General features: G+C 40.9%; 6 protein-coding genes across 17 annotated transcripts in view; 1 reads left to right on the forward strand and 5 right to left on the reverse strand.

Annotated features, from left to right (window-relative positions):
* The window catches only part of MYLK4 (myosin light chain kinase family member 4), a 35,845-nt gene extending 33,496 nt beyond the window's left edge, over nt 1–2,349 (reverse strand). Inside the window, 1 exon segment of the mRNA XM_058831111.1 lies at nt 1,396–2,349. Within this exon segment, the coding sequence (XP_058687094.1) occupies nt 1,396–2,040 (645 nt within the window). The 5' untranslated portion in view covers nt 2,041–2,349.
* Nucleotides 2,350–40,031: 37,682 nt separating this feature from the next.
* Nucleotides 40,032–64,993, forward strand: WRNIP1 (WRN helicase interacting protein 1). Its single transcript, XM_058830207.1, has 7 exons — nt 40,032–40,602; nt 49,658–49,849; nt 50,720–50,964; nt 57,615–57,844; nt 62,865–63,020; nt 63,866–63,945; nt 64,233–64,993. The coding sequence occupies exons 1-7, from the start codon at nt 40,075–40,077 to the stop codon at nt 64,506–64,508; spliced, it is 1,707 nt and encodes a 568-aa protein (XP_058686190.1). The 5' UTR covers nt 40,032–40,074; the 3' UTR covers nt 64,509–64,993.
* Nucleotides 64,994–69,666: 4,673 nt separating this feature from the next.
* LOC131575175 (leukocyte elastase inhibitor-like) lies at nt 69,667–79,529 on the reverse strand. 2 transcript variants are annotated; one of them, XM_058830230.1, is made up of 7 exons: nt 79,227–79,312; nt 77,964–78,139; nt 74,271–74,408; nt 73,366–73,483; nt 72,754–72,896; nt 71,907–72,074; nt 69,667–71,177 (listed from the first exon to the last, which is right to left on the reverse strand). In XM_058830230.1, exons 2-7 carry the CDS (start codon nt 78,129–78,131, stop codon nt 70,776–70,778), a joined length of 1,137 nt encoding a protein of 378 aa, XP_058686213.1. In that variant the 5' UTR covers nt 78,132–78,139; nt 79,227–79,312; the 3' UTR covers nt 69,667–70,775. The 2 variants fall into 2 exon arrangements, with proteins under 2 accessions (XP_058686213.1, XP_058686212.1); XM_058830229.1 differs by lacking the exon at nt 79,227–79,312 and adding an exon at nt 79,420–79,529 and having other exon boundaries at nt 69,668–71,177.
* Nucleotides 79,530–80,703: 1,174 nt separating this feature from the next.
* Nucleotides 80,704–87,096, reverse strand: LOC131575173 (serpin B6-like). Of its 3 annotated transcripts, XM_058830221.1 has the most exons (8): nt 86,679–87,096; nt 86,207–86,331; nt 85,649–85,826; nt 84,480–84,617; nt 83,716–83,833; nt 83,337–83,479; nt 82,163–82,330; nt 80,704–81,510 (listed from the first exon to the last, which is right to left on the reverse strand). In XM_058830221.1, the coding sequence occupies exons 3-8, from the start codon at nt 85,814–85,816 to the stop codon at nt 81,106–81,108; spliced, it is 1,140 nt and encodes a 379-aa protein (XP_058686204.1). In that variant the 5' UTR covers nt 85,817–85,826; nt 86,207–86,331; nt 86,679–87,096; the 3' UTR covers nt 80,704–81,105. The 3 variants fall into 3 exon arrangements, with proteins under 3 accessions (XP_058686204.1, XP_058686206.1, XP_058686205.1); XM_058830223.1 differs by lacking the exon at nt 86,207–86,331; XM_058830222.1 differs by lacking the exon at nt 86,679–87,096 and having other exon boundaries at nt 86,207–86,603.
* A 158-nt stretch (nt 87,097–87,254) lies between these two features.
* On the reverse strand, nt 87,255–98,023 carry LOC131575174 (serpin B6-like). 4 transcript variants are annotated; one of them, XM_058830225.1, is made up of 9 exons: nt 97,844–98,023; nt 96,801–97,031; nt 96,329–96,453; nt 95,769–95,946; nt 94,175–94,312; nt 93,437–93,554; nt 93,067–93,209; nt 89,908–90,075; nt 87,255–88,547 (listed from the first exon to the last, which is right to left on the reverse strand). In XM_058830225.1, the coding sequence occupies exons 4-9, from the start codon at nt 95,934–95,936 to the stop codon at nt 88,146–88,148; spliced, it is 1,137 nt and encodes a 378-aa protein (XP_058686208.1). In that variant the 5' UTR covers nt 95,937–95,946; nt 96,329–96,453; nt 96,801–97,031; nt 97,844–98,023; the 3' UTR covers nt 87,255–88,145. The 4 variants fall into 4 exon arrangements, with proteins under 4 accessions (XP_058686208.1, XP_058686211.1, XP_058686210.1 ...); XM_058830228.1 differs by lacking the exon at nt 96,801–97,031 and having other exon boundaries at nt 97,980–98,001; XM_058830227.1 differs by lacking the exon at nt 97,844–98,023 and having other exon boundaries at nt 96,329–96,438; nt 96,801–96,819.
* A 173-nt stretch (nt 98,024–98,196) lies between these two features.
* Nucleotides 98,197–106,934, reverse strand: LOC131575176 (serpin B6-like). 6 transcript variants are annotated; one of them, XM_058830234.1, is made up of 9 exons: nt 106,776–106,909; nt 105,732–105,962; nt 105,260–105,369; nt 104,857–105,034; nt 103,709–103,846; nt 102,945–103,062; nt 102,567–102,709; nt 100,831–100,998; nt 98,197–99,478 (listed from the first exon to the last, which is right to left on the reverse strand). In XM_058830234.1, the coding sequence occupies exons 4-9, from the start codon at nt 105,022–105,024 to the stop codon at nt 99,080–99,082; spliced, it is 1,134 nt and encodes a 377-aa protein (XP_058686217.1). In that variant the 5' UTR covers nt 105,025–105,034; nt 105,260–105,369; nt 105,732–105,962; nt 106,776–106,909; the 3' UTR covers nt 98,197–99,079. The 6 variants fall into 6 exon arrangements, with proteins under 6 accessions (XP_058686217.1, XP_058686214.1, XP_058686215.1 ...); XM_058830231.1 differs by having other exon boundaries at nt 105,260–105,384; XM_058830232.1 differs by having other exon boundaries at nt 105,260–105,384; nt 105,713–105,962.
* Nucleotides 106,935–107,384: the final 450 nt, after the last annotated feature.

Consider the following 107,384-nt stretch of genomic DNA (forward strand, 5'->3'; position numbering starts at 1 on the left):
AATCCCTAAATTCAGATGCTCAAAATAAATAATCTTTTCTTATCAAAGTAATTTTATAAAATAAGAAACCTTCTCTCCTGTTGAAAATATTTTTTTTAAAACCAGTCCAGCCTAATGTTCAAGAAGGGCCTTAATGATGATTTTTGTTGTCAGTCTTCTTTGGCAAGGAATCTGTTTTTCTCTTCAGTTAATGATGCTCTGGAAACAAGGTTGCACAATTTATATCCTTGCATAGTGACAGATCAGTCAGTTCAGCTGACAGAGTTTTACAAGATGCTCTTCTGCTGCTACTCAGCGCTGACTTGTATTTTTATATTTTCCTTTGAAGGCTCAAATGCTTCTTGTCTGTCTAAGAAGTGGGGTTGCCTGAGGGTAACCGAGGTGAAAAGCACATGGTTTGCTGACCAGGCCATTCTGAGTAATATTGGGTGCAGTGCTTCTTTACTTCAAGGAATGTCGTTTCCAGTAATACCTTTACATGATGTTTATCCTGCTCAAAAACTTTAGAAAAACAAACTCAAGAGCTATTCTTTAAATGAACCAAAGAGTAAAGTCTGCATGAGACTTTTTGGGAGAAAAAAAAAAAATTAAGCAAAATAGAACAAAATATGAAAAGGAACCCTTTTGGTTCACTGTGGGTTAAATACCAACATACTTTGTCAGAAGAAATTCCTTAATTTTCTGTACCAAAAAAGAATACTCAAACTACCTTATAAGAACTTATTAAAGTCAAGAGAGTCTTTCAAGAGATTTTTGGTGTCTTTTAATCTGAACTTTAAAGAACATGATGCAACTCTCATTATGGTAACAGAGGCATTTTTTTACGCAGGGAAGTTTACACAAGCCACAGCTCCAGTTACGGTAACCCTACCTCAGATCCCAGTTTAGAAGTCCCCAGCCCTCACCAATGGAGGGAAATACCAGATCAGAACAGCACACTTAAGATGTTCTTTGACATAAAGGACAAACATATGTACATGCCCTGACCCAAGGAGGCTTTTTACCTATTCCATTAATCTCTAGACTCTGGTGCTCATAACACAACTGCTGCAACTTGATTCCCCCAGGTAATTATAAATTCAGAAAGGATTATTGTAAAATTCATGGCCAGGACCCAAGACTACTGAAGTCTGTCAATCTTTTTTATGTTCTTTGTTGTTATGTTTTACAGCTGCAAAGGAATAATTAGAAAAAAAGGAAGGTCTGTATAACAAGTAGATTTTTCCATATTTTTTCCACTGAAACTTGCTCAGCTTGTTCTTATACTTTTCACTTTTAGAACACATTGGTTGTTCTTTCTTAAATGTCAACAAAACGAAAAAGCTGAGCATGTAGCAGAGCATATCCGTAGCTTGCAATGATTCCTGCCAAGATGAAACACAAACCTGGGCTCACCTTTTCATTTTTCTTCTTGAGCAGATCACCAGCTGTTGTCTCCGAGAAAACATGCATCCTAAAGGGATGTCCAGCTCCTGCCTTGCAAACTTTACGTTTTTTAACATGATGTTTTACACTTGAATTATGAATTATTAATGTTTTCACCTTCTCTACCAGAGGTCCTACAAGTTTCTGTAGTCCAGAAACACTTTGTTCAAGTCCATCTAGCCTTTTAACCTGCTGCTCTGCTTTCCTGTTTATATCAGAAAGAGATTTTTTCATTTTAAGGCAAAGTCTCTTCATTTCATTATTTCTCATTTTTTTGTTTCTTTCCGTCCTTGATCCAGGTTCAGATGTTTCCGCCTTTACCATCTCCATGTCTTTTTCAATGCAACAGATTTCTTGGGAAACACTGTTAAGCTTCTTAAGGACATTGTCTTGCAGAGTCAACAGTTTATCAATTTTCTCTTCAAGGGAGGCAAACTTCACATCCATGATGTTGAAACTTTCAGATGTGCTGACATCACTTCTCTCAACATGCAGAATTTGAGGAGGTTCCATTCCATTATCTGGCCCTTGGTTTTGCAAGGTGTTTGGATTGAATATTTTGGCCAAGTTGTTGACCATAGGCGTAGAAGAGCTCTGCCTGCTGGATGTGGTCATTTTGCTGGTTTGGGTATGGGAAGGAAATGCTCTGATGATCAGCTGCTTGAGGACAATATCAGTTGCAAAGGCTTTCCATCCAGGCTGCTCAGATTTACAGCCAAGTTTGGCAACTCCAGCTCAACTAATTTATAAACTACTCTCATGTATTTGACTAAAACAGAGAAAAGAGACACCCAAATTATTTAACAGAAAAATGCCTTTCATCCATTCTTTTCTTTACACACATATATATATCTATCTGTTTCCAAATGAAGTGAATAGAGAGATGCATATCCTAAATGCACTCGGTTCAGTGACATCAGCCCTAGCAAGGACCAAACTATTTGCACTCCAATGGCATTTGACAGCAAAAAGGCTACACGATACATGAGAAGTCATTAAGGGTAGAGAGACTTTGGCAGTGGTGTTGTTGCTTTTCAAAAGCCTAGTATGTAATGTGATCCCTGCTCTGAAGAGAATAAGGGTCCTTACATGGAACTTAAATATGGCTGCTTGAAATTGCTGTGTTTTAAGGAAAACTTTTTAGATGAGAACTTCTATTCCTTGAAAAGCCTGTTATGCCAGGCAGGAAGTCAATAGAGCAGTTAGAAAACAAATACATTAACAAAAATAAAACAGGAAGGAGATGCTGGAATGCAAATATTTTGAAAAATAAAAAATAAAAAAAATCAGAGCCTTTTATCCTATCCTATGTCTCAGCTACCATATAGCCAGCTCTATATGCACTAGTAATTAGCCCCATAGCTAATATCTTCATTTAGTTCTGTATTTATCAAGGCTGTTCTAATTTGCCACAAATTAAGAGGCTTATGTTTTACTATGATCTGGTCATACAAATACCAAAACAGAACATTTGATAGACACTCAGCTCTTTTCTTTGTTTGCCTGACAGTAAATGTCTCATGATAAGTGATTAATATTCCTAAGTCAAACAGTATAATTAAGTTTTGTTTTTGCAAAAGACCTTTGTTGTTTTCAGAAAGACAACATAGGACAAAAAAGAAATTTCATTACCGGGAACAGGTTTTCCCTAAGAAAACCTGTTGAACACATTTCATGTTGGTTAAAAAATAAAAAGATAATTTAAATGAAAGAATAAAACCAGAATTTCTCATCTCAAGACAGCTATACTCCACAGGAGCAAGAAGTAAATCAGTATGGATCATCTTGATGATCATCATACTACCTCTGAAACACAAAGAAACAGCTACCTTGGACAAATGACTGTCACAGATTGACCACACATAGATCAGTCTGCAAAGCTGACACGTCTTTTATAGAAATAAACTCATGAAGTTGGCCAGCTGGTTGAAAAACAGCCAGACTATTGTTCTGCTCAAAGGATCAAGAGTTTCTTTTGTGATCCCTGTGAACTATTTCTTTTGCCAACCATAGTTTCTTTATCCTGTAAACAGGGAGCATGAGGGATAATTAAGTAAGGGACATAGTGAATTCTGAATACGTAACACACTAAAGAGTTTTTCATGGTCTTTCAATTACATGGTCTTCTCTTCAATTTTAGGTGCCAAACATGTCTTTTAGAGTCAATCACATCTGAAGCTTTCAAAAGCTTCCAAATGCATGCTCCCACAATCATTTGTGATTCAACATGCAGTCAGTGTTGATAAGGATAAGCTAATTCAGGAGCTTGTTCTCCGGTTACTGTAGGTTCATAAATACATTTGTCACCTTCTGGGATCAGCATGTTACTACAAGTGAAAGTGAACTGTATTCATGCATGACCCTAAAACATGGATTGAAATCTCTTCTTTAAATAACAGAAATTACCAAGAGGTAATATGTGTTACTGTGTACAGCATATTCACTGAGAAGGCTAAATACTTTTAAAATAGAAAACAGGATTTTTTAAAAAACCATCAAGCAACCATTCAAAGATCTCTGTTTCATGAAAAGAATAATATGCAGGACAGCAGTTAAAAAAGAGGAAGCAATAACAAAACAAAGAACATCACATAATCTCCAGCAAAGTAATTTTGTTTGAAGCCCATTTTCTTATTCTGTTCATCTCTGCTAGAAACATGAACTAACAGTTTCATATCTGCAGAGGCCCCTGCTGGACACAAACTTCCAGAAGAGGCATTTGCATGTCAGTTAACTGGCCAGGTTTGAAAAGGCATTTATCTTGGATGAAACATCCCTGCAGGAATTCATGGTCAGCTTCCTCCTGTCCCCTGCCATCCCTGCACATAAAAAATAAGGTTAAAGGTTTATTAGACCTTGCCACTCGTTCAGCTAGGACTCCTGGCCTAGGGAATTTCATAGGCAAAGACTGTTAGGCACAAGGATCCTATTCAAAAGAAACACTTTGTTAAAGCAAGAAATTATTAAAAGAAAAAAGGACATACAGATAGCAATGGTAAAATCACATGTTATATTACTGTGCACAGCCACATATGTTAAACATTTAAATCTCTCCTAACAGTTGCCCAGGGAAATACTATGTGAAATACCTCAAACCAGTACTATAAACACCAATAAAAGTTTTAAGCTCTGTGAGGTAAGATCCTATTATCAAGTATCATCTGTAAAGTCCTACTTTACCATGACATACAACTGAAAGGGTAGAAAGCAAACTACAAAAAAGCTTCATTAAAAGTTCAGTATGTTAGCAGTTCTGTCTGAAGGTGAACTGGAAGAGAGAACTGCTGTGTAGGGGCTTGAAAATACAAATAAATTAAAGAAAACTAACATCAGCTTGATTTCTAGGCTCAGAAGGCTCTTGCCAGTAACTTCACACCTGGGAATCTGTGATCGCTGCCTCTTGGTCTGTAAACTGGAAATAACCTTACATATTCAGATGCTTTTCAGGAGTTCAGTGAGAATTAATTACTTAAGGGAAATTGTTCTGTAAAAAATACTGTAATTTAAGTATTTGAATATTTCCTTCTTAGTACTGTGAATTATTGCTGCTACATTATGAAATTCAATAATAGTATATGTAAATAATTTGAGCCATTTATAATAAAGAAATAGCTGAATGCAGTTTTTCTAGTAACTAAGATAATCTCTTAGCATTTGTACATATAAATACACAAAATATGCCCACATAACAGCATTCTTATTTTCATCTCACAAATTTTAGTGATGACTGATCACTGGATTTGCACAGCACCAAATATGCTTAAAAGTCTGTTGGAAAATAAGGGTATGAGCTGCAGGAATAGGTATTTTTCAGGAACTGAAAACAAAGAAATACAACTGATTGAAATATATTAGAAAGAAAGCAATTCCACTAGTTTTAAAGATGACATGCTTCTCCTTGTTCCCAATATTGCACAATATTACAATTCAGCATATTAACAGTAGGCTGCTGCACTATGGCAGTGACAATGTCAGCTCTAAGGCTGACACTGAACCCTGGGAATTTTTTCACATAGGTGTAACAAACACCTGCTAATCAACTGAGAAAATATATGGTATTTGCTAATCTGCCATACAGCTTAATTTCTTTAATACAGTTGCTGCTCTGTTGATGATTAATTCTTTTGAGTGGCTTTTACACAAAAGAAAGTTAACCTGTAGTTCACTTTTACTTCAAGATCAGTTGGAAAAGGCCTTAAAGCAGCATATACAATTTTCCAAGTGTTGTGGCACTGAAAATTTGGAAGAAATAGCAATGAAATACCAAGGGATACATTGCTCCTGCTGTGACTTTCACATTTTTAACATGTCTGCAGATATGATAGAGAGAGCCTGTAAGAGATGCCATAAAACTCTGTACCTTATACGTTCCTTAACATAGTTAAACGAGCTATAGCTGAAGATCGGACAGACTGGAGAAGTAAATTTTTCCTTCTGATTTCTCTCTTGAACTCAAATTTCATCCAGTGTTATTTTCTCTACACACACAAATATGGAAAGCTGGCTAGCATAAGGAAATTATCCCAGCATAGTTCTATTAGCTGTCTGCTTCTGAACAGTGAACCTCCAGTTCAGAGATGCCCAGACCAAGCTTTTAGCACATTCTGCCCCAAAGCCTGTAAAAGGCAGGAGGACCTCAGTTCTACAAGTGTTTGTATCTCAGTCTCATAGGCATTAGAGAAAAAAACCTTTGAAAAAGAAATTATAGCCCAAAACATCTGAACTGTTTCTAATCAGTAAAAATATGCAATATTTGTGGTTCTTTTAATTTCACATGACAACTTATCCGTCCAAAGAAAGCCTGCTTTCTGCTTAAAAAAGTTGTTCACTAGGTTTTCATCAATTCTTGGTCCTCTGATCATAAAGCCGATCTGTTAACTACCCTACCTTACCTTATCTTGTTCTACTGGACCCATGTTACCAGGAGTTATTCTCTCCCTCCATGGTTTTTTAGACTGAGTCTTCTCAATTTAGTTCAGTTCAGTTCTCCATTTTTCCTAACAATTAAAGGTCCAGACAGTGCACCTCATAAATTTATGTCTGCTGGCATCAAACATTATAAACAAGAATACAAGTGGAAATATTTTACTTGTAGAGTCTTATTCCAACATTTTTAGGCTGTAATCCAAGTATCAGGATATGCCATATTTTGTGGAAGACTGCTACAACTGAACTTTATCTAGAGAACATGGTACACATCCATTAATTTTGAGTTTTTCTGAGCAAGGTATCTCCAAAGCTCCCATGTCCAGTTTAATATTTTACAGCAATGGAGGATTGGGGTGTTTATCCCTCAAAAATAACATGGGGCCACCTGCCATGCATGAGTTTGCAGCATGTGTGTGTTGCACACACATGTTCCAGCCATTCTTCACTCATGTTCTCCTTACATTTCTGTACCTGTGTCCTGGCAAGGATTGGGTTAACATAGGGACGATATTAAGGGGAGTGGGTTGCAGGTATGTGAACAATTAATTCTGACTTACTTTCTGAGTTTTCCAAAAATATTGTCAAAATTTCCCTTGGTGCAATTGATTTCATCCTATGCCATCCATGGATGACTAGAATAATCTGTTCTTTTCCCTTTTGTGAATACATTTAATGTATTTGAAGTTTATTATTGCATCTCCCTCTCAGTGTTCTCTCAAATATATAGTTACATTGCACATACAAAAACATTACCATTACTTAGAAGTGATCAGTACTGAGAAAAATGGGGGGATTTTTTCTTGAGTATTTTTCTGCAGAAGTTGCCTTCCTAGATAAAAAGAAATCAAAGATATTGTGAATTTTTAATAAACTCATTTGTGAAAATGGTACAAGCTAACATGTTATGCTGTATCTCCAGGAAAACAAGCTAACATTTTGCTTTCCTTAAAATATATGGATCTTCTTTATCTTCTTTTCTATTAAAAAAAAAAAAATAATAAAAATAAAAGCTTAAGTCTTTAAAATAAAACCTCAGGAGAGAGAAGAGGAAAACTTCATAAATATACAGCAGGATGCTTTTCAGGAGCCCAAATAACAAAATTACTCTCCATTATTTTTATATTTCAGTAAGTTAAAATAAGACCTTTGTAAGAATATCTACAGTTATTTTACTTTTCTGCTGACTTCTCATTTATTTTTATTCTTTGAAATGTCTAGTTCATGCCTTATATATCTCTGCCCTATATACCTGGAACTTCCATATTCTTCTTCCTTTCTTAAAATTAATTATCGCCTGCCATCCTGACCACTACTTTGTCTTCAGCATTAATCCTATGGTTGATCTGAATTCACTTAATGAAAACTCATTCATAAATTAAGAAAGGTCAGGGAATATTTGTTATCCTATTTTTATGAAGTTGTAGTTCAAATTATCTATTCCAATTATCTATTGTCTACAAATTAAACAAAAACAAACAAACAAACAAAAAAAGAAACCAAAAAACCACTCCTTTTTCTGAAGCTCTGATCAAGAGAAATGCAGACTTTGTTCTCAGATTTTCCCCAGCAATGCATATTTTGTGGCTGGACTGGCTACAGCACATAGCAGAGGAGTTTTAATGGTATCTTTTATATCTGAATCACCAATTGTGTTTTTGAGATAAACCATGTCTTTGTATTTTTCCCTGTTGTGATAGTGGTCATAAACTGTAGACATCCCTAGGAAAAAAGTCTGTCTCCTTTAATAATTTGCAAATAAAGTCATGCACAGCATGTTTGTGTCGAAGTCTCAGTAAGATCTGTATCTCAGTAAGTCTCAAAGAAGGAATAACTTGAGACTGGAGAACAGGAAAGCCACTAACCAAAATACTCAAAGGTTTCTATGTGCTAGTCACAAAGCTGAGAAAGCCTGTACACAGTAATGCACGTGAGAGCTAAAGCATGTCTGCTCTTTCTCTAGTGCACAAAAACATCTCATTGAGAAACAGTATAAGCTTACAGCTGCCCAGCTCTGAAACAGATTAGAAAGCAAGCATGAAAGCTATGAACCAGATTCAGAAAGTCATGCTGTTTACTGAAAGTTCACAGATGTCCTTGATGGTAGAACAGAAAAACCATTCTCTTCCCTCTGCCCCCATTCCTCCCACCCTTCCCAATCAGAAAAGATCCATCAAGATAGATGAGGAAATTTATCCAAAAGGATGTATTTCTACAATCAGCAGTCATGTTGGACTCCTTCACCATGGGGGCTGAAATAACTCCATTCTTAATTTTAAGTGATATACTGTATCATAAGTGATATACCTTTATGGTGCCTCTGGGGTCTGCCCAAAACATTTGTCTGCAGCTCTGCTTAGGGTCAGAAAAGGAAACAGCTTCATACAGTGCAGGAGCATACAGCAAGAAAAGTCTGGCACTGAACTTCACGAGGTAGAGCTAGGGAATTTACTGCTCCAAAGGGCTCTCTGCACACAACTACTCTACGACCTGTTAATTAATTATGAATTCTGACTTCCTTTACTGTAATGACTCTGGTAACTAAGTACCCTGGAGCATCCCAGGGACAAATGATGAGAGCAAGCCCCTGAAGCAAACTACAGAGAGAAATCCCAACACAGTTCAGGGATCAATCTGCAGGTGTCTGGTACTGGTCTTTTAGATATACTGACACCTTCTCTGTAAGCATTTATGTGACCACCTTTTGCAGAAAAATAAATGTTAATTGACCTGTATATCCTTCCGTAGAAAATATCTTTGAAGACGAAAATGATAACAGAAGGCACTATCAATACTCTGGGGGTGAAATTTCTCGTACTGTGGAACTCTGCAGATCTCCTTCATGTGGAAAAACATTTCCACAGGAAACATTGTGTAACTGCAAGTTGCATGGTGCAGCATGCAACATTTATCCAGGTCAAGAACAACTAACTCATACATGGCATCCCAGGGTTAATGAGTTTCTTTGGATGAATAAGAACTGCACAGCACATAAAAAAGCCACCAAAATCAGCATCTGTCTGCTTAACAGCCAAAGTTCACCTTTGTTCAAAGCACTTCACCACCAAAGTGCACAGTGTTCTTTCACTGAGGGTTGGTCTCCGCTATCATCTCCTGCTGTCAAGATAACACATCAAGAGTCTCACCTTTGCTTAGCTGTCCCCAATTAACTACACCAAAAACAAAACAAACCTCAAAACCCAGAGTTTCTTAAGGCTGAAAAACACTGTGTGATAAATTGCCCATTAATAGCCTAAAACTCTATTTCCAGGAAGCCTGTTTAAAGGAAAATTCCTGACTTTCTGAGGCTAAAGCAGAGGTGTCATAACTCTGAAACAGCGCAATGAAAGAAGTACTGTCTCCAGGTGCAGCAGGAGCTATACCTCATTTCATCTGCTGGGTAGACTGGTTAAAATCTTTGGTTTCAATCCAAAACTTTCTGGCAGCTAGCATCCTGTATTAAAATTTATAAACTACAAAAGGTCTTTTCTTAAAAAAAAGTTAATTCAGGATGGATAGGCTGAAAAGACTTGAAAGGGACAGTCATCAGAAGTGGTTATATGGAAAACTGGATGTAAGTAACACCTTTTGCTCCATCAGAACATACTAAAAATACAGCAAAAGCAATTTCAGTGAGAAAGGGAAACTGTACTGATTAAAAGATCCTTAAAAGAGCTGTGGAGAGGAGCCCCAGCACTGCCTGTCTTGTCGGGAGGTAGAAGTTTTTCAAAGTATGTACTATCCTCTCCAGAAGAAACACATTGACAGCTCAGCTTTCTTCAACTGCAAAACTTACCTACTGTCCAGTACAAAATAGCAGAGCTCTGGTCAGAAACAGTGGACATCCTCTGTGATGACTTCCCACTCAACAGGCAGAGCAGACAAGACCCATGTGTGCCTCAGGCTGTCTCTCTATGATCAGCTGGCTTTACAAACTAACCCTTACATCTTCTGATTCCTTCAGAGTTAACCCATATTCTCTGCTATAAGGATGCTCCAAAAGATAACACCACCAGGCTAGTGAAGATCCCAGTGTGGCAATGAGTATTGTAGTGTTTTTCTGACGAATGACTGCTGATTCGTTTTCACTCATGGTGGTTTGTTCCCTGCTGCCTTCTACTCTGAGACCAGTTATGGCAGTGCAGAAGTGGGAAGGAAATGTTATGGATTTTTCGTTCCTTTAGAATAACAGTAAACACTACTCACAACTACTATTAGCCCAGTTCTGTATCATACACTTATTGCACCAAAAAACAGGAATTCGCTCATTCTGTAAGCAAGCCAGGACTCTGGTTATTTATCCAGGCAGACTCCACCGAAGCAAACACTTTTTTACTAGTATGACTGCAACCAGAGTTGGAATTAAACAGACTTTAACTAAGAAAATCAGCATAAAAAGCTGAATGCAGAAAATGCTTTGACTCATCTCTTGAAAGTCTAGCATCAGAAAAAGTGAAATAAATGGTACATTCACACTAGGCACGGATGTCAGAATCCAGAACTGTGTAGAAGAAAAAAGGAAAAGCACCATAAGATGCACATAGTAGCAACAGTGCGTTCAGGAAAGGGGCAATTTGAGCTTATTTTATCTGTAGAGTTGACTAATTCTGGTGAATGTCGATATTTTAACAGATTGTAACCTGAGCCTGGCAAGTTTCCATAGCATTACTTTATGCTTTAGGGATGAAGAATTCAAAGGAAGGGTGTTACCTAAAATTTAACTTCTAAGCTATACTAAAAAGTCCTACAATCCAGGAAGTTAAGTATTCAAGTACCTATCCCCTTTGATCCATTTGCTTTATACCAATACAAATTGCCCATTCTGCTCAATTTCATGACAGAATGAACGGACATGAGATAAGTAAAGGTCACAGAAATCTTTTTCCTTGTCCTCCTGTTCTGCCCAGGGTGTGTATGTTAGTACCATTTTGCACAAGTGGATATTTTCAGCAACAGAAATGCCTTTTAGCTACATGTCTTCTTCCTTAGCTGTTTTCACCCCTAAAGTGTTCACTGCAAATTGAAGCATGACAAGTTCTCAGCCTTACAGCTGAACTTCGAAAGCCATCACAATCATCACCTATTTTTGTCTCCTTTAAACCCCACATATTTCAACTAAATGACCATTCCAGATGCTCTGACACCTGGCTGCAAAGGTTAGCCACATACACTGCCCAACCAAGACACTCAGCAAATTAAGAATATCAACAGCTGTTACAGAGATCCAGCATGTCACTTCAATTTTGCATTACCTGGTGAGTTCTAAAAGGTTCTCTGGCAGCTGGTAGGACACTGATATAAAAATCAAGCTGAGATTCACCAAATATCTTCTATAATAAAGCTTTTTCATTTGAATTTGCTGGGTTTTGTTCAGCTTAAAAACTTCCAAAGATGAACATCAGTCTTGACCTTATTGTTGTGAGCAATTTCAAATTAAATTATTTCCAAGAGAAAAAGAAATTTAAAAAATGTTTTGTGTGTACTAAACATATTCTGAGGATCGTTTACACAAAATCTGGGGAGAGGACTCACGCTGCCAAGTATTTGCCTTTGCTAACAGGGAAGGACTTTCCTGGCAGGTGCAGGGAGTTTGAGCAGGGTTTACTTTGCAGATGGTTTTTTCACCTTCAAGAACCCACAGTGGCCCTGGCAAATGCATCCCTGAACACTGATATATTTTTTTCCCATGCTTTCATTTCCGTCTATGACACCCTTCAGGCATTCTAGAGTAAGTAAAGAACCTGTTTAAATGGAGCGGAGGGAGTATCACAAGGAAGGATGCACTAAACAAGAAGAAACAAAAGTTATGAAAGTCAAGCTGTTGTAAATATGCTTCTGTTTACCACCCAGGAAAGTTCCAGAAACTTGTATGTATGCATCCAGATGTTAAGACAGTCTGTAAGAATTGGGGGAGAAACTCTGAGGCTGCAAATTTGCCATTTTTCAATTTCAAGCGCTTTTATTGGGAAGCAGTGTTCCTTAAGGCAGGCCAGAAATAAAATAAAAGCTGTGTCATTCAGGAAAGAAGAGATAAGGTGTTATTTCATGGAAATGCTGCAGGAAAACTGTTTTCAGTGGTCAGTTTGAGCATCTGATGAGCACAATGACCCAAAGCACACAAGAGTTGGATCACAGTGCCCACAATTGAAACACTATTTCCCCACCTTAATGCACAGGTTAAGTAAAATCATGTAAGATTTAAAGTGCTTGGCCTTTGGGCTAGCTAGCTAAGCAAAAACAGTGCTTCCTTTGGCCAGCTGTAGCTTTTCCAAAACAGAAGATTGTTTTCACAGAAATTTTATCAACATGTAACACTGGATAAGTCTGCAATTTGAGTAAATAATAAAGTACACCAGTGTTACAGAAGTTGGCTAATTAAAGAGAGAATGGTAATACTCATTTATTAATATTACTGAATATTAATGTGTTTCAGCCTGTAAATACTGAGGAAATGCTGCTCTTTCCTTTTTAGTAAAAATATTTTATTAGTTCTATGCTGTCTGCTGAGAAGCCTCACCTTCCTACCATAATGTATCACTTCCACACTGGAAGTCCTACCTCTTAAATCCCTGATTTCATGCAACTATCAGAGTTTATGCTTTCTTTTTTCTTTCAGAAAGTCTGATGCACTCTTTAATTATACTTTAAAGAACTCAGTAGTCAGGATTATTATGCTGGAGTCTGAAACTAAAGCCTTGTGTTAACAGAATGGCTTAAGTTAGATCACAAGTGCCGAAGGCCAGATATTTTCTCTCAGTGACTACAGAAGAACCAAACCAATGAATTCAGTCTACTGAAGCTCAGCAGTTGTACCACTTCTTTTCCAAAACGCACACATTGTGCTTTCCTGTTGTCATCTGCTTCAAATTAAAACTCTGTTGCAGTGCACACCTGCAGGCCACCAAAAGGGAGGCTTTAAGCCTTTGCTTGGTCCTTGCTGTGGGATTCAGCATTAGTTTTATGAGGATAATTTAAGCTACAGACACCAGAACTGAAGTATGAACCATTTAAGGGGACCCATCCGTGCAGGTGGCCAGAACAGGTGCAAGGTAACCTTTGCTGACAGTAGTCATGTTTCAGTGTTTCACCATCTGATGTCATTAGGTGCATCCAGAAGCATTTCTGACTGCTTTTTGAAAAGCCTTTGGGGAGAAGCTGTGCCTGCTGTACATACTTACTTATATGAACTGCTGAACTCTAAAGCCTTCTGGAGTGTTCTGGTGAAAGCAACTGTACTGCTGTGTAATAGAAGTGGGAACTCTTCAGAAGCTGAAGAAAAGAGCATTCTGAACAATTCATGCAGGATGCCAGCCACATGCTCTGGTAAACAGTAAACAGCTTCTCAGTGAGGCAGGTGTTCAGAGCAGTGCTATCCTAGAAACTTGTCCAGCAAAAAGAAAGACAGGTGAGGAGTTTGTACTCTTGCTTTTCCCCACTTGTTCCATGTAGTCAGCCCAATCACTATCTGGATTTCTTATCCTATCTGAGAACACAAAAGGGGATGATAATGTTTAGACAGTGTGGTTTTGTTGCACCTGTAACTTCCCCACTTCTGCATCAGAGGGGCTATAGGCTTTCTAAATTTGAATGGTTAAAATGCAAAGAAACATCAACCAGAAAATTTAGGGCTCTTGCTGCATTGCACAGTTGACCACGGTGAACATCCTATGTTATGCAGGAGTATTAATATTTAATAAACCTCACAGATAGGAAACTCTGAGTTGAAAATACAGCAGGAGTAAGAAACATTACACCAATGCAATACAAGAAAACTAACATTTCGTAGGAGCCAGACCTTTTGCATTTACTGAAGTGTTTCATGCTAAATTGTTACATAATTTTTGTATTGCAAAAAAGGAAACATAAGCTTGTTTAGAATAGTTTTTATGTTAATGAAAGATCATATCTGGATTCCTGAGTGTCTAGTGACTGCTTCTGGGACAGGGAAACACGAGAAGAGCAGTCATGTTATGAAACAAACTCTCCTCTTACCTCAAAGTCACTTTCCTCTCTTCCCCTGACCTATCCTCATCTGTTCCCTGCTTCTATTTACAGAACTCCATTAATGCTACACACTCTAATTTGATCACAAGTTTTTGGGTTCCATACAGAAACCCCCTGGCAAATTTCCATGGCCTCTACACCATGGAAGGGCAGACTGAAAGATAAAAATGGTCCCTTCTCATTTCATGCAACTGAGGAAAGCCTATGTTATAGGCCTTTTTACCTTTTAAACTCTGTAATATTTTTGGGATCACAGATACAAGTAGCATCCTCTTTCTCTCTCCTATTTGAAGGAAAAGCAGAGATAAAGTCCTACTGATACCCCTGCCTGCCTTTCCTCTTCTTCTCAGAAGGATAACCAGCTATTACAACGGTTAAAGCTGAATATAAACACAAGGAAAATGAAGTTATAGAACCTCTAGACCCCATAATAAATATAACTCTAGTAATCTAAAAGATGTTTATCCTAAGGCTGGCATTCTGTATAGTCAAGGGAGAAAAAAAGTAAGCAATGTCTACAGGACAGTTCAACTCCAGATTATGATGGAGGACGAATGGAAAGAAGTGTCCTAGGTGGTATTTGCTCTCCTTCCTGACTAAAGGAGGAGACCTGCTACTGTTTCAAGGACTAGGGACAGAGAAGACTAGTCTCCCCCTTTTCCCTCACTACAACAAAGCTTAGAAAACATTCTGTCATCACAGAACCATGGCTTTCAGCATTGTTTAAGTTATGTCTGTCCCTGTCTTGGGCAAGTGCTGGCCTTGTAATCTTCTTTCTACTGCACTGTTGTGTTAAGCTCTAATAAGAAAGCACCAAGAAACAGAACTGTTTCATTTCATTCTGAGTTCTCATCTCAGAACATCAAATAGTGGGGGTTTGATTTTGTGAAAGATGTGGCAGATGGTATTTTCATCATTATTTCTATCATGTAACTGATGCATGCTGCTTGGAAAAATGGCATCGGCAGGAATCATGGATTAAATCTTGTCCTAAGAGTAGGAAATATATGGGAACTGATCAGAAACCAAAAATTATTTCAGCATTCTGCCTGTGCAACATAGATGAGCACTGCAAAAGGGATTGTTCTTCTCAAAATACCTAACTTTCACTCTTTGGAAAGGCAATTTTCAAAAGCTGGAAAAAATCCACAGTCTTTGGAAAGGAGGGGCAATTTCACAGAGCAATCTCACTTCACAGTTAGTCTATGTTGTTCAGTTTTTTATTAGTCTGCTTAGCTAGTTTAATGGTTTCATAAAATAGTTCATTCCCCTCTCAGTTGCTCTTTTTCCCTCCCCTTTTTTGAAGAAATACACGGTTTCTAGCTAATCCTTATGCCTTAATCTCAGTACTCACTGAAGGGTCATACATACACCCATAAGAAGTACCATAGCTCTAGAAAATCATGGTTATTGAGACAAAATGAATAGGGAATGACTGCCTGACATTTCTCCTAGTGCAAGAGGGTAGAGACACTCAAAACAAGTACTGCACATTAGTTTCAAATCAGAAACAACAGAGTCTCACACTAATTACTTGTGGAGGACTTTACTGACACAGGATATTGATGTGGTGGTGGAAAGAGGGCAGATAAAAAGGCATTGGACAAAATTATGAAGGACAGTTGCATTAGAGGCAATAGCAAGATTAACTTCTGGCCATGGTCTGATGTCTGACTGAAGCTCAGAGGTCTCCCAGGGTAAAAATCTCATGTTCTCCAATTTTAGATACTGCTACTAGTCACCTGCAGCTGGGATGCTAGACAACCTCTAAATCAAAAATACTCACATGAAAACCCCTGCTTTATTATTTGTAAGCCTTTCTTTCTGCCACTAGAACATAGTGCTTGCACCTGGAAACATTTGGAAGCCTTGCCATGACCTCACTCACCTTTCTGCTTCTGGGATTCAATTTTGTGACTGCTGCATTTTTTTAACCTAAATTTTTCATCTGGCACTATGGAAAATGAACTGTGATTACCCAGAGCACAAGCTTCTATTCCCTGACCAATTCATATGATCCAACATGAGAATTAAAAATAGTTGTCACTGGAGCTAACTAAAGAGTTTTGAAACAAAACACTGGAATGTGTTGGAAAATGATGGCTCATGAAAACAGAAGACTGATCAACACATGATGCTCTCTTCCAAGTGAAATTAACTAGGGAAGAAGGCAGAGCAATACTTGCAACCTTACTGGGATGAAGAACGTCTATTTTTCATTTCAGTGCAGTTTTCCTTTTGCAACCCTCTCTTCAAGGGTGTGAAATTATTTCAATGAAACTCAAAACCTTATGAAATAAGCTAGATTATAAATTTCTTTGCAAACTAATTTCAGCCAGCTTGCTTAGTCAAAGGCTTTTTCTATCTTCTGGAAACCCACTGACTGAACTGAAATGTACTTACTATGAAATAGAATCAACTAAACTTGACATAAAAAGACAATTTTCCATGAAACTGAAGGAAGCTAATCTTGGTTTTAGATGCTAGTGTGTGTTGAACACACCATACCATTTAAGGCAGAGCATGAAGCTCTGACAACAGGTAGAAGTGCTGCAATCTGCACTTTTTCTTTTTAATATATATTTCCTCTTTATTTTCTCTTCCTAACCCTGCATCACTACTTCCTGCTATTTTTCTTAAAATATAGAATTTTCTAACATCAAGTTTCATCCACAGTATCCACAGAGCGCAGCAAAATTCTTCAATTCTTTGGTTCTGCTGTACTGGCTGTTTTGAGTTTACTTTCAGTGGTAAACATGCCACAATGGGTAACATCCCCATATATCAAGTAGCTGTAATCAGGCAGATCAGGTACCAGTAATTTTCCTAATAGAGACCCAGTGTCAGAGATCAGGCATGAAGGCTCAGATGTCTGCATTGCCACCATCCAGAATCAAGTGACAGGGATCAGGACTGTAACTGCCAGGAGTAAATAGTCACGTGTGGCAGAGCAGGGAGCAGATCCCACCCCAGACCTCAGTGGGGAGGCTGTGTCTCCAAAGCTTCACCACTGGAGTCAAGGACTAATGCAGCAAAGGCAAAGCAGATTAAATGCTTGTCCTCCTAGGGGAACCCAATGCTTCTTTGCCAAACATTGATTTGTTCATGCAGGTGTGTCTCTGGACAGGCAGCACCTGCAGTTCTGTGTGTGCAGTTAATCTTTTCAGACACTACTAGTCATGCCTTTGGTTTGCTGCTCAATATATAAGTACCTGTATGTCTTCTTAAGGAATACACCCTGAATGTATGCAGTGACAGGGGAACATCCCAAACTAGCCCAGCAGTGCTCCTGAAGGAGCACTGAAGAGGCATGATTTCTTGAATAGCTCCAATTTCAACCTCAAGGACCTGTCAGTGCCCTCTACTCTTCTTGAACATATTATCAGTGTGCCCAGTGCTAAAAGACTTAGCTGAAACTGTAGCAGAACATGAAATAAAAATGAAAAATAGGTAGTGAAAAACAAAATAGGATATTTTTTAATACTAAAAAAAATTAAAATATTTCCTCTTGTTTGTATCTTGTTTCAGATTCAGATTTTTGAGATCAAGGGAAGATAACAGTAACTAAAGTCAGTCAGTACTTACTTGCTGTGCATCCCCTAAGAAAGTTGTGTAATATCTTTCTGATTCAGTTTATCCTTTTTTTCAAACAGAGATAATAATAAAGAAATGTCATTCAGAGGATTCATAATATGTTGAGAGCTTTGAGATTGGAAGGAAGCATCCGTCCATGAAAATGCACAGACTGTTACTCTGAAAGCTCTCCACAGGAGCAGCTTAAACTGTTGTGGACATAATCAGTTCTGGAGTGGAGTGGATAACCATCACATCAACAGAAAGAATAATTATGCCTCTTTTGAGCAATGAGAGTTAAAGCAAGTAATCTCTTTTAACCTTTTCACTTTCTGAAGAAGTGCTCATATGATTGCCTGCCGCCGTGGACACAAAGCCATGAGTAACAGACAAAGAGATGTGATTCTTTGAAATCTCAAGACATGATTCTAACTTGAATATCAAGGACCAGTCATGGCAGTCAGCCATCTGCACCTCTGGAATACATTATCACTGTCTTCATGTTGCTGTTCAGAAGCATTTTGTGCAAATCTATTGAATCTTGTAACCTGGGTGTTAGGACATGACAGAACACCCACTGGCAGCACACTCCCTGCCTCTAACTCCATGCACAGCCAACAGCCAACACTTAGGCTCTCAAAGAAGAAACATTCAAAGAATCACTGACTTCATCCATGTGTTAATACTAAATATGTGAAGGTTAAATAGGGAGATCCTGGTAGGCTCTAAATCCACACCATTTCAGCACACGTTCACCTGTTTGAACACACTAATCCAAATCAAGGAAAAACTTTTCTGAGCAGGGGCACTGAGGGAATATTATATGCAATAAACAATTTACATGATCCTTGAATACCCTACTCCACTGTGAGGTACAATAATTTACATGTCCCAAACAGAGACTTAGAGGTGTGCTTTAATATGAATAAACAGTGCAATTTGTTTCTTGGGGTTTCAGAACTCATTAGAAACTGCAGAGACAGAGTTAAACCTGATAGCAAAGTAAAAGTTTCAAATGCTTCATTAGTTTTGCAGTCCCTCTCATGGCACTGTGCGTGAGTCTGCCTAAGTTCAGGACAGACTGTTTGAGTACAATTGTTTTAAAATTTAGTTGGTTTTTTTTTAAATACTTAACTAAAGAATCTGATGCAACAACATACAAAGAAGAAAGACAGAATGAAAAAATAATTAAAAAAATAAATTAATCTAATCCCTCTTTCTTCTCTCCCCACCTCACCTCCCCAAACTAAGGGCAAATATAATTGTCATTTGAAACATGAAACCCTGCAAATGCCTTTACATTGCAAAGAGCTTCAGTGGCTTGCATCTCAGCTTTCCTTCATCCAAGGTGGGATAAATACAAGTTTCTAAGGAAGGCATCAGAAGTTCTGTTCATAGTGATATCATTTATTCCTTATCTGGAAGCACAAATCTTATTTCTGCCCTGCTTCATCTTGAGCTGAGAAGTAACATTGGTGCATGTAAGCAGCTCTGCCTTTTTTTATTAAGCTAATACATAAAGGCACAGATCTGTCGATTTTAAGATAGGATGGGCAGCTTATAATCATGTATTCTAATTAGTTTACACTAGTTCCTAAAGATTATCTTGTGATTCTCCAGAATCGCTCAGAAAGAAATTCATTTTCAAGATGCCTACCACTGCTGAACCAAAAAAGGAAACACCAATGTCCTCAGGAAGCACTTCTGGATGTGCTTCCTGAGCAATGGCACAAGTAGGTTCATGCAGAATATCCAAAACTATGGTTTGAAGCTATGACACATTTTCATAGTGCTCAGTATTAAGTCCTTGGCATATGAGCCATCTGTAAATCCCATCTATTATTAGCAGATAGAAAGAATTATTATGGGAGCCATTTAAGGAGCAGAAACAATTGGAGAGAGGTGGACTCATTCTAGTTAACATTCATATTGCTGAACATCAAAATTAGAAAGTCTCATAAGTCCACAGGACTCATTTCATCTACAGGTATTTCAGTTCCCAGTTAGCTTTGATGTAAATTATTTATAAGCCAGAAGAGCAGAGCCAGCTACAGCCATTGCACCACTACATTTCATGTCATAGGTCTGAACCTTTGTCACTACAACACCTGCTGTTCTGCTGACAACTACAGTCTTCTAACTTTTCAAGCTGCTCTGACACCATCAGCATCTCTTCAGCAGTCTATGGTCTCTCAGAATGGCATGAAACCTGATGTCTGTGTTCCACTGCCCAGAGATTACCAGTGAAACCTTACAGGGAGAGCAGCACATGCCTGCCACAGCAGAAACATCCACAGTTATGTCTATCATCAATTCTTCACCTCAACTCCAATCTGAGCCTTGCTTTTTTGCCAGCCTGGACAATGAGATGAATGGACTATTTTTATACACATTTACTCCACAGCTATGAGAAATATCCATTTGAATTCTAGGCATTTACAGGGTTCATGAGGAGCAGGCTACAGGGAGATTCCCAGGAAGCTAGGAAGAACCTTGCCAGCATGACACCCAACCTCCTTCCCCTACAGGATTTTAATATTCCCATTTACAAGCAGAGTTGCCCCGTTGCAGCCCAGAGTAAGGAGTGCAGAAATGGGGTTGACACACACTTTTCTTTTAGAATGACCACAGGATCGTTCGCTGTCAGTCACTGGGGTTGTGGCAAAGGTACAGTAAACCTCTGTAAAGGAAATACAACAGCACCCAACTGATCTGTTTGGGAAGGATTTAGAGAAGAGCCAGCTCAAACACAGCTTGTAGTAGAAAATGTTGTCTTCTTTCAGTGAGCTGTTCTGCTGTGTTTAATTGCTCAGTTTGTATTCCAAATTCTAGCCTATCCAGAGGACGACAAGGCACTCCAGCAACCCCTCAAATATCATCTCCATACAGAAGTCCAAAGAATGTCCATGAGAATGAAAGACCCATAATAATCAGAAAAACTTGGTTCAGAAAATCAGCAAACAAGACTGCAAATTCTGAAACCTGATCTTCATGACTGTTTCGGTTTTATTCTGTTTATCTAGATATTCCCAGGAAAAGGCAACTCCCAGTATAACCATATTGGCAACTCAGAATATGTCCACTCAAGTAATGCACATGTGGATTTGCATTCACAGCAGCTGTCTTAGGCCTGGTGATTTCTGATCCCTAGCATGTCTAGCACAGAGCACATTTACTTGGTATATGAAGTGCTAAAATAATGGAAATTATCTGGGAAAGGCAAGTGATTCCTGTGTCATATTAACCCCCAAAAATTTCCCCCCCCACTCCTGTAAAACCACAAATGACCTGACATCTAGACTGCTCTTTGTAGAGTCCAGCTCCATCCCTGAAGATAATGATCTGTTTACTACAGGGAAAAGTCAGTAATGCTGAAAAGTGGAAATAAAGAATGCAGGCTATTTATTCTGTGCTGCCCATAGTACAGAAGCCAGTGTAGGCAAAGACAAATATTTCTCTATTAAAATTGCTATGAGGGACTCTAAAGCAAAAAGGTACATTCTGCCTTGAAGAATATGGAAATATTTTCCCTTCACTCTCAACGGCACATTCCAGCATCATCAATTCCAAAAATCTACTCTTTCATGCTGTTTGTGGGGTCTAGGATTTTCAGATGGCTAAACCTTTGCAGAATCTACTCTCAGCACAGACCACTGGAGAAACCATCTTATGTGAAATGGAAGAAGTCCTCAATGAATAGCATATGCTATTATGTGGAAAAGACAGAAAGAAAGATGTAGAAGAAGTTTTAAAGAAATGATGAGCACTGAGTAGTCTATAAAAAAAAATCAAGATTTCTGTGGGAAAGAGGAACAGAACAGATCTCATGCCATTATACCAGGAGACATCCAACTAAGCAAATCTTCACAGCTCATATGCAATATGGCTGCAGTAGGACCATTGTCAACTATCATCAATCCAAAAAGTAGAAAGATTCTGAAACAAGGAAGAGCAGAAAGAAGAAAAATCCAAGGTTATTTTTTTAAAAGCAGCAACAGAAACACAGCACGAAACATGATAAATCAGAATGTATTGTGCTGTATAAGAAGTGAAGCTGCATCACCTAAACCCTCTGAAGAATTACTTTCAGACAAAATTGGGTTATTAGCTCTGTTCTTCTTCCACAAGAGGGTTTTCACCACTGGAGGTCACTGTGAACTGTAGTTGCTCTTTATCAGCCTCCCAAAAGAAAACAAAAAAACTATTGCAGGCATGTTACCTAGGATGCAGGACCTGAGGTGAGACAGAAATGAAATACTGCTGGTAGAGTATTTGAAAAACAACCATAGCTAATTGGTGAGGACTTGTCTTTTCTGGAGACAAATTTACTCTTGTTTCAATTCATTCCAAGCAGAGAAACTGGCAGACTGCTGAGAGTTTAGACGTGCCTGCCTAGACACAAGAGTCTCATTTTGCATGTCAGCTTGCCTCTCTTACTGGTCTTGCAGACACTCCCTGAACACCACTAAGCTAACAACAGCTACGGTGATAGGGACACAATGGGAGACCTATTATTGCAACTCATGAAAATCCTGAGGTTTTTTTAGAAAACAAGGGTAGGAATACCTGCATTAGGATTAGGATCTGTTAAAAAAAAAAACAAACAAAAAAAAACCAATGGTTGGCAACAGTTCCTAATAAAAACAAAAGCCTCTAGGTCTGAAGGTTTACATCCTATGTAACCCACAAATCACAGATCATCTGAATGCAATTTTATTCTCTCACTTAATTCAGAGAACCATTACTGAAACAATCTTTCAAACGTTTTTTAGCCCACTACATTCAATCAGATAGCAGTGCATACATACTGTATTCATTGCTGATTTTAAACTGATGCTTAGACAGTGAAGGGATGTTTGTCTGAGTTCCAGTCTCCAATACTATAGGAGTCCTACTGATGTGAATATCAGAAGGAGCAGCCAATGCTCACAAAACAGAGATGGTGGGCCACTTTCAGGGGAAATAACTATGAAAGTACTGGAAAAGAATAAAGATAGATGAGCTCAGCTAATTCCCAATGTATTAAAAAAATTAGCAGCTTCATAAACCAAAGAATTTACATTTCAGGTACACATCTGAAACTCCCACTTGAGCACAATTCTGACCATGAATCAGTGACAGCTGGGCAAGTTTCATGTGAAATACACCATTTTATACACAGAAGTTATGTTTTTTGATATGGAAGAGGAATCATCCCAATGTAGGTTTCTGTATTTTCTGGTCAGTGAAATACAGCAGACCAATTCTTGGCTTATGTCAACCAGAACAACATCAAAGGAGCTTAGCCTTGTTTGACTCAAATTGAGAACTTCTGTAAATGGTAAGTAATATAAGTGCCTGAAAAATTGAAAATAAATTGAAAATGGACCAGATTTTCTTCACTCCTCTGATTTATCTTTTACTTTTCTCTTTATCCCTATGCACCTTAACCTATTTCAAGGAATCAGCAATTGAAGGCCTATCATACAATCCATGGTACAGCAAAATCCTAACAAAGACCAAACACTGCAGAAAGAAGATTGAACAAAAAACCCTCTGATGTGAAAAGCATCAGCCTTTTCAAGCACAGGCTAGCTACAAAAACAAGTTCACTGAACAATAATGATATTGCTTTGTTGTGTCATTCTTCTTTCATTTACCTTTACACATAGAATACAAGCTCCTTGAACATGCAACTTTCCACTGGATGTACGCTCAGACAACCTCAGTGTAAATGAATACACAATGCCCAACAACCCTGATGTAACAAAGCATTTCAGCACATGCTTAACTTCAAGTATGTGAAGAGATTCACTGTAAATAATGTGTAATCTGAGACCACCCACTTGGTGAAGCATCTCTGGCTATATCCTTTAGCATGTCATTTTGGCTTACTGGAAGGTAGAAAATCACATATCCCATCTTTCCACTGGAACAAACAGTACTTGCTCATTTGCAATTAGAGTTGACAAACAGAGAGCAGGACATTAAATATCTTATAATATAAGATAATTATATTATAAATATATAAATATATATTATATATATAATATATATTATAATATAATATATAATATATATTATATATATTATAAATATATAAATATAATTCAGAAAGCTATGCTTTAATTTCAGTTAGTTCTTTCTAATACCAAAGGAATATTTTGAGCTACATGAAGTACCACAAAGTCCAAACAAAGCATGTTTTTAAAAGTTGAGAAAAAAAAATAAACCAGGACAGATATTGAACAATGAATAAACAGATGCTCCAAAGCAATGATTTTTTTTTTTATTTTTTTTTTGGGGGGGGGTGCGGTTCAGAAAACATTTGTTTGGCACAAACTTCACTGTGTTTCCTCTGACAAATTAATTCTCATTCTAAATTCATGCTGATAAAAGTTGTTTCTAACACTACAGAATTTCATTTCTCTTCTTTACTTCCCTTGCATTGATGGGTCTTTATAAATTATTATGATTTTCTAGGTAAAAAACAAAATGCAGTTTCTAAAGTCAAATGTTATTGAAAGATGATGTTGAGGGGAGGTTATTTTAAGAGTCTAATTTTTTCTTTGGTGTCTGCTGAACATTTTGGAAAATTCAAAGCTCCAGACACTGCATACATTAAGAGTATGATTCCAGATGCAGGATGACCCTGGGAACTATAGGAGGATTGGCAGACATGGAAATAGAGCTTAAATCATTATTGCCAAGCCATATTCCTTCAATTACACATTCCACTGATTTTGGAACTTAGAGACAGCTAAGAAGCCAATACTCTCTACCGCAGTCACATGATGCTGAAACAGAGATGACTGAAGAATTCCTGGGGGAAAAAAAGTATCTCCCACATACTTGGCAAATGCTAGCTGATAACATATAGGCTTCCATACAGTGTGTCTCAGAGAATACAGTTCCAGATATAAGAAACAGGTGTGATAACCAAGACATTTCTTTCGCTGCAAGGGGTTCCCACTGCAGTAGCAGCATGACTCAGGCCCCAGTCTGGAAGTCAGAAAGTCTGACTTTCAGCCCTGCTTCTGTAACAGATCTGTTGAGTGACCTTGGATGCTTATTTCCATCCTTCTAAGCCCCTGCTTCTCCACTCAGTTTCATAACAGCTTACTTAGACTGTTGTGTCTCTGATTTGACAACTGTCACTCAGAGTGTCCATAAATAATTTCTGATACATTTAAACTTCGTGTTGTCTGGGGATATAAGGAGCAAATTCTCATCCTGAGCTGGCTCCTGAAATATCTAAATGTCCATGAAATTACTGCTAACAAGGCAGAGGGACCTTGTAAAGCACAGTGTGAGCCAGGAATACTGAATCACACAAGCTTTCTTTACAAGTCCCATGCTGGCCCTGAAACATTTTGAATCAATCTCTTGGCAATCGGTGGCAGCTAGAATTCCAAGCTAAAGATTTTCATGCCTATACTATGGAGTAGCTGCCTGACAAAAAAATCATTGTGCAATTTTTACGCAGCATTAAGTGCACAAGGTGTTCTATTTAAGTAAGAAAAGGGGTGCAAATACTGCTTTTAAGAAGCCCAATAACTAACAATGGCAGGAGAGGCAGTAGTTGCATGTGGAATCAGTAAAAGGAAGAGAAAATGCCTTCAAAAACCTGCCCAATTTAAGTTTTTGGATAAATTAATGCCTTTCCGTGTTTCTCTATTTTAACAGACAGTGAATTAATCTACAACTAAAAATGAAGCACACACACACGGGAGATTAAAGATACAGATGTAGTGCTGGAAAGATTCATTTTAGGGGCTAGAATATTGTCTTGAAAAAAGAACAGCTTAAAGGATTAGAACTGACTAAAATAGAAAAATAAATAAATCATTTTAGTCAATTTATCCTAATCTTCTGAATTTTGTTCATTCTTCCAATTTAGCAATGCTATATGAAGTTATGTTTAGACCCCTAAGCTCTTTAAAAGCTCTCACCATCAAGTTACATTTCTGTACTGTACATTTCTATTCTTATAGAATAGATTTCTTATTAAACCATTCTAAAACCCTGCTAAGATACGAGCTGGAAGAAACACAGAGGATATGTAGAAACAGAGGATGCCTCTATTATGGTCTAAAGCATGCAGGACCAAGAGGCTTTAGGCAATTGCTCCAGATTTAGAATTATCATACGTGGGTTTACCACAAGTTTCAGAAAGACAGCAGAACATGTTTGATTTGATAAAATCAATAATTCCTTTAATGATCATGTCCTTTAAATTGTAGTGATGATAATAAGGGTTGTGGAAGCACCAAAGGTCCAGAGAAAAATCACCCCACACCTTGTTGTCTCCCTGCAAAACAGTTACGTTAAAGTTTAAAGGCTGAGATTTTCTCTATCATCTTCAATTGCAGTCACTATTTAAAATATGATGTAAACTAGACAGAGTCATAACTAGGTAGGGTCATTTAACTGAAATTAAACCTATCTGCCCACATATTCTGCCCCATACTCTATTACTGTTTAGTCCAGGCATGGTGTTAGGGAGATCTCATGTACCAGTATGTCTGCTTAGTTAGCCTTTAAGACAGGGAACTATGGAAAAATACTCTTTTTTAATTGTCAATAACAAATTAATTTATGTGTATTATAACCACATCTCATGCATTTTCTTTAGCACAAGGTCATATTATAAAGCTTCATTTTAATTTCTCTCAAGAATTTAATTTGTAAATGTCAAATAAGCACTTAAAAGTACCTGTCTACATAGTAATTGAATAAATCCTCCCTTAGATACTATACAATGCATGTCTAACTTTTGTTTTCAATATAAGCAATTAAGCAATTTCTTTAACTTGGGAGGGTTACCAAAACATTTTCAGCAAACACAGAAAAATCAAACACCAGGAATTACATCAGGTCGTCCATATAAGGGGAAAAATGAAGATACTGAACCCCTTAAAATGCTCCTTACATGTGAGGTTTCAAGGTAACAGAAATGTGACCTCTCCCATGCAAGGGCCCTTGTTTGGAATCCTCATGCTACGCTCAGTGCGGGAAAGTCACTTTCACTGCACCGTGACTTCTGCTAAATGTGTCCACAAGACTTTGCACAAGGATGCCAGAAGGGAAAGGTCACAGGGACGGTCTGAATGTCTCTCCCCAGACCTCCGTGTATATTACAGATTGGTTGGGTAGGTAATCTGTAACAAGACACCTCTGAATGATCATGGCCAAAAGAATTCTTTGCTAAGCTGTGCACCCAGGGTCAAAAATTAGTTTTTAAGAGAAGATAGACAAGATGCAACATCTTTTACACAGAAGTAAATATATAAGCTTTTGCCGTACTGAAACTGATCTGATTTTCAGATGTTTTAACAGTCATATATTCCAAGCGTTACAATAAGCCTTTAACCACAGTATTCCTAAGATCTGAATAAAAACCAAGGAGAATTAACAGGGTAAGGAAGAAGTGAATCATATGTAAGTGAACACCAGAAAAATAAAGAAGATATCTAGAACATGCCACAGATTTTTGAAATTTTAGATCCTGGATCAAATGCTGTGCAGGAGCTTTGTGAAGTAATCAGCACCCATGAAATGGCTGGGATCCAGCAGGCTGAGGGTTCAGCAGCATGCCTCCCCTCGGATCTCAGCATATAGCCTCGTAAAGAGGACACTAGACACAGAGTCAGCAATTTCATTTCCATATTGCAGATGTCTCAGCACAGATGTCACTGACTGAGAGCGTGACCTTAGCATAATCTTCATCCATGTCTGTACATGTTTCTCATTTCACTTCTCCCTTATCCAGCTCTTCAGACAATGAATTCTGTGGAGTGGATCCGACCTGTACTAAGCCTCACACAGTCGCAGTTAGGGACTCTGCTTCCTCATAATAATACACGTAATTATTACCAAAGGCCCTTCACAACCTGCTGAACAAACAGGCTCCCAAACAGCCCAGTTACCTCCCACTGGCAGTAGTGTTCTGCTCTAGTATCACACGCAGAAACAAAAAGGATATTCTCCTAGTTACTTGTTACAACTCTAAACATTTCTCAATTAGGAGTTATTTGCGGAAGGAGCATCATGACCAAAGCATAACACTGTTCCTACATAGTGTCTTAAGGAGCCAAACTCATATTTTCACCAGAATAACAATGAAAACCACCAGAAAAATGAGCAGGACCCACAAAGCTCTTTTGATCTAATCCCCATTTTCCCTCAGTTTGGGAGTTCAAGGAAGAACCATTCTCAAAATATGAATGCTGGTGAAGATCACCAGCCTTTCTCATCACAGCAGTCCAAACCTTCACAGGTCTGAGAGCTACGGGACACACACCAGCATGCACAGGGACAAGGGAGCTCTAGGAACTGTTTTCTTGTAATTGACAACAACGTTTCTCCAGAAAGGAAGAGGGAAGGATGAGTCTGGAATGGACAGGACATGCCATGGGGTCCTGAGATGACACAACAATCTTGGTTTCAGGCAGCTGTTGGCTCCTTTCCTCCCAAAACTAAGGATTCCAATTAGCCAGGAGTCCCTGCATGAGCACAGCCCTACTGCCAGTTCCTGGAAAGGACACTTGCCCTGCCCTTGGAATACTTCTAAGTCCATGCCACCTTTCTATGTATGAGGACTTAGGAGACAGCCTGGGAAACCCGCGCTTCATGAAGGACCTTTTAACTCAAAAGAACAAATGTAATATATGCAGAGCAATAAAAAAATAGGTGGGGGGGAAGTCAGATATTACCACTCTGAAATTTAAAAGTGGGTTCATGATGTGCAACAAAACTGGCAAAGAGCTCTAACATGCCAAATTCAGGAAAAAAATACTTTAGCACTGATAAGGACTAGAAAACAATCTCTGATAGTCTTAATACAGGGTATTTTGAAGTCTGTTTTTTCCATAATGCAATGGATACAATTCCCATGCTACTAAATATCATGTATTATGCTGGCCTTAAGTCTTAAAAACCGGAAAACAAGTCAACCATAGCAAAAGAGTAGAAGTGCAATACAAGTGGAAGGAAATTAACAAGAAGGACATTAGAAATGAAATTAATTTCTTTTTCATTTCGAATTACAATTCACTCAAGAGAAAATGCAAAATCTTAATGAGCTAGGCATAAAGGAAAGAGTGGATCCTTTTCAAGCTCAGGTGCAAGTGCAGGAACAGTTTCAGACAAAATACAAACTACCAACAACAGTTTTATTTTTTTTTATTTGCCAGGTGGTTTCTTTGTGAATCTTATTAATCTTGAGTGCTGATATGTGTAGCAATATTTCAATTATTCTAATTATCACTATCCTGCGAGGGAGGTCTTTACACTATGTGGGAAAAATTCTTCTATAAATTCACACAATAGGTAATGACTCTTTTAGCTGATAACACTAGAAGAATATACAAGTGTAAGGTTGCAAACTTTTCAGACCTCAAACTTTTGTCATGAAAACACTTTTGAGATTCTGCAAGTGGCTCTTGTCAGCGAAAGAAAGAAAAATGTCATTTGTAGCAAACTGATAAAAATCCAAAGAATTTTGGGAATCTACATCCTTGGAGATACTTTAGAAAAAAGTGTCTTCCTTTTTGCCTTTCTAAACTCATCTATTTATTTTGTTTAAGTAATGTTTCCTGTTAGGAATTCTAAAAACTCCCAAGCTACCACATGATGGGTCATCCCTCCATTAATTTCCAGGAAATCACAGCAAACATGCATACTATCTTTGCAGCGTGATGTAATAACAAGTGATGCTAATTCTTTGGGGAGATAACGCTACATTCACTTGAAAACAACAGGAAAATAAGGGGCTTATTAGGGATCTCTGAGTCTCGCAGCGAGAAGGGCTGGGAACCTTGCTCCCACCATGGCCACGGACGGTAACCTTGAGGCACTCCCTTGTACTGCACCCAGTAGAGGTCACTAGAGGATGTTTTAATGGCAAGACAAAGCCCTGCAATGGCAAGAGAAGAGATGCACCATCCTGAAAAGCACATCATCTGCCTAGGATTTACTGCTGGGCAGACATAGATGCTGCCAGTATGAAAAAGAGAAATAAATGCCGCTCCAGGAAAAAACAAATAGGTTTTAACTGGCTACATCCGAACACAAGCAGCATTCATCCAGTTAAACAATACTGAGACTGAGCAGTGAAATATTTCTAATTTATTAAAAGTATGTCTACTACCTGTGCATTTCCAGGTGCAGGGATCCCTTTCTTTCTTCCACAGCTTAACACAGTCCACAAGGTGTGCCAGAGATATGAAGCCAAAAGGCAGAAATTACCTACAATCCAGGCAGCATTTCTTTGCAGGATTAGATCCATCCCTTTAATTTTAATCATCTGATTAACTTGGTTCTCCTGCTCTGGCAGATGTAATTTGGCAGACACCCTCAAGACCCTCCCCAGCTCTGTAAGTACCACCTAGCTAGACAAGGCTCGGACACGCCGCAGGATCCCATCTCACACTTCAACGCATTCCCTGAACCTATAAGGAAAAGAACTGATGGATCACTGACAAGCATGAAACAGGTGCAGGGATCTACATGGGATGTGTATTGCATGCACTTGAAGGCAATTACTCTGACATTCCAGAACTTCTCCAATGAAAGCAAACTGTTAGCACAATCCATTTGCAGTTAACATTTCAGGCAATTGAAAGACTCTTTTTTCCCTTTTAAAAGGCAAGAAATGGAAAAAAAAAATAAATTCAAAGCAATAACCTAACACGTGCATGTGCATAGAAAGGTCAGTTTGAAATGCCATAGTTTTACAGTCTTCAGTTCCTTCTGTTCCTGTGCTTGCAACGTATCCCCATAGCTCCCATGTCCAAACCAACACCGTGCAGAAAGGGAGTCCTAGCTGTCTGCCCTTTCATATCCAGCATCTGCTCACCTGCCGACCACCAATTCCTTGATCCAAAGGATGGAAGGTGCCAAATTATTTCAACAACGTGGATGTGAAACACTCGATATTATCATAAAAGTATCTCCTTTCCCCTAAAATTCCCAGAAGCAGATAGTCTGCTTTAGTTGAATTTTCCCAAGCAAGTCAATGCAATGAAAATTCTGCATAGAAAATATTTGCTTAACCAGAGAAAACCTGGGAAATTTCTAAACTTAAAACAACGTATTAAAACTGTAAATGGCAAGTAACTTTAACAAAAAAAAAATTAAAAAAATCCTGCTACCAGCTCCATTGTAAGTGATGGGAGATTTATTTCTAGAGATCAAAAAATGAAAATCTGAGGAACAAAGCATGTTGTGGTTTAATGTCTAATAAACAGGCATATAAGGATATATGTAAGGATTATAAAGAACCATTACATATGATCTCAAGTCTATATTTATGGAAGGAATCCTTATATATAAGGATTATACATCTTCCATGCAACAGCTGCCCATAATTACAGTGCACTAGGAGTCATTGAAAAGTAAGAAAAAACAGTGTCATTTCTTCTCTGATTGGGTATTTACCTTTCACAGGTGAATAAGCAAAGAATATGAACACCAGAAATCTCAAATGCTAAAAATTCACAAATCAAATTACAAATAGGATGACATCATTTGGAAAAAAAAGTCACGAGATTAAAAAATTTTAATGACTGTTGTCCTTTCCTTAGTCAGTTTCTGACGTCTGTGACTCCAGAGTGCTCTCAAGCCACCTTTGAATTTGTACGTAGCTGTTATATAGGGAAGGGACAGTGTAGTGATGGGGGTTTCTTCAGTCATGGAATGTTGATATTCCCTTCTTTCTTTCTAAGACAGAAAATATTCTCACAAGCATGGGAGCCAGGAGCATTAGGTAAAATGAAGGTACCTGAAGTCACAGAATCACATGCACACATTACCACATGATAAGAGAGTGCCATGAGCTTGGGACGTGAAGAGGGCACCACAAAAAGGATATTCTGTAAAGCTGCGCCAGGCTGAGGTTGGCAGTGCGGTATCTCATGACAGCATTCCAAGCAAAGCTGAAAAGGCACTTGGTAAAACAAAATGGAATCAAACTTGGCTGAAGTCCACTTCCAATTTCCTGACCATACGAAGGCAAGCTTTTGATATGGAGCTTCAGTTTCAAGGCTAAAGAAAGCCTTGATGGTTTTGCTCTCTTCTTCATTAGTTAAGAAGTTTTACTTCAAATGTACTGAGGGTTTTACAGGGTTTTGTTAAAAAGCTATTCTTGACTAAAACTCTAAAACCAGAAATTTGTTTCTGACAAAATATATAGCTCAGTATCTTGAACAGTGTTAGGGACCAGAGGAGAGTTATTTGGAGTTAAATGTGTGACAGTGATCATTTTTTTCTCTGTACAAAATATTGCCATGACTCTGGCCTCCCCTGGAAAAAAGAACTTGTAAAAGTATTGTTACCACCACAGTCATTTCCAGCACAGAACCTGCAAGAAAAGTAACTGCTAGATAAATGGTGGTGGTGGTGAAGGAGGTGAAAGAAAACTCAAAGGAAACAGAGAATTAGAGGACAATTGGCCATCCCCAGGCCAAGCTTAACTGAACACCCAATACCAAGGGTCTTCAATAGTTCTAGCTGAACTAAATATTTATAAATTAGTCCTTAATTCCTTAATTCTTGTTTTCAGAATATCAGCAAAAGGATAGCTTTGCATAGAAAATGCTGCAAAATTATCTTCTTCAAGTCAGTGACTTGTGTTTAAACCCCAGCTCCATGATTCATATGAATGCAACTTGGTTGTTTCATATTAGTGATGTTCAGAACTATAGAAGTTCCCATGTTCCCCTTTACCCAGTTAACCCATCTACACTGGATAATAATTTCAGGACCACTTTTTGCAGATAGCGATTCAAGATCAAACAATTTGAATGGCAATCTGACACCAAATATTACCCATGTAATAGCCAGAGGGAAGAGACAGCAGGTGTAATGAACAACATCACAGTTTTTGCTGGGCCATCAAAAGCAGGTGTAAAACATGAAGTTCATTGGGACCTAATGCAGCTGGGTCAATTGTGTGGCAGTTCCACAACCAATTTACATTTGCATAAGTTTGTGCTGTTGTCAAAAGGTATTATTTCACCTTCTCACACCTGCTTGTCCCTACCCTGCACCACCCCTTGAACACTTCCCTGTGTCTATTCCGTGCAATGGGTCAAGAACAGGTCTGGGGTTTTAGTCTTCTTTTAATTTTGTTCTTACATACGAAAACAAAATGTCTCTTACTTGCTAATGTATAACCTGAAGCAAATCTTCACTTTCACTGAAGACAGAACCTAGTGAAGATACAAAGACATGTGCTGCCAACAGTAGAAATGGGGGACAATAGGACATTCTGAACAAAGCACAAGTGAAACACGTAAAGAGCAATTTTGTGACGAGCTGTTTTGTTATCCTGTCCAAGAGGGAAGTGGTCGATGGAGAGCTGAAGTGGCAAAGGGTGCCATCTAGGGGGCACCGACAGCACAACTTCTCGACAGCACCAACCACTCAGCATTGATGGTCAACGATTGAGGGATTTCCTTTCTGTAGAAGTCTTTTAATAGCTATGAAATTATTATTACTATTATTATTATTACTACTACTACTATTACTACTACATTGGGTTTGGGATTGGGTTTTATTTACAAAAGTACACTGTACCAAAAGACAAAAATTGTGTTTGCTTCTTTTATATCCAAAAACAAACAAAAAAAAAAACTAAACAAAAAACAAAAACAAAAACCCCAAAAACAACACACCAAAACCTAGAGAAATACTTGTTTTGAGGAAGTGGATAATTTTCTTTTTTAATTATAATTAGGTAGTTTTAGACAGAATTATTTTCCCCATCAAGTACAGACTTGACCACTGTCCTCTGTTCAGTCTCTTGAGCTCCAACACACTTCCATTTAAGTGAATGGATGTTTTGTCATTGCTTTCACCTTCACCTTGTAATTTCTGTGGAAATTACATACACAAGCATATACACCTGGGCAATTTTTACTATATTTCCTGCCAACATACTCTTCTTTCCTTCCTTTTCTGATCAATATAATAAAACTGCTCATCAAGCCAGCGCACCAGACCTTTTAAGGAAAGGTCTTGGTTTTCCTTTTATCAATATTAACAGACAGTTAGGGCCCAAATTTTCATCCCATTGAGAAATGCCTAAAAAAAAAAAACACAAAAAAAAAAACAACCCCAAAACAAACCTAAAAGCTGTGTGACAGTGAAGTTGCAAAAGCTTAAAAGCTTAGGAGAAATATAACTAATGTTTATGTATCTGGAAGGCTCATTCTGGTGAGGTTCATTACCAGAGTTCAGTTAGATTGTCTTTCACCTTTGAAGTCTTGTTCCCAGGAGACTGACGAGCTAAAATGGGAATACAGAGCTATTTCTCCAGCTTGCAACTAGCCACCAGCTAAATGTATTTCTTCTAAATGTATTTCTTTCTCCTCTACTGCACCACCAAAACCTCCCTACTCTTTCTTACAGCACTCTTAAGAAAGGGTCAGTTCCAACCATCAGACTACAGAACCAAACATCAAGACAATTAATTGACTCTGAAGTACAAACTGGCAAAAAATCCCACCACCTTTAGTTACTATCTGCAGTTCAGCTTCAAGCTAAGATACATTAACACAGGCAAAGCAGCTCTCAGTCCTTTTGCTGATCTTTAGGATAACAGGAAGAGCTACATGGCAGAAACAGCAGTTTTTGCCATCTCACTAGTGGAACTTGTTATTTTTATACTGGAAGTATACTCTCTTAAAAGAGCCAATAACATCTTCCAAACTCCAACCACCCAATTGTGGAGGCTTTTTTAGTTCTTATTTTCACTGTAATATGAAACTCTGCCTAAATGAAACTCTCTAAAATAAACACATCCTACTAATATGAGATATGATTAACTTGTTTCAATATAAAGTTCTCTTTCTATGTTTACAAAGTAAAAATTGTAGTACCTTCCTGAAGACTGGAATAATTTTGAACAAAAGTGGCTCAACAGATTAAAGTTTCAAACATTCAACTTCTTGATTTGACAATAAAAATGGAAAACATATTAGCACAATCAGCATACAAACAGCCACAGCACAAATTTTTCAAGTCTTTTCACAAACTGATATGTAAAATTAATCTCTCATTCTCCTACTGCAAGTGGGTTTTCTCAGTTCTTATCTAAATGATGGGTCAGTAAAAATACTGTTTCTTATAGATTCTTCCATAGAAAAACCCATAATACAAGGAAATGTACTGTTACTTCTAAACATATTTTGTCTGATCAGAGTTGTTTTCCTATCAGAGAGGCCACACCATGATGCCCAACACTGTTCTTACTGGAGACAGGTGGAGAACAGCGCTACACTGACAACACTCAGCCCTGCGAGTGTGGCACGCAGCATGTGACCATGCTCTGCTCACCTGGTAGCAGAGAGCAAAGCACAAAGCCACCTCAGTTCCTCTGAGGAATCTGCTCTTCTATGGGATTCATTCAGTCTCCATTAATTCCACAGCTGTTAGACCAGACAAAGCTTTCAAAACATGAATCCAACAAAATCCATGTTTACCTTCTGATTTTGAAGAGTGGTAGAACCACACAACCCTTTTAAAATTTCTGAATATTAAGTCCAGTAGTATTTAAACCCCAAAACAACAACACACACTTGCTTCTATGAACACAAAAGATTAAAAGATGCTAACCAGTCTGTAAGAAGCTAGGCCACAGAAGGACTTTGCCACTAGATAAGCATGGAACGGAGCAACAGCGTAGTGCTAACTCCAGACCTGGTGGAGGCAAGTTCTGGTTAGCACATACTTGGTAATTCATCCAGACAAAAATTCCCAGTGTGGCAAACTGTGTAAATAAGCAATTGTGTGTACAGGTATCACCAGTCAAAGATCACCCTAAGTTATGGGACAGATGGCATCTGCCACCACCAAAGCCCTCCCCCAAACAGTTAAGCCACTGTGACAAGAACTTGAAATAAGATAACGATGTTACTATTGTCTGAGTTATCTCAGACTGAGGAGGAGGTTAACAAAGCAGGGGGAGAAGAACGTATCACTGAAAATGGACACAAAGAATGCAGAATTTATGGGCCACAAGGAAAGCCAACTCAGCAACTGTGCCGAAATCAGGTCTGACTGGGTAAAAATTAATTCTGGCAGGGAGAGACTGAAACCACCCGCAACTCAAGAAACCCACTGACCCAAAAGAAAAGACTGAGCATGTGAACGAATTACTATTAGAAGTGAGGCAATCATTTAACCAATAGAATATGAGAACTGTGTAGCCAATGAACATTAAGTCCTTTCTCTGCTAAGACATATAGTGAAAAGTTTTGAATGACCTCAGGACCTCCATCACTGAGAAGCCATGGGTGAAAAAGGACCAGCAGGATATAATTTGTTCCACAGGTGGTGAGTAGCTTCTACTTGATCTTTCTCTCCCTTATTCCTCTTTCCCATTTCTATCTCTCTACCTCAAATTTATTATTAAATAAAATCCATACTTTGAGACTTTGGCATATGGTCTCATTTGCACCTTAATTTGTGCAGTCTCTCACAGCTGCAAAATATTTCCACAGATGATTCAAGTCTACTAGGAAATACACAAAGTAAACTACTTAACTAGCTGAAAAAAATAAAGAGGCAGTACTTTAGGGAAAACAAAATGAATTACACAGTTAGTTAGTTACCTTTTTTTCTTTTGTTCCAGGATCTGATTCACTGAATTTTTCTTCCTGAAAGCTTCTAGTCATCTTCATTTTCTCCACACTCTGAAAAAAGGCTGTTTTTTCTAGTCTGCTTGTGCTGAATCGTGCATTAATCTCTTCCAGCCTGTTAATCTTAAGTAGCTTCATACTATGTCCAGTTAATGTACTGTCTGTTCTCCTCTCCACCTTAGATTCATAAACCAGTGAACACTCGTAACTTCTGATTTCTCCTCTTTCTTGGCTGTACAAAAGAAAGACAAATAAGAGGTCTTAGTGTTATTCACGCATTTTGACTTAGAAAATTACCACGTTGCAAGATTTTATATTTCAACTCTCTCTCATACTTGCTGAACTAATACACAGAGCATATAGCATTGCGTGTTCACAGAGACCACTCTCCACTGAATAGCAGATAATTCAAGAGGCTACAAGACCAATAGAATTTAATTTGTTCATAGAAACTATTTAGCTCAATGAAATCAATACCTACTGCTGTTGCTGCAGACCTTGCTTATGGAGCCCTCCTTACTTTTTTAGCCACCTCAGTGGTTCCCTGCTGCTCAACATGTTCTCTTTCCTGTTGCAGCTCCAGCAAGTTGATATGCAAGGACCCTGCTATTAAGTCCAGAAATATTTTTAGATACTAAACACAGTAGTACAGGCATGAACACAGTCCTCTCTTTTCCCACTATCCTGCACCACAAGAATAGGTAGTTGCCAAAATGGTGGCAATTTCTGGCCTTCTGTTGAAGGCTGCAGTGGAGCACAGTCCTCAGCTGGGTTTTTCTCCACTGCAGGCCCTTGTGATGTGTCTGGAACATACAGAATGTAGGATCATCAAGGCTTGTCTAATGGTAGAATTGGGTAGAAGGCCACCATAAGTTAAGCCTTCTCTGTAGAAGGCTTTTATTCCACAGTGAGGCTGTGGGCTCCAACCTCCAGTAATTACTTGTCTATGCTTGGAATAATGTCCTTCTGAACAACTAATTTATTTTAAAAGAGTAAGAGAAACTACTCTAAAATTTCAGCATCTCTTTCTACACCCAGGAAATAGAAGACCAAAGCAGTTCTCTTGCTGTTATTGCAACCCTTCCTTCACTGTACTGGAAATGCAGCTACAAAAAAACAGTGCTAATGCCATAGCTCTAGAAAGCTGAATCCGTTAAACCTCATTACACAGCTCATAGTTTTCAATTTAACTTGCATAAATACCATAAATTATATGGTGTAATTAAGAACTTATATACAACCTTACACTAACTGGCAGCACAGAGAAACAGCTTTCAATGTACAACCAAAGACCCAATTAAATCAGTTATTTTTACTCAAACCCCTTCCAAAAGAAAATGTTCCTCACTGTTTTGACCCCACATCTGTGCACATGCAGCAGATTAAATGTGTGCCTATACCAAGTAACTTCTCTGCCCACAGTTAGCCCTCCAAGCTTCATGGATATGAAAGATGCCACATGCTATCCCATATGACACAGGAGATGGTTGGATAGTGCTGACATTTAAAGGTGATGGACAGCAAAGAATCACGTAAGCTTGTAGTTTTCAATTGAGCCTTCCAGAGAGATTCCTGCTGCCATGTTGCTGTAGATTGTGCTGTAAATATGGGAGGCGCAGGCACACCATCACAGCCCTATAAGGCATTCATCATCTGAAGAAGTCGTGCATCCAGCATGTAAAAATGTCCGGTCTGCTGCTTCTAGCATCTCTCACCAACTTTCAGAGCTCTGACATCCCTCCTTTTCCATTGCCTTCAGCTGAAAGAAAACTTTATGAGATTTCCTTCTGTCATTTCTCAAAAGCAGGTTTGTGGATTTTCTTAAAGGCTCTGACAATTGCAGGTGAAATACCCAACAGCTCAGTCTGACCTTTGAGTATTATTCTACAGATTGATCTACTCCACCACAAGGGATGATAAGACTTAATTGAAAGCTGTCAGAAGAAAAGGGGAGATGTTTCCAGATGCCCTCCTGCTACTTCCATGTCTACAGCTACTCAAATCCCACAGTGATTTAGAGTGACCTGGCTGTGAAGACCTTGTGGCTTGACAGGACTGCAACCAAGGAAAGCTTATTCAGGCTCTCCATAGTTCTTCAAAGAGCACAATATCCTCTATGCTTTGATCACCAAATGTGGCCATCTATCTAATGAGAATGACATGGCCTAATTAAAGGACATGTTTCTTCAAGCTTACCAGTGAGTCAGTTATCTGGGAAAATATTAATGGGATGGCAAGACCAAATGTCTTACTGGGCTCTGTTACCAAGCAGAGACTAGTATTGAGTCCAAACGTGATTGTCCTCTCCACCATTATTATCTTAATACATCCCTGAAACAAAAAGCTGAGCAAAAGATAGTGAAATTTGTTTGCAAGTGCCTCCTCTGAAGTCCCAGAGAAGGAATCTCACCCTGGTCATACTCCGGTAAGCAATGGGAAACTATGACCCTCACACGGTGTGAAGCTCCATTTCCCCCAAAGGAGGGTGAAAACCTTCTCCCAGTCATTTACATTTCGCAGCTCTGGCCTGGGAGATACTTTCTGGGTCATCTTCAGCAAGCCAGTGGCTCACTTCAACCAAATTATCTTGCTTCCTGAGCAACATCTTCATTTACACACTCAGAGACTGCACATGTCATAAAAGCACTGCTTAGCTGTAAGCATGTGTAGTACATCCCTATGGTCCTGCTCTTTTTTTCTGTCTTATAGCAGAAAATAAATATATGTGCATTATAAAAATATTAATATAGTAAATGTTTCTAAAACTGATCAGGAGTAGAAATGGGCAGGCAAATAGGTATTAGCTGAAAAGTAGAATCCACTAACACCCCATTTCACTTTCAACATCTGGGTTTAGATTGTAATCCCTTCAGTCAAAACTAAGTTTACATGATAGGCTGTAAAGCGCTTTGCTTCAAACTCAGTCCTTTGGTCTCCATCATCAGTTCAAATAAAAATTTTATTTCTGACCTGTTGGCCACTTTTTAACCAGCCATGTTCAAATTTTAAGCCTGAGGGTACTGTTAGCCAGTAGCCAGACTTGTTTACCTCCTAATACAGCTGACATTAGACTGACCTGAATTTTACAAGCTGGGAACTATTATGTCACAGTGTATAATTAAACCTAAACATATACTTTAAGAAAGAAAACAAGATGTAATGTGGAAAGAATTACCAATGGGTCAAGTTCGGGTCGTAAATTAGGATGCGAAAAGTACCGCTTGCTGCGCCCATCTTTGAAAACCAACCTGCCCTGTATTCTGCATAATACAAGAGTTCGGTTTTGAATCTAACTTTTTTTAAAAAAAAATTAGTAATATATCGATGGCTTTTCCACGGAGAATGCCGTTTTCACATGTTTCAATGAAAGATCAGGTGGACGGCCAAGTCCGGAGCCCTGGGAGAGGTTGCCCAGCACGGTTCGGAGGGCCGGGAAAGCCTGGCTGCCGGGGCGGGGAGGGGCCCGGGCGGACTACAGCTCCCGAAGGGCTGCGGGCGGCTCCGCTTCCTGCCCCGGCCGCCCATGGAGCCGGCGGAGGGCGCCGAGGAGGAGCGGCTGGTGCAGTGCCCCGTGTGCCAGCGGCAGCTGCCGGGCGCCGACATCAACGCGCACCTGGACGGCTGCTTGCAGGCCGGCGGGGCCGAGGCCGAGCCCCCCAGCAAGCGGCCGCGCCTCGCCGCCGCCCCGCCGGGCAGCCAGGCCGAGGGGCAGCCGGAGGAGGCCCGCCCGGCCGCCGCGTCCCCCGTCTTCTCCCTCTTCCACAAGGGCCGCGGCGGCGGGCAGAGCCCGGCAGCAGCCGGCGGGAGGAGCGGCGCGGGGCGCGACGAGGCCGCCGTGCAGCCGGGCCATGGAGGCGCGGCCGCGCTGTGCGGGGAGAGCCTGGCGCAGAAGCTGGAGGGGAAGCCCCTGGCCGAGCGGCTGCGGCCGAACACGCTGGGGGACTACGTGGGGCAGGAGCGGGTGCTGGGGGCGCAGACCCTGCTGCGGTCCCTGTTGGAGTCCCACGAAATCCCCTCCCTCATCCTCTGGGGGCCGCCGGGCTGCGGGAAGGTGAGTGCGGGCGGCGAGCGCCCGGCCCCGCTCCCAGCCTGCGGAGTCGGGCCGGCGCTGCTTCACGTGGCTCTTGGGGCCGTTGAACTTTAGAACCTGTTGATTTCGGACTCGCTCTTTTCTTCGCCCCTCTGTCTTCTTGGTTTCTTCTGTAGTCCCCTTATGTTGGCTGATGTCCACTAGTTTTCACTTAAGATTATAAAAAATACAGCCTGCCTCGTGAATCAAATAGAATTGGTCCACCCCCATCAGCCCCATTCCGTGCAATTTGCACTTTGGTTTCACAAGGCCTCTCTTGCTTTCCCATAATTCAGATTTCATAACTCCAAAGTCCATACCTAAAACACGAGCCGTGGTTTAGTTAACGGTTGAGAAGCTGAAAAACAACAACAACACATAAATATGTCTAGGAAACGAGGTGAGATCCCAGCAAATTAATACAGAACAGTTTGCAAGGGCTAAGTTTGCTTTACCCCATGAAATCTTGCCCCTGAGAGAAGGCAGCACTGGTGTACAAGGGAGATAGCCTCACGGCTAGGTGCTCATCCACCTTCAAACACTTCTAGGCTGGTGGGTCTTTGCAGGATCTGACCATTGCATTTTCTTGTTCTGCCTTCTTTAGCATGCCAGGGGCCATCACGAATCCCAAAAGACCCTCTAGCACTGAAGTGAAGGAATTCAGAGTTTTGAGGGAAGGACCAAAGGAATGCCTCAGGTGTGGTCAGACACTCTTAAAGATCTCACCTTAATTTTGTCCTGTTATTCCACATATTTCAGATCTGTGGTGTGGCAGGGCAAACAAAATGCAATTTTCTTTGTTAGTCTAATGTGTTCACAGCATTAAGTTCCACACATTATATATAATTTGATGTGTTGGCTGTGTGAGAGTATGTTTGAGAAATCTGGGTAGGGGAAGTGATTAATGCTTAGCAGAAAAGTTAAGGACAGAGCAGCAGCTTGCTCTTGTCAGCATATTTAATTGAAAATAAAAAATACATGCGATGTATGGTGTTTGAATAATAATGCCAGTGAGTCACAGTAAATAAGGGGTAGGATTAGAATTTGATTAATACCATTAGCAATGATGAAGTAGGTTGTTTAGGCTAGATAACTTACACCTCAAGAGAGCTAACTAGTGAACTTCAGTAATTGCCACTTCCTTTAAAATAATAAAGTAATAACAGAAAGCAAGGGCTCAGAATAGATGGTGTAAAGAAGGGCTGTTTCTGAAAGCAAAGCATTTCTGAAAACTGATTAAAGGGTAGGTGGCCTACTTGACTGAAGTAAGATGGCCAGAGAGAAAAGTGGAATTCAGTTCTTCATTAAATAGGAGTTCTCCTTGCTGAACGAGTAACACATTCAGGGGCTTGCTTCTATATTTTTTTTTGTGGTCTCCTGCTTTTTGTTTCTTGTTATCTCTGTCAACAGAGATAAGCATGTGCTTGCTCTTTCTTGACGCCTTCATTGCTCAGGAAGAAAAGTTGTACAAGTACCGTGGTAGCAAAGCAAAGGCTGCAGTACAGTCTGTGCAAACTGGCACTGGCTTCAGTGGCCTTTGGGTTGTGATCTGATGAATGCACCTGGCTTTCACCATGGAAGTGCTTTTTCATGGGCTTGTGACAGCTCAGGAACAGTTGTGTTCCAGGTCTTCTTTCGGAGCCTTCTGTGGTACTGAAAGTGTCTTTGAGTAACTGGTGATCTCTTTTATGCCTCTAATATCACAGCTTTTGCTTTCCTTTCATATGACCCATCTTCCTCACCCATACGCTTTATGCAGAATTGTATTTAGTAAGTTTGCTTTTCACAGTTTAAATTCTGTTGCTCCTCAGTTGTCTGACTTGCATAATTTCTGTGCCTTTTGACCCATCAGAGTTCCACAACTTATCTGTTATATTTTTGCTCCATAAGTATTTATACTGTTGAGTAACTCATCTACTTTCTAGGTTATTTCTTCTCAACAAAGAGTTTTGAGTCTATGTGCTTTCAGCTGGCTCCTGGTGAAACATCCATTATTGGCTGAACCAGAAATTCCTTCTGCAGAAAGTTGAACTGTGCCCCATCACCCTTGTTTATCAGTATTTCTAGGATGGTGCTAGAGTATAGTTTTCTCTCAGGCCTTCTTCCCCATAAATAACATTTTCTGTCTGAGTTAAATATATGAAAATTCTATTTTTTTCTTGGATATATCCTTATAAAATCCCTCATCTAACAGATTTAACATGCAAGCAAAGCAATCTGCCTAAGGATGGAAAAGGAGATCTGTTCTTACCTGCCTGTCCTGCTCACTTACTATTTGAGTTGTATGTGTATAATGTGTCTAAGAAAACATTTAATGAGAAACCAACTTAGTGCTTGAAAACTTGAAAGATACTGTAGAGAGGAAGTATTCTCACTGCCTCAGGACCTGGTTGGACTGATCTGCAAAAACTTCTTCCGTTAAGTACAGTCCTTTTCAGCAGGAAAGACTAATAAATAACTGTGTAGTTATTTGTATGCCTTTATGTATTTTATATATGTAATTTCATATGTAACAAGGCCATATGCTAAGCTCTGCCCATCAAAGACCTAAAATAGCAGCATAATTAGATACCTTGATCTAAATTCAGAAGTGCTGTGTAAGATGGTCATACATTTCTTAAACCTCTTCAGGCTCTTGCTACTCATGGAATCTGGTTATTGCAGCCCATCTATGCCTTCTTCCATTTCTACAGCCAAATGCAATGCTAACTGATACTTTTGAAAAGGATAGAGCAGGACTAAGTAAAAAAAAAACAAAAACAACAGAACTGAACATGGAATAAATCATCAAACCCAAATTTCAAATAAATTTATGTATTATTTTTCAGTCTGGACCTTTATGAAAAATAGTAGTTCAACAGACTTTTTCTAAGCAGGAAGAAAATAATCTTGCCTGTTAAAGTGCTATAAAATATAATATTTCATATTGTACGTCAAGAGTATTTTTGGAGAATTTTTATCATGAGAACAATAAAGCTAGGTACTAGAGTAGAAATATGTGTGCTGTGTTACTGTTCTGCCCAAGTCAATTTTGGCCTCAGCTGCACTTGAATATTCAAGGAACCATCCTCAAAACTGAAGACAAAATTGGGTATTTCCATTTTGATCTTCTTTTGAGTTTCCATCTGTACTGAGTCCTCTTACTTTAAAGGATCATGATCTTTGTTCCTTGAATCAGTCATCCTAATGTCTTAGGAAGCCAAGGTGCTCTGGGTGAAAAGAATTTGACTTTTTGTTTGCACTTCTGTCACTATGAAGTGTTGTACACAAGAACCTATTTTCTTCTTTTAAGAAGCTGACCAGACTCATGCCAGAAGAAACACTGCTTTAAAGAGATGCCGTGGTTATTAACTTAGGAACAGTTAGCTTGTTCATCCTGACTATGCAAATTTTTAAAGGCCTATATGAATCTGAGTGTAATGTGAGTAAGCTGTAAGCTGATTTATGGCACCTTAATACAGGGATTTAGATTTTTGCATGTCTGCCATTGGGGAACCAATTTTAGTAAAGAGTTAGCAGGGGGACACAGCGTAACTTGAGCACCGAATAATTTTGCTGCCACAGATGAAGTTTAAGCCTTATAAACCTGAACATTCTGTATTTAAATGCAGTAAACATTGCCTCTTATGTCTGCTGCTTAACAAGAAAAAAATGGGTAGCAAGTGGCATGAACCCGCTCCTTACAGAAGATAAGAGAAAGAGCATTCATGCATGATTTTCTGAGGTTCATGTTTGCACAATAAGATAAAATATGCAATCTTGGTATGAGTGCAAAACATTAAAAACCCCAGTAATTGGTCTTTGAAGTTTCTATCAAAATCTTCTCTGACATAATATTTTATTTCTAGAACTCCTGTGTATTTATTTTCTTTGTTTGCATTCAATAAATGACACATTGAAACACAAGACAGCAAGTCCAACACCTATTTCAGTGCCCACACATTTATCATTGTTTCCCTCCAGTGCTTCCTATTTTGCTAATTTCAGTGGTTACCTAACAGGCTGTTTGATTTCTTGAGTGTATTTCGTCTTCTCTAATTCATACAACTTGGGGCCTGATTTGAACCATTTGAAGTGAAGAGTTCTTTCAATTGATTAGCATGAAATTTTAAACTGAAAATGCATCATGTCTTTTGCAGTAGTGTAAACTGAAAGTCCAGGACAGCTCTGAAAAATGTGTTTGTCTTTGCAGTTGCCTGGGAGCAGTGTTGTAATGAGGTGTGCTTGGTTTTGCTTATACCAATATAAATCAGGAATAAATTGGGGTAGCTCTCTAGGAACAGAACGCTGGAAAAGAAAATACAGTTGTATCCATAAAACAGTTGGAATGTAAGTACACAAATCTTGATACAGCAAATGGAGATACAAATCCATTTCGACAAACATTATGCAATGACCTTGCATCTGTTTATGCTTGGTTGGGCTTGGATTCTGGAAGTGCTGTAAAGCACATGCTGTGTCTCTTGTTCAGAGACACTTACTCCTCCAGTAGTATCTCAGTGGGCTATTTGGGGTTTGAAGAACCAAACAAGATGGGTAAGAATAGCATCTGCCCTTATATAAATGCCAACTGCAGCTACTTTTGATTGTGTTTATCTGTATAGATGGTGTCCCCAGGCCATGTTCGCCTGCTATGCTGCCAATTTCCTTTAGACACGGCCTGGCTTATCTCCTGTGACGCAGTGTGGTACAGAGAACATCCACAGAGCTACGTCCCAGAGAACTGCTGCCATATGTGGCATCCAAGGATGCTGTTGGTGTCTCCCTCGAGGCAGTGAAACAGAGCACAGCCTTTCCTGATTTCTTGGCAAGCACAGTATGGCCCTGCTGCCAGCAAAGGGAAGGTTGAGGGTGAGGGGAGGCCATTGATGGCAACAGCAGGTAAACAAAGATTTGGAAATCCTGACCAGAATGAAGGAAGAGTGAAAAATAGCCAGAAAGTCATGGTCAAACAGCAGCAAAGAAAATCAAGGTGCTAGTTCAGCACTCTGATAACATAGCTTAGACCCTACAGGTCTGTAGGTGTAACCAGCCTGTTGTGTTTTGCACTAAGCTTATCAGTCTCTTGTCATCTCTGCCGCAAACATAATTCACACTGTGGTTTGTTCTGGAACCAACCGGCAAAGTCAATTGTTGGGGAAACCTACGTGCCAACTAGATTACCCCTGCTCAGGAATAATCCATGCTGCAGTGCACTTGTGCCAGTCTCTGCCAGATCTGCTTTGGTCACCTAAATGTGGCCTGGCAGTGCCTACAGCCTTCCAGACTTTCTGGGAGAACCGTGAATATTGGAAGTACCTTAGGTTTCAGAGTATTCTTGATATGATCTAACCCTATAAGCTGGTCCCATCCCAATTTTTCCCAATTCCACTTTCTGAAGTGAGCTGGGCAGTACCACTCTTCCTTCCTGTAAGGAGCTTTGGTGAGCTAATGTGATAAGCATAGTTTAATGGCCTGGTACAGGGCTGCAAAAATCAAAAAGACTACCTTCTGAGCAGCTCATGTGGTCATCAAACATCAGCATCGGTAAGACTGGCTTAAATTGTACGAGCTTTTTACTGTTTTCTTCCAGCCGTGGATGTGAGGTAGTATTGACTAATGGCAGTGCAGAGAGGAGGAAAATAGTTCACACTTAAAGAGTGTTGCCCAGTCAAGGAAACTTCTGGGTATACAGAAAATTCTTGTCTCCTAGTATAAGCACCCAGTTTACCAAACAGCAAATCTCCTAGACTTTTCTGCTCTGACAGTGGGAGGTGTGTGGAGCCGAGCATGCTTTGTGGGTTGCTTTTGTTTCATCCACTTGTATCAAAGCCTGGAAGAACAGGTAGCATAGTTGCTGAGAGTGCGCTTGTTTGGTTGGGGTTTTTCTGTTTTGTTTTGTTGCTGGTTGTTTGTAAATCTTGAGACAGTTTCAGCCTCTGGGAAAGGATAGTCTCATTTGGACTGACATAAAGCTATAGGTACAGGATGGTGAAGGAGAGTTTCAGTAATTAAGTGTCCTGTGTGCAATGGGTCTGGAAATAAATGGGCCATGGGCTGAAGTGTTATTCTTTGGTGAATAATGGTTCAGAAGTTTCCTGGTGAGTATGTTTCTGTTTCAGAACAGGTTTTTATGATGTCACTGCTTTAGCTCGCCTAAACAGGTAGGTCAGTATGGTCTCACAATATTCAGCATAAAAGCTGAGATAATAGGTATGAGTTTGAATAGTTTGGCATCATAGTAGAAGAGGAATTAAGAATGGTTTCTGGAAGGAGCAAGGATATTACACTGTGAGCTTTATAAGGTGTAGTTTTTAGTGAAGCTAGCAAAGGGTTAGTATGCAGGATCACTGGATCACTCCTATTCTTAGTTTGTGGGAAACAATATTCCTACTCCTGCCCATAAGGAAAAAAAACATGACCTAAATAAGAAACACATGTATAATGAAAGGAACACATTATCCACATTATCAACTTGTTTGGATTTCCTTTTTTTGCCTGTTATGCAGGTTCTCTTTCAGGGGTACTCACTCATAGTAAATTGCAACATCAGTGTCATTATTTTAAAAGATTTGTTTTCCAACGTAAGAATCAAACTTAAAAATTTATTTTAGATGATGAAGGATAATCAGTATTCTGTCTTCTTCTGTATCAAATTTCTGATTTTCTTCTTGTTCCTTAAAGACATTGCCCCTGAGGGAAGCTAGGATTCTAGCATATGAGTTTCAGTTGTTCTGTGCTAGTATGTTCATACTTAAGCTACTTTGCTTATGTGAATCCTTCACTAGGTTATGTGTTCTGTTAGGTTGTAACCTGAAGTAGCAAAGAGGTAGAAAACTGTAGCATGTTACTGACTTTCCCTTGAGATGGTAGGACAAAAAGCAGAATAAAAAAACCTCAACTCATGGTAAGTAAGTCTTTCAGAGGACCCGGGAAAGTTTTACATCTGTATGACAGGCAGTTTGACTTGCTGAATGATTGATTGTGCAAAACAGAAGGAAGAGGCTGTGAACATGCCTGTCGTTGTCAAGCATTGCATTTGAAAGGCAATGTATGTTATTCTTATTGCAACCTTTGGTGACCCACAAGTTGGCAGAGAGGGAGAGGTATGTGCTGGCTGAGATCCCTGTAGCAGATTTCAAGTAGATTCTTGGTCTAACAGTAACTTTCAAACAAATCTCTTTGATTTTTTTTTTTTCCTAAACTAGAGTTAGGAATATGGACTCCCGTGCATGTGTTTAAAACAAAGCCCTTACTGCTTTTTTTGTAAATAACAAAACTCTCTGAGTGACAGCCAGGGTATAATGTGAGCTACCAGTCCAAGTGGAGCTACAAGAAGAATAGCTGCTTTATCTTTTTCCTTTGTTCTGTCACCACTGCCACTTTTAGAGAAGGAACAAGTACATTTTTCCATTTTCATCCTCAGATTTGATGTACTGCATGTTTCTGTGCTTTCAGAGATCTATAAGGCATGGGTATATCCTCTGAAGTTACATTCTGAACCAAAGCCCTTTTGTAAGGAAACATGAGTGTTGCTTTTAATTTGGTAGATCACTTTCAAAGATAGTTTTATTTTGGTTTTGGTGGGGTGGGGGTGAAATTTGCTTATCTTCTCAGATCTTCCTAATATCTGTAGGCTTTGCTGCAAACACTTTCCAAATGTCTTTCCAGTCTTGTCCTCTTCAATGATACAACTTGGGGATGGGCTGGTGGATTGAGCTCCAGGAAGCGAGGGAGGATATGACATGGGATGCAAGTCTTGTATCAGGACCTGAAATGATGCCTCTTCTGAAGGCAGTCAGGAAGCCCTCACTAAAACTAAAGCACAAATAATTAATAATACATCCTTCTCCTTAGCCTCCCGTTTTCTAACTTGGGCTGGTTGTGGTTTCAGGGACAAAGAGATCCATTAAAGGGATAGAGCAGGGTACTGCAACACCACTGGTAGCCAAGTGGTAGGTGCTTGTTTCTGCAGCCTCCCTGCAAGAGGATCAGGTTGACACCACCTGCTGCTTTAACCTCAGCACTTAGAATATCTTCTGAGGTGGTTTTGTTGGCACCTGTCCCACTCCTCATCTGCTGAGGCTTTCCTGTCTTTGGTCTCCTTTGGATTCTTCTCTAATAGAGTAATGAGCTTGATGGAAGAATAACCTGTTTTCTTCAGCAGTACTTTCAAATAGAGATATGCTCTTTTTGGGCATGCAACTAAGGGTTGTGAAAGAAAGTCTCAAAATCACATCTGTGATACGTTCAGGTGTAGTAAATCTACCCAGGAGGTTGGTAGACATTGCTTCTGTGCTTTGGTAGGCTAAGTGAAATTATCTGTAAATAAATTTGGATTTGAAGACATTGTTCATAAGGACAGAAGAACAACATAGCTGCTTACTAAAACCAGCCAGTTTGTTCAGTCAGCTGCCTTTTGTTTCCCTGGGCCACCATTTGATTACTGTTGACTATTTAGATTTAAAAGTTACATTTTCTTAAGCTGGCATGTAATTTTTCAATACTAATGTTGTCATGCTTTTGTAGAAACTGCTGATTAATTTCATTTTTATATGTATTTGAAATATAAAAGGGTTTATTTAATAACATTGAAGCTTTTTATTTCTCACACACAGTTGCGCTGTAAACTCTTAGGCAGGTGTCTTGGGGTAGTCCAGCTCTTTATCCATTAACATACTACACAAAATAACTGCACAGGGAATTGCAGTCAGCCCGTCTTCTGTGACAGAAATGTATTTGGCAGAGAGATCTTCTTCCCTGACAAAGGAGACAGCTGTCAATGCTGTCCTTTTCAGTACTGAGGCTCACTGGGTCTGGTACGTAAAAGTGCAGGCATTAGAAATGCAGCAGAGGAATTGGCAGCTACCTCTAGCAGGAAGTTTTTAAGTCTTCTGTGCCCTAGAACAACGTGAGCTAAAATGCCTTAACTCTGTGAACTGTCAACACTGTCCCTGTGTCCAAAATGTACAGCTTTTTTCTTTACATATTTCCTTTAAACTGGTACTTCCTGTATCTGAAATTATTTTTACAAGGCTTTCTCCTTTTGCTGTTTCAGACTACACTGGCACACATCATAGCCAACAGCAGCAAAAAGAATGGCATGAGGTTTGTGACACTGTCAGCCACAAGTGCTAAGACAAATGATGTTCGAGATGTCATCAGCCAAGCCCAGAATGAAAAAAGACTCTTCAAGAGAAAAACTATCCTCTTTATTGATGAGATCCATCGTTTCAATAAATCTCAGCAGGTATTGTACTACAGTGCTTTTTTAAAAGAGCCTTAGTCAGCACTTCTGTAAAATCTCCCACTTTGCCTTAAGGTGATACCTTCCTTTGGCCTTTTGATTTCCATGTTAGTACTTTCAGTACATCAATTTTGGAGAAACATAAAAATTAAATACCTTAATTAAACACCTAAATACCTATTAACTTCCAACCAACATTTAAGTATTGTGATTCAAAGCTTTAGATAAAAGGCTGAGTTATACTTATAGCTGACTTACGTGCTAGTCTTAATATGATAATTTTATGAAGTAGGTTTTCTGCAAAGTCATGTTAGTAATGTTTGCTGCACACACCTTCATTTCAGCCTCCATCTGGGGGGTAGCATTCTGTATTACCTTTACAAAGGTCTGGAATGTGAATGTGCCAAAGGTGGGTGTTTTAGTGTTGTCGTCTCTTCTGTGTGAGAAAAAATAAGTCATGGCATGGTACTTTGGGATTAGGCAGGGAATTGTAGTCCTAAAGGTTGATTCAAAGTGTATTTAGGAGCAGCCTCACTATTTGTTATCCTTGATAAGGCAATTTCATGATTTCTTGTGTTGCCATGCAATAAACCAAAGTCACACAAATCCCAAATTTGCCAATTTCTTTACCCTATTTCTTTTCAGCTGGTATGGTTATTCTCAGTGCAATCATTTATTATTAAGGCATTGGGTGCATGAAATTAAATAATTTCCATATCTGTGCATGAACTGCCTTGTCAGTGTGGTTATTTGTCATATCAACAGGGAACCCAAAGCCTCACAAGACGCAAAAAAAATGTAGCCTACTCACATGGGATGTTTCAGGTTGTCATTGATCGAGATCAACTTTTTCTGCTTCCCTCCCATGCTCAGGACACTTTCCTTCCTCACGTCGAGTGTGGGACGGTGACCCTGATAGGAGCAACCACAGAAAACCCTTCCTTCCAAGTCAACGCCGCTCTCCTGAGCCGCTGCCGGGTGATCGTCCTGGAGAAGCTCTCGGTTGAAGCGATGGAGGCAATTCTGATGAGGGCTGTCAGGTCCTTAGGGCTCCAGGTTTTGGGCCAGGGTGACCAGCACGGCACCCCTGCGACTGGCAGCAGCAGCAAGAGCTCGGAGTGAGTACTTTATGGGCTGCAGGGTGTTAACGTGCACAGCCCGAGGAGCTGACTGCCTGCCAGGGAGAGAATGAAGCAGTTGGGGGGTGGGAAGAGAAACCCTAGCCACTTCTGATAGTAAAGAAAAGAAGTGGCAGCATATGGCGGGGGCGGGGGTGACAGGAGAGAGAGAATTCAAAGCATTGGCTCTCTCCATCCAAAACATAATCTCACCGTCTGGATTAGGAGAGAATTTTATACTTGGATCCATAACTCCTGACTCACCCTGTCAGGGTATTTAAATCTGTTCTGCTGCTGAAGATTTGCTGTGGAAGCCTGTAACTGGGTTTTTGTCATGTCCTAATGTGTGTTACTTCTTGCTACTGGTTGTAAAAGCATCACATTACCATTAAGTGCTGGATGGGTTATCCCCTCTTAATTTGGAAGTGCCTGCCAGAAGTTTGTTGTTTTCTGAGAATTTATTTTTAATAAGATCAGAGAGGATGCTGCTGCTTCTGTTCTTTAGTTGCAGGATAAGTCCTGTTTTAGGTATGCTGTGCTATGTTTTAGGATATCCTGTGACAAGAGGAGGTTGTTGCTGTGAGACGTTAATAGATTGTTTCGAGAGAGACTTTGTTTTTCTCTGTTCCTTGATGTCCAGACAGATAAATTCATATTAAACACTTGAGAAAGTTTTGGAAAAAACAACATCCAGATTTGTCTACAAGGGATGTTACCTGCCTTCTGAAACAGGAGGCTGGCAAATAAGAGTAATGCGTGGTACTGTGGTACTCACATGCAAACTATTACACTTCTTTTGTTTTGGCTCTTGGCTCCACTCCTAGTAATTTACAGTGCATTGACACAGTGGTGATTGACAGACTGTATGAAATAAATGAGAGGGAATCCACTTGAACTTTATCACAGAATGTAAGCACAAAGAATTGCCAACCTGAATGCTGAGGTCAGGACAGGTAAGGTATTCCTTTTTTATTTTTAGGCTACCCTGACTCATGGTTTACTCATTTGTAGCTTTTATGTGTTGTAGTAATGTGAATTTTAGAAGAGAAGGCAGTACTGCATGTCAGCATTAATGTAATGGCACAGCTGTGGCTGTGGCTACACCCTGACTGGGGTTCAGAGACTTTTCTTTCTGTACAGGATTAAAGTACAAGGCATAGTTTCAGCTGCAGTTGTTTGGGTTTGGGTTTCGCTGGACTCTCCATGTCTGTAACCTTCCAATAGCTATGGATGATTTAAACAGCACGGTGCTTCATCAAACTGAAAGAAGTTTGGCAGGCAGACTGTCAGACTAACACAGTTTCAGAAATCTCGCCCTGGGGAGAGAAGGCCACACTCCAAAAGCAGGTATGGGAGCCAAGCATTTAAAAATAAAAATGGGGTTTTGAATTGAGGAGGGTTTGTTGCTGTTATGTGTCAGGTCTTTCTTCTTTAATGATGCAATCTGGTGCTGGGCCACAGTTCCTACATTCTGTTGCTGATAAGTTCATATTTTTATAAGCCATCCTGTCCCTTACCATGGTTCTGATTTGGATTCCTCATTAATTCCTGCTTCTTGCTTCAGTGTCCATACCATTTCTGCTTCTCCACTGCTCTGCAGGAGCAGCTGTCTCAGCTTTTTTACCCCCTTGCCTCTAAGGAGTAGGACTGTCATTAGATGCAGGCAGGTAACTGTTCATGCTGTCCTGAAAAATAAATGGAAATAACCAACTATAATTGTTTTGGTTGTTAATGGTGTTCACCCTTATTCCAGAGTGAGAAAAGGAGCTGTAATGCAGCACATCCCTAAACAGTGGTGTGTATACCCACTTTGGAAATGCTGCAGAGATTTAGCAAGAAGGCACAAGAGATGTGTGCATTGAATTTTGCATTTCATTTCCCATGTGAATCTCCCTTTCCAAGCCACAGGGGTAGTATGAAGTACTGCGTGTGATGCTTGGCCTCAGTTAATCAGATGGTTTTAATATCACATCACTAGTCTGAGAGGATGGCTTACCTAAAAGAGATGTTGATGAGGATGATTCTTTGTGGTCTCTCCTGTTACCTCGAGGAACAGGGTGAGGGTGAATCTTCCTTAGTCTTTACAGGCATCTTCCGTTCTCAGCAAGAATGCAGCCATTCCCAAGTGATTCAATGGTTTTCATCATCTGCACTCCACAAGGAAAGTGTGCGCTACCCAAATCTGTTTCCTTAGATTTTCTTTGTGGATTTTTCTTACCTTGCTTCCACCATTGCTGCAGTTTTCTGATAAAGGTAGATCGCCTGGATTCTCTTTCACTCCGTTGTGGCCTTTTCTTGCTCTAAAGCTGGAGCAACTAGCAGTGGGTATTACTTCTTGGATGTCTTTCTATTTGGTGTGTCATTGTGACTCACAAAGGTTCTTTGGCAGCTTTCATGTTAATTACTGGATTTCTTTAGAATAATATGTGCTTTTTGTCATATTTTCATCAGCATTACCGTCATCAAACTGTGCCTCAAAGTCTTCAGTAGATCAAGCTGAAAGATGGAGAAACAGGAAGGGAAGAAACATGGTGAAGAAAAGTAGAAAGTCAATGTTAAAGATGTTTCTTATTGCTGCAACTGTTTGTGCTTTCTGCGGTTTATGCTGTGTCAGTAATAGCACAAGCTCTTCCAGGTGTGCAGTGATACACTGCACTTATACAATGTGGTAGAAGAAACCAAATTCTTCGTTTGGCTTTTTATTTTTGTCACTCAAGTGCTGCCCTCGGAATGGTATCTCTAATTGAAGTCAGACAGTAAATTGGATGGTTGATTAATGTGTTTGAAGCTAGATAGCACAGAAGGCACACAGCTGAGGGAAATGGAAGGAACCCCAGTTTCCTGTTGGCAAGCCCAGACGTCATGCAGTTCAGCTTGTTATTGGCTGTATTACAACTTCTGGCATGTTTTGAATTCACTGGTTCATAAATCACAACACTGAAGGTAGAATTCCTTTGGATCTTTGGTGTTTAATACTTAATTGAAAATTATTCCTGAATTGTTCATTCAAGTTCAATCCATTCAAGTTCCTTGCAGGAAATGAGTTGCTGAGGTGAGAGGCAGCACTGGAAGACAGTACTGTAAGGCAGTGAGCAGTGCATATCACACTGCAGTAGTTCAGCTGAAGAACTGTGTTTGCCTGTGAAAGTGTTGCAATCTGTCAAGGAGTGAATATAGTGAGAATAATTGCATTGAGAAAGTAAGAAAGTACTGATTTATATGGGAAACAAGCAGTAGGTGCTTCATCTCATGTTTTGCTCAGTAATTTTTCAAATCTGATCATACAGGTTCTCCTTGCTTGGGCTTCCTTATATTTACTCCTTGATCTTCTTTATGCTCTCTTGTCATTGGCTCAAATGCTGCAGTGCTGTGTGGGTTTAATGGGTAGTTCATCATACATTTCATGTTGGTTCTTGGCACAAACTGTCTCGAGTATGTGGTGGAAAAGAGGAACTGGAAGAAGGATTTATTATCCTGTAGTGGTAGTTTTCCATTCCTTGAGCTAATATATCGCCTTCAGCCCAGGGAGTGATGGATCCCAGCACGTCCCTTTTGGCTTGTTTATGTTTTTGTCTCCAAGTATCATTGGTGACATGGTGCCAACACTGACCATTGGCATCCAGTGGGTGTTAGGTGTTAATTTTGGAAGTTGAATAAAATATGGGATTGCCCATCTGCAAGAGTATCGGGAGCTTGGAAAGAAGTCAGAAAGCATGGGAGTTATTTTGCCTTGTGGATCTGATGGGTGCAGAAGTTGGCTAAAGTGGGAGGGGGTAGGACACTTGAACTTCTGAAGACAGGATGCTCTTAAAAATGTAAAACACAGCAAGTGGTTTTTGGAAGCCAAGGTATTGAAATAATTGCCATCAGGATTTTGAAATTAGACTCCTGCCTAGTAAAGTGAAATCATCAAGAAATAGAATTTAAGATCTTAATTGCTCAGAACAAAAATCTTAATTTAGTTATTCTGAGTATAACATTTTATTATTTTGAAATAGTGTGTATGGTGCTGAGATTATGCAACAGGGAAGCATTATGTTATTTCCAATCAGTGATTCTCATCAATGTGCTGTGCAAACAGCTTGTATATGGAAGCTTTCTCCATTTTTTCTTGTTCTCTGTCACATCCTGCATGTCATGCTATTGTAGGCATGGACTGGATCAGCCAATACATAATGCATTATTTGTATTGGAATTGCTGTTACCCTTATGTTACACTGAAATTTCACCATGGAAATGGACAAGGCCATTGCTTGTAACCAGATTTTTCATACTTTCTTGTGAATATTTGTTTCACTTTCTGTAATATACATTGCTTATGTTGAGTCAACAGGGCAGTTAGAGTCCTACAGTGAAATGAGAGAGGAATACAACTCAGCTTTAAATTAGCAAAAGTGCTCTGAGGCCTAAACTTTTCTTGGGAAAAACTGTACGTAGCTTCTTCCAAGGTAGTACCTGCCTTTTAGTGCTCTTAATGCTTCCCCTCTGCTTGCAGTCACTGCCTGCATTTGTGGTATCAGTATGAGGAGGCCTCAAGCACAGGGTGTGCTTCTCTGCAAGCAGCAGGCAAAGATCTTAGTCCTTGAAGGCAAAACTTTCTCTCAAGTATGCCCTGCTGGTGTTTGAGAAGTGTTTGCTCAGCATGTTATATATTTGGGGTCATTTCTGTTGAAGGAGGTATTAGCAGCAGGAAGTCTGTGTGTAGTGCCTGCTGGTTTTTTAAAAAGTGCTTTTGCTTTCCTTGCTGGATTTTTTAATTGCTTATGAAAGATTTGGTACCCATCTGTAGTGCTTAGGGGTGAATGTTGCTTCTTGATTTTAAGGGAATTTGATGCTTGACATAATTGACTGTCAATTGACATAAGTCCCTGTGCAGTTGTTTTGTTTTGCTTCCTTGTTCAAAGATGGTTTGAACACTGTGGCAAAAGTGCCACTGTATGTGTGTTAATTTTTTTTTCTAGATTCATCAAATATGTGAGAGATAAGGAGATGGAAAAAAGTCATGATGGGATGCCTATGATGCATCTATTTTTCCCAGGGCGTTATTCCTACTGTCTACTCTCTGTAGCATGGGTTTTGCCCCTAGAAGACATTTGTCAGCTTTCACTTGCAGTGTTTGATTAAAATTGCACCTCTACTAGTTCTTCCTTTTTATGTGTGGCCATGAGAGGACTCAAATATTAACTGCTAAAATTTTTCCAGAACCTGCAGTCTTTTTCTTTTGTGTGACAAGTGCAAAATGGGTTTGCAAGGAGGAAGAGAAAGCAAGTAATGAAAAGCAGTGGACACGTCTTTCTGGGAGCCCTGACGCTGCCTTTTTGTACACTTCTGGTAGTAATAGTAACACATCTTTTGGTAAATGAATTGCAGGGCTGTTGTGAATCCTTAATTATTTGACACACAAGAGATTCATAAGAAATGGCCTCTGACACCAAACTCTTATGTGCTAATCCTTGCTGATACTTGTCACTCTTGATTTACAGTGCACCTACTAGAAGTGGCTCAGTTCAGGCCATTAATTCCATGTTTAACTCTATTAGCTGCTGTCTCCAAATCAGATCAGTTACACCCTCTGCCTGGCAACACCTTGGATGTTACCTTGTCTACATAACTGAGGGTTAAATCCTCAACAGGGTGCCTGTGAAACATGCAGTGGTGAACTGGTTTGGATGTGCCCCAACAGTGAGGACTGCAGCCCAGCAGATGGAAACCTAAAGACAGAACTTGAGGACTTTGTTGTTCTCACAGATTTTTCATGGACTCACTAGGAGATCTCAGGAGATCCAGCTGCTGCATTTCTCAGGTCTTCCCATCTTCATAGAATCACTGAATATTCTGAGCGGGAAGGGACCCACAAGGATCATTAAGTCCATCTCTTAAGTGAATGGCCCATACAGGCATTGATGTTACCAACACTATGCTCCAATCATCTGAGCTAATCTCAGTGATTTGTTCATTTAGATGGTGATTTAACTGCAATTTGGCCTTTTTCATGTGTTGGTATAATTCTGGCACACTTAGAGCAGCAGATGGCAAGAAGAGTGATGGACATGTATCGGGATGCAGTTTCTTTCTAGTAAGATTTTTTTTTTGTACCCCAACGACTAAATTGTAGTACCAAAAAAAGTAGGGTGCATGTGTTTTACATTGTAAACAATGTTTCCAGTTGTTGTTTTTTAAAGAGCAACTGATAGCACCTCTTACTATTGTTAGTAGTTAGTTCAAAACCTTAAGCTAATTACTTTATAACTCACTGTATTCTCTCACCTGTATTTGGATAGCTTCCTATCTTTTCACTGTTCTTCCACCGAGGAATTTGAAGTGCTAGCTGATGGAGTAAAACCTTGTGAAGTTTAGCTGGCTGTGTTAGAATTGGGCTGTGGCTAAAACCTAACCCTAGTTTTTGTTGAGTTTAGTGAGGTAAGGAAAAATAAGGGGGTTAAACAGATGAGAGCTCCTGCCTTGCATTTTTCATGTGCAATTGTATTTAGCAGGCATTAGAGCAGGAGTAAGAGGGTCAGCCCCAGGCTCTGCAGGATGAGTAAAGGCAAATCTTAAACCCAGCTGCGTATCAAGAAACTTCATAAAGAAATGTCATCTCCAGCATAACGGGCAGGGAGAGGAGTGTGATGGGTTCTATTCTGTTGCAGATTCCCCGTGTACATAGAGGAGAAAGCTCTGAACACACTTGCCTATCTTTGCGATGGAGATGCCAGGACTGGGCTGAATGGACTCCAGTTGGCAGTTCAGGCCAGAGTAGCAGCGGGAAGGACCACTCCTTTGAGCACTACCAAAGGTGGTGCTGCAGATGGCATTCTGGTAACAGAAGAGCATGTAAAGGAGGGGCTCCAGCGATCTCACATCCTGTATGACCGAGCTGGTGAGTAACAGATGCATTCCTGAGACACAGCGTTCTCAGGATGTGATAGCCTCCCTGATTTCTCTTTCTTCTTTTTCTTCTACCAGCTGCTCTACTGAAACAGTGGTTGTACTGGTCTGTCCTGAAAGTTATTTTTCATCTACAGTGTAGTTCAGCTGGGAATTCCTTCTCAACCAGGATTTTAGATTAGCTGAAGGACCTATTTGTTGTCCTCAAAACAGTTGCATTGTTATTTAACGTTACATTGTCTTCTGTGAGGATTTCAGTGTAAAGAGGCAGAAGAATTTGTTGAGGATATTTTTCTGGAAGGTTGGATATCTTTCATTGCACTTCTACTCCTTTGAAAGTCTTGGAAGTGCTCACATTCACAGCAGTATGTTATGTCAAAACCTGAGCAGTTTGCTTTATTTTTAGAGTTGCTTTTTAAGGTAATGAATTCTGTAGCTTGCTTAGGGCAGGCCACATAAATCTCATTGCACTTAATGCTTCCTAGTGTGATAACCACTCTAGCTAAATTTGTGACTTGGCTGTCATAGGCAATCACAATAGTTCACCACTAAACCATTTTATGTTAGAGGGTTAAAAATCAGTGAATATCATAGTTTAGGTGAATCCCCTTGAATGCATATGCTAGTTCTTCAGCAATACTTGAATGACCATGCAGAATAGTATGAATAAAATTATTATGCCAAGCAGTATTTGGAGAACTGATTTACTTTTTTTTTTTTTGCCACTGTTTCTGATGTGCTCCATTAATTGCCGCTGTTCAACGCCTTTGATGAGAGGTTTCTTGAGGTTGGTTGTAACATATGCCTGCTTGCAGCCTTCTTGCTACAAAGAAGTAATGATGACTCACTGTCAGGAAGAAGGCAGCTGGGCAGATACTGATCTAATGGCAGCTGAGAAGTCGAGGGTAGGCAGGGAGAAGGAGAAGAAAATTTTTATGGAGTCTGTGTCAGGAAGAGGTCATGATTAGAAGGAAGTGGAAAATCTGACCAATTTGCTGGTGCGAGTATCTTGCACCCTGAAGGTCCCTTGTGTGTTTGCTGTCGCCTTGTGGCCACTGTCACACAGACCTCTTGGCTGTGTCTGTTGCTCCCAGCCCTCCTACACCTTCTTGCTCTGGTAGAGATGGCACAGAGTGCCTCTTCCTGAGGCTTGCATCAAGTGTGGGTGGTATGTGTCAGGCCCTTCTCTGCTGCAGAAATCTTTGTTGTCATTTATTGTGGGGCTTTTTGGCCAGAGATTTTCAGACTGGTGAAAGCAGATAAAACTCTGTTTTTCTGGATTATATAAAAACCCAGAAAAAATAATCTGACACAGATATTGTCACAATAGCAGGTTGCCCAAATAAATGCTTTACAGAATTTCTCTCTTCTGTGTAAGTCTGTGTTGACCACTGACTGTTGACTGCAGGTTGACCACTTTTGTCCATAGTAGAGATACCTGTTTGTCCTTTTAAATAAAGCGGACTTCCAGATAGCAGCCACTGCATAAACAATTATTTATTTTTTTTTTTGTAGCATGTTTTAACTAACACATTTTGAATCACAGCTGTGGTGGTGGAATCTACAATCCTCTAAAATAAAATGCTTCAGTCTTTTAAATTGGAGAGTCTAATCATGAAAGCAGCAACATACATTTGAGTGTTGCATGTTTATGTCGAAAGCACCAAATAATTGATTAGTGTTTAGAGTTGTGTAAATATGGACTTTATTTTACATTACCTTTTGGTTACCTTCTGCAAAATTTGCCTAATGCATGTAGTTGGGCATTCTCTTCTCTTCAAGTAATCTAGAAAGGAAATCATTCATAATGCAGTTGTTAGGTTGTTGTTTTGATCTGTGTGCAGACATGTAAAGGAAAAGGTCTTTGGTGCAGAAAGTTTATGCATTTTAGCTGGAAGGACAGAGAAATAATTTTAATCAAATTTTACTGCCAGCAGCTGCCTGAAGCCCTTGCTGTATGAGGGAAACAAAAACTATTTAGTCATATTTTATCTTTTAATTGCAGTTGTTACAATTTTGAAAATTTTAGAAAATGATAGAGCAACCAAATTCTTTAAAGTTCACCTGCAGTTGGGCAGTGAGTAGATCTTTTAAATAAAGTTGTATTGTTGCCCCCTCCTTTTACATATTGTATCACTCTGCTAACACTAATTTAACAAGATAAATGTCAGTAATTTCACTGTCTGTGTACTAACATCAGTTATGGTAAAGGCTGGCAATGTGTTGAGCTGAATTTAATTTATTCTGCAATTTGGAGCACAGTTTTTGCTTTCCCTTCTCAGTAGGAGAAAAGAGAAGGTGTCTGACTGTCCAGGGCTTGCTGTTGGAGCAGAGCTTAGAGCCACGTGGGCAGGGATAATTTACCTTCCCATACCATGCACATCATTGCTGGGGTAGGGGAGTGGTTTGTTTGGAGTTTAATTCCCAGCTGGTTAAACCACCATACTCACACCATAATGTTTTTTCCCATCTGAGTTTTGTTCTGCTGGATCAGAACAAGAAGACTTTTTATCCTTACTGCTGCTCTAGTCTTACTTCCAATGCTTTCCTCTGTCTCTTCTCAAGGAGCGGTTGATGTTTACTTTTGGCTAAGAGAAAAAATGATGTGAGATGGGGACTGTGATTTTACTTGTGCCCACTCCCTTGTGACCAGGGAATGTTTAAGAAGTCCAAATATTAGTTATGGTTAGTGAAGGAGACTTTTTCCCTATCTTCTAGCAATATGACTTTAGATAAACCCGCATCTTAAACTAGCCTGAGAACTCCTCATGAGCACATGAAGCAATCAACAAGATGTATGCATCTATATATGTCAGACATGAGAAAGCCTTCTCTTCCACAAAGCCTCCTGTGTAGTGTCTTGTTTCAGAAGGGTATAACTGCACAGAGAAAATGTATTTTGATTCCAAAAACTCTTCATAGTTTCAATTTCAAGAGGTATCTGGGATATAGCAGAGATAGATAAGTTGGTATGTGTCTGTCTCTCAACTGAATTGTTAAGGCCCAAACCTGTATGTTAGCTAACCAATATGAGAAAGTTAATAAATAAAATTCTACTAAAAATTCTAATTATTTTTAAACTGCTTTTGGTATCTCAGGCTATCTATAAACTGTATTTTTAGACAGAAATGTAAGACCTCTCTCCAGTGCACATCACTGGGTTTTGTCTTTAATTGATAAAGCAATTCTGATGTTTAAGTATTGCCATTGTAGCTCTGTCACCAACACTAACTTTGTAAGGAAGGAAATAAAAGGAGAAAACTAATTCCCTTCTCAAATGAAGCCTGAAGTTACCTGCAGTTTTATATATCTAGACCAAACGTATCCACTGGATTCCTTCTGCCTCTCCATCTGGTATCCCCACGTATGACACTTTACAGTAGCCCAAACAGCATATAAAAGCCTCCAGCAGAAAAATCTGGGTGAGTGCAACCTCTGGAGATATTTAAAGGCCATCTTCCTAGCTTATAAGAGACCAAGAGACGCCTCTTGCAAGAGGATGATGCGAGTTCAGCTGCTTTGGGTTTATTGCTCCTGACTCAAGTGTTAGGATGGAGCATGGACATGCTGTTTGTGTTGGCTCAAGTGAGGGCTGCATACCAGGGCTCTTTGTGTGGAGTCCTAGCAAAAATAGCTGTCTGACTGCCTGTGCTCGCCAGCAGCGTGTTGAATTCCCCACAGAATCATACTCCAGGAGCTGAGATGGAGGGAATGGACCTAGGAGGTGGAGGTCTTGCTGGCTACAAAAGGAGCAACTGCAGTAGCATGATGATTTTGGTTCTCAAACTCACTGGGGCAGGCCTTTTATTTTTCAGGGCCTACAAGTGACTGGGGTGTTCTGGTGTGGCCCTCAGGCTGTAAATCCTTTTAGCCTTAGGAAGAAGAGGAGTATTAACAGATGGCTGTGCATGCAGGCAGTTGCCTTTAAAATACATACTTAGCTGTGAGCCAAGAAATGCCAGGCACTTGAAAAAATAAAAAAGGAGATAACATGTAAAGTTGAACAATATTGCAGCAAAATACTCTTACAGGTTTGATTAAAAGACATGCATAAGAATCAAAAACAGTTGCACAGAGGAAAATTGTACACAGGAAGGGTCTTATTTAGTGCTTGTAATACTGACTCCCTATTTTTAAGTGTAGCCCTAGAAGATCTGTGGAATAGCTTTATTTCTTCCTGGAGTCCAAATCTAATCATATATTAAATTTCAATATTAAAAAAAAAAAAAATCATTGTAATTCTTTCAGTCTTCCTACTTTTTACTTAGAAGTCTGCCATTTCAAGTGTTGTTGCAGTAGCACAGGTGTCCACAGTTGAACTCAGCATTTCTTAGGGGTTTGCCAGGGTTGTGCACTACAATTCTGTTTTCTCCAAATGGTATGATGTTCTGTCATTGTATATTCGTAGCATTTCCTTTTTTCTCACCCCTATACAGCACATCAAACTCGTGTTTTACTGCACACTTTATTTTCAAGTTTTTGATGATGTGAAGTGTCTTTCACCTAAAATATCACTACTGTATAGCACTGGATTTCTCTGATTCTTGTGTTGTCTTCTCAGAGCTCTGTGTGCATCCAAAGGCAGTGATCAGTTGTTTGTATGTGCTTGTACTGTATTCTTTGGCAATTATAAGCTATTTATGTGGAGTTTTCTTCCCAACTGCTTAAAATACCTGGAGTTATCTTTTTTTTGTCTTTTGAAGGTAAGGCTGTTAGGTTAAAAAAAAAAAAACAAATTGTTTGCCTAGCAATGTTAAAAAAACCCAAAAAACTTCCTTTTCATCAGCAGTTGCTCTGTTTCGCTTATGTAGTTAGGGAATGATTCACATGGGAAACCATGCAGGCACTGAAAACATAATGAATACTGCAACCACATATCCATAAAAAGAACTTGAAAAAACAGCTTATATTTACTGATGTGATCTAGTAAAATACATTCTATTCCCTTAAATGCATTTCACTTAATTTCCTCCTAACAGCTTTGTGTATTGCTTCTCCCCCATCCTAAATAGGAGAAGAACATTACAACTGCATCTCTGCCCTGCACAAGTCCATGAGAGGCTCTGATGAAAATGCCTCTCTTTACTGGCTTGCTCGAATGCTTGAAGGTGGTGAGGATCCACTCTATGTGGCAAGGAGGCTGGTGAGGTTTGCAAGTGAAGATATAGGTCAGTATTTGCAGTATTCCACATTGGAATATCACGTTGAATGAAGATCTGCCAGGCTTCTCTGGTTTCTAAAAGTTTTCTTTTGAAAAGAAACAAACCCAAAATAGTTACAGGCAAAGTAGGTACAAAATACTGAAATGCTTCACATGCAACAAAAACTTTGTATATGCATGCAGAAACCTACATGAGTTTGTTATCATTTGTGATGATAACCTATTTCAGGAAACACAAATATTTTTGAGGTCAGGTTTTGTGTGTATTAATATGAATTCTTTTAAACCCTGCTTCTTGTAGGTCACCAGTAAACCTGTGCAACAGAGAGTATGTGTTTCAGGGATGTCAGATTTTTTAATCTGTCTGGCATGTGAATGTCCACCCAGACCTGCAAACCTCAGGTTTGATAGTTGGGTCCCTAGCTGTAAGGCATCTTTATTTACTTATCCTAGATAGCAGATCCAGCAACACTTTTAGCACATATATGATGGGTGAAGAGTTAGGAGATCTGGGGAAGCTATTTCTGTGTAGCAATATTTCCCCATTTCTTTATCAGTTAAAAAAAAATAGTCATATGTAGTCAGCTACTGCTCAGGCTGCCACTGTGTGGCAGCAGATTCAGTTTATAAATCGTATTCATGGCTTAGAAAGAAAAACCTGTGGATGGAGGGAGTGGATCTTATGTATAATATGGTATTGTACCAGGAATTCCAATATATGAGAAAGCAGCTCTGAAATGTGCATAGATACTTTACAGGAGAAGAAAAAATAATATGAAAAAAACAATAAAAGAGAGACATTAAATAGAATAAATTGACTTTAGCTTGTTTTTATCTGATCCCTTTCTGTAGGACTGGCAGATCCTCTGGCTTTAACACAAGCTGTTGCTGCTTATCAAGGCTGTCACTTCATTGGAATGCCAGAATGTGAGGTAAAGGCTTCATTAATTCACTGATTTGAAAGTTTTGCAATCTGTAAAATCTATCTGTAACTATAAAAAGGAGCAGATTGCAAGGACAGGGCAGACTTACTAACTTTTTCATTCTGCATCCCCCTTCCTTGACAAGAGAACATTGTAGCTCTTAAAGTAGATGCTGTAGTTTGAAATAAAAGTCATTGTGCATTCATTGTTAAAAATGTGATATGTATAAACATTTACATATATGTTTATGTATTATATATAAAATGTATAAGCATTTTCCTTCTGCTTGTTTGCAGGTGATTCTAGCACAGTGTGTAGTGTACTTTGCCAGAGCCCCAAAGTCTATAGAGGTGTACAGGGCATATGGCAACGTCAAGGAATGCCTGAGGACACACACAGGACCGCTGCCCCCTGTTCCTCTGCACCTGAGAAACGCCCCAACAAGGCTCATGAAGAACTTGGGCTATGGAAAAGGCTACAAATACAACCCCATGTACAAGGAACCTGTGGAGCAGGACTATCTACCAGAAGAGTTGAAAGGAAAAGACTTCTTCAAGGAACGAGACACATGACTGCTGTGCTCAGAATGGGTTTTCATTTTATGACTCTTAATATTTCTACTGGGATAAAAATTCCCTTTACAGAGCCTGTTACCATGATTGAAACATTAAGCCACCAAGCCTTTCAGATACTTTTTTATCCTTCTGCTTTTATTGCATTTGTTCAGAAGGTAAAGAATTGCAGTTAGGCAGTGTAGAAATGCAAAAATAAGCTTTCTCCATATAGTGCTGTCACTGGTTTAAATGAAACGAAGAAAAAACAAGAAACTTGTATTTCTGGCTCCTGCTGTGAGACAAGAAATATTGTTGTGCTGCTTTTTAAAATCAGTGTCTATTTCAGATTTTGAGAACATTATTTTCCAGAAAAATAAAAAATTGTACCCCCTCTGCTAAAATACAGAACAAAATATAATTACAGACTAATTTTTGCTCTTACAGTGTTTCAGAGACCAATTTTGTACAACAGTTATTAAACCAGTAAAGCTGTTAGAAATAGTGTCTATGCAGTTGTTTAAATACTCCTGTGACAGCAGGATGGTTTTGAAAATTTGATATCCCTTCAATTTTATTATCCCTACTTTCCTAGAGCAAGTTTAATTCATTTTGTAAGTAGAATAGCCATGAAAATGGCCACAGGAGTGATACCAAGCTCTTTGCACCTCTCTCCAGCTGTGGTATGACCCAGCTACCTGCGTTTCATCTGTCTGGAACACACCAGTTGCAGGGGGGTATTTCTTGACAGCAGAGGTATTTGGTGCTGTGTGGGGCTTAGATCAGAGGGGTTGCCACAGATGCACATCTGGAGTTCATTCAGAGCAACATTAACAAGCCAGGAGGTCTGGGCTGAGAAGGCAGAGCCAAGTCCAGAAGCCAGTTTTATTCTGCTTGTTGCTCTTAATTCTCAAGACAGATTGATGACCCTTGGCCTTGATCAAAAGTTTTGGATATACAGCCTCCAAAACTTTGTGATTTGTATTGGAGATTAATTTTGTTGTGAGACTCCCCTCATACGAAGCTCTGCATGATGTAGGGCTGAAGCCAAAGATCATACTGAACTGAATGTAACTGAAATGTTTCAGAAATTGAACCTTTGCATGCTTCTGTACTGTTAGAGGGTTTGAGTCATATTCTTTAAACATTTCTATGTTCTCTTACCTCAAATAAGTAGTTTTTGCATGCTTTGAGCAAAGTGCTGTTCTAAAGACAAGCAATTATTTCAACAAGCTTCATTTACATACATTTGCATGCTTTCCTTTTTAACACAATTCACTTTTTTGTTGTTTGGTTGGAACTTTCTTGTTGCATGAATTAAGGGGGTAATTAATTAAGTTAGTATTTTTATCCTGATCGTCTTCTGAAGTGTCTTTGGAGGAATAAAGCAAGGTATGATCTTTTCCAGTGCTGGGGTAAATCTGACTAGCATATTCTCACCTTCAGAGGGCAGCACAGGTTGGCAAAGGGTTCAGAGGTGGTGCTTCATTCCTCAGTCTCCGATGGAGGCAGAAATCATGCCCCTCACATCAGATCCATCCATAGTGCTGTCTAATGGGCATAATATTGGTAAACAAGAATGTTTCAAAGCCGTTGTGTCTCATGGCTGCTCTCCAAGCCAAGTAGTATTTATATTTTCCCTTCCTCCCAGTGGTAATTAGCAGCACTGGAGAGTGGCTGCTTCCTGCTCTCTCCCTGCTGCTGATATGCGTCTCTTTTATATCCCCTTAAAAAGGGTAATCTCCTCTGTTTGAAGAGCTCCATGGTCCATTAAAAAGTCCGTCAGGACCAGATGCACTCAGAGGTGAACATTTCACCCTGCACCCTCTCCTGTCCTTCCAAAACAGACCCAAGGCAAAAGCATCCATTTCCTCTCAGTGCAGTTTATGCACTCTCCACACAGGCTTGGTATTGCTGCTTTCAACAAGCAGAAGCCAACCTCCTAGTGAAACTGCTTCAAGATGAAAAAATGAAATTAAATCACAGAGCACTTTTCTTTGTTTTCTGGCTTTTGGCCACCCAGGGTTGACCCTGAGAAGCTCTCTGAAGGGCAAAAATGGTTATGAATTTCATGCTGGTATAGTGGTGTATTTACTCTTCAGAGTGTAGAGCTTTAAGGAAATACCAAATATTGCAGTGTCACTGGAAAATTTGGATCCTATCAGGTAACAATTGCTTCTGCTGTAAGGAACACCATAAAAATCCACCATGCCACTATCTCCTTTTCTCTGACATAAGTTGTCCCACTAATAAGAAATAATGTAGATCATGAGAAAGGCCATGCCATTGCCATTCCATATTGGGGAATTCAGTACTTTGAGAAACAAATTGTACTGATGTAAGTTATTTCTTCCAGTAGTGACATGCCCATGTGAAAGGTATGGATAGCCACAATGGAACTATCAATTAAATAATGCCCCAAATGAGTTCAGTTGCAGGATTTTTTTAGAAAATTACCTAATGAATATTGTTTCCATAATTTTGCTTGTTTGACTGTCACAGATAAAAATTCAAATGATACAGCTGGCAAGGAGTTGTCTGGACTTTTATACTAAATATTTATGTGAAATCATTATTTGAATCTTATTTTTCTTGTCCTGTTTTCCATGCACAGAGTTTAAACCCTCAGTTAAACCTGTGGACTGCATTTTTCTCCCTCTTCTGTGAGCATTTTCTCTCATGTTGAGAGAAAAGCACTTGACCAAAATGCATACCATTTTCCACGAAATGACTTAGAAGTGTTTATACAAGCTGATTGTTTGAATTCCCATCTATCCTGAAGATACATTTTCTGGCTGCTGTGATGAGCTCATTATCTGAATTGCCAGCAGCTACCTTGCATGTTCAGCATGTTTCCAGACAGGCTGCGCCGCTCTCCAGGATTTTGGCTGTGGTTTTTGTCTTTTATTGTTCCTAAGTAGTCTGGGGTTGCGTAGGCTTGTTAATGAATATGGCTAACAACATGCAGTTAGATGGTACCATGAGATAATATGACAGAACTAGTGGTTCACTACAGTAAAAAAAAAAAATTAACAATAAAAATCTAAACCAAAAAAAAAAAAAAAAACCTAAACAAAAAAAAAAAAAAAAAAAAAACAAAACCCCAAACCAAAAGCGAGGTTCTGATTTAAATTGTACCTTTTTATCTCAATGGGTGGAAGAGAACTGGACTGGTCTTATTTCTGTAATAAACCATAGTGCATCAAGACAAACATCCCTCTCCAAGACTTGATCAGGTTTATGTACTTTATGAGGATTTTGGTCATATGTAGACATGTACAAACGTTTTAACAGCAAAAGTATAACTACACATGCTCTGAGTTAACTCATCTGTGTAAATTTATCTCTAGTAAATTTACCTCTAGTATAAGGTGACGTAAAATGAAGAGATAACTGTCTTCCTTATCCACACTATGGGTATGTACTTCCTAGGATGAGCAATTTCATCTGTATGAATCAGACAAAAAGCAGACAATTGGTGGTGGGTGGTGGTGGTTTTTCTATTTAAATCATAAAACCAAAGGGCTTTCCTAGGAAGTCTGTTAGCAGCAGTACAAAGTCTGGATTACTCATCACAGCACAGTAGACAAATATTTCTGAGAGTTTTGTCTTGTTATATAAAGGTCTGCTTAGGAGAGGCCAAAATGGAGGGGGAAATCCAGCTACTGTAATCCTCTATTCCACAGAAAGAAATTCACATGTTGTCTACTCAAACCAACAGAATGTTGCAAATTGGTTTTGAACAGGGCACTCGAGTATCCAAGGTGCTCAATTTACCAATTCCCTCCTAGGAAGTTTAACTGCAGTCAGGCTGACTTTTTAATGTTACAATCCTAAGGGTTAATAAAATATAAACCAAAGATTTCGCAAGCAGTATTTTTTTATGCAGTGGGTGTGGATTTATGACTGCTACATTGCTAAGGCTAAGCTCCTGATTTTATATTGAGACTTGTAATGTTTCAGCCTCTTATCTTGTATCTCTTTAACTCATTAAAATTACATTTTCTACCATCTTCCTCAGTTAAAGCATCTTGTACTCAAAAGTACCTTGCTTTGAACTTAGTGAGGCCTGTGTTCATTCAGTAGTTCTACAAACAAAATCCTTCTCAAGAGGTAGTTGAAGCAGGATATTACTATTTAGAAATGTGAATACAGATAGCATGCCAGCTTTCTCTGTTGGAGTCAGCCCTTGTCAGTCTATTTTTCTGACGAGCACAGGAAAAAAGCTAGGAGTATTAAGGGAAAAAACAACCGTCTTTTTGTGGGACATATATTATGGGAGGGGAATACTGGCCAGTAGGATTGCTGGGTTTTTTTAAATGGTTGAATGTGAAGCTGATTTTACTGAGATTCTTATTGCTGAGATTTTGTTTTGTGCACCCTGTCTGTAGAAAACCAAACTTGTCTCAGTGTAATTGACTTACAGTTCAGTTACTGAATGCTGGTACCAACACAACAGACAGACATCAGTCTCCTCATAGTACTACGCTGATTTGTACAGTTAGGCAAGGTTTTATCTTTCTTCTGATTTCCTGGTAATTGCTGCCCTAAAAGCAGCATGTCTCTTGCACGCATTGACTGAGTTTGTGCAAATAAAGATAACGGTGTAATTAAAATGGAGTTTTTGAGCCATGCTTTGGCAAACCCTGTCTACAGCAGCAGCAGCTTTTTTTGCTGAAATGCTGAAACAAGGCCCAGAAACTCAAACACAGTATCAAAGTGTTCCAAATTTTAGCATGGGTTTTGTGCTAGTACTTTCTATTTTCAAGGCATTGCGTTTCCAAAGCACTCGGTGCAGAGAGGATTGCATTCACACCTGCAGGCTGCAATATACGCTCTCCTTTGCAAACCTACCAGAGCCTTTGGAACCAGGCATTGCAGATCAAGTGCTTGTGCCATTTCATGAAACCATGACTCCCCCTGTTCCCTGTGGTGGGTAAGCAGCTCAGCTTACACTTCCAGGGGAATCTGCTGGTTCATGCAATCATCTCTTCTATGCAGTAATTTGGTTTTCAGTATTTTCACCTACTCAGAATGACTTCAGACAGCCGGTCGCACCTGCTGCCCCAGTGGTTTTCTTTGGATCTACTCTTCAGACAGGTATTTTGGTACTCTTGAAATACTAAATTGCATGTAAAAAAAAATCCATTTTGAACAAAACTTTAAGTAAAAGACTTTTACTTGTTGCTTAAAGAAAAAATTAAAACACAGTTTACAATTATATAAGTTGTCGTGCCCCATTCAGAGCTGAGGTTGTACAGGTAAACGTTACAGTACCCAAGATACAAGCAAATAACCTCCAAAAATAAACACAGAACATGACAGTATGTTATTACATTGGCTACCCGGAATAAGGCTGTGGTACAGTACCAGAGGTTTGTGCATAAAGAGGTAGTAGAAGTCAGCTCAGTAAATGCAGAATCCTTGTACATAAAGAGAAACATCAGATATTTCTTGCAGATTATGCCCAATCCTCCTCTGGGAAGCTGAAGTATGTTTTGGGAATGACATAGGTTCCAGAATCTAATGTCACATTGGCAGCTTCCGAACTTTCGAAAAGGCACCTAAAATCTCTAATCCCGGAAAAATTTTCTTGTAACATTCAACGTAAATTTTAAAAATCCTCTATAAACACATCATCTAAAGTTCTTACTCATATTTTTCTCCTTCTCACTCAGAAGCTGTGTTGCAATTTTTGTGGCTACTAGCTTCAAGGGGTTACTTTTGTTTAAATAGCTTAATCCTTTCTCTATTAATAGATGTCTCTAAACAAATGTTATCTGACCTTCTATTTCATGATAGAACTGGGTAAACCCAGCTGTTTGAGACATGCCTTTTGGTGCCCAGAACGATTTTATTACAGACTTTTTGTAAAGCAAGATTTTAGAAGAGGAACAGCATTTCCAAGAACAACCTAGTATTTATGCATAAGGAGTGACTGGATTATTAAGGAGTGACTGGTTATCACAATGAGGACCTGTCGACAGAAAAACCCATGTGAGGATACACAAAGGGTGATACTGTGCTTTAAGAGACATGCATTTCTCCCAAGAAAATCTATTTCTACTCCCAAGATTTCTTCTTCCTACAATTTTCCTTGTTCAATTAAAGATGATGTCAATCTCAAGAAAGAAAAATAAATTACTCCTCATTTTCTCTGGGGTTGTTTTAACGGAAAGGCAGAATCTCAGTCAAATTACTAGGAACTCACAACAGGAGGATTAACTCATTCAGGAACAAAGCTTTCATTAACAGCAGCAAGAACTGCTGCAAATACTAAGTTTGCTTCTATGGGGAAGCATATCTGCCCAAGAAAAGTATGCTTTGTGTTGGGTTGTGGCGAATAAAGAAAAGGAAAGGGTGGTCAGCATTGAAATCCTCTTCTACGACCATGCAGAGCATAGCAATGCCAGCAGTGGCAGCTGCAGCTTCTGTGCCTTCCTCATTCACTTCCACAAAAGCCTTGTGGACAACTGCAGAGAGGAAGAGGTCACGTGCCCCTGACATTCCCGACAAGTCAGCCTTGCCACTGTCAAATACATCCAGCAAGCCCATAGCAACTAAATCTGATTTAAGATCATAGCTTTCTTCCAGCTTAAACTTTGGCAAACGCACATGAACGTCAGTGTAATACAGATTCTCTGGACGTGTCCAGTCCTGGAGTATCTCTAATGTAAGCCGCTTCTCCATCTAGAATTAAAAGGACAGAAAGCATTACTTATCACCAATGTAGTATTTCATTTTCAGTAACATTTATGAGGCTTTGTTTACAGAACATTATACGATGGTAAAGCAGCTCTGCAAAAATGAACATAACCTCATCTTTGATAGCTAAATAAAGATCAAAAAAATACTATTACAACTAAGTGGAGTCAGTGCAGTTCTTACTTTACGAAGTAATGCAGACATTTGCTTCTTGCTCCAATGTACAGAAGGGAAAAACATGCACTGAGAGAAAGCCAGTCTTCTTACTGTTTAATCTAACTAAATGGACTTACCTAATTAAAAACAAGTAACAAAAATCATAATCAGAGAGCTCAAAGAAGCAGGTCATATAATGGAAATCATCTCACTACTTTACAGTTAAGAAAAGAAAGGCTTTCAAATGTACTGAAAGACAAATTCTGTCATTAAAAACAAATATTCAAGGCAAGTTAATTCTCACAGTTAATTCTGTTTTCAGTCTCCATCATGGTGCAGTTCAGCACAGGACACATGAACACAAGCTACAAAATCAGAACACAACTTCTCTTCCTGATGCAGTACATTCATTTTTTCTTTATTGCTGTACTAGTAGAGAGTAGTCTAAAAATACACCAGATAGATCTGGTGCCCTGAGAACATGGGTTCACTAAGGCTTTAATTTTGAATGGTTGAACTTAAAAACACTGAGCAACTGCATTAGCTTAGATGGGTCACCTTCTGCAGTCCAGTGGAGTCCTCTTCAGTATCTCTAGGTAACAGGATGAACATACTAAGTTCTTTTCCATCGTAAGGCAGCTCTAAAACACAGATCTTCTCTTCGGGGATGTATCCAAAATTAAATTTATTTTTCTGATACATCATTTTTACTGTCTTTTTTTCATTCTGGATGGATAAAAGGCACAAAAGTAACAGGTACCAGGTAAGTAACAGGTAAGGAAATACTCATTTAAAGAACCAATAGGAAACAAGTAAGTTAAAATTGCATTTATGTAAACACTTGTCCTCCATTATAAAACTGTTTTTTCAGATTTCTGACTGCCTGTTTAATAACGATTTCTTCTGAAAAAATAATGAGTTTGTATTATATTTGGCTCTCCTTTGGCTTCTGTTGCACAGGCCTCACTGTTTCCTCAAATTGCTGTACAAAAACGTTCAGCCAACAAAGATAACTCTGTTTAGCACACAGTAACTTGTAAAGCTGTTAACATAAGCAGAATATAGAACAAGAAGATGGAGCTTAATCAAAATGTTCTGTCATTTTAAGACTGCTTACCTAGCATCACAAACAGACACAGTTCATAGCTGCTGATCTGCTGCAGACAGAAACCCTACTAGGTCCTAAACCATAGGTGAGAATTGTCTCTAGTTCTATTCTAGTAAATGAGACACCAAATAGCTTGCTGAATACAGGAAAATACTAAAAATCCATAAAAATAATTGAAATATTAATAAATTACTTTTTATTTCTTAATTATTTTATCTGTAAGCAAAGCTTTACATTACCACCTATATTATTAGACCTTTTCATTAGACATGTCCTACCAGGATGTATCTGTATTACCTTATTTAGCCAAAATGGTGCATCAGTGGTGTCAGCTTCCTGAAATTTCGTTGCCCAGTTCGCTTTGAAATAAATAGCATTCACCAGTACCAGTTTGGTGATGCTATCAACTGAGCCCTCAGACAGCAGATCGGGGATTTTGCCTTCAGAGGCAGCAGAAAGGACACAACAAAATCATGTAGTAAGTTGATGGCACATAAAATATACATTGAGAAACTTATGCCATAGAAATACTACAAATATAAAACAAATCTATTCCTGTAATAATGTGTATTTCAGTACCTGTCTCTCTACTTCACCAATACCTTTTCTTAATACATGCTACTATAACTTTTGATGTACAGTGATTTGATGAAAATGTAATATTATTAGTCTAAACTGTCACATGCAACCCATCATAAAAGAACTACAGTACATCCATATTAAGGAATATGGAATTTAGAAATATATATACTATATATATATAAAATGTCTTGCTTTGATAATTTCTGGTTCTGTCCATACACCAAATCCCAGGGCAGAATTAAACTGTTCTAACAACAGGAGAGAATAAAGCCCATTCCTCCTTCCAAAATAAGAAACGCTGGCAGTTATTACCAAAAAATAACTTACCTTCAGTTTTCTCTTCAACCCACTTGTTTATTTCTTTCCTGGCTTTATCACATGCCTGAAGAAAATCAACTGTAGCCAAATCAGCTCCATATAATTTCTGTGTATTAGTCAGGAAATCCTACATTTTGGAATTATAAGAACAGCTTTCACTGCATGCAGTAAGAAAACATCTAATTATCAGGTAGATATTGTCACCAGCTCTGAGGTGGGGTTCTAACAGTGTGTTTCTTGGGGGAGTTCTGAAGTTAACAGTTCTTTCCCCCACTCTTAGCCTCATAATACACCAGCCATGTCTAGAGCTGATGGGGTGCTTACTGCAGGTGTTGCACTATTTACCTATCATTCTCCTGAAACACGCTCAAGCACAGCTAGGATAAAACAAAACTCTCCAAAATAGCTGAAGAGGGACAAAAATATCAACCTATTTGCACACAAAGTTGTAATTCACTGGTGAAGAGGCATGTTGTTAAAACATTTTGGATATCCCCTAATAAATAGTGTTTTCAAAAATATCAAAGTAATGTTGTACTACTCTGATGAAAATCCTAAAAAGTTGATTGCAACAGGAACAGAACTGGCTGCAACCTAAAAAGCTGGTTGCAACAGAGTGGGATGTCATGACAGTTATTGTAAACTGAGAACATAGATGAGCAATTCTTCTCTTGAGGACAGGAACAGCAGAAGTGAACAAGAAGAGAAAAGGGTTTGCTGTGTTACACCCTTTAGGTGAGAGGCACAGCTGCCCACAGCTATGGAAATGCACATGGCAGGCATGAAACACTTCTGTCAACTTCCCAGAAATGTATAGAAATAGGCTTGGAAATAGTTCTACTTCATAAATACTCAAGTAGCTGCACTTTTCCCTCAGATCCCACCACACGCCATCCTGATGTGCACCACTGTACCGGCAGAAAGCTGTAGGACTTCTCTCCAAAGAGCCGACTGGCCAGCCGTAAGAGATAGGGAGCATTGCTTCTGTTTATATCCATTGTCAGAGCCTGGAATCTTGAATGAACATCTTCAACTTTGTCAAGATGAAGTGTCTGAAATAAAAAGAAGTGAACTAGCTGCTGTTACTTGTGTCTTAAAAGAACATATGGTGAATCTGTAGGGTAGGTCTGATGCAGCAGGGTGGGATCCAGTAGGTAAGCTGAAGAAAGAGAAATTAAAAAGCTGGAAGCTGCCTAGAGACTTCTGTAAACCTCAAAGAATGAACCAAACTGTCCCTCGGTGCTACGCTGGCCATGTCAGCCACTTGTACTGTGGTTTATACACAGTCACAGCTGAAGCTCTTGATCACAACCCCAAGTCCTGTCTGCATTTCTGTGAGCCTCTCCTCTGTGGGCCACTGAGCCCTAGAATTCATTCCCAAGTGAGGAATCAAGAAGAGAGATGATGCCATGGAGACAGACTCTTTTGCTTTCTTGGTTCCCTCTTTGTCCCAAGGGAAACTGGGGTTGTATATTTTCAGAATATACAACCAGAACTATCACAGGTGAGGTATTAAGAAAACTTAGAGCAATTATCTTTTATAATTTTATGAAAATGTAACTCCATAAGTATATATGCACTTCACAGATACTTTTTAATATATGTATATATATACTTTTTATATATATATATTAATAGTTAAGTATTACTTTTTTTATATATATAAAAAAGTATTAGCTTTAAGATCAGATGCATTACTGCAGTATCTCTTTACTAGTACCTCCTCTTCCAGAGGCATGCTGGCTGGCCAAGGCTTAAAAGATATGACAGCAGAAGCTGCCAGACCTCAAGGGCAGGGAAGGCTACACCAAAGCAGGGACATTCATATTCAAACTTAAACCATGTGTTTCCCAGTAGGGAAGACTGCAGTGAAGCAGTAATTGGATTCAAAGGAAAGCCTTCTCTTTCTCTCACTGGGTTTTTGGTCCAGCTTTGCCAACCACCTCAGTGCAAGCTGAACAAGAACGTCACAGAGGCAACCTTACAATGGCATTATGATCCCGGAAACAAATTTTTGTGTCCTTACAAACATCTCTTGACACTTGCTAATCGCTGCCTCTTTAATTAGCACTGTGTTCTTAAGCGAAGTATTATGGTACAGAAACATGCCCTATTGAGGATGACTGTGTTGAAAGAAATTTATTTCTCCCTCAAGTTCCTTTTGCATGATTTGTGCTGTCAGTAGGTTTATCCTAGGTGGGGCTGTCAGTCTGATTACATGAAAGACGTTCAAAGTCTGTTTGAACAGGTAGTGGGAAAGTAATTTTATTGAGTAAGCACAGCAACACTCAACAGTAAAAAACAGTTCCTCCTAAAGTCCAGAATACAAAGGTGAAATTATTCATACGCAAATGCATGTTATTGACTGCAGTGAGGAGACTCATATACCTTTTTACAGGCATTAGCCTAACGAGAGCGCAAAGATAACAGTGACTGAGCCCCTTCCATCACAGAAGTTTCAGGGGAAACTGGCACACACCTATGTGCACCATTTTTGCAATTTATAAGGTTTTTCAAAACTATCCTACCCACCCTAAAGCTACAGTAAGAATGTCGTGGTTTTAAAGCATTAGCTAAAAAATCACTAGAAAACTTACTCATTTCTTGCTGAGACATACGGATTAGAAGAAGAGCAAAACAGGCTTAAAACTTAAAAGGAATAAAGTAAGTTTATTAACAAAACTACAAGAATAAGAAACCAGAATAAAACCTCCAGAAACCTTTTTTCTCCACCACACAACCATTCCCTTGTTTACATGACAACATAGTGACAAAAAAACTTGGTGGTTAAAATAGTCTCAACTTTGCTATAGTCTTTTCATCAGTCTTTGTAGAGAAAAAGAAGTTCTCTTCTGCCAATTTATGGAGTTTTTCACAAGAAAACTATTTTTCTATTTTTCGCATGGCTTTCTATTTTTCTCATGCCAGCTGCCCAGAAAACTCTCTCCTCCCATTTCACACTACTCTGAGATGTGTTATGGGTCATGGGTTAAGGGGTGTCATTTTAAGGATGAGTTATTGAAAGGCAGAAGTTCTCTTCATCTATCTCTGTGAACATGTCTGGAAACAGAAGTTTTCTCTTTGCCTCTTAAGGGCCATAAATCTTCAACAACAATCACTTCTCTTTTTCTGTTCCTGCATTTCGTAAGATCACAACTACTTCACCATTTGCTTAAACCCACACTTTGAAATACTCCATTCCCCCCAATACACTCTGTCATGTATTAAAGGAGTTTTTTCAGAACACTATTGTCCATCTCCAGTCTTAGCAAAAGAATATTTCAGCTTATTAAAGCATCTCCCTATTTCTCTCCCACATCTGAAGTTTAATTCCCTTCTTCATTGTCTTTGATAGTTTATGTTGTCTCTTTACCTGTTGATCACTCCCTCTCTTTCCCCTCTATCTGGAAAAAAAGGATTAATCTGCAAGTCTCATCTGGGTAGTGAAAGAGTTAAAATCTTGCCCAGGCTTTGTAGATGGTTCTGTGATCTCTGCCGGAGCAGCAGCTGGAGCTGTCTGTGATGGAAGATTTTCAGTGGCTCCTCTGGAGAGTGTGGCCACTGTCTCAGCACACCACAGGCCAATGGCTTTCTCTCTCCTTACTCAGCAGTCTCTGGTGAAACCCAGCAGCGGCAGAAACTGCAGCTGAGCCGGGGACTGGCCTGGCCTGGCAGGCACGCTGTATAAGGCTCAGTGAGCCTTCTGAGAGCTCAGTTCCTCTGGGAAGGGGCTCCTGCCACTCCACAGTCTCCATCCCTCCTGCCTGGGAGCCGCTGGAGTCCGGCTCAGCCCCCACCCCCCAGGCCAGACAAGGCCGTGGGGGGAGCGGGACCAGCCGGAGCTCTGTTACTTTACGAAACCAGAAACAAAGAGAGTCAAAGAAATTCCCGGGCTTAGGTCTTAAAGTGGTGTTCACAGGTTGATCTCACTTTTCAATGGTCAAAACTGCTGTCAATTCTCAGAAATGGCCAGTTGTTGGCCAGGAGAAAAACTCCCATCAGCCTCCAGCAGTTTTGACTTCCTTAGGTGTTTCTCTTTGTTTTCTCAAATGCCAATCTATGACAAAGGACAACCATGCAGGCTTAGCTCCTTCCAGATATCCGAAAACCCGCTAGTGAGAGATTGATACTCAGGTAGCATCACCATGTATCATCATAGCTGCTACACCTTAGATATAAAACTATAGAATGCTACTGTGTTTTTTACAAGAACACACAGGATTATTAAAAATGAACATACCATTAGTGATCTTGTGTTATAAAGTAGTAGTTTGTCAAAATGTCTCATGATAACTCATAAAGCCTTGCTGCTGAAAGTTATGATCAATTTAAAAGGAGACTGACTAATGTACTTAGTTTCCTCTGTCAAGAATTAACTAGTGAAATTAAATGAGCAAAAAGGGTCATAGAAAATATAGGCAGAGGGCCCTTGAGCAGGGTAGGCAGTGGGTAACTAGCTGCAGAGGCCGAGGAAGACTCAGTGTGCATGACAGAAACCTTGTCCTGAACAGATAAAAATACCCTCATTTCATCTTCCCTCCTCTAAAACACAACCCTTTTTAATGTAAATAAAAAATAAAATTAATGAGAATTTTTTTTTTACTAACCTTCAACACCTGGGCTTCTGTATTACCTCTGGCCCCCAGAAGGACCATGGCCAGAGCAGCAGAGATACTGACAGGAGAAAAGAAGACATTTCCTGTTGGGTTGGCCTCACTAAACCTTCTGAGCAGATCAAGTGCAAATCTGCTGTTGGCATTAGACAGGTTCTCCATGCTTATAGCTGAAAAAGAAAACAATTGATAAGAACCCTGGGAAACATTCTTCAAACAACTTGTCTAACCTTGTGTGACTCACACAGTAAAGACTGGATTAAACTGGATGCAGCTGCTTACAGAAACAGCAAGAACATCGTCATCAGTGCACCTTATTCTTAAAAATAAGTCAGTCACATTGAAAAAGCAGTGGGATTCACATTTCCGTGTGAATTGTGTGCTCCAACCTTCCTTATCACACTAACTTTATAGACATTATTTTTAAAAATTCCTTTCCTGCAGATCTGAAATTTTAAGTGTATGTGCTGGTAGGCAAAAGTCCCTCAGCTTCACAGACCCAGCAAATGCCAGGGCTCTCCCTCCCGCAGCACTCCCTCTGTTCCTCTACAGTGCACAGTGGACATTGAAAGTATCTGCCCAGGGATACTCAGACACCTCTCAGTAACCTGCCCGTCTTCATGCCACAAATCTTTGTCTCTGAGAGGTGCCAACCCTGCCAAAGGCTTTGTGGACGCTGATTTTCAGCGGTGGAGTGCACCGCTGTCCCCCGCCTGCACTGCCAGGAGCTCGGAGCCGCCTGCCCTCCGCACCCAGGACCACCGGGGTTCTGGGGGCTGCAGGTGACCTCCGACCGGCGAGGACACCAGCGAGGCGCAGAACAGGCAAAGCTGCAGGGCTGACACTGAGCAGCGATGCATTTTGGGGAGATGCTCACGAGCCGCCTGAAAGGCGCAAGGGCCGGGTCCGGCACAAAACCCCACCCGAGGGGACCCCGCTGGATGCCGTGCGAGCTTCCCGCTCGGCCAGCTCAGAGCCCGGCTGCTCTGTGCCTGCCTGCAGCCCAACTCCCCGTTTGTTTTTTTCTCCTCCCGACCCAACCGCGTGTTGGAGTTAACACCACAATTTGTGCTTCCTGCGCAGTCTTCCTACAGCAGTTGCAAATCATCACTATCGGCTTCCTCCGTGCCAGACAGATAAACACCCGGCAGCTCTGCGACGTTCTTACCGAGCTGTAGCCTAAAGGAAGGCCGCCCCTAAAAATACCCAAACGCAAGCCCCAAGGCGTACTTTCACTTTCGTTTTCTTACACCTCACCGTGCAAGCCTTTCACCCAAATCAGCTGTTCAACATTGCCCCCACTCCGGCGTCCGAGAAGCCCTCGACCCGCCGCCTCGAAAAAATTCCCATTTCCCGTCCCGTTCCCATCTCTTTCCCGTAGGATGCCCCGGGCTGGAGGCGGCCCCGCGGAGCCCCAGCGCAGCCCAGGGCCGCCTGCCTGCCCACCTACCTGCCGGGCAGCGCGGAGCGGAGCGCGGTGGGATGGGGCGGATCGCAAGGAGCCGAGCTGCGCAGTGACACCGCGGTGACACCCGCGGGGACCCCGCCGGGGCGGGACGGGACGGGGGCGGGGCGGCAGGTGGCACCCGCGGCCACTCCCGTTTCCCGGCCGAGAGAAGAGGGAGCTTCGGGAGTGGGACTAACCAACAGCCCCCACCGTGCCTCAGAGATTAGCGATCCAGGGGTTTTAGACTCGAGGGGCAAGCGCGCCCCGGCTGCCCAGGGAGGCTCCTCTCTGCCTTCCCACCTTGAGTCCCTATTTACATCTGTCTTTTATAAAGTTATTCCGCAGGGTTTTTTGTTTTGTTTTTTTATTTCAAAGAAAGTAACTGCATGGAGAGTTTTATTTGGTTTATCATGATCTTTGTTGTCCATCAGTTCTCGGTCTGGCTCCCAGGATGTCCCCAACTATACTGCCCATATTGGTTTCAGGTGCAGAGCAGCCCTTTAACTGGAGCGTATGACATGAGTCCTGGTGACAAACGTGTTGGCTCTCATCCCTCTCCCCTGCAAATAATGCTTTTGTTTGCTTCACATGAGACAGCTGGATAAAGCTGAATAAAGCACAGAATAAAGGATAGGCCCATCTAGCACCTTTTGGATAATGTCCACCAAGCCTTGATTTGAATCTGTGCAAAAAGACAAGACATTGCAGTCCTGCCCAGAAAAAACTGTTATCTAGGGATCCCCTTACTATAAACCTTTTCAAGGCCAACCACTAATGCATGGCAACCCAAGTAAGCACCTCGGGTCTCATTATACAGAAAAATCTTGTGTTTAGCAATGAATTCCATACAAGCTGCATAGAAGCTGGTATTACAAGAAGTAATTGGGGTTTTGAGAAAACTGGATAAAAATGCAGTATTAATAGTAGTAAAAAGAAACAGACCTCTGCAGCATTTACAGTTCTTTTAGTATTCCAAAATCAGAAAGTGCAAAAAAACATCCCTGAGTCAGGAAAGCTGTTTCAGTTTTGTCTTTGGTATACTACATTCCTTATAAAAGGACTAGAACCAGGCGATGGGAATAAGCTCAGGATCTCCTGTAGTGATGGCTCTCACCCCATAAACACCCTAAAAGGACATCTGCTGCAATAATGTTCCAGACTAAGTGCTGGACTAGTTATTATCCAAAACCGCATATCTACACAGCATGTTCAGCAATACCTGGAACAGGCTGCCAAAGACTCCATTCAGTTCCAGGCAATTTATCAAGGACTAAATTGAAAAGACCAGAAGACAAAAGGGGAGGGCAACTAAAAATGTGCTCCAGCCTTGTCACAAGCAAGAGGAGCATCTTCTCCCCCATGGGCTGTCACCACCTGACTCTGCCCGCTGGACACCCAAGGCAAGGTCAAGCACAGAAGAAGCGCCCACAGAGCAAGTGGGATGGTTCTTGTGTCAGCAAGAACCTGGAGACCTCTGCAGCCAGGCACAGGAGGGGTTGGACATGGCAGGTGCTGTGCTTGTCTAAGCAGCTCTGTTACTCCTGCCAAGCCCAAGACCAAGGCCACAGAAGAGGGTTCAGGCACAGCTGAAAGAGACAATTAGTGCAAAAGGAGTCGTCTTGTTCCAGGGAAACGTAAATTTATTGTGTCATGGCACAATAAATGAAATGCTGCCAAGACACCTCCTCCTTAGGGACAGCAAAATCTACCACAAAACAAAATGCTGCAAGTTTTGTTGTGCCGGATGAAGAAGAGGAAGGGATGATCTGCAGTGAATTCCGGAACTCTCATTGCACAGCACGCAACGACAACCAGCCCAGTGGCAGCAGCTGCTTCAGTGCCTTCTTCATTGACTTCCACAAAGGACTTGTGAATCACTTCAGAGAGCACCAGCTGGTCGCCAGATGAAATTCCTGAAAAGTCTGCCTTCCCTGAATCAAATGCATCCAGCATTCCCATGCTCCTTAAAATAGGTTTAAGATCGTAATCTTCTTCCAGTTTAAATCTTGGTAAAGACACCTGCACGTTTGTAGACTTCATCATTTTAGGACTGATCCAAACCATCAGCTTCTCATATGTGAGTTCTTTTTCCAGCTGAGAGAAAAATCCAAATTTGCTTAATCACACTGAGAACTGAGTCAATGTTACACAAACAAAGTAGTGATTTCTATGTGTTTCTTCACATAGCACAAAACAAACATCCTTTTTCCCCTGGGTTTCACATGAAGACTGTGGGGGTTTTCATGTTTAATATGGCCATAAAAGACTCGAGATACTTTAGTAATAAACACTTTGTCCAGAGTGCCAAAGAGCCCAAACTTGTAACCTACCCTCACCACAAAAAGACACCCTCCCCTTTCTTGTAAGCCACACTCTGCCTGCCAGCTGCTCAGCACAGGAGATCTACAGAACAAGCCACAGGACTGGCAAAGAACCCACCCAAAATCCTGCTCTCCACATTCCAGAAACACCATACTGTGCCTTCACCACAACCACAGCTGACCTCTGCTCCTGAGCAGGGCCAGCTCTTCTTCCAGAGCCTCTGGCTATGGGAGCAGCACACAGCCTGAGCAGCGCTGACATAGGGGGGCAGTCACTTTGGGGACAGGGAGCAGAGGGACATTTCACCTGGCCTGGAGAACCAGCAACACAAGTGCTCTGGAACTGAACTGCATGTCTCTGTGCAATTCAGACTTTCTTCCCTGCAAGGATTCAGGCTGTCTTTGCACTCAGCTCAACTACTTACTCTTTCCAAGCCGGTGGATCCATCCTGGATTGAATCAGGGAGAAGAATGATCATGCTCAGCTCATTACCCACATATGGGAGCTCAAGGATTTTGGTCTGGAAGTCCCCAATGTAGGTCATGTTAAAATATGCCTCCTTGGACATCATCTGCACAGGTCTAGTTTCATTCTAGAAATCCAGAGATGCCAACAGTTAGTGCACAACTACTCTGCTGGTCTCAAACTATGAAGCAGGCAGACAGTTACTCAGGGCCTTTTAGGATTTCACCAAAGAGAATTGATCACACACCAAAAAGTACAACCCAACCACAGTCTTGTATAAAGCACAATGTAAATACAACGCACCATACAAAACTCAAAAGGAGATTATTCATTAGCCCTATGTCCTGTTGGTGGTGCATTTTGAAACCTGGTTCTAAGCTTGCACAGCTGCAGGGTTAGAAAATCGTACAGTGTCTCTGGATACTCCTGCCAGCTTTTTCAACACATTCCAACAAAGACAGAGCAAACTGTCAGGAAACGAGGCAGCCCAGCAGTCTCTGAAGTGCTGTCAGAGGAAGTCTAGGGTAAGCAGAAACACTCCCTTATTTAAAAGTTATAGCAACACTTTCCAATATACTTGGATTTATTTCACCACTGAGGGGGAGGGAGAGTTTCAAGACAAGCATGAGGGATTCAATCTTCCACAATGGTTGCTTTAAAAGCCAGGCAGTTAAGGAAGGCACATGACCAGTTCTTGCTCAGGACACCTGGAAAACCAACCCAGAGCTGCAGGGGATCCCGAGGGGCAGCCATGGCCTGCCCATGCCAGGGGCCAAGTCTTCCTCAAGAGCACTGATCAACTTCTGAAAACAAGTCTTGAAAGGAAATTTCTTAGACATTTCTTTTGCACTGGTTCAGGGGCAGGAATGCAGCAGGAAAGCTCTGACTGAAGAAGACGTGAACTCACAATCTTTCACACCTGTCTTTGTGCTATAGGAAAGGTTCTAGGAATTATGTGAAAGTTCAGAGAAACTCAGCAAAGAGGGTGCTCATATGAAAGGGAGAGAGCATCAGTGATCACATACAGCCTACCCAAGGGAACCCTGCTTGAAAGATTTAATTTCTTCTTAAAGGTGGTCATTTCAGACAACATCCACCTAACACTGCATGGTCAACATTTTAGCACATCATACCTTATTAATTTGGAATGGCCTTTCACTGGTACTCTGCTTGTCAAATTGCTCCTCCCAGTTGCCTTTGAAATAGATGGCATTCACCAACACAAGTCTGGTCAGAGAATTCAGAATCCCCTCTGCCAACAGGTTCTGAATTTTACCTTTATGATATAAGGGAAAAAAACACATTACTTAATATCTTGATATGGATCTAATTATTAGCCAAGATAGTACCTAACCTGCATTTAATACACAAGAGAGAAGACAATTATGTACCAGACACAGCAAAACCTCAGCATTTCAGTTCTTTCAATTCACAATCCTACATCCTGAAGCAGGTATTTACCCAAATCATGGCTGCCATTAAACACAACTGGGCACTTGGCAAAGCACTCACCTTCAGTCCTTTCCTCTACCCAGCCATTGATTTGCCTCCTGGAATCCTCCCAAGCATGCTGGAAGTCCATCTGCTCCAGGCCAGCATGGTAGGATTTCTGACTCGACTCTATAAAAGACTAACAGGCACATTCACAACAGATTTTCAGTGAGAGATTTACTCTCATTCAGATACAGGTGATCCTTACATTCTCCAAGGAAATCTGCCTGCTTTCCTTCACCTGCTTCATACAGAGCCATGAAAGTTCTGGCTGAGGATTGACTTCTGGCTGACAAGTTCCTGCTAGGATTTATACCACTTCTTTGAACTAGGAAACAGTATCATTTTTCTGGGTTATGCATTCTACTCCAAATTTCTACACTTCATTGACAGTGATGTGGGGGATTTTTCTTGGTTTTATTTTCTGCTTCTGGGACATAACACATGATTTTGTACATTTCTCTATAATACTTTTGCTTAGAGGTGTATCAACCATTCATCCCACAGCCAAACATATTAATGGATCACAGAATCATCAAACTGATGTACAAACTGATGGATTTTACCCTGCTTGGCATCACTTGTCCACTCAGAACACAAATTATTTCAAAGAGATTCTCCACCAAGCTCAGACACCACCAGGCTTTGTCAGAATCAATTGCACTCTTAGCTCTCAACACAGAAGATTTGGAAGGCAAGCCCCAAAGCCTGCCTTTGACCTCCAGAGGAAACAGGTTGCAAGTGCATTAATACTAAGACTCATAATAAATTTAATGGCTACTTACTGGAAGAAACTCCAAGGTCTTTTCTCCGTACAGCCGGTTCGCAGTTCTCAGGATGTACTTGGTGTTGGGATCATTAATTTTGGACAGAAGGAATTGATACCCATTATGAGCATCCTTGACGCTGCTCAGAGAAAGCACCTGCACAAAGACCAACATCCACAGCAGCGCTCCAACCTTCTCTAAACACACTTGCTTCAGCAAGATGGCTTTTTTAGTAAAATTATGCTTAACTTAAATACTGTCACTTGAAATCAAAACATTTTTTTCACCACACCTTCCACCTGGAGATTTTCATGCAAGGTATATCCAATGTACCCAACAAGATGTTGCACAAGTCATAAATTAGGGAGCAGCAGACTCAGCAGTCCTGATTTCCTTCCCTCAACCCAACTGCAACAGGATCACAGAATAGCTCAGGGGGGAAAGGACCTGAGGGGGGAAAGGACCTGAGGGGGGAAAGCCCTGTCCAAGCTGGGACACCAACAGCTGGTAGCTCAGACTGTGCCCAGATGCATTTTCACTAATCTCCAACTATGACAACAACAGAACTTTTTGAGAAACTTCTATAAAGTACATGGAAACAAAACTGGAGTTTATACTCTGCTCCCACATCACAAAGGAAGAAAATATCCAAATCACAGGAACCAGTTCTGCATTTAATATTCTCACTTCCCACATAAAACATATGCCAAGAGATATCTACTACCAGAGCAAAATTTGATAAAGGAATAAATCATGTTGCTATTACTAGTTAGAAATGTAGACAGTGGGCTTTTAAAGACATTTTTATCTCCCTGGCTTCACTTGCAGAACATGTATTGTATGATATTAAGCCCAAGCAAGGAAGGAAAGGAAAATAATTGATGTAGCCAACAACTGATCAATAAAAAAATTCCACAAACCTCCTAATTATATATTAAAGAAGATAAATCTCAAAAACTACAAAAAATCCCACACAACAAAACCCAGGAACCTCTGCATTCCTTACTGAACAAAGCTCATACTACAAAAACAAAGAAAATGGGTTCTCTTGATACACACACACACCAGACAAAGAGCTCCGTTCTCCCACACCACAGTGACAATCTCAGTTGAGCACAAATCCATGTCACAGGCTCTTCCTCATATGCTCCCATCAGTTGCAAACCACCAAGTTTATTTTGACCTACCTTGCTTATTTGGGCTTCTGTGCTACCTTTAGAACCCAGCAAAACCATAGACAAAGCAGAAGAAATACTAAAGGGCGAAAAGAACACATTCTGCCCACTTTTCTTCTCACACAGCATCCTTAACAGGTCCACTGCAAAAGTCGTGTTGGCTGCACAGAGGCCTTCCATGCTTCCGAGCCTGGGACATAAAACACAGAATGAGAATGGATCAAATTTACTTGGCTACCAAACAGCTGTTTCTCCCTTTCCACTCCCCAGGGTCAACTAGGCAGCAAAGGCTGGAAAATTATCAGCTCACTGCAGACTGATCTGGTGCCACAAGCACTTGAGATCCCATACTACACATTGCAATTAGTGCAGCCAATTAGAGACTGCTCCTGGATTTCAATCCCACACTGACACTGTGACATCTTTTGAGGTGATCAGGCACAGCAGCATTTTATTCACAACTTCCTGAATGAAGTTTCTCTTGACTTCACACAGAAAATCATTTCCCTTTTTAGGGTAACCAGAGCCAAGATTAGACACCTAGAGAACAGCAGAATTACCAACTCATACCTTCTCTAAGTCTATAGACCTTCAGTGGTACCTGCAGCTTGCTTCTACGTATGCACAGTGCGTTTTAAACCAGCCAGGCAGGCTGGGAGAAGCTGGCAGAATGACCTGGCCTAAAAACAAGAAGACTAACAAGAATTTCATTGTCACTGCAACATTCTCATACCAAAAAATCAAAAAAGTAATCCCCAGCCAAACCGAAAAAACACTCAACAAGAACTCCAAACAAATTGATAACCCAAACCATACCAATCACGTATCAGTTACTACATAATAGGATGTTTCTTGCCCACATCCCTAACAAACTTATTTATTACACCATGCTAATGGCATTATGTTAAATAAAAAATAAATCTTCCCATTATATAATAGGAAGGTGGAAGGATTTGTCCTGGCAAACCCACATGAAATTTCTTCAGAATCACGGACCCTGCACACTCCACACATGTCACTCACACAGCAGCTTTCCCCGCACCTCTGAAAGCAGAACCGTCAGGTTTCCTGCTTCCTTGGAGATCCAAATGCAAGGAGAGGAGGAGTCTGCATCAGAATTTACGCATTTCATGCACGGACCGCCCACAGAAATTCCGAATAGCACTGTCAGCTCTGTCCGGAAGAGACACAAGCGGCACGGCAGCTTTGCATGTTCTCTTATCAAGATCTACGCTAAAGAAAACACCGGCACCTCCCGACCCAACATCTAAACCAACAGCCCGGGGCGCGCCTTCCCTCTCCTCTCCTTACACCACCCGTGCAAGCCCTGCACCCAAACCCCTTTAGGGCCCGCAGCCCACGCTGCCCGAGAAGCTCTGCGGCTCCCGGAGCTGAGGAAAGATTTCCACCTTGCTTCCCGACACCGCCCCAGTCCCGGGGATGCCCCGCGGGCGGGGACAGGCGGAGGCTGCCCCGCCCCCTCCCGCCCCGAGCAGCCCCCGCCCGGACACACTTGTGGCCGGCCACACCCAACCCCGCCGGGCTCTGCCACAAGCCTCCTCCTCCTGCCACAGCCTGACAAATGCAATCTAGGATTGAAAAAGGCGAAAAACACCCATGCAGCGCTTGCACTTCTTTTATTATTCCAGGAACAGGACTCACAAAGCACAACCCAAAGTAAGGAAAGCAGTTGCAGCTCTGGCTTTGGTGTTAGATAGGTAAACTCTGCTGCCTAAGAAAATAGTGATAGGATAAATATGTAACAATACCGAAAAAACAAAAACTAAAGTCAAGGCTTTGTCATTCAAATATTGCATAGGCACCATGCACCATTATGTTACATTCTTTGTTAAAGGACCAGAACCAGGTGACAGTGAAGAAATCCTGGTGTCCTGGGCTGATGAAACAACGATACTTGCCCTGCAGAAACCTCTCAGGGACATCGGCTACAAAAGCATACTTTCATTCCCATTCTTGCCAAAGGGCTTCTCCAGTTATTAGCCAAACACACACATCTAGGCAGGATACTCAGCAATACCTGGAACAGGCTGCCAAACACTCCCTTCAGCTCCAGGCAATGGATCAAGGCACTAAAGGGATGAGACTGGAAGGTAAAAGGGGAGGGCAACTAAAAATGTGCTCCAGCCTTGTCACAAGCAAGAGGAGCTTCTTCTCCCCCATGGGCTGTCACCACCTGACTCTGCCCGCTGGACACCCAAGGCAAGGTCAAGCACAGAAGAAGCGCCCACAGAGCAAGTGGGATGGTTCTTGTGTCAGCAAGAACCTGGAGACCTCTGCAGCCAGGCACAGGAGGGGTTGGACATGGCAGGTGCTGTGCTTGTCTAAGCAGCTCTGTTATTCCTGCCAAGCCCAAGACCAAGGCCACAGAAGAGGGTTCAGGCACAGCTGAAAGAGACAATTAGTGCAAAAGGAGTCGTCTTGTTCCAGGGAAATGTAAATTTATTGTGTCATGGAACAATAAATGCAATGCTGCCAAGACACCTCCTCCTTAGGGACAGCAAAATCTACCACAAAACAAAATGCTGCAAGTTTTGTTGTGCCGGATGAAGAAGAGGAAAGGATGATCTGCAGTGAATTCCGGAACTCTCATTGCACAGCGATTCATCACTAGAGCTGTGGCAGCAGCTGCTTCAGTGCCTTCTTCATTGACTTCCACAAAGGACTTGTGAACCACTTCAGAGAGCACCAGCTGGTCGCCAGATGAAATTCCTGAAAAGTCTGCCTTCCCTGAATCAAATGCATCCAGCATTCCCATGCTCCTCAGAAGGGGTTTCAGATCATAATTTTCTTCCAGTTTAAATCTGGGTAAAGACACCCGCACCTTTGTAGAGTCCATCATTTCTGGATTGATCCAATCTATTAACTTCTCATATGTGAGCTCTCTTTCCAGCTGAAGAAAAAATCCAAATTTACTTAATTATAATGAGAACTGGGTCAGTGTTATACAAGCAAAATAACTGACTATGGGGTTTGTTTACACAGTGCATAAGATGCAGCTTTTTTAACCTTCTTAGTGTGCCTCACACCAAAACTACAAGTTATACCTCTCACTTGAGAATACTGCTCCTGCCAAGATCTTTACCAAATTTATTTTTTTTTGGTAGCTATAATAGGGATCAATCCCCTCCATATCAAGTTTACTTCTGTTTTATGTTAAATTGTTTGGGCTTTTTAATTTTTACTTATGGGAAAGAAAATGTAGAAGAATAAGCTAACAAGGACCCAAAGAAACCAAACCAAATTCTTCTGTTTCTTTACCAAATGTTCATCCTTCAGGTCAGTCAGCAGCATCATGGAAACAGTGTGCTCACAAACACCCTTTGCCATCAGTCTTAGAAAGCTTTATCAATAAACTCCTTGTCCAGAGTGCCAAAGAGCCCAAACTTGTAACCTACCCTCACCACAAAAGACATCCTCCCCTTTCTTGTAAGCCATACTCCACCTGCCAGCTGCTCAGCACAGGAGATCTACAGGACAAGCTACCGGACTTGCAAAGAACCCACCAAAAATCCCTCTCTCCACATTCCATCATCACCATACTCTGCCTTCACCACAACCACAGCTGACCTCTGCTCCCAAGCAGCACCAGCTCTTCTTCCAGAACCTCTGGCTACAGGAGCAGCACACAGCCTGTGTGGTGGCCAGGCCAGATCCAGTGGTCCTACCCAGGATGCCATGACTTTCCCAGCGAGAGCAGTCCCACAAGAGACAGCCTTCAGGGGGTCTCTGGTGATCCCTGGCCACTGGGTAACCTCAGCAAGGGGCAGCCTGTGGCTGCAAGTGATTTCAGGTCTGCTTACTAGATTATCCCAGGCCAACTCAGAGGTAGAGAGACAGAAGAGTTGTGTGGTGATTGCACAGAGACAGCTTGTATTGTCCAGCAGCTCTGTGAAGGGTGGCAAGGGACAGCAGCTCCCTTCTGAACTGGGCAGAAGCTGGGACTTTTATGGGGGAAAGCCAGGGTGGTTCCAGGGGCGAAAAACCAATGGGCTACAAAGGATCAGCATAGTCACCAAAGTATGGTGGGATAGCTCACCATGAGGAGAGGATGGAGGGGTATGTCTCCAGGAGAGGGTTGAGATAAGCTTATCACAGCTCCCTCAGTGCACATTCCTCCAAGGGAAAGCCTTGGTAGGCTCACCTGCCTCCACAAGTCTGAGCAGCACTGACATAGGTGGGGGGGGGGGGAAATTCAGACTCTCTTCCCTGCAAGGATTCAGGCTGTCTTTGCACTCAGCTCAACTACTTACTCTTTCCAAGCCTGTGGATCCATCCTGGATTGAATCAGGGAGCAGGATGATCATGCTCAGTTCATTACCCACATACGGGAGCTCAAGGATTTTGGTCTGGAAGTCCCCAATGTAGGTCATGTTAAAACGTGCCGTCTTGAACATCATCTGCACAGGTTTGGTCTCATTCTAGAAATCCAGAGATGCCAACAGTTAGTGTTGAGATTCTTTGCTGGCCTCAAAATATGCAGCAGGTGGCCATTTACTCAGGGCCCTTAATGATTTGAAAAAGACAACTGATCACGCACCAAAGAGCACAGACACCATGCTGGCCTTCGTACATAACTAAAAATCCTAAGATTCAGTTTTTAATTATGTCGTGGTTTAAACTAGTAATTAACAAAAAGGGGAAAAAAGGAATTATTTATTTCTTGCTGTGAGATATGGATTAAAATAAGAGCAAACCAGGCATAAAACTTAAAAGGAATAAGGAAGAGTTTATTGACAAACTACAAGAATAAGAACACCAGAATAAACTTTTAGAAAAACCTTTTCATTTCTCACTGCTCACTATTCTTTTGTTTACATGACAACAGAGACAAAAACTGTATAATTTTGATGGTTTAAACAGTTCTAATTCTTTCCATAGTCTTTTCCTCAGTTTCTGTAGAGAAACAGAAGTTCCTTTCTGTTAATTTATGGAGTTTGTCACAAGAAAACTATTTTTGTTATAGTTTCTCGTTTCTCTGATATCAGCTGCTCAGAGCTACTGTTATTAAAGCCCACCCCTCCCATTCCACATCACTCTGAAAATGTGTTATGGGTCATGAGTTTGAAGATAGCATTTTTAAGGATAAGTTAGTCAAAGGCAAAAAAGTATTCTTCATCTGCTTCTGTGAGCTTCACTAAGAAACAGTTTTTCTCATTGCCTCTCAAGGCTTCAAATTTCTCAGCACTTCACTATACCACAATTACTTCACTTATTACTTAAATTTACACTTTGAACACCTTATTCCTCTCCATACTCTATTATGAATTAAAGGGGTTTTTCTCAAGACTTCATTGTCCATTTCCATAGTTTTAACAGAAAGATATTTCAGCTTAATTAAAGCATCTCCTTAATTCTCTACCTTTCTTGAAGTCTCTTTTCTTTCTTGCCACTAGTAGTTTATAAAGTCTCTTTTCATGTTGATTACTTTCCTTTTCTCTCTCTGGATGTAAAGATTAATCTGCAAGTTTCATCTGGATAAGAAAGAGTTAAAATCTTGCCCAGGCTTTGTAGATGGTTCTGTGATTTCTGCCGGAGCAGCAGCTGAAGCTGTCTTTGATAGAAGATTCTTCATGGCTGCTCTGCAGTGTAGTTGCTGTATCAGCCTGCCGCAGGTCCAGAGCTTTTCTTCTTTACTCGGCAGTTTCCTAGTAAATTCTATTACAGCAAAACCTGCAGCTAAGCCAGGAACCGGCCTGGCCCGGCTCAGCCCGGGGCAAGCCCCCGCCGGTCCCCATCTCCCGGCCGGGAGAACGGCAGGCCCAGCCCGGCTCCCCACCCAGGCCGCATGGCCTGGGCAGAGAACGGGAGGCCAGCCGGAGCTCCGCCACTCTTCACAACCCGGAAACAAAGAAGCACCACAGACTTCTGGGTGTACACTTCAAGGTGGGGTTCACAAGTTGATTCTACTTTTCAATGGCTAAAACTGCTGTCAATTCTCAGCAATGACCGATAATTGGTCAAGAGAAAAGACTCCCAGGAGACCCCAGCAAATTTAACTTTCTTAAAGGTAAAGGAACTTTATGACAAATTACTAACGTAGAAATATCTGAGAAGATTCCTTTAAGGCAAATACGTATCCTTATCCTTTTGTTCACTTAAGAACTAGTGACAAACACTAAAGTGATCCATTAGTAAGCATGGACAATGTTCTTCCCTATAAATGAACACGTCATATCAATATATGTATTTTTAGTCCATGTGGTTCTAAGTGCTGAAATAAAGACTGAAAATATTTTAAAATATATATCCTAGAACTACCAAGAAAATTTGAGTATTAATTTGAATTCTTAAAAGTAATAAGGATAGTAAGAAAGGGAGAAATTTTATTCTCATTTTCCTTCTATGCTATCTTATTCCATTTCCACATGGAGTATCAGCTACTATTGTTTACATCATTATTTGCCTTCTTCTCAGTTTCATTGCTTTCTCCCTTCCCTTTGTGAGACTGTCACATAAGTAGCTTTTTGTTATTAAAATAATGCCATATGAATAATGCCCAGAGAGAATACGTCAGAAATTATTCTGCAGCAGCAATGATACCTAAAAAGGACAGAAAAGACACACAGCCATAGAACATCATCCAGTGAGTCATAAGAAGTGCAAGAGTCACAGGAATAATTTCACAGGACATTGGAAAGGTTCATGGGATGTCAAAGTAACTATTTGTAAGTGAACAGGACATAAAATAGTTAGCTTAAGGACTCAGTTTACACGTCAGATTTCCAATTGTTCATTGAAGACAAGGTGTCAGGAACCAAGCTACTCCAGCAGTCTCTAAAGTGCTCTTATAGAGAGTAGGGGGTGAGCAGTAACACATCCTTGTTTAAAAGTGCTAGTAGCACATAAAAGCATTCTTGGATTTATTTCACCACTGAGGGGGAGGGACAGTTTCAAGACAAGCATGAGGGCTTCAACCTTCCACCATGGTTGCTTTAAAAGCCAGGCAGTTAAGGAAGGCACATGACCAGTTCTTGCTCAGGACACCTGGAGACCAACCCAGAGCTGCAGGGGATCCCGAGGGGCAGCCATGGCCTGCCCATGCCAGGGGCCAAGTCTTCCTCAAGAGCACTGATCAACTTCTGAAAATAAGTCTTGAAAGGAAATTTGTTTGCCATTTCTTCTGCTTTGGTTCAGGGGCAGAAATGCAGCAGGAAAGCTCTGACTGAAGAAGACTTGAGTTCACAAGCTTTCACACCTGTCTTTGTGCTATAGGAAAGGTTCTAGGAATTATGTGAAAGTTCAGAGAAACTCAGCAAAGAGGGTGCTCATATGAAAGGGAGGGGGCATAAGGAATCTCATACAGGCTACCCAAGGGAACCCTGCTTGAAAGATTTAATTTCTTCTTAAAGGTGGTCATTTCAGACAACATCCACCTAACACTGCATGGTCAGCATTTTAGCACATCATACCTTATTAATTTGGAATTCCCATTCTGTGGTACTCTGTTTTTTGAACTGCTCTTCCCAGGTGCCTTTGAAATAGATGGCATTCACCAACACAAGTCTGGTCAGAGAATTCAGAATCCCCTCTGCCAACAGGTTCTGAATTTTACCTTTATGATATAAGGGAAAAAAACACATTACTTAATACCTTGATATGGATCTAATTATTAGCCAAGATAGTACCTAACCTGCATTTAATACACAAGAGAGAAGACAATTATGTACCAGACACAGCAAAACCTCAGCATTTCAATTCTTAACCCTACATCCTGAAGCAGGTGTTTACCCAAATCATGGCTGCCATTAAACACAACTGGGCACGTGGCAAAGCACTCACCTTCAGTCCTTTCCTCTACCCAGCCATTGATTTGCCTCCTGGAATCCTCCCAAGCATGCTGGAAGTCCATCTGCTCCAGGCCAGCATGGTAGGATTTCTGACTTGACTCTATAAAAGACTAACAGGCACATTCACAACAGATTTTCAGCGAGAGATTTACTCTCATTCAGCCACAGGTGATTCTTACATTCTTCAAGGAAATCTGCCTGCTTTCCTTCACCTGCTTCATACAGAGCCATGAAAGTCCTGGCTGACAAGTTCTTACTAGGATTTATACCACTTCTTTGAACTAGGCATTATTATTAAATCAAATGTCTTATGCATTCCACTACAAATTTCTGCATAAACTCATTGAAAATGATATGGCTATTTTTTTTTCTTGTTTTTATTTTACGCTTCAAGGATGTAACATATTATTTTATAAGTTTTTTCATCAGACTTTTGCTAAAAGAGATATCAACCATTCACCCCACAGCCAAATATATGAATGGATCACAGAATCCTCAAGTGTGCAGACTGATGGATTTTACCCTGCCTTGGCATATTCAGGTCACGAGTTATTTAAAAGGAAATTCTCTACCAAGTTCAGACACCAGGCTCTGTCACAATCAACTGCACTCCTGGCTCCCAGCCCAGAAAGGTTAGAAGGCAAACCCCAAAGCCTGCCTTTGACCTCCAGAGGAAACAGGTAGCAAGTGCATTATACTAGGAAATGCCACAACTATCATGGCTACTTACTGGGAGAAACTCCAAGGTCTTTTCTCCATAGAGACGGTTCGCAGTTCTGAGGATATATTTGGTGTTCGGATCATTAATTTCAGAGAGAAGGGATTGATACCCATTGTGAGCATCTTGGGTGCTGCTCAGAGAAAGCACCTGCACAAAGACAACATCCTCAGAGCTTGTACAAGTCATAAATTCAGGAGTATCATACCCACCAGTCCTGATTTTCCTTCCCTCAAGCCAAGCACTACAGGATCACAGAACAGCTCTGCTCAGAAGGGAAGGGACCTGTGGGGACAATCTGCTACAAAGCCCTGCCCAAGCTGGGACACCTACAGCTGGTAACTCAGACTGTGCCCAGATGCATTTTCACTCTCTCCAACTATGAAAACAACAGAACTTTTTGAGAAACTTCTATAAAGTACATGGAAACAAAACTGGAGTTTATACTCCACTCCCACATCACAAAGGAAGAAAACATCCGAATCATAGGGACTGGTTCTGATTTAATATTCTCACTTCCCACATAAAATATATGCCAAGAGATATCTACTACCAGAGCAAAATTTGATAAAGCAATAAATCATGTTGCTATTACCAGTTAGAAATGTAGACAGTGGGCTTTTAAAGACATTTTTATCTCCCTGGCTTCATTTGCAGAACATGTATTGTATGATATTAAGCCCAAGCAAGGAAGGAAAGGAAAATAATTGATGTAGCCACCAACTGATCAATAAAAATATTTCACGAACCTCCTAATTACATGTTAAAGAAAATAAATCACAAAAACCACAAAAAAAACACCCACAAACTAAACCCAGGAACTTCTGCATTTCATACTGAACAAAGCTCACACTAAAAAAAAAAAAAAAAAGGTTTCTCTTTACACATGTAAAAAACGAGATTCACTTTACTTAATAAATTATAAAAAAAAATTAATATAAGCAAAAAGACAATTAAAAGACAAAATAAAACAAAGGGTTGAAATGGCTGGGTGCCCCTGGCACGTTGACAGGAACACACCTGATATCTTTGGAACATTTTTTTTTATCCCCTCCTGCTGTGAGGGTTTAATGCATATTCAAACTTTTCTAAGAAGCATTTTGCATGGTTACGCCCTGAACCCGCCTCTTCAGAGCATGCTTCATATGGTTTTTATTTTTGCTGATCATCATTTTATTTGAATTTGATTTCCTTTCTTTGCAAGCGGTCAGTGCTGATAACAGTCTGGGCCCCTCATCCTGCCACCCGTGACAGCCTGGTCTCCATTGTCCTTCCGCTGATAACAGCTTGGGCCCCACTGTCTTTGCCCTCTGGGGTTTCCTTGCTTTGTACCACAAAATTCCTTTAAACTTAAAACTTGTTAGCAAGAGACAAAGTACATACATAGCCAAAAAGCATTTAACATATAAAATTCATCTTAATACTTGCGAAAGCCAATATCACAATATGGATTTATAACACACACACACACCAGACAAAGAGCTCCGCCCTCCCACACCACAGTCACAATCACGGTTGAGCACAAGTCCATGTCACAGGCTCTAAGACACATCTCTTCCTCATATGCTCCCATCAGTTGCAAACCACCAAGTTTATTTTGACCTACCTTGCTTATTTGGGCTTCTGTGCTACCTTTTGAACCCAGCAAAACCATAGACAAAGCAGAAGAAATACTAAAGGGCGAAAAGAACACATTCTGCCCACTTTTCTTCTCACACAGCATCCTTAACAGGTCCACTGCAAAAGTCGTGTTGGCTGCACAGAGGCCTTCCATGCTTCCGAGCCTGGGACATAAAACACAGAATGAGAATGGATCAAATTTACTTGGCTACCAAACAGCTGTTTCTCCCTTTCCACTCCCCAGGGTCAACTAGGCAGCAAAGGCTGGAAAATTATCAGCTCACTGCAGACTGATCTGGTGCCACAAGCACTTGAGATCCCATACTACACATTGCAATTAGTGCAGCCAATTAGAGACTGCTCCTGGATTTCAATCCCACACTGACACAGTGTGACATCTTTTGAGGTGATCAGGCACAGCAGCATTTTGTTCACAACTTCCTGAAAGAAGTTTCTCTTGACTTCACACAGAAAATCATTTCCCTTTTTAGGGTAACCAGAGCCAAGATTAGACACCTAGAGAACAGCAGAATTACCAACTCTTACCTTCTCTAAGTCTATAGACCTTCAGTGGTACCTGCAGCTTGCTTCTACGTGTGCACAGTGCGTTTTAAACCGGCCAGGCAGGCTGGGAGAAGCTGGCAGAATGACCTGGCCTAAAAACAAGAAGACTAACAAGAATTTCATTGTCACTGCAACATTCTCATACCAAAAAATCAAAAAAGTAATCCCCAACCAAACCGAAAGAACACTCAACAAGAACTCCAAACAAATTGATAACCCAAACCATACCAATCACGTATCAGTTACTACATAATAGGATGTTTCTTGCCCACATCCCTAACAAACTTATTTATTACACCATGCTAATGGCATTATGTTAAATAAAAAATAAATCTTCCCATTATATAATAGGAAGGTGGAAGGATTTGTCCTGGCAAACCCACATGAAATTTCTTAAGAATCACGGACCCTGCACACTCCACACATGTCACTCACACAGCAGCTTTCCCCGCACCTCTGAAAGCAGAACCGTCAGGTTTCCTGCTTCCTTGGAGGTCCAAGTGCAAGGAGAGGAGGAGTCTGCATCAGAATTTACGCATTTCATGCACGGACCGCCCACAGAAATTCCGAATAGCACTGTCAGCTCTGTCCGGAAGAGACACAAGCGGCACGGCAGCTTTGCATGTTCTCTTATCAAGATCTACGCTAAAGAAAACACCGGCACCTCCCGACCCAACATCTAAACCTGACTCGATCTTCTCGAGTGTGGCCCGGCTAGCTCAGTGATGAGGTTTCTCTTCACTCAAGTTTCGAGCCAGCATATGTTTGTGGGGTTCACTGATTTTCTTCAAGAATCCAAGTCTATAGAGAGAGTAAAGAAATCAGGGGGGGACTCTCTCTCTGGTTTGCATTCCACAGTTTATTTCTGTGAAGGGGAATCCAAAGGACGAGAGACAAAGGATTTGGGGTCTGCGGGGTTTCTTTTAACAGCGTTTCTCGGAGGGAGGGAGGGAACATCAGAGAGAGAACCAATTATTTTTCTCAGTACATCTTACAAACTTTCTACAAATCAAGGTTACACACACCAAGACAAGAAATAACAGACACCAACTTTTTCAAATGCCCACGGAGGTGTAGGAGTATTCTCCACAGAGGGGGAGAGAGGGGGGGGCTTGGTTTCCTGGCAACACAGGGGGGAAAGAAAGGGAAGGTAAGCATGCCCTCTCAGCTTCCATAGCTCAGAGGCATTCTGGGACGGGAAAAACAAAGTTACAAACTTCCGTGTTGGAAAGAAGGGTCTCTCTTCTCCCAACCCCGTGCTTTCCTGGGCTAAAGAAACTTCAAGCAGCTGGAAATGCCAGCACGGTCTTCTCTTTACTCTATCCGGCCTCTCGCCGTGGAGCTGGGGAGAGAAACTTCAGTAACCATGGTAACTTGACGCCAGGTCAACAATCAGGAGAAAGAGAAGCTGGGGTGGGGGGGGGGGGTGGGGGGGGGGGAAATCACAACTAAAAGATGGGAAAAAATACTTTCCAAGCTATCAACTACAACATAAACCAACAGCCCGGGGCGCGCCTTCCCTCTCCTCTCCTTACACCACCCGTGCAAGCCCTGCACCCAAACCCCTTTAGGGCCCGCAGCCCACGCTGCCCGAGAAGCTCTGCGGCTCCCGGAGCTGAGGAAAGATTTCCACCTTGCTTCCCGACACCGCCCCAGTCCCGGGGATGCCCCGCGGGCGGGGACAGGCGGAGGCTGCCCCGCCCCCTCCCGCCCCGAGCAGCCCCCGCCCGGACACACTTGTGGCCGGCCACACCCAACCCCGCCGGGCTCTGCCACAAGCCTCCTCCTCCTGCCACAGCCTGACAAATGCAATCTAGGATTGAAAAAGGCGAAAAACACCCATGCAGCGCTTGCACTTCTTTTATTATTCCAGGAACAGGACCCACGAAGCACAACCCAAAGTAAGGAAAGCAGTTGCAGCTCTGGCTTTGGTGTTAGATAGGTAAACTCTGCTGCCTAAGAAAATAGTGATAGGATAAATATATAACAATACTGAAAAAACAAAAACTAAAGTCAAGGCTTTGTCATTCAAATATTGCATAGGCACCATGCACCATTATGTTACATTCTTTGTTAAAGGACCAGAACCAGGTGACAGTGAAGAAATCCTGGTGTCCTGGGCTGATGAAACAACGATACTTGCCCTGCAGAAACCTCTCAGGGACATCGGCTACAAAAGCATACTTTCATTCCCATTCTTGCCAAAGGGCTTCTCCAGTTATTAGCCAAACACACACATCTAGGCAGGATACTCAGCAATACCTGGAACAGGCTGCCAAACACTCCCTTCAGCTCCAGGCAATGGATCAAGGCACTAAAGGGATGAGACTGGAAGGTAAAAGGGGAGGGCAACTAAAAATGTGCTCCAGCCTTGTCACAAGCAAGAGGAGCTTCTTCTCTCCCATGGGCTGTCACCACCTGACTCTGCCCGCTGGACACCCAAGGCAAGGTCAAGCACAGAAGAAGCGCCCACAGAGCAAGTGGGATGGTTCTTGTGTCAGCAAGAACCTGGAGACCTCTGCAGCCAGGCACAGGAGGGGTTGGACATGGCAGGTGCTGTGCTTGTCTAAGCAGCTCTGTTACTCCTGCCAAGCCCAAGACCAAGGCCACAGAAGAGGGTTCAGGCACAGCTGAAAGAAACAATTAGTGCAAAAGGAGTCATCTTGTTCCAGGGAAACGTAAATTTATTGTGTCATGGCACAATAAATGCAATGCTGCCAAGACACCTCCACCTTAGGGACAGCAAAATCTACCACAAAACAAAATGCTGCAAGTTTTGTTGTGCCGGATGAAGAAGAGGAAGGGATGATCTGCAGTGAATACCGGAACTGTCGTTCCACGGCGCTTCATCACTGCTGTTGCAGCAGCTGCTTCAGTGCCTTCTTCATTGACTTCCACAAAGGACTTGTGAACCACTTCAGAGAGCACCAGCTGGTCGCCAGATGAAATTCCTGAAAAGTCTGCCTTCCCTGAATCAAATGCATCCAGCATTCCCATGCTCCTCAGAAGGGGTTTCAGATCATAATCTTCTTCCAGTTTAAATCTGGGTAAAGACACCCGCACCTTTGTAGAGTCCATCATTTCTGGATTGATCCAATCTATTAACTTCTCATATGTGAGCTCTCTTTCCAGCTGAAGAAAAAATCCAAATTTACTTAATTACAATGAGAATTGGGTCAGTATTATACAAGCAAAATAACTGACTATGGGGTTTGTTTACACAGTGCATAAGATGCAGCTTTTTTAACCTTCTTAGTGTGCCTCACGCCAAAACTGCAAGTTATACCTCTCACTTGCCTCACTGCTCCTGCCAAGATCTTTACCAAATTTTTTTTTTTTGGTAGCTATAATAGGGATCAATCCCCTCCATTTCAAGTTTACTTCTGTTTTATGTTAAATTGTTTGGGCTTTTTAATTTTTACTTATGGGAAAGAAAATGTAGAAGAATAAGCTAACAAGGACCCAAAGAAACCAAACCAAATTCTTCTATTTCTTTACCAAATGTTCATCCCTCAAGTCAGTCAGCAGCATCATGGAAACAGTGTGCTCACAAACACCCTTTGCCATCAGTCTTAGAAAGCTTTATCAATAAACTCCTTGTCCAGAGTGCCAAAGAGCCCAAACTTGTAACCTACCCTCACCACAAAAGACATCCTCCCCTTTCTTGTAAGCCACACTCCACCTGCCAGCTGCTCAGCACAGGAGATCTACAGGACAAGCTACCGGACTTGCAAAGAACCCACCAAAAATCCCTCTCTCCACATTCCATCATCACCATACTCTGCCTTCACCACAACCACAGCTGACCTCTGCTCCCAAGCAGCACCAGCTCTTCTTCCAGAGCCTCTGGCTACAGGAGCAGCACACAGCCTGATGGCCAGGCCAGGTCCAGTGGTCTGACCTGGGATGCCATGACTTTCCCAGCGATAGCAGTCCCACAAGAGACAGCCTTCAGGGAGTCTCTGGTGATCCCTGGCCACTGGGTAACCTCAGCAAGGGGCAGCCTGTGGCTGCAAGTGATTTCAGGTCTGCTTACTAGATTATCCCAGGCCAACTCAGAGGTAGAGAGACAGAAGAGTTGTGTGGTGATTGCACAGAGACAGCTTGTATTGTCCAGCAGCTCTGTGAAGGGTGGCAAGGGACAGCAGCTCCCTTCTGAACTGGGCAGAAGCTGGGACTTTTATGGGGGAAAGCCAGGGTGGTTCCAGGGGCGAAAAACCAATGGGCTACAAAGGATCAGCATAGTCACCAAAGTATGGTGGGATAGCTCACCATGAGGAGAGGATGGAGGGGTATGTCTCCAGGAGAGGGTTGAGATAAGCTTATCACAGCTCCCTCAGTGCACATTCCTCCAAGGGAAAGCCTTGGTAGGCTCACCTGCCTCCACAAGTCTGAGCAGCACTGACATAGGTGGGGGGGGGAAAATTCAGACTCTCTTCCCTGCAAGGATTCAGGCTGTCTTTGCACTCAGCTCAACTACTTACTCTTTCCAAGCCTGTGGATCCATCCTGGATTGAATCAGGGAGCAGGATGATCATGCTCAGTTCATTACCCACATATGGGAGCTCAAGGATTTTGGTCTGGAAGTCCCCAATGTAGGTCATGTTAAAACGTGCCTCCTTGAACATCATCTGCACAGGTTTGGTCTCATTCTAGAAATCCAGAGATGTCAACAGTTAGTGTTGAGCTTCTTTGCTGGCCTCAAAATATGCAGCAAGTGGCCATTTACTCAGGGCCCTTAATGATTTGAAAAAGACAACTGATCACACACCAAAGAGCTCAGACATCATGCTGGCCTTCGTACATAACTAAAAATCCTAAGATTCAGTTTTTAATTACTAATGTAGAAATGTCTGAGAAGATTCCTTTAAGGCAAATACGTATCCTTATCCTTTTGTTCACTTAAGAACTAGTGACAAACACTAAAGTGATCCATTAGTAAGCATGGACAATGTTCTTCCCTATAAATGAACACGTCATATCAATATATGTATTTTTAGTCCATGTGATTCTAAGTGCTATAACAAAGACTGAAAATATTTTAAAATATATATCCTAGAACTACCAAGAAAATTTGAGTATTAATTTGAATTCTTAAAAGTAATAAGGATAGTAAGAAAGGGAGAAATTTTATTCTCATTTTCCTTCTATGCTATCTTATTCCATTTCCACATGGAGTATCAGCTACTATTGTTTACATCATTATTTTCCTTCTTCTCAGTTTCCTTGCTTTCTCCCTTCCCTTTGTGAGACTGTCACATAAGTAGCTTTTTGTTATTAAAATAATGCCATATGAATAATGCCCAGAGAATACATCAGAAATTATTCTGCAGCAGCAATGAGACCTAAAAAGCAAAAGCAAAAGAAAAGACACACAGCCGTAGAAGATCATCCAGTGAGTCATAAGAAGTCAAGAGTCACAGGAATAATTTCACAGGACGTTGGAAATGTTCATGGGATGTCAAAGTAACTATTTGTAAGTGAACAGGACATAAAATAGTTAGCTTAAGGACTCGGTTTACACGTCAGATTTCCAATTGTTCATTGAAGACAAGGAGTCAGGAACCAAGCTACGCCAGCAGTCTCTAAAGTGCTCTTGTAGAGAGTAGGGGGTGAGCAGTAACACATCCTTGTTTAAAAGTGCTAGTAGCACATAAAAGCATTCTTGGATTTATTTCACCACTGAGGGGGAGGGACAGTTTCAAGACAGGCATGAGGGCTTCAACCTTCCACAATGGTTGCTTCAAAAGCCAGGCAGTTAAGGAAGGCACATTTCCAGTTCTTGCTCAGGACACCTGGAGACCAACCCAGAGCTGCAGGGGATCCTGAGGAGCAGCCATGGCCTGCCCATGCCAAGGGCCAAGTCTTCCTCAAGAGCACTGATCAACTTCTGAAAACAAGTCTTGGAAGGAAATTTGTTTGCCATTTCTTTTGCATCGGCTCAGGGGCAGGAATGCAGCAGGAAAGCTCTGACTGAAGAAGACTTGAGTTCACAAGCTTTCACACCTGTCTTTGTGCTATAGCATAGGTTCTAGGAATTATGTGAAAGTTCAGAGAAACTCAGCAAAGAGGGTGCTCATATGAAAGGGAGAGAGCATCAGTGATCACATACAGCCTACCCAAGGGAACCCTGCTTGAAAGATTTAATTTCTTCTTAAAGGTGGTCATTTCAGACAACATCCACCTAACACTGCATGGTCAGCATTTTAGCACATCATACCTTATTAATTCGGAATTGCCTTTCTCTGGTACTCTGTTTGTTGAATTGCTCTTCCCAGTTGCCTTTGAAATAGATGGCATTCACCAACACAAGTCTGGTCAGAGAATTCAGAATCCCCTCTGCCAACAGGTTCTGAATTTTACCTTTATGATATAAGGGAAAAAAACTCATTACTTAATACCTTGATATGGATCTAATTATTAGCCAAGATAGTACCTAACCTGCATTTAATACACAAGAGAGAAGACAATTATGTACCAGACAAGCAAAACCTCAGCATTTCAGTTCTTTCAATTCACAATTCTACAACCTGAAGCAGGTGTTTACCCAAACCATGGCTGCCATTAAACACAACTGGGCATGTGGCAAAGCACTCACCTTCAGTCCTTTCCTCTACCCAGCCATTGATTTGCCTCCTGGAATCCTCCCAAGCATGCTGGAAGTCCATCTGCTCCAGGCCAGCATGGTAGGATTTCTGACTTGACTCTATAAAAGACTAACAGGCACATTCACAACAGATTTTCAGCAAGAGATTTACTCTCATTCAGACACAGGTGATCCTTACATTCTCCAAGGAAATCTGCCTGCTTTCCTTCACCTGCTTCATACAGAGCCATGAAAGTTCTGGCTGAGGATTGACTTCTGGCTGACAAGTTCTTACCAGGATTTATACCACTTCTTTGAACTAGGAAACAGTATCATTTTTCTGGGTTATGCATTCTACTCCAAATTTCTACACTTCATTGACAGTGATGTGGGGGATTTTTCTTGGTTTTATTTCCTGCTTCTGGGACATAACACATGATTTTGTACGTTTCTCTATAATACTTTTTCTTAGAGGTGTATCAACCATTCATCCCACAGCCAAACATATTAATGGATCACAGAATCATCAAACTGATGTACAAACTGATGGATTTCACCCTGCTTGGCATCACTTGTCCACTCAGAACACAAATTATTTCAAAGAGATTCTCCACCAAGCTCAGACACCACCAGGCTTTGTCAGAATCAATTGCACTCCTAGCTCTCAACACAGAAGATTTGGAAGGCAAGCCCCAAAGCCTGCCTTTGACCTCCAGAGAAAACAGGTTGCAAGTGCATTAATACTAAGACTCATAATAAATTTAATGGCTACTTACTGGAAGAAACTCCAAGGTCTTTTCTCCGTACAGCCGGTTCGCAGTTCTCAGGATGTACTTGGTGTTGGGATCATTAATTTTGGACAGAAGGAATTGATACCCATTATGAGCATCCTTGACGCTGCTCAGAGAAAGCACCTGCACAAAGACCAACATCCACAGCAGCGCTCCAACCTTCTCTAAACACACTAGCTTCAGCAAGATGGCTTTTATAGTAAAATTACTCTTAACTTAAATACTGTCACTTGAAATCAAAACATTTTTTTCACCACACCTTCCACCTGGAGATTTTCATGCAAGGCATATCCAATGTACCCAACAAGATGTTGCACAAGTCATAAATTAGGGAGCAGCAGACTCAGCAGTCCTGATTTCCTTCCCTCAAGCCAAGCACTACAGGATCACAGAATAGCTCAGGGGGGAAAGGACCTGTGGGGACAAAGCCCTGTCCAAGCTGGGACACCAACAGCTGGTTGCTCAGACTGTGTCCAGATGCATTTTCACTATCTCCAACTATGACAACAACAGAACTTTTGGAGAAACATCTATAAAGTACATGGAAACAAAACTGGAGTTTATACACCACTCCCACATCACAAAGGAAGAAAACATCCGAATCACAGGGACTGGCTCTGCATTTAATATTCTCACTTCCCACATAAAACATATGCCAAGAGATATCTACTACCAGAGCAAAATTTGAAAAAGGAATAAATCATGTTGCTATTACCAGCTGGAAATGTAGACAGTGGGCTTTTAAAGACATTTTTATCTCCCTGGCTTCATTTGCAGAGCATGTATTGTATGATATTAAGCCCAAGCAAGGAAGGAAAGGAAAATAATTGATGTAGCCACCACTGATCAATAAAAAAATTCCACAAACCTCCTAATTATATATTAAAGAAGATAGGTCTCAAAAACTACAAAAACCCCACACAACAAAACCAAGAACCTCTGCATTTCATACTGAACAAAGCTCACACTACAAAAACAAAGAAAATGGGTTCTCTTGACACACACACACACCAGACAAAGAGCTCTGCTCTCCCACACCACAGTGACAATCACAGTTGAGCACAAATCCATGTCACAGACTCTTCCTCATATGCTCCCATCCAATGCAAACCACCAAGTTTATTTTGACCTACCTTGCTTATTTGGGCTTCTGTGCTACCTTTTGAACCCAGCAAAACCATAGACAAAGCAGAAGAAATACTAAAGGGCGAAAAGAACACATTCTGCCCACTTTTCTTCTCACACAGCATCCTTAACAGGTCCACTGCAAAAGTCGTGTTGGCTGCACAGAGGCCTTCCATGCTTCCGAGCCTGGGACATAAAACACAGAATGAGAATGGATCAAATTTACTTGGCTACCAAACAGCTGTTTCTCCCTTTTAAACTCCCCAGGGTCAACTAGGCAGCAAAGGCTGGAAAATTATCAGCTCACTGAAAGAAGTTTCTCTTGACTTCACACAGAAAATCATTTCCCTTTTTAGGGTAACCAGAGCCAAGATTAGACACCTAGAGAACAGCAGAATTACCAACTCTTACCTTCTCTAAGTCTATAGACCTTCAGTGGTACCTGCAGCTTGCTTCTACGTGTGCACAGTGCGTTTTAAACCGGCCAGGCAGGCTGGGAGAAGCTGGCAGAATGACCTGGCCTAAAAACAAGAAGACTAACAAGAATTTCATTGTCACTGCAACATTCTCATACCAAAAAATCAAAAAAGAAATCCCCAACCAAACCGAAAGAACACTCAACAAGAACTCCAAACAAATTGATAACCCAAACCATACCAATCACGTATCAGTTACTACATAATAGGATGTTTCTTGCCCACATCCCTAACAAACTTATTTATTACACCATGCTAATGGCATTATGTTAAATAAAAAATAAATCTTCCCATTATATAATAGGAAGGTGGAAGGATTTGTCCTGGCAAACCCACATCAAATTTCTTCAGAATCACGGACCCTGCACACTCCACACATGTCACTCACACAGCAGCTTTCCCCGCACCTCTGAAAGCAGAACCGTCAGGTTTCCTGCTTCCTTGGAGGTCCAAATGCAAGGAGAGGAGGAGTCTGCATCAGAATTTACGCATTTCATGCACGGACCGCCCACAGAAATTCCGAATAGCACTGTCAGCTCTGTCCGGAAGAGACACAAGCGGCACGGCAGCTTTGCATGTTCTCTTATCAAGATCTACGCTAAAGAAAACACCGGCACCTCCCGACCCAACATCTAAACCTGACTCGATCTTCTCGAGTGTGGCCCGGCTAGCTCAGTGATGAGGTTTCTCTTCACTCAAGTTTCGAGCCAGCATATGTTTGTGGGGTTCACTGATTTTCTTCAAGAATCCAAGTCTATAGAGAGAGTAAAGAAATCAGGGGGGGACTCTCTCTCTGGTTTGCATTCCACAGTTTATTTCTGTGAAGGGGAATCCAAAGGACGAGAGACAAAGGATTTGGGGTCTGCGGGGTTTCTTTTAACAGCGTTTCTCGGAGGGAGGGAGGGAACATCAGAGAGAGAACCAATTATTTTTCTTAGTACATCTTACAAACTTTCTACAAATCAAGGTTACACACACCAAGACAAGAAATAACAGACACCAACTTTTTCAAATGCCCACGGAGGTGTAGGAGTATTCTCCACAGAGGGGGAGAGAGGGGGGGGCTTGGTTTCCTGGCAACACAGGGGGGAAAGAAAGGGAAGGTAAGCATGCCCTCTCAGCTTCCATAGCTCAGAGGCATTCTGGGACGGGAAAAACAAAGTTACAAACTTCCGTGTTGGAAAGAAGGGTCTCTCTTCTCCCAACCCCGTGCTTTCCTGGGCTAAAGAAACTTCAAGCAGCTGGAAATGCCAGCACGGTCTTCTCTTTACTCTATCCGGCCTCTCGCCGTGGAGCTGGGGAGAGAAACTTCAGTAACCATGGTAACTTGACGCCAGGTCAACAATCAGGAGAAAGAGAAGCTGGGGTGGGGGGGGGGGGTGGGGGGGGGGGGAAATCACAACTAAAAGATGGGAAAAAATACTTTCCAAGCTATCAACTACAACATAAACCAACAGCCCGGGGCGCGCCTTCCCTCTCCTCTCCTTACACCACCCGTGCAAGCCCTGCACCCAAACCCCTTTAGGGCCCGCAGCCCACGCTGCCCGAGAAGCTCTGCGGCTCCCGGAGCTGAGGAAAGATTTCCACCTTGCTTCCCGACACCGCCCCAGTCCCGGGGATGCCCCGCGGGCGGGGACAGGCGGAGGCTGCCCCGCCCCCTCCCGCCCCGAGCAGCCCCCGCCCGGACACACTTGTGGCCGGCCACACCCAACCCCGCCGGGCTCTGCCACAAGCCTCCTCCTCCTGCCACAGCCTGACAAATGCAATCTAGGATTGAAAAAGGCGAAAAACACCCATGCAGCGCTTGCACTTCTTTTATTATTCCAGGAACAGGACCCACGAAGCACAACCCAAAGTAAGGAAAGCAGTTGCAGCTCTGGCTTTGGTGTTAGATAGGTAAACTCTGCTGCCTAAGAAAATAGTGATAGGATAAATATATAACAATACTGAAAAAACAAAAACTAAAGTCAAGGCTTTGTCATTCAAATATTGCATAGGCACCATGCACCATTATGTTACATTCTTTGTTAAAGGACCAGAACCAGGTGACAGTGAAGAAA

The sequence above is a fragment of the Poecile atricapillus genome, chromosome 2, assembly GCF_030490865.1.
Source record: "Poecile atricapillus isolate bPoeAtr1 chromosome 2, bPoeAtr1.hap1, whole genome shotgun sequence".
Classification (NCBI taxonomy): domain Eukaryota; kingdom Metazoa; phylum Chordata; class Aves; order Passeriformes; family Paridae; genus Poecile; species Poecile atricapillus.

Bases quoted from the DNA above. Each gene is read 5' to 3' on its own strand.
- LOC131575175 (XM_058830230.1), bottom strand. From the start codon at position 78,131: ATGGAGAACCTGTCTAATGCCAACAGCAGATTTGCACTTGATCTGCTC. The intron at 74,409-77,963 runs GTTAGTAAAAAA...TTTTTATTTCAG, and splicing joins CAGAAGCCCAGGTGTTGAAG to ACACTTCATCTTGACAAAGT. The intron at 72,075-72,753 runs GTAATACAGATA...TTATCCATCCAG, and splicing joins CACCATTTTGGCTAAATAAG to AATGAAAAAAAGACAGTAAA.
- WRNIP1 (XM_058830207.1), top strand. From the start codon at position 40,075: ATGGAGCCGGCGGAGGGCGCCGAGGAGGAGCGGCTGGTGCAGTGCCCC. The intron at 50,965-57,614 runs GTGAGTACTTTA...ATTCTGTTGCAG, and splicing joins AGCAGCAGCAAGAGCTCGGA to ATTCCCCGTGTACATAGAGG. The intron at 63,021-63,865 runs GTCAGTATTTGC...CCCTTTCTGTAG, and splicing joins GTTTGCAAGTGAAGATATAG to GACTGGCAGATCCTCTGGCT.
- LOC131575176 (XM_058830236.1), bottom strand. From the start codon at position 105,024: ATGGAAGGCCTCTGTGCAGCCAACACGACTTTTGCAGTGGACCTGTTA. The intron at 103,063-103,708 runs GTAAGTAGCCAT...TGTGCCTGTTAG, and splicing joins AGACCTTGGAGTTTCTTCCA to TCTTTTATAGAGTCAAGTCA. The intron at 100,999-102,566 runs GTATGATGTGCT...CTGGATTTCTAG, and splicing joins GGCAATTCCGAATTAATAAG to AATGAGACCAAACCTGTGCA.
- LOC131575174 (XM_058830225.1), bottom strand. From the start codon at position 95,936: ATGGAAGGCCTCTGTGCAGCCAACACGACTTTTGCAGTGGACCTGTTA. The intron at 94,313-95,768 runs GTAGGTCAAAAT...GTCTTTGTGCAG, and splicing joins CAGAAGCCCAAATAAGCAAG to GTGCTTTCTCTGAGCAGCAC. The intron at 93,555-94,174 runs GTAAGTAGCCAT...TGTGCCTGTTAG, and splicing joins AGACCTTGGAGTTTCTCCCA to TCTTTTATAGAGTCAAGTCA.
- LOC131575173 (XM_058830223.1), bottom strand. From the start codon at position 85,816: ATGGAAGGCCTCTGTGCAGCCAACACGACTTTTGCAGTGGACCTGTTA. The intron at 83,480-83,715 runs GTGAGTGCTTTG...TATATCATAAAG, and splicing joins GGTAGAGGAAAGGACTGAAG to GTAAAATTCAGAACCTGTTG. The intron at 82,331-83,336 runs GTATGATGTGCT...CTGGATTTCTAG, and splicing joins GGCCATTCCAAATTAATAAG to AATGAAACTAGACCTGTGCA.